Source organism: Sinohyriopsis cumingii, chromosome 7 (genome assembly GCF_028554795.1).
Source record: "Sinohyriopsis cumingii isolate HCF-2022 chromosome 7, ASM2855479v2, whole genome shotgun sequence".
Lineage (NCBI taxonomy): Eukaryota > Metazoa > Mollusca > Bivalvia > Unionida > Unionidae > Sinohyriopsis > Sinohyriopsis cumingii.
The window spans coordinates 119,245,480-119,389,658 of record NC_142967.1 but is presented as its reverse complement, the minus strand read 5'-3'; the positions used below and the strand labels follow the sequence as shown (position 1 = coordinate 119,389,658).

Here is a 144,179-nt window from a genome sequence, read left to right as displayed (position 1 = left end):
TATAAATGCCCTTGACGCTGCTGATCCAGGCATTTCTGATTCCCTGACGCCACAGCAAGGACAAGGCAGAAAGAGACAGCGAAAGCACTCCTACAGAGGACTTCATACCCCAGAGCTTGTTTGAGTTATTAAAATATCAGGAAGAGATAAAAAATGATGCACCGAGAGACTTGCGTCTGTTCCAAGTCGCAACTAGATCTGTTTGTCATGCCACTCACAATGATGACTACGAATGAATCCCAGTGTGTTAAATTTCATCCCGTCTCTTCATTGACGAATTCATCTCCCTTCGAGTTGGAAATCATAGGCCGCTGATATCGTAATGGTTTTGGTCTTCTTTATTATATATATGCTGTCAAATTAAAAACCTTTGACAAGCTATATGCTAAGTAAGGTGTTTCAGCGATAAGTTATTTAATATTTGGTTACTACAGTAAAAATAAACTGCCATTGAATATTGAGAGAGGCTGACCATGAATCTTTGACCACATAAATTAAATATATCCAAGAAAAATAAAGCGCATTGTGTTTTCGATTCTTTCCTCAAGTTAAAAAAAAAATAAACGTTTTTCCATGGGGCGACGGCCTTTTGTTCTCATTAGTATCAAAACATACACTATCATTATATTGTCATATGGCATTCGCACCAACATGCTATTACCTACTTAAGGACTTGATGAGTGCATTTTTTAAACTTCTCAAAGACCATTTTAATGCGACTGTAATTGTTATTGTTGCAAAGTTTAAGACCATGTTCAGCACAAGATTGACTTTACATGACGACCACTATAAGTGGTGAAGGAAGAACCCTAGAAAACCCCGGGAAGAACCACCGATCCACAAGAAGCTACTGGCAAGCGTTCTAACGTACCCAAGTTAGCCGAGCCTGAGACTCGAACCCAAGCAGACAGAGGTGAGACTGTAGTGATCCGTAACGGTGAGTGCTTTAGATCATTCGGTCACTCGGGGCCACAGACTGTAATTGTTGTCTCGTGCATATATAATGTATGTGCCATACTAACCATTAAATAACTTTATAAAAAATGAACTTAATATACTGCACAAAACACTTTTAATCAACTTATAATATTCAGTCTGGATACACATTTTGGCATGCTATGGCCCTGTAAGTGTCACACGAATCACATGCCTACTTTCTTATTCTAAAGAAAATCCTAATTCATTTTCCTACCGGATATCAGCATTGTTAGCCTTTGGATTGTAAACAGATAATAAGTTTGGCTTTTTGCGCATTTGTTAACATATTCTCTAAAGACTGGGTTGAATGATTTTGGTTGATTGAATCCGACTGGCTCAACCGTTTTAAGTCGATGTTCCGTTTTCGGTAGACTTTACAGTTTTCTTCGAGTTTGACGTTGACGTTACTGGAAGCGATCCTAAATGGCTCAGGCTTTTATACCCAATTTAAGGTAAGTTTACTTTGATTTCTGGCAGTATATATTGCCTCTAATAATTTAGTCGTTAAGAACCTGATTCATGTTTGTATTTGTGTTGTATCGAATGTATGACTACGTACCAGAGAGAAGCCATTACAGATGTATTTCAGGGAAAAACTTCATTTGAGTAAACACGGATCGGCAGTGGAAAATTGCTTTTTATGAGTCCATTCCAGTTGTGTGCTCTCCTTCTCTCGAACGTGTAGGAACAGTGTTCAAATTTTGGACTACTTACATTTGATTGGATGTGGCGGCTTGCTGTCGTATCCAATGAAATTCAGTCCGGAAGCATTGAACTATATGATCGATCCGCAAGGTCCAGATAGGGTTAACATATCGGAACCTTGGCCAGCGAAGATGGTATTACATAAGACTGTCACTTTTCTGGTAGCGATGGCATCAACAAGTTACAGATGTTAATAAGTTTTTTATTTGATTTTATGTTCAAAACCCCTTGATGTTATTCTTTATTCTTTGTATGAATTATCACGAACTCAAGACAGTTAGTAGCGCGATATTCTCGCTCGACGTTTGGACCTTGGGATCAAGGTCACACTTTTCTGCAGTGATGTTTGGTCGCGGGTTAGATATGCAGGCCTGACTTTATTATCTTTTAAATATTAGAGCCCGCATTTACCTCCCAATCATCATTTGACCAAGATGGCCGTGTTACAACACGAACTGCAATCGTTGATCGATCGCAACGATTTGTCAGAAACGGAAATATCACAACGGTTCAATCAGCTGTTGTAATTACTGAAACTCTTGCACCAGAAAGCTCTAGACGAAACACCTCAGCCAACTCTGAACAATGTGAAGACCCTGATGAAAAGTCCATCATAATCATCACTAGCCCCGGTGGCCAAGACAAACGCAACCCCACGGATGCGTGAGGAAGAAGAGGCGAGAGAAGTCTTTCAAACATTTTCTAGAAGTCGCACCCGATTGGAGGGTATAAATCATCAGTGGCAAGCCGACGTAGCCGATGTCACTCATTTGGCCACCTACAGTCGTGGTTACAAATATTTGTTTTATGTGATAGACGTCGTTTCCAAATTTGCGTAGGTCGCGCTATTGACTCGACTAAGTGCGTGGCCGTTATCTTGCCGTCTATAAATTAGAAGACATGAACGAGGAAGTGTTTAAAGGAATGTTCAGCTTGCCCGACTTACAACGTGTGACCAAAACAGAAGACAAAGTGTAAGAAATCGAAAGCATTCTCAATCGAAGAATCCGTAAGGTGGGAAAATATCGTATCAAAGAAGTCAAAGTATGTTGGAAAGGATATCCTCCCAGTTTTGTTCCTTGGATCGACGCTTCGCAAGTCATCGACTATAAAACAAAGTGACGATCATGTCCTTCAACACAGCCTCAACCAATACCACAGTGACCAGTCCTACACCGAGTTCTTCTGTGCAAAATCTACATAAGCAGCCCTTGTGGTGTGGAGAACGTGTGCCTAAAACTCAAATCGTCTTTTTCTGCCATATCTTCATGGTGTCATTTGTCATCCGTGTTGCCATTGCTAATATGAGTTTGCAACAAGGAGACAATTTTCCTGAGCAGTTGCATCGGTTACCTTCACCCCTATTATTCCCTGAAATACTCCTAACGGTCACAACGGAAGCCTTGCGACCAAAACCAGTCACTGTCCCAACAATCAACATCCTAACAATAATCACATCAATCCTCGAATGACAGTCCTCTGACCTCCAGTGACCCCTTGGACAGCAGAACTTACCGTTCCCCAGTGACAGTTCCATGGAGGTGTTTCCCAATAACACATTAAATTGTTTCACGGCCAAATTACTCCAGACCATCATATTAGATCACGAAGTCCATTGGGAATTGGCTTGGGTCGAAATCATTCACCCTACACAAATCAAGAATACCATCGAGTATCAAAACACTTTTACGTTCGAAGTTCATGACGAACAAGTGCAACACAACTTGGATGAAGGCGCCACTGCAGGTGACTCTATAAAAGCACAAAACCCCAAAGCTGAATGGTTCACCTATCTGTTAACCATTCCTATAGACTATTATTTTAGCGTTCAACATCTGGTGGACACGATTGCTGCCAAGTTCAATGCAGTGTTTGGCAAAACTTTGGACGAAGCCGAACAAGGTGTCACCCTCGAATATTATAAAGTAGGTCGAGGACTGCTAATAAAATTTTCAGAGGACAAAATGTTGGCCATTACATTTGTTCCTGAATTGTATGACATTTGGATGGAGGCCCCAAGACGATCAAGATTAAAAACGAAATACTACCCATTACCAGCAACTTGGATTTTGCGAAATATTTTCGATTCCCTGTAGAAATGAACGAATGACTAAATTTGATTTTTGTGTACTCTGATATGGATAAGTACAACGTGATTTCGAAACACAGCCGCACCATTACTGCGCGTCATCCTTTTCAAAGTGGATTCTATCACAACGAATGACGAATAAGGTGGAAATCCCTATCACGTTTACCGCGAGTTTGAGCATCCACACTATTTACCTGACATCAAATCGGATTTTGACACTGTGAACATTTGCATAAAAGTAGATCTGGACAAAATATTCCATTCACCAAAGGGAAAGTCACGATGAAACTCCATTTTCGAAAACGATTCTCTAACAACTCGTAAGTCATGTATCATGTGTACCGAGGAGTCGCTCTACAACTAGGACATGATTTAGGAGATAAGTTGAAATCTGCCTTTCATTCGGTTGCCCCCGTTTTGAAACAGATGACGACACGATGATTGCACGCCTTGAAGGATGCAGCTTTGATGCAAGGCAAAGAATTTCTCCAGAATGTAATCATCGACAAGCAAAACCCCAAAGAAGCTTTCTTGAGAGCAAGTAAAAATATCATGCTTCAAACTGGCAAAGACATTTTGGGCCGAAGAAAAACTCCTATAAATGCCCTTGACGCTGCTGATCCAGGCATTTCTGATTCCCTGACGCCACAGCAAGGACAAGGCAGAAAGAGACAGCGAAAGCACTCCTACAGAGGACTTCATACCCCAGAGCTTGTTTGAGTTATTAAAATATCAGGAAGAGATAAAAAATGATGCACCGAGAGACTTGCGTCTGTTCCAAGTCGCAACTAGATCTGTTTGTCATGCCACTCACAATGATGACTACGAATGAATCCCAGTGTGTTAAATTTCATCCCGTCTCTTCATTGACGAATTCATCTCCCTTCGAGTTGGAAATCATAGGCCGCTGATATCGTAATGGTTTTGGTCTTCTTTATTATATATATGCTGTCAAATTAAAAACCTTTGACAAGCTATATGCTAAGTAAGGTGTTTCAGCGATAAGTTATTTAATATTTGGTTACTACAGTAAAAATAAACTGCCATTGAATATTGAGAGAGGCTGACCATGAATCTTTGACCACATAAATTAAATATATCCAAGAAAAATAAAGCGCATTGTGTTTTCGATTCTTTCCTCAAGTTAAAAAAAAAATAAACGTTTTTCCATGGGGCGACGGCCTTTTGTTCTCATTAGTATCAAAACATACACTATCATTATATTGTCATATGGCATTCGCACCAACATGCTATTACCTACTTAAGGACTTGATGAGTGCATTTTTTAAACTTCTCAAAGACCATTTTAATGCGACTGTAATTGTTATTGTTGCAAAGTTTAAGACCATGTTCAGCACAAGATTGACTTTACATGACGACCACTATAAGTGGTGAAGGAAGAACCCTAGAAAACCCCGGGAAGAACCACCGATCCACAAGAAGCTACTGGCAAGCGTTCTAACGTACCCAAGTTAGCCGAGCCTGAGACTCGAACCCAAGCAGACAGAGGTGAGACTGTAGTGATCCGTAACGGTGAGTGCTTTAGATCATTCGGTCACTCGGGGCCACAGACTGTAATTGTTGTCTCGTGCATATATAATGTATGTGCCATACTAACCATTAAATAACTTTATAAAAAATGAACTTAATATACTGCACAAAACACTTTTAATCAACTTATAATATTCAGTCTGGATACACATTTTGGCATGCTATGGCCCTGTAAGTGTCACACGAATCACATGCCTACTTTCTTATTCTAAAGAAAATCCTAATTCATTTTCCTACCGGATATCAGCATTGTTAGCCTTTGGATTGTAAACAGATAATAAGTTTGGCTTTTTGTGCATTTGTTAAAATATTCTCTAAAGACTGGGTTGAATGATTTTGGTTGATTGAATCCGACTGGCTCAACCGTTTTAAGTCGATGTTCCGTTTTCGGTAGACTTTACAGTTTTCTTCGAGTTTGACGTTGACGTTACTGGAAGCGATCCTAAATGGCTCAGGCTTTTATACCCAATTTAAGGTAAGTTTACTTTGATTTCTGGCAGTATATATTGCCTCTAATAATTTAGTCGTTAAGAACCTGATTCATGTTTGTATTTGTGTTGTATCGAATGTATGACTACGTACCAGAGAGAAGCCATTACAGATGTATTTCAGGGAAAAACTTCATTTGAGTAAACACGGATCGGCAGTGGAAAATTGCTTTTTATGAGTCCATTCCAGTTGTGTGCTCTCCTTCTCTCGAACGTGTAGGAACAGTGTTCAAATTTTGGACTACTTACATTTGATTGGATGTGGCGGCTTGCTGTCGTATCCAATGAAATTCAGTCCGGAAGCATTGAACTATATGATCGATCCGCAAGGTCCAGATAGGGTTAACATATCGGAACCTTGGCCAGCGAAGATGGTATTACATAAGACTGTCACTTTTCTGGTAGCGATGGCATCAACAAGTTACAGATGTTAATAAGTTTTTTATTTGATTTTATGTTCAAAACCCCTTGATGTTATTCTTTATTCTTTGTATGAATTATCACGAACTCAAGACAGTTAGTAGCGCGATATTCTCGCTCGACGTTTGGACCTTGGGATCAAGGTCACACTTTTCTGCAGTGATGTTTGGTCGCGGGTTAGATATGCAGGCCTGACTTTATTATCTTTTAAATATTAGAGCCCGCATTTACCTCCCAATCATCATTTGACCAAGATGGCCGTGTTACAACACGAACTGCAATCGTTGATCGATCGCAACGATTTGTCAGAAACGGAAATATCACAACGGTTCAATCAGCTGTTGTAATTACTGAAACTCTTGCACCAGAAAGCTCTAGACGAAACACCTCAGCCAACTCTGAACAATGTGAAGGCCCTGATGAAAAGTCCATCATGATCATCACTAGCCCCGGTGGCCAAGACAAACGCAACCCCACGGATGCGTGAGGAAGAAGAGGCGAGAGAAGTCTTTCAAACATTTTCTAGAAGTCGCACCCGATTGGAGGGTATAAATCATCAGTGGCAAGCCGACGTAGCCGATGTCACTCATTTGGCCACCTACAGTCGTGGTTACAAATATTTGTTTTATGTGATAGACGTCGTTTCCAAATTTGCGTAGGTCGCGCTATTGACTCGACTAAGTGCGTGGCCGTTATCTTGCCGTCTATAAATTAGAAGACATGAACGAGGAAGTGTTTAAAGGAATGTTCAGCTTGCCCGACTTACAACGTGTGACCAAAACAGAAGACAAAGTGTAAGAAATCGAAAGCATTCTCAATCGAAGAATCCGTAAGGTGGGAAAATATCGTATCAAAGAAGTCAAAGTATGTTGGAAAGGATATCCTCCCAGTTTTGTTCCTTGGATCGACGCTTCGCAAGTCATCGACTATAAAACAAAGTGACGATCATGTCCTTCAACACAGCCTCAACCAATACCACAGTGACCAGTCCTACACCGAGTTCTTCTGTGCAAAATCTACATAAGCAGCCCTTGTGGTGTGGAGAACGTGTGCCTAAAACTCAAATCGTTTTTTTCTGCCATATCTTCATGGTGTCATTTGTCATCCGTGTTGCCATTGCTAATATGAGTTTGCAACAAGGAGACAATTTTCCTGAGCAGTTGCATCGGTTACCTTCACCCCTATTATTCCCTGAAATACTCCTAACGGTCACAACGGAAGCCTTGCGACCAAAACCAGTCACTGTCCCAACAATCAACATCCTAACAATAATCACATCAATCCTCGAATGACAGTCCTCTGACCTCCAGTGACCCCTTGGACAGCAGAACTTACCGTTCCCCAGTGACAGTTCCATGGAGGTGTTTCCCAATAACACATTAAATTGTTTCACGGCCAAATTACTCCAGACCATCATATTAGATCACGAAGTCCATTGGGAATTGGCTTGGGTCGAAATCATTCACCCTACACAAATCAAGAATACCATCGAGTATCAAAACACTTTTACGTTCGAAGTTCATGACGAACAAGTGCAACACAACTTGGATGAAGGCGCCACTGCAGGTGACTCTATAAAAGCACAAAACCCCAAAACTGAATGGTTCACCTATCTGTTAACCATTCCTATAGACTATTATTTTAGCGTTCAACATCTGGTGGACACGATTGCTGCCAAGTTCAATGCAGTGTTTGGCAAAACTTTGGACAAAGCCGAACAAGGTGTCACCCTCGAATATTATAAAGTAGGTCGAGGACTGCTAATAAAATTTTCAGAGGACAAAATGTTGGCCATTACATTTGTTCCTGAATTGTATGACATTTGGATGGAGGCCCCAAGACGATCAAGATTAAAAACGAAATACTACCCATTACCAGCAACTTGGATTTTGCGAAATATTTTCGATTCCCTGTAGAAATGAACGAATGACTAAATTTGATTTTTGTGTACTCTGATATGGATAAGTACAACGTGATTTCGAAACACAGCCGCACCATTACTGCGCGTCATCCTTTTCAAAGTGGATTCTATCACAACGAATGACGAATAAGGTGGAAATCCCTATCACGTTTACCGCGAGTTTGAGCATCCACACTATTTACCTGACATCAAATCGGATTTTGACACTGTGAACATTTGCATAAAAGTAGATCTGGACAAAATATTCCATTCACCAAAGGGAAAGTCACGATGAAACTCCATTTTCGAAAACGATTCTCTAACAACTCGTAAGTCATGTATCATGTGTACCGAGGAGTCGCTCTACAACTAGGACATGATTTAGGAGATAAGTTGAAGTCTGCCTTTCATTCGGTTGCCCCCGTTTTGAAACAGATGACGACACGATGATTGCACGCCTTGAAGGATGCAGCTTTGATGCAAGGCAAAGAATTTCTCCAGAATGTAATCATCGACAAGCAAAACCCCAAAGAAGCTTTCTTGAGAGCAAGTAAAAATATCATGCTTCAAACTGGCAAAGACATTTTGGGCCGAAGAAAAACTCCTATAAATGCCCTTGACGCTGCTGATCCAGGCATTTCTGATTCCCTGACGCCACAGCAAGGACAAGGCAGAAAGAGACAGCGAAAGCACTCCTACAGAGGACTTCATACCCCAGAGCTTGTTTGAGTTATTAAAATATCAGGAAGAGATAAAAAATGATGCACCGAGAGACTTGCGTCTGTTCCAAGTCGCAACTAGATCTGTTTGTCATGCCACTCACAATGATGACTACGAATGAATCCCAGTGTGTTAAATTTCATCCCGTCTCTTCATTGACGAATTCATCTCCCTTCGAGTTGGAAATCATAGGCCGCTGATATCGTAATGGTTTTGGTCTTCTTTATTATATATATGCTGTCAAATTAAAAACCTTTGACAAGCTATATGCTAAGTAAGGTGTTTCAGCGATAAGTTATTTAATATTTGGTTACTACAGTAAAAATAAACTGCCATTGAATATTGAGAGAGGCTGACCATGAATCTTTGACCACATAAATTAAATATATCCAAGAAAAATAAAGCGCATTGTGTTTTCGATTCTTTCCTCAAGTTAAAAAAAAAATAAACGTTTTTCCATGGGGCGACGGCCTTTTGTTCTCATTAGTATCAAAACATACACTATCATTATATTGTCATATGGCATTCGCACCAACATGCTATTACCTACTTAAGGACTTGATGAGTGCATTTTTTAAACTTCTCAAAGACCATTTTAATGCGACTGTAATTGTTATTGTTGCAAAGTTTAAGACCATGTTCAGCACAAGATTGACTTTACATGACGACCACTATAAGTGGTGAAGGAAGAACCCTAGAAAACCCCGGGAAGAACCACCGATCCACAAGAAGCTACTGGCAAGCGTTCTAACGTACCCAAGTTAGCCGAGCCTGAGACTCGAACCCAAGCAGACAGAGGTGAGACTGTAGTGATCCGTAACGGTGAGTGCTTTAGATCATTCGGTCACTCGGGGCCACAGACTGTAATTGTTGTCTCGTGCATATATAATGTATGTGCCATACTAACCATTAAATAACTTTATAAAAAATGAACTTAATATACTGCACAAAACACTTTTAATCAACTTATAATATTCAGTCTGGATACACATTTTGGCATGCTATGGCCCTGTAAGTGTCACACGAATCACATGCCTACTTTCTTATTCTAAAGAAAATCCTAATTCATTTTCCTACCGGATATCAGCATTGTTAGCCTTTGGATTGTAAACAGATAATAAGTTTGGCTTTTTGTGCATTTGTTAAAATATTCTCTAAAGACTGGGTTGAATGATTTTGGTTGATTGAATCCGACTGGCTCAACCGTTTTAAGTCGATGTTCCGTTTTCGGTAGACTTTACAGTTTTCTTCGAGTTTGACGTTGACGTTACTGGAAGCGATCCTAAATGGCTCAGGCTTTTATACCCAATTTAAGGTAAGTTTACTTTGATTTCTGGCAGTATATATTGCCTCTAATAATTTAGTCGTTAAGAACCTGATTCATGTTTGTATTTGTGTTGTATCGAATGTATGACTACGTACCAGAGAGAAGCCATTACAGATGTATTTCAGGGAAAAACTTCATTTGAGTAAACACGGATCGGCAGTGGAAAATTGCTTTTTATGAGTCCATTCCAGTTGTGTGCTCTCCTTCTCTCGAACGTGTAGGAACAGTGTTCAAATTTTGGACTACTTACATTTGATTGGATGTGGCGGCTTGCTGTCGTATCCAATGAAATTCAGTCCGGAAGCATTGAACTATATGATCGATCCGCAAGGTCCAGATAGGGTTAACATATCGGAACCTTGGCCAGCGAAGATGGTATTACATAAGACTGTCACTTTTCTGGTAGCGATGGCATCAACAAGTTACAGATGTTAATAAGTTTTTTATTTGATTTTATGTTCAAAACCCCTTGATGTTATTCTTTATTCTTTGTATGAATTATCACGAACTCAAGACAGTTAGTAGCGCGATATTCTCGCTCGACGTTTGGACCTTGGGATCAAGGTCACACTTTTCTGCAGTGATGTTTGGTCGCGGGTTAGATATGCAGGCCTGACTTTATTATCTTTTAAATATTAGAGCCCGCATTTACCTCCCAATCATCATTTGACCAAGATGGCCGTGTTACAACACGAACTGCAATCGTTGATCGATCGCAACGATTTGTCAGAAACGGAAATATCACAACGGTTCAATCAGCTGTTGTAATTACTGAAACTCTTGCACCAGAAAGCTCTAGACGAAACACCTCAGCCAACTCTGAACAATGTGAAGGCCCTGATGAAAAGTCCATCATAATCATCACTAGCCCCGGTGGCCAAGACAAACGCAACCCCACGGATGCGTGAGGAAGAAGAGGCGAGAGAAGTCTTTCAAACATTTTCTAGAAGTCGCACCCGATTGGAGGGTATAAATCATCAGTGGCAAGCCGACGTAGCCGATGTCACTCATTTGGCCACCTACAGTCGTGGTTACAAATATTTGTTTTATGTGATAGACGTCGTTTCCAAATTTGCGTAGGTCGCGCTATTGACTCGACTAAGTGCGTGGCCGTTATCTTGCCGTCTATAAATTAGAAGACATGAACGAGGAAGTGTTTAAAGGAATGTTCAGCTTGCCCGACTTACAACGTGTGACCAAAACAGAAGACAAAGTGTAAGAAATCGAAAGCATTCTCAATCGAAGAATCCGTAAGGTGGGAAAATATCGTATCAAAGAAGTCAAAGTATGTTGGAAAGGATATCCTCCCAGTTTTGTTCCTTGGATCGACGCTTCGCAAGTCATCGACTATAAAACAAAGTGACGATCATGTCCTTCAACACAGCCTCAACCAATACCACAGTGACCAGTCCTACACCGAGTTCTTCTGTGCAAAATCTACATAAGCAGCCCTTGTGGTGTGGAGAACGTGTGCCTAAAACTCAAATCGTCTTTTTCTGCCATATCTTCATGGTGTCATTTGTCATCCGTGTTGCCATTGCTAATATGAGTTTGCAACAAGGAGACAATTTTCCTGAGCAGTTGCATCGGTTACCTTCACCCCTATTATTCCCTGAAATACTCCTAACGGTCACAACGGAAGCCTTGCGACCAAAACCAGTCACTGTCCCAACAATCAACATCCTAACAATAATCACATCAATCCTCGAATGACAGTCCTCTGACCTCCAGTGACCCCTTGGACAGCAGAACTTACCGTTCCCCAGTGACAGTTCCATGGAGGTGTTTCCCAATAACACATTAAATTGTTTCACGGCCAAATTACTCCAGACCATCATATTAGATCACGAAGTCCATTGGGAATTGGCTTGGGTCGAAATCATTCACCCTACACAAATCAAGAATACCATCGAGTATCAAAACACTTTTACGTTCGAAGTTCATGACGAACAAGTGCAACACAACTTGGATGAAGGCGCCACTGCAGGTGACTCTATAAAAGCACAAAACCCCAAAACTGAATGGTTCACCTATCTGTTAACCATTCTTATAGACTATTATTTTAGCGTTCAACATCTGGTGGACACGATTGCTGCCAAGTTCAATGCAGTGTTTGGCAAAACTTTGGACAAAGCCGAACAAGGTGTCACCCTCGAATATTATAAAGTAGGTCGAGGACTGCTAATAAAATTTTCAGAGGACAAAATGTTGGCCATTACATTTGTTCCTGAATTGTATGACATTTGGATGGAGGCCCCAAGACGATCAAGATTAAAAACGAAATACTACCCATTACCAGCAACTTGGATTTTGCGAAATATTTTCGATTCCCTGTAGAAATGAACGAATGACTAAATTTGATTTTTGTGTACTCTGATATGGATAAGTACAACGTGATTTCGAAACACAGCCGCACCATTACTGCGCGTCATCCTTTTCAAAGTGGATTCTATCACAACGAATGACGAATAAGGTGGAAATCCCTATCACGTTTACCGCGAGTTTGAGCATCCACACTATTTACCTGACATCAAATCGGATTTTGACACTGTGAACATTTGCATAAAAGTAGATCTGGACAAAATATTCCATTCACCAAAGGGAAAGTCACGATGAAACTCCATTTTCGAAAACGATTCTCTAACAACTCGTAAGTCATGTATCATGTGTACCGAGGAGTCGCTCTACAACTAGGACATGATTTAGGAGATAAGTTGAAATCTGCCTTTCATTCGGTTGCCCCCGTTTTGAAACAGATGACGACACGATGATTGCACGCCTTGAAGGATGCAGCTTTGATGCAAGGCAAAGAATTTCTCCAGAATGTAATCATCGACAAGCAAAACCCCAAAGAAGCTTTCTTGAGAGCAAGTAAAAATATCATGCTTCAAACTGGCAAAGACATTTTGGGCCGAAGAAAAACTCCTATAAATGCCCTTGACGCTGCTGATCCAGGCATTTCTGATTCCCTGACGCCACAGCAAGGACAAGGCAGAAAGAGACAGCGAAAGCACTCCTACAGAGGACTTCATACCCCAGAGCTTGTTTGAGTTATTAAAATATCAGGAAGAGATAAAAAATGATGCACCGAGAGACTTGCGTCTGTTCCAAGTCGCAACTAGATCTGTTTGTCATGCCACTCACAATGATGACTACGAATGAATCCCAGTGTGTTAAATTTCATCCCGTCTCTTCATTGACGAATTCATCTCCCTTCGAGTTGGAAATCATAGGCCGCTGATATCGTAATGGTTTTGGTCTTCTTTATTATATATATGCTGTCAAATTAAAAACCTTTGACAAGCTATATGCTAAGTAAGGTGTTTCAGCGATAAGTTATTTAATATTTGGTTACTACAGTAAAAATAAACTGCCATTGAATATTGAGAGAGGCTGACCATGAATCTTTGACCACATAAATTAAATATATCCAAGAAAAATAAAGCGCATTGTGTTTTCGATTCTTTCCTCAAGTTAAAAAAAAAATAAACGTTTTTCCATGGGGCGACGGCCTTTTGTTCTCATTAGTATCAAAACATACACTATCATTATATTGTCATATGGCATTCGCACCAACATGCTATTACCTACTTAAGGACTTGATGAGTGCATTTTTTAAACTTCTCAAAGACCATTTTAATGCGACTGTAATTGTTATTGTTGCAAAGTTTAAGACCATGTTCAGCACAAGATTGACTTTACATGACGACCACTATAAGTGGTGAAGGAAGAACCCTAGAAAACCCCGGGAAGAACCACCGATCCACAAGAAGCTACTGGCAAGCGTTCTAACGTACCCAAGTTAGCCGAGCCTGAGACTCGAACCCAAGCAGACAGAGGTGAGACTGTAGTGATCCGTAACGGTGAGTGCTTTAGATCATTCGGTCACTCGGGGCCACAGACTGTAATTGTTGTCTCGTGCATATATAATGTATGTGCCATACTAACCATTAAATAACTTTATAAAAAATGAACTTAATATACTGCACAAAACACTTTTAATCAACTTATAATATTCAGTCTGGATACACATTTTGGCATGCTATGGCCCTGTAAGTGTCACACGAATCACATGCCTACTTTCTTATTCTAAAGAAAATCCTAATTCATTTTCCTACCGGATATCAGCATTGTTAGCCTTTGGATTGTAAACAGATAATAAGTTTGGCTTTTTGTGCATTTGTTAAAATATTCTCTAAAGACTGGGTTGAATGATTTTGGTTGATTGAATCCGACTGGCTCAACCGTTTTAAGTCGATGTTCCGTTTTCGGTAGACTTTACAGTTTTCTTCGAGTTTGACGTTGACGTTACTGGAAGCGATCCTAAATGGCTCAGGCTTTTATACCCAATTTAAGGTAAGTTTACTTTGATTTCTGGCAGTATATATTGCCTCTAATAATTTAGTCGTTAAGAACCTGATTCATGTTTGTATTTGTGTGGACCCGGACGCAAACGAAGGGGCGGCGGAGGACTGGCTTATATATTTCAGTGTTGTCAAAACCTTGTGAATTTGCTAAACAATATCAGAATAACTTGGCTTATCGCAGGTAGGTAAAACTTCTGTCGCGTGTTGCAACTGGATATCTCTTACATTTGCCATGCCTTCGACTCCTGCAAATAAAACGTAAATCGTTTTAAATGTTAAGATATTTGAGCATAGCTGATCTCCTAATTTAATCGTTTTGTTTCCTAAAATATATATTTATATAGAGACTTTGGTAGATGCCAAAGAATAATTATATTGAACTAATTATATAGATTCAAGGGACGAAGCACAAAAATAGTGAGTAGAATGTGAGTAATATCTTTAACAAACAAATTTTGTCCTAGCGCCTTCACATGACGAGTTGATGACAGCTGTAATTAATTAGTTTTACAAGTAATAAAAATAGCATGGCATCATCATTTAATTTATTTCAATCAATATCTTAAACAAATAAAATACCAAGTTTAATAGTGTCAACAAATAATTATACTTTTCACTGCCGAGTCAACATTATTTCATTGTTTATCTACCAACACTTATGCTTTAAATGACCAGTAACATGGCCACATTCCAGAAGCAGTGCACTGCATGGTATACTGTAATAGCATTTTAGGTTTCACGGAATTGATTATGTTTCTTATATATTTCCTTCATTCGTCCATTAATGTGATGAAATCTGAACGAAAACGTAGAGTAAAAGTACTAATTACGTTCTTAGGGACTACGACAGAATGCAGCAACAGCTCAAATAATGAAACCTTGACTTTACAGATCTACAGTATACGTCAGTTTCTACAACATTCCTGAAGACATACTTAAAACTATTAAGTTTGTTAAAATTAAGTTTGTTAAAAATACTAGCAATAACTAGTATTTACAAAAAGTATAACACTTCCATGTCAGGCAGACGAACCACGTGTGAAATGAAAATTAGTACCCCCTCCATAATTTGCCAAAGTCCTTGGAATTCTTCTTCCTGTTCTACGCCGGCCAGCTTTAAAACAACGTTTCTTTTTTCGCTTCTGTTTACATTTAGGTAATGATGAGTGCAGTCCCAGTTCGTTTAGTCTAGAGCACAATGTATTGTGGAGAACCAAAGAGTGATCATTTAAAGCAATTAATGAGGGTCCATCGTAGCATAAACTCGTTGACTGGCGAGTCTCACTTGAAGGCGGTTTGTTCAAAAACAGTGGAGCAAGACAGCTGAGAAAAAGTCTAATTGTTCTCAGTTCCAAAACAAGGAGATGAAAAAACAAATATGAATTTAACAGCCAATACATAATTAACACAATAAGGTAGATAAAAACAGGTAACAAGCACAAATGTCATGAAAACGGCAATAAAAAACGGAACAGCTACTTCAAGCCGGTTAAGCGATAGCGGCCATCTTGTATCAAACCCATATATATATATATAAAGAGAGAGAGACAGAGAGAGACAGAGAGAGACAGAGAGACACAGACTCGCACTTACATGTAATTAATGTTTCTAATTAATTAATTAATTTCTAATTAACTTATTGGCATATAATAAAATATTTATCTGTCACTGCAAGTGAGGTTAAATAAATTGTTTTAGTTAATTAGATATACCTGTATCAAAAAAAGTCGCGTTATCACAGGAAACACGGATATGACTCACGTGAATGTCTTGATCAGTTTTAACACTAAGCGACTTTAAATGTCCATATTACTCTTTTTATATATGAGAAATAATTGTTAACATTTCTAGATGATTTCATTTCTAGATGATTTCATAGTTGTCCACAATTTCAGGGGAGACTGATGAATGTCAAAAATAGTAATCAAACAGAATTTATAAATTGAGTTTCAAGGCCCTATTGAGTGGTTTCTACAAATTAGATACGACACCCTGAACTGCACTTGCACTGAGAGGACTTACACATTCTTACAATGTAAGTTGTTCTGAAAATACACTTCATCATATTGTGCAATGGTCATATGTGTCTGCAAATATCAGAAAAAGTGTATACCACATTGTCTAAAGATTACTTGGCGACATGGAAATATGCAACCTACTTTAACGATATAATATATCAGCTTTCGCAGAGTTAGCTGTGATGGCCTTGATCAGCATTTACTCTTTCAAGTTTCTTTTGTGTTTAAAGTAAAGATTTTAACATATGTAGAAAAAATATTATTCTTATAATTTTTTCTATTTTCAGAAAGTATACTTTTATATAGTTTTCTAAATTACTAAATTTATATAGAAAGAGCGTGTTATTACAGAATACATCAGTTTACACGGATAATAATAATTATAATTCCTAATATCATCTGCTGAGAAATCTCAAACATTTGACACATGCATTTTGAACCAGTACGAGCAGAAAGATATAATATCTCGGGAATGGGTAACAAGATTACCAAGTGTGATAGCTATGTTAAATAATGAAATTACTGGAACAACTGCCATGAATCCCATTAATGCAATTACAAAAAAACACATATCAATACAACGACATGAATTTTCAAAACAATCATTATTAGTTAATGTTACTGTAAGATATTTATATGAATCCGGCAAACATGGGAGTGGTAAAAAAAGAGCGAATGATCCTATTTGAAGTATTACGACATATTCAATTTCTAGCGAGATAAGACCTACGGGTAGACATGCAATCTATAGATTAGATTCAACCACTCCTCAATGTGGATTTGTACGTGAACAATTACAAGTAATTCCTGAATACACGCAATTACTACCACATTCCCTTTTGTAAACTAGCGCCTCGATGTCGATTGCATTCAAGACAGGTGAGCATTATATTTGCGCGAGTATGACCAAAATTACTATTAATTCTGTCTACAGTAAATTGTCTTGGGTTATCATTTGAATACAGCCACAACATTACTGCGTTACTGATCGCCAATGATTGTTTTGCTGTTGTTTCAGTGTCATGATAAATTCAGCCTCGAGATCAAAGTCGCGTTTAATTTTCTTTGTCATATTGCTTATACCTAACTAAATTTTGTTCTTTCTATATCATTGTCAATAACATCTCTATTACCAGCAGTTTCTGTAAAGTCTATAACGATTATCCGCAGCAGAGAAATTCTTCTGACTCGAGACACTGCGAGATAAACTAAGTTTGAGAATGAGATACCATCATCGACGATCCAAACATTTGTATCAGAGATGGTTAATCCTTGTGATAAATGAATTGCCATTGCGTATCCTAGCCTGCATGGAGTTTTGTCCATGGTTAACGCGCTCTCAACAACATTGACAGGAACTAAAACAATATCAGTTAATACAAGATTATGTTTTTCTGATGATCCTGGTATATGAGCGTCGATATTCTGCCGTCGCGCATCAACCGGTCGATAGCACAATGGTACGGGTAGATATGAAATTTTGTCTTTCTGTAACATAAATAATTGTTGTTGAAGTGTATCGCGAACTATCTTTCTACTTGCAACTATCAAATCATCTGGTCTCCATAAATTCAAAAAATTGTTAATAGGAGTTTCTGAAATGTTTTGACGCATTATTTCATTTCGAATTTTATTCGGTTGTAGTCTGTTTAAATTTTTTAAACTCTTTTAATTCTGGATCAAGTGTTCAAATAGGATCATTCTCTCTTTTTTACCACCTCCATGTTTGCCGGGTTCATATAAATATCTCTTACAGTAACATTAACTAACAATGATTGTTTTGAAAATTCATGACGTTGTATTGGTATGCGTTTTTTTAAATAATTGCATTAATGGGTTTCATGGCAGTTGTTCCAGTAATTTCATTATTTAACATAGCTATCACACTTGGCAATCTTGCAACCCATTCCCGAGATCTCATCTTTCTGAATTATTTCCTTCGCATATTGATATCCAAGTAACCGCTCAGCACGTGTTCGATTACATCGTTGAACAATTGCCTGATTACGATAAATTGTAGTATGTCCTCAGCTAATTTTGACATTATGTTTTTTTCATCAGAGATGATACTGCACCAAGAAATTACTCGCTAGGATCAACCGCAATAATTGTGGCCATCGTAAGGGTCCTCACTGATAAATTCGTTCAAAATCAGAAGATACTTCTTTTGTTGTTTTAGTTGATAACGGCTCTGCTTCTTTATATCTACTTGCAACATCAACGACAGGTATCGCGTATTTGTATGTACGTGATTGACGTCTTTCAATTTTAATAGTATCATGTAGTAAAAATAAAATATCTGCTTGATGAACTTCATTAGGAGAGCTGACATTAAGATCGGAATGCGAAATTTGTTTAGATGGTGGCAGTTAATTTGCCATATTGCCTGTCGTGCTAACCAGTTTGCAGCAATTACGGGTAACGTTTACTGCATCAGCGAGTTTACTAATCGCTGCTCTACCTTTCCAATGTCATTTTGATGTGATGTGATGTGATTTGGATTTTAACGTAGCTTTAACAATTTTTGAGTCATATCGCTACGATGTCTGCAATGTGGCAGTTTATAGTGATGTCTAGCACTGGGGCATCATGCCGCAGACATGTAGCATGATGTCCCACCCAGTCACATTATCCTGACACCGGACCGACCAGTCCTAACACTACCCTCTTAATGCTGAGCGCCAAGCGAGGCATCTGTTAGTACCGTTTTTGTAAGTTTTTGGTATGACTCGGCAGGGATCGAACCCACGACCTCCCTCATCCGAGGCGGACGCTCTAACCACTAGGCCACCGACGCGGTCCAATGTCCTTTTGGGCTATAATAAGTCGATTCCATTATTTTATAATGATCTATTGATTAATTACCGGTTCCGAATAATAATTTAACTTTCATCGCAGATCTTACCAACCAATTAGCTGACAAATCTCTAATAGATTAACGTTTTTTAATAGAATTTAATGCATGAATTAATTGTATATCTGCAATTTTTCGTTGTTATAAATCTTTATTTTTATGAGCTACTTTATGAATATGACATGGTTTATCAATCGTGTTTATTGGATACCCTCCAGGTCTTGATTGATCTCGTTCGTCAAGTCGGATATCAAGTCGGGTTCAAAAACCACAATAATTATATCCTGGAAGATATTTTTCTCCCGAGTATTTAGCCCATGGAGTTCCTGGTAATTACCCTAGTGAAGTAACGATATCACCACCTGTTTTCATACGAGACGAAATAAATTTATATTTATTTGCACCACATTTTACACATTTACCTGTAAGTGCACGCTTTTTAAAAAAACTTTTATTATTGTTGTTAATCCACTTGTGAGGGGTGGATGCTACGCATCGAACACAATATAAATCCATATTATTAATTATATTTATACAACGTGGATGTCATTGGTTTCTCAGCGACACGAAAACAAGAGCCAGTAAAACATATTTCAGCATTAGCTAATTCTATCAGAATGATAATAATAGGTCCATATTGGTCTGATAAAACGCAATTACTACTTAATTTGACAATGAGATGGCTCAAATGGGATAGATTATATTTAGTAGCTCCGTCAGTTGATGATCAGAGATGTTACAATTTACTTAAAGACTTTAATTAAAATGCAAAGTTATTAAATGAAGATGGCGATGATATTATTAATTTTATTACACATATTAATGAAGCACCATACGTTGATGAATTATACGAATTTATGAATAATTTAGTTGTGTACGATGATGTTATGCTTGAAAAACAAACAAATCCAGCAAGAATAATTTCCCGTGAAAGGCATACAAATACAGATGTTATATATATTACTCAGAGATATACACAAACAGCTAAAGTGGTTAGAGATGACTGTAATATTTTACTTTTGTTTAATGGAGTTGATACACATACTCTGAGGAATATTCATCAGACTTGGTGTATTGGGGATATGGACATGATTAAGTTCAAAAATTTCTTTTCAAAAGCACAAACTGCTCCGCACGGATTACTAACAAAAAAATTTACACGATCTCAGAACAAGATGTCTTACGTGACTTGATGAAATATTGAGTTGATATAATAATGATTTAATTATAGCAGCAGAGAGGGTGAACGACATCAGTGAAACGTAGGGTGGGTAAACAAAGTATACATACAAAAATTTAGAAAAACATAAACGTCAAAGATAAAGAAAGATAAAAAGCTTAACACAATTAGAGAAATTATCATTAAAGTTAGAGGCTTTGGTTTTGGCGTTCTTACGCTTTAATTTTTCATTTTCGTAGGAAGTTTTATTTTCCAAAAATGACTTTTCAGCAAACGGTCTGTTCACCCTCCCTGCTGCTCACGTTTAATTACTTTCTGAATAGCTGGTTTATAATGTCCAATTTCAAGGTGCTTATAAAGTTGACTTCTTACATTTGACTTGTCACTGATACGCTCGTTTCCTTAAATGTTTATACAAGGATAGAAATCACATAGATTAATGTCAGATACAATGAATCTAACGACTGCCCTCATTATGTAAAACTGATGGATTATTAGGTGTGCAGCAAAACGTCAAATTAAAATTAAACATTAATTAAAATTTATTGGAAGATTGGCCGTCCGGATAATATAGTACTTACTTACATCAGTAAAGGATTAAGGGAATACATGTTAGTTGCCTTTTCAAAACAAACGAATCAGAAAATCGGTGTCCTTGTCGATATCAGAAAATTGTGTGGTGTATGGCCTAGACTAATAAGGGCCTTCACGGATGATGTTAGTCACCAGCTGTTGGCGCATCGTCTCGTTTTTACTGACTTTGTTACTCCCTCGCTGCGTTATATAACAATACTGCATTTGTGTAGATCTCTCTCGATCTAAAATTATTTTAGGTGTGACATTTGTCTGAGTCAAAAATACAAAACAGTTGTAATTATCTACATAAATGACAAGCTACGAGTGGGAAAATCAAATACTTTATGAAACAAAATGAGGTAATATTGATTTCCCGATGAAGGCGTTGAAACAAGTTTAACATTTTCTGTGATTAAACTTGTCGGAAATGTCAAAGATTGTTCTTTCTAATTACAACCCTGATTGCTCGGATAGCAATAACAACTGATCAAATTAAATCCTTTCATTCCGCTTATTATATAAAGAACGTTAAATCAAATATTTAAATTGACGAAATTGCGAGGAATCTTGAAATCGGATCAACATATGCAATTTGTGGCTAACCTAAAGTCTAAAATAGTCTCAATCTGAACACAAGTTTTGAAACACGATTTATTTCCAGCAGAATATTTGCTTATAAAAAAGTCAAGCATCTACAAACAGATGAAACAGTAACTAAACAGTTTCTTCAAGAACATATATGAAGAGATTGTATAGCACTGTGCCTCGGGTTAATAGTGAGAATTGACCCTTTTGTTCTAATGTACATCAAATTCTAGATAAAAACTGCATAGTTTATATATTATACATTTAAGGACATGAATCACACGACTGTCAGTTTGGATAAAATTTTAGAAGTAACAATAACATAATTTCAACGCCATTGATATCTTCTCACCAGAATCCTACGGAGCTAAGTTTTCATATTTCCTGTCTTCCTTGTATATAATTCAGCAACTGTGCGTACTGTAGAGTATTATGATTTAAAGTAAGGGCTGAGAGAGGGGCCAGAATTACTTTTTTCTATAAAATAATGGTACAGACTGTGTGGTCGTGGAGGTTGTTTTATTTTTGTTTACCATTTTGAATATTGGTATCGATGCCTAAGAGATAGTCTATCTCGGTGTTACAGGCCAGATCGGCGAATATAGAAATGTGAAATTAATGGATGGAACTAAAGGAGATCTGCGCAATAGATCTAGAATAGTACAACACGAGCCCCCGTATACAGAATATAAAAATTTATTCATTGAGATAAATAAAATAAAATTGTACAAGGCCAGTTATATTATACACCTATATTAAATAAATCAATTCAAAGTACTGAAACACAAGTAGTGAAGTGGGGCACTATAGGGTCTATGGGAATTAGCATTAAAAACACCCCTGGGTCAATATAGGGTCTATGTAAATTTAACATGGAGAAAATCCCTGGGTCAATATAGGGTCTATGAGGAATTAGCATTACAGACTTCCCTGGGTCTGTATAGGGTCTATGTAAATTTAACATGGACAGTAGTATATAGCTACACCCTAGCGTCAATGGACTTACCATGCGAAAACGGTCCATACACTCTGGCGTCAAGGGGAATTTAACATGGGGAATTTTAACATGGATGGAACTGTAGAGCGTCAAGGGGAATTGAACATGGTGGGACTGTTTAGGGACAATGATGGTAGAGGGTCAAACACAACAGAGACAGAGACATACATACACTAGTACAAGCGTGAGATTTATATATAAAGCATTACCAAGACCTGAAATCTTGCTGGGGTGTTCAAAAATTTGCATAACTGTAATGATGCTATAAATAGCTATAATCAAGGAAATGCTCAACGACAAAATGGATGTGACTAAAAGTAACGCTAAAATGACGAAATTGTCCCAGAATTTAAAGGAAAATAAACATATCCCTGAAAAGTAAGTTACAATGGTTTAGACTAAAATGGATAAAATTAGTAACTACTTACAATATCAACTTGTGTGACGATCGTGGATAAACACCATGTATCTATTTATAGCTATAATCAGCTGAAATTCCTATGAAATCTCACTATCTATTTTATAGCTACAACTTGTGGGTCATTCCTTTGGAAAACCCCACTATCTTTTTATAGCCTCAGCTTGAGTGACGTTCCTGTTTATGAACTCTAGTACATATGTATAGCTACAACCTATGGAAAACCCCAAGTCCATATTTATAGTCTCAAAATTTCCAGCGTCAGTGACGTCACTGTACAGGAAATTAGGGGATAAATGGCAACAGTGATGCAAGTGGCTGACCTGAATACGCGCTACTGTAGGTAGGCAGGTAGAATGTATTTGATAGGGATAAAGAGAGTTTTATAGGGACAAACAGAGACCAACACACACACACACACACACACACACACGAACGCATACAAACCCCAAATATACTATCCACACAACGTCGCTAACGCATACAAACCCCAAATATACTATCATACAAACGTACGCGAACGCATACAAACCCCAAATATACTATCCATACCAACGTGCGCGAACGAATACAAATCCCAAATATACTATCCACACAAACGTCGTTAACGCATATAAACCCCAAATATACTATCCACACTCGGGAGGAAGAAGAAAAAAATAACCAAATATACGATCTACACAACGTACGCGAACACACACACACACACCACAGAGGGAAGAAGAAAACCATTATACACTATCCACACGGAGTGAAGAAATAACCCTTTATATATACTATCAACAGAGAGTGAAGAAAATAACCCATTATATTCCATCAACACAGAGTGAAGAAGAAACGTTTTTTGAAAGCACCTAAGCCCTCACCTGCAATGACCAACTCTGCCAAACACCTACACCCCCCCAACCCCAACACTACAAAACCCATTTAACCCGTTATTTAAGGCAACAGTGTGTGATTTAGGAAACATCAAGACACAAAATGATGGATGAATAGACTGACTATTGTTTACCGACTTGCATGCCTAAAGAGCGTGCGTGAAGGAAAACATCCTTCCATTCCAATTCTAACTAAAACATGATCCAGAGGGATAGAGAGAGGTGAAAGAGCACAATTTCATAAAGTGTGAGTAAAGACAAAACACGCCATCCTTACTATACAATGTCAAGACCAAGAGACACTTACGTCTTCTTTCTGGTCTATTCTCTTTTAGAAGGTAGTATGAAATTTCACATCAGGGCCAACGCATCGGCTCACATTGTCAATTTGTTCCATTTCCATATCTTCACTGGCACAAGTTCTTCCTCATCTTCAATTTCTTCTTCTTCTGGATCACTCTTCTCTTTTTCGTCTTGTTTCTGTTTCTTCTCTTTTCTCTTAGGACACTCTGAATCCCAGTGTCCTTTCTCCTGACAACGATATTAGGTATCTTGACTTTTGTCTCTCTTTCTTAGACGAAGCAGGTATTCTGGAGACAAATACCCATTTAACTTTGCAGATATAGCAAACTTCATCAGCACTTACACACTTTCGTATGACTCTCATCAAATCAACGACCAAAAGAGTAAGTTTTGTTGCCAATTTCGCCTGTGAATTATGCTTTCGTATGACTTTTAGCATATATTTGACCAGCAGGTCGATCTGTGCGGACTCTTCCATCTTCTTGATCGTTTGAGAGTGGAATGAATACTCTGACGCTAAGACACTCTCCCTATATACAGGGACCTGCTGCGTATGAAACCTAGTCAAATGTAATTTTTGCAATAAGATGAAACGATTTCATTGAGAAAGTAAAAGGCAATGACGTGCCGTGTCGCCTCACACAAGACCTGAAGTGTTAGCTCAAATCCGTGTCAGCGATTTCGAAGACGACATAACTGAGCTTTAATCAATGCTCTCCATTTATGCCACAAAACCTCGAGTCCTGATTCACGCCAAAAGAAATTTCGTTCGGTCCATAAAAAATAGTATCACATCTGAGAAACGCAAAAACGAACTTCCAGAAAACTGAGAACGACGGCTTACACCCACGACGTGAAATGTATGAGTTCAAGTAGTGCGTAAAACTTAGTCAAATTAAATTTTTATAGTCAAGACGAAACGATCTCTTTTCGAAGAAGAAAGCAGACACCAAGCGACAATGGCGATCCGTGTCACACAACACTTTTCAAAATGTGTATTATTAGAAGTTTGTTCTAGTTTGTTAAATTAAATGTTGATGTATTTTGCAATAAGACGGACACAATTTCCATGGGATCGCCCATGGTACCATTGTTCGTGCATTAGTTTAATTTTTTTAAATATTTTTTTATATAAATCGCCTATAGGATAGACCCAGTAAAGCAGGGCCATTCTCGTCACTGTGTGAAAGCTACTCAAGTCAATTCGAAGTGAACGCGGTAAGAAAATAAGTATAGCCAGTGAAATGGCTTACAACGGGTGATGCATTGTTTTGTTCTAGGACTGTGTGGCATAATAATCCCTACGCTCTTGCGTTGTTACCGTTACAGTGCAGACAGACTGGAATGTGAACTTACAAGCCCTCTTTGTGTATTGTACCATTTCTTCTTACCACATCAAAATACTGAGCGTCACAGTATTGGTTCGCGTTTTCAAGCTGACCATTTTTTCATATCTTACTTAAACATTTTAACATAAACACTCCCACTCACATCGGTAGAGTCAGAACAGACATGTTACAGTATTGAGGGGCATGTTATCTTTTTTTTCTTCAAATTTGGGGTTTGTATGAAGTTAAGAACCGAAAGTACAGTGAACCTCAAGGATGATGGCCCAATCTGTTTGTCTATTGATGCGTGTATTTACTTAAGAAGAAATATGAGCTCTAAAACACAAAGAGATACGGCAAGCATGATTAGAATGAACACAACGATGTTTTCCTTCACGCCCGTGTAATTTAGAGTTTCAATCCTCTTTCAAGACAAACTTGGTCTCCTTTTGTAGGGCTTGAAATAAATAAAAATGAAAAATCTTAAGCACTTTGCTTTAGATAATTTCATCAACAGACTAAACAACATAAATACCGTTACAACACCAGAAAGCCTTAAATCATCTATCAAAAAGAAATGCATCAAACAATTAAAGATTAACGATAACTAACCAATGAAACCGAATTTAACAAAAGCAATGACATGTGAAGAAATGTCTCTCACTTTGGAAAGGTAGGCGAATGTAATCTGTCATGCACCATCAACTTGAACACATTATCAACAGAGAGAAATCTGAATTCAAAATTCATTTTTTTTTTTTAAATGTTTCGTTTCTTTTTTCTTTTTCGGAACAAATCTAAGCACTAATATAGAGTGGAAAAGGAAAAATGCACATAAAAGCTTTGATATTTCTGAAAAAATGAGGGGATATTCCTAACGTTCATAATCACCTATATATGCTTGGACTTGTCTGTGACTTATCCACAAAACAAGATGTACATATTTCTGGTCAAGCTGCAAGTGTGTGCGTGTTTTGGAAAATGGTAAAAATTGGATATACAATTTTCTCGTGACACTTATAAAGTGACGAGTCTGTGCAAGTGGCAAAAGCCAAGTCATATAAGTTTTGTATTTTGTACGGCTTGTAAAGATTTCCACTTTAGAAAATGTGAAGTATCACAAGTTATTATCACAAACAGAAGTGGAACATAGGGGCTTGCAAGAAAGAAAATAACCCAGACAGTTGGTGTCATCAAGAGTGCTAGAGACGGTACCCGAACTTGCTTGCTTGTTTACTTAAATTAAAGTGATTTTCGCTCCAATGGAGCACGTATCACTGGTTTAATCACGCACCGCGTGATTTTTAATTACTCCTGGGGAAGGAAAGAGAGCCTCATCCCCCCAGGCTTTTATGTACTCACAGACTACTTTTAAATTTAGCCACTCAAGGTGTAGGACTAACTAGTCCTTAACAACCTGACGGAAAGGCTTTAAACATGAGTGGGAATAGTCTCACCACACACTCATTTTTCTTAGTTGGTTTGAAATGCCTCAGGTGTCAACCCAAGCAGTATGTAAAGCCCGCTACGATTGGTCGGTAGCGATGACGTCACATTAGGACACATGGGCGTGTGGCAGGTGGAAATCGTTCCACATTCTGCCACGTGTACGATGTCCGAGCGTGGTAAAGGAGGAAAAAAGGTGTTCAGCAAGCCAGCGATGGATGTTAAGTACTCCCCAAAACGCCAGCCCGTACTTATTTCAAATCAAGTCGTTTCACCAAAAAAGAAGACGTGTACGACATCGAAAGCATTCTAGAACGCAGAACCCGTAAAGTGGGCAAACGACGTGTCAAAGAAGTCAAAGTACGTTGGAAAGGATATCCACCTAGTTTTGATTCTTGGATCGACGCTTCGCAAGTCATCGACTATAAAAAGAAGTGACCATCATGCCCTTTCACACTGATTCAGCTACTGCGATCACTCCTTCACCCAGTTCTTCTCTGCAAGATTTACAAAAACAACCCTTGTGGGTGTGGTGTGGGGAACGTCTGCCTAAAACGCAAATCGTCTTTTTCTGCCAAATCTTGGTGGTGTATTGTGTCATCGGGGCAGCCATTGCCAATTTGAGTTTGCAACAAGGAGACAAACAATTGTGGACCATTTTATTAAGCAGTTGCATCGGTTACCTGCTTCCCAATCCCTTCCTGAAATTCTCCTCGAACGGGAAGAACGGTAATCTTGCGTCCAGTGTCAGTCACCACTCTAACAACAATAACAACAACAACCCCATTTTGGGCGGAGACACTCCTCTGACGTCTAGTAACCCCTCCGACAGCCACAGAACTCTGGAATTATGAGCAATAACAACCAATTTTACTTAACCTTACCCAGTGACAGTTCTATGGAGGTGTTTCCCAACAACACTTTGTGCTGTTACACGGTCAACTTACCTCAGACCATCCAATTAGATCACGAAGCCCATTGGGAAGTGGCTTTGGTGGAAATTATTCACCCAACACAAATCAAAAACATCACCGAAAAGCAAAACACTTTCCAGGTGGAAATCCTGAATGCCCAATTGGAAGAAGAAGTCAATAAAATCGGGTTTTTAGGGGACACAAGACCAGCCAGCAATCCAGCCTTCATTATCTACACCTTGAAAATTCCTTCGGGTTATTATTTTAGTGGTGAACATTTGGTGGACACTATTGCGGACAGGTTCAACTTAGCCTTTGGCAAAGCACTGAACAGAGCCCAAAAAAGTACGAAGATTGAGTACCACAAAGTGGCTCATCGTCTCATGATCAAATTTCAAGATACGGACACATTGTCCCTCAGGTTCAATGGTAGTTTGTTTGAAATTTTGGGTGGACATGCAGAAATGGTCGCAAACAATTTGAGCCCGAAGATCAACAGTAATATGGATTTTTACAGAGCTTTTGGAACCCGGTAGAACTGAACCAAGAACTGAATTTGATCTTTGTGTACTCCAATGTGGTGGAGTATAACGTGGTGGGACACACCTCCGTGCCGTTACTGCGTGTCATTCCTTGCAAAGAGGATAGTGCCACGACCAATGACCAGGAAGGTGGAAACACCTATCACGTACACCGCGAATTTGTACATCCTCATTATTTGCCCGTCAGTAATTCGTATTTGGACACTGTCAACATTGCTATGAAAGGAGATCTGGGACAAAATATTCTATTCACCAAAGGGAAAGTTACAATGAAACTCCATTTTCGAAAACGGTTCTCTAACGAATTGTAAGTCAAGACAGCGACGAGGGATACTTCCACCCTATAAAATCCGGCCAGATTCGTGTGGAAATTCAGTTTGCAGAAAATCTAAGCGCAGATAATATGGTGAACGTCATCCTGTATTCTGAATTTGACAATACGATAGAAATCAACAGCTTGAGAGAAGTCATTCTAGACTATTAGAAGTCATGGAAAACTTTTATCAATGTTTATAAAGTAGCGATTCTTTGGACATAGAACGTGAAGGTCCTGAGGAAGGAAAACCCCAAGACAAAGACGAAGAAGTCACCATGATGAAGTCTAGATGGCCAGAACAAGAAGCCCATTAAGTTTCCTGTTATGCTATAGTCTTGGCAGAATAAAATGAAGGAATTGATCAAGAAAGATTGCTATGGCTGTCATAACGATCATCCCAGTCAAATTCAATACGATAAATGCCTGACGTTGAGTCAAGAAGAAAAATTAGACGAATATCTGGTCGAAGCTTGGAATCTCATCTCGGAAGAAGACGTGTTGCAACAGTGGTATAAAGGCTTGCGTGAACATTCTTTTCCTCCATTAACAACTCAAGAGATCCATCGTATCGAAGCTCTCTTGGATCAGAGTTGGGAGACGAGACGAAGAAACGGTTACTTGTCAGACATTTTCAAGCAAAAAGTCAGGATCGAATTGATCACTTATCATTACTTGTGAAGAAGAAGAAGAAAAAACCACACAAATCAATGGATACCTGGGAATTTTATTACCTTTTGAACCACAGCTCGTACACGGCTTCTTGGAATCCTGTCGTCTGTGCTAAAGATGAACTCCCTCATCGCAAACCTCAAGACCATCAAGCTTATGTGATCAACACGGACGACAGTCATCTCCCAGGAACCCACTGGGTAGCCGTCTACTTTCCTCAAGAAGGATGTGTGGAATATTTCGATTCGTATGGATTGCCTCCTTTGGAAGACGATGTCATTGACTTTATGAAAAGAAATGCTCAGACCACCCGATTCAATAATGTGAAATTACAAGGCACAGATTCCTTGGTGTGTGGACAATATTGTGTGTATTTTCTGCATCATCGCATTCTGTGCTATTCCTTAGAACATTTAGTGAATCGGTTTGATCCTCGTTCTTCTTCCAGAAACGATGTGCAAGTAGATAAATGGTCCTGAGACCATTATGCTTATCTTTTGTCTCAAGCTAGGAAACGTAGTGTCCATCAATGGCCTAATGACTTCCAACAGTGGAAATCATAATTTCATTCACAACGTTGTCAGCCCTGTCCAAAATAATGTGCTAGCTGAGAAAAAATGGTTGTGATTTGAAACAAAATGTTTGATGTTATATTGTTTAATTATTGTTAGTGTTAAGTGATTTTGAATAAAAAAATATTGTGTTTTGAAGAAATAAAAAATGCCTTTGTGATTTGTTTGGCTATAGGTATCCTGATTCATGCTCTTTGACTTCTTATTATCCCTCTCATGACACTCATTGAACGTTCCGACTCGAAAACCGTGTAGGGATGTTTTCCTTCGCGTCCGCGCTTTGACTTTAAAGCCGGGGAAATCTCCATTCTGCCCATTCATTGTTGACTCATCTTCCTACGAAGATGTGCTCCAGACTAGCTAAGTTGAACGAAGCCTCTGTGAATTTGCATAGGGTCATGACAAGTCTGATATCGCGACCTGAAGAGATAGACAATGTGAGAAAGTTGAAAGTCACTGAAGACCTGAAAGAAGAGCTCTTCAAGGAGGAAATCAAGAAGGAGAAAGAAGAATGGACGGAGATGTACAGACTTCACAAACAGCAGAGAGAGAGCAGCAACAGCAGCAGCAGCATGAACCTGACAGAGGCTTTGTCGACTGTCGTATCGATACCAAAGTGTTCTTCTTCTCTTTCCGAAGAAGCAGACCTTATCCTGTGTGAAAGCCTGTCGTCAGAGGAGGCCGCCATCTTATAACCTAAAAGATCAGAAGAGCTTCAAGTTCACCAAAAAAAAAAAAATAAATAAAAAATAAAAACAAAGAAACTTTTCAGGGCTACCCCATGCTCTCGAAAAGAAATAACATTCCATTGCCTATGATATGTTAGTCGGTTAGAAAAAAAAGCAGAAGTGAGTCTATAAGCACATGATTTCTTTATCTTGGTTAGAAAGTGTGACTCTAAGCCCTTCGTTTCCGTCGCCTATCAAAATGTTTAAAATAGTGATGGTCAGTAAAAAGTGAGTGAGTGTTTCTTTTAGGTCTGTGCGTGGTTTTTTTTTTTTTTTTTTTTTTTTTTTTTTTTTTTTTTTTTGGTGATAATATGGATAACGTAAGTTCGGATACAACGAAATTAAAATAATTAGACTCAGAACTCGGTGTGGAGGGAAGAAATATACGCAACAGCAGCGGGAACAAGAAGTGCAGACCCAGCCAGTTAGCACTCCACCCACCTCGAGACCACAAATAACATCTAGTCAACAGCCGACTATACCTAACAAACAACCCACCCCGGAAAGAGTGGTGGCAGAACAAAGGGTCAATTATGTTAGACAAACGGTATGGCAAACTCAGACTCAATTATTGGAGGCACTACGTTCTTCTCTCACTCCGATACTACAGGCAATCCCTGCTGAAACAACAACCACAACAACAATAACAGCGACAGACACCATAGCAGCGGATTTGAAACTGTGTACCTCTACTGAAGAATTAGTATCAGAACCAGAAGAGGAAATAGAGGCGGTTGAGGAGGAGGAGGGGGACGCTGACCCTCGTTGAGAAGTACACCGAAATGGGGCTAAGCATTGTATGACGTCAACAAAGCAAGACAGTGTATAAGAGCCATACAATACGTTGCCTACAAATCTCTAGACACCTTTAAACCAAGACCTTCTCAATGGGATTTGGGGTCAGAGTTCTCACCCAATTCTACAGACAAGCCTACACTGGATACCCCCTCAGTCAACTTGTAGGAGCCGCTGCTTACATTGTCGCCCATCATGACTACGCATTTCCTGATATCAAGAATCATGAGACTAGGAGTGCGGGAAAGATCGTGAGGGCGAACGAGAGATGTGGTACCTTCTAGCAGAAAAAACAGCCCTTTTTAGGGCTCCAAAAGATTGCCTTTTATTAAATAGGGAACCATATTTGGCTTGGTATCCCTCCTTGACTAAACTATCCTCGAAACAAACTTGACCTATTGGAACACCACAACAAACTTAAATTGTTAAACCTAACAGTGACAAAACTTGTATATGTCGCTTAGACATATTAATTTAAATAAGACCAGTATGGTTATTTTTATGTATACTAAGTACTAATATTAGATAGATACGTTAGGAAGTAGGAAATTTAACAGACTCGTTAGATTTGAACTAATTGCACAGGTGGAAAACACATTATTGGTACTTTTTATTGTCCATTAGCAAAAACGGGACTTGCTTTGAAATAAGTACGGGCTGGCGTTTTGGGGAGTATTTAACATCCATCGCTGGCTTGCTGAACACCTTTTTTCCTCCTTTACCACGCTCGGACATCGTACACGTGGCAGAATGTGGAACGATTTCCACCTGCCACACGCCCATGTGTCCTAATGTGACGTCATCGCTACCGACCAATCGTAGCGGGCTTTACATACTGCTTGGGTTGACACCTGAGGCATTTCAAACCAACTAAGAAAAATGAGTGTGTGGTGAGACTATTCCCACTCATGTTTAAAGCCTTTCCGTCAGGTTGTTAAGGACTAGTTAGTCCTACACCTTGAGTGGCTAAATTTAAAAGTAGTCTGTGAGTACATAAAAGCCTGGGGGGATGAGGCTCTCTTTCCTTCCCCAGGAGTAATTAAAAATCACGCGGTGCGTGATTAAACCAGTGATACGTGCTCCATTGGAGCGAAAATCACTTTAATTTAAGTAAACAAGCAAGCAAGTTCGGGTACCGTCTCTAGCACTCTTGATGACACCAACTGTCTGGGTTATTTTCTTTCTTGCAAGCCCCTATGTTCCACTTCTGTTTGTGATAATAACTTGTGATACTTCACATTTTCTAAAGTGGAAATCTTTACAAGCCGTACAAAATACAAAACTTATATGACTTGGCTTTTGCCACTTGCACAGACTCGTCACTTTATAAGTGTCACGAGAAAATTGTATATCCAATTTTTACCATTTTCCAAAACACGCACACACTTGCAGCTTGACCAGAAATATGTACATCTTGTTTTGTGGATAAGTCACAGACAAGTCCAAGCATATATAGGTGATTATGAACGTTAGGAATATCCCCTCATTTTTTCAGAAATATCAAAGCTTTTATGTGCATTTTTCCTTTTCCACTCTATATTAGTGCTTAGATTTGTTCCGAAAAAGAAAAAAGAAACGAAACATTTAAAAAAAAAAAATGAATTTTGAATTCAGATTTCTCTCTGTTGATAATGTGTTCAAGTTGATGGTGCATGACAGATTACATTCGCCTACCTTTCCAAAGTGAGAGACATTTCTTCACATGTCATTGCTTTTGTTAAATTCGGTTTCATTGGTTAGTTATCGTTAATCTTTAATTGTTTGATGCATTTCTTTTTGATAGAAGATTTAAGGCTGTCTGGTGTTGCAACGGTATTTATGTTGTTTAGTCTGTTGATGAAATTATCTAAAGCAAAGTGCTTAAGATTTTTCATTTTTATTTATTTCAAGCCCTACAAAAGGAGACCAAGTTTGTCTTGAAAGAGGATTGAAACTCTAAATTACACGGGCGTGAAGGAAAACATCGTTGTGTTCATTCTAATCATGCTTGCCGTATCTCTTTGTGTTTTAGAGCTCATATTTCTTCTTAAGTAAATACACGCATCAATAGACAAACAGATTGGGCCATCATCCTTGAGGTTCACTGTACTTTCGGTTCTTAACTTCATACAAACCCCAAATTTGAAGAAAAAAAAGATAACATGCCCCTCAATACTGTAACATGTCTGTTCTGACTCTACCGATGTGAGTGGGAGTGTTTATGTTAAAATGTTTAAGTAAGATATGAAAAAATGGTCAGCTTGAAAACGCGAACCAATACTGTGACGCTCAGTATTTTGATGTGGTAAGAAGAAATGGTACAATACACAAAGAGGGCTTGTAAGTTCACATTCCAGTCTGTCTGCACTGTAACGGTAACAACGCAAGAGCGTAGGGATTATTATGCCACACAGTCCTAGAACAAAACAATGCATCACCCGTTGTAATCCATTTCACTGGCTATACTTATTTTCTTACCGCGTTCACTTCGAATTGACTTGAGTAGCTATTCACACAGTGACGAGAATGGCCCTGCTTTACTGGGTCTATCCTATAGGCGATTTATATAAAAAAATATTTAAAAAAATTAAACTAATGCACGAACAATGGTACCATGGGCGATCCCATGGAAATTGTGTCCGTCTTATTGCAAAATACATCAACATTTAATTTAACCGTTCAGATCGCTAGAACAAACCTCTAATAATACACATTTTGAAAAGTGTTGTGTGACACGGATCGCCATTGTCGCTTGGTGTCTACTTTCTTCTTCGAAAAGAGACCGTTTCGTCTTGACTATAAAAATTTAATTTGACTAAGTTTTACGCACTACTTGAACTCATACATTTCACGTCGTGGGTGTAAGCCGTCGTTCTCAGTTTTCTGGAAGTTCGTTTTTGCGTTTCTCAGATGTGATACTATTTTTTATGGACCGAACGAAATTTCTTTTGGCGTGAATCAGGACTCGAGGTTTTGTGGCATAAATGGAGAGCATTGATTAAAGCTCAGTTATGTCGTCTTCGAAATCGCTGACACGGATTTGAGCTAACACTTCAGGTCTTGTGTGAGGCGACACGGCACGTCATTGCCTTTTACTTTCTCAATGAAATCGTTTCATCTTATTGAAAAAATTACATTTGACTAGGTTTCATACGCAGCAGATCCATGTATATAGGGAGAGTGTCTTAGCGTCAGAGTATTCATTCCACTCTCAAACGATCAAGAAGATGGAAGAGTCCGCACAGATCGACCTGCTGGTCAAATATATGCTAAAAGTCATACGAAAGCATAATTCACAGGCGAAATTGGCAACAAAACTTACTCTTTTGGTCGTTGATTTGATGAGGGTCATACGAAAGTGTGTAAGTGCTGATGAAGTTTGCTATATCTGCAAAGTTAAATGGGTATTTGTCTCCAGAATACCTGCTTCGTCTAAGAAAGTGAGACAAAAATCAAGATACCTAATATCGTTGTCAGGAGAAAGGACACTGGGATTCAGAGTGCCCTACGACAAAAGAGAAGAAACAGAAACAAGACGAAAAAGAGAAGAGGGATTCAGACGAAGAAGAAATTGAAAATGAGGAAGAACTTGTGCCAGTGAAGATATGGAAATGGAACAAATTGACAATGTGAGCCGATGCGTTGGCCCTGATGTGAAATTTCATACTACCTTCTAAAAGAGAATAGACCAGAAAGAAGACGTAAGTGTCTCTTGGTCTTGACATTGTATAGTAAGGATGGCATGTTTTGTCTTTACTCACACTTTATGAAATTGTGCTCTTTCACCTCTCTCTATCCCTCTGGATCATGTTTTAGTTAGAATTGGAATGGAAGGATGTTTTCCTTCACGCACGCTCTTTAGGCATGCAAGTCGGTAAAAAATAGTCAGTCTATTCATCCATCATTTTGTGTCTTGATGTTTCCTTAATCACACACTGATGCGATAAATAACGGGTTAAATGGGTTTTGTAGTGTTGGGGTTGGGTGGGGTGGGGTGGGGTGTAGGTGTTTGGCAGAGTTGGTCATTGCAGGTGAGGGCTTAGGTGCTTTCAAAAAACGTTTCTTCTTCACTCTGTGTTGATAGAATATAATGGGTTATTTTCTTCACTCTCTGTTGATAGTATATATAAAGGGTTATTTCTTCACTCCGTGTGGATAGTGTATAATGGTTTTCTTCTTCCCTCTGTGGTATGTGTGTGTGTGTGTTCGCGTACGTTGTGTAGATCGTATATTTGGTTGTTTTTTTTCTTCCTCCCGAGTGTGGATAGTATATTTGGGGTTTATATGCGTTAACGACGTTGTGTGGATAGTATATTTGGGATTTGTATGCGTTCGCGTACGTTTGTGTGGATAGTATATTTGGGTTTTTTTGCGTTAGCGAGGTTGTGTGGATAGTATATTTGGGGTTTGTATGCGTTAGCGACGTAGTGTGGATAGTATATTTGGGGTTTGTATGCGTTCGCGTACGTTTGTGTATAAGGTATAATTGCCCATGTTAAATTCCCATTGACGCCAGAGTGTATGGACCGTTTTTGCATGGTAAGTCCATTGACGCTAGGTTGTCCCTATATACTACTGTCCATGTTAAATTTACATAGACACTATACAGACCCAGGGTGATTAATGTTAAATTTACATAGACCCTATACAGACCCAGGGAAGTCTGTAATGCTAATTCCTCATAGACCCTATATTGACCCAGAGATTTTCTCCATGTTAAATTTACATAGACCCTATATTGACCGAGGGGTGTTTTTAATGCTAATTCCCATAGACCCTATAGTGCCCCACTTCACTACTAACACAGTTATAGGTTACAATTACTTACATACTCCAAAACTTTAACACTAATCGATTGAACGTTTCAGCATGTCTTCTCCATAACTTGATGTGGTTGCTGGCCACCTCAAAAATTCAAGTAGCTTGACGGTTGGAGTCGACCTGTACAGCACCACTCTGTTTCTTCTGGTCTTCGCTATTATTATGACAATTATTTAAACAAGTACAAACGCTGTTGCTGCAACGTTTCAAGCCTTTTCTTTTTTCGATACATAAAACCAATCCACCTCCACTTGGACAATTCTACAAATAACAGTTATCAAACTAGACACATTAAAGTACCTGTCATGGATTTCATTCCGTGTATAATCACATTCATTCATTTTATATTGCTATGTGTCATAGTGACACCTGCACAACCACAGACATATGCAAACATCATAAGATTACAGACTAATATTGGCTAAGTAAATATGCGCGTATATTGTTTCATTTGCAAATCAGTAATAACCATCTTTACCCCACATTAACATAACCATAATCACCCATATTATCATCAATAGCTACCATTTTTACTCATAGTATCATACATAGCGACACATAATCACCAATAGCATCATTTATAGGCATCATTATCACCCTTATTATTACGAAGAGTCATCAGTAATTACCTATAATATCAATAGCCACCAATGTTCATCCATATTACCAATAATGTTATCAGTTTTAATACAACATATACAACAGGAACGATACATATGTCGCTTTTAGTAAACCATACAGTATTATTATAACCAATCCTTGAGTCCACATCTGTCATGAAGTAAACCATACAGTATTATTATTAATGTATTATTGATAAATTGTTATTTTATAGTTGTGAGATCTATCTTTAATACTAATTACGTTTTCATGAAAACTGTTTCATTTAGGTCGGCATAGCATATAACTGGTTTTTAAGGCTTGTGATTTCAAGAAAACCTGTAAAATATGAAATTCTGTTAGTATTGTTAAAAATAGTTTAAACAATAATGACAAATTTCAGAGAACCAAGTTTAAACTGTAATTAATAACACAAGATGTTGCACCTCCTGATTGTATCAGAATGCTAATTCCATATGTTGGCATATATATAATAGAGTAAATTAGTGATGCTATCAATTGATCTATATCCATGTGAAAACATCCGATTCCATCTCACCAAAATATTCATTTTCCTTTATATCGTGCAAATGAAATGCATAAAATGTTTTGTTCTAATAATTGGACATTTTTGAATTTTATGATAATGAATATCTCAGCTTGATGAAATATAGTTTTACATTTATTTTGCAATAGGACTTAATACCCACACCTAACTACCTGAAAGAAAAGCAATAGGACTTAATACCCACACCTAACTACCTGAATGAAAAGCAACAGGACTTAATACCCACACCTAACTACCTGAATGAAAAGCAATAGGACTTAATACCCACACCTAACTAACTGAAAGAAAAGCAATAGGACTTAATACCCACACCTAACTACCTGAAAGAAAAGCAATAGGACTTAATACCCACACCCATCTACCTGAAAGAAAAGCAATAGGACTTAATACCCACACCTAACTACCTGAAAGAAAAGCAATATGACTTAATACCCACACCCATCTACCTGAAGGAAAAGCAATAGGACTTGATTACTAAAATTGCTACTTGCATTCAGATATAAACTGGGATGCAATTTAGTACAATTTAATCTCTTATCAAACTATGAACTACGCTCATTATTACCATCACTTTGATAAAACGTCAACAGTCAAGAGGTGGACATGAACATTGTCTATGACAATGTTATTTTTGCGCATGTGAAATTTAACAAGAGGCCTTCTCAAGTATACTTGTTTATTTTCAGAATTCGAAAATCCTCATCGCATTTAAGAGTCATTACAATAGAAATAAATACTAGAATTTATGAATAAAGCTTAATAATAATACAAATATTACTACAACTACTACTACTACTACTACCACTACTACTAATACTACTATAAATAATTATTATTATCATTGGTATTATTATTATTATTATTATCTACTATAACGACCGTCAGAATAAACATTTCCTTATCGCGACAAATGTATTGGTTTACGTTGATATCAGTAGTGCGCAAGCTATCCCTCTCTATTTCTTGATTTATTCGTGTGAACTCAAACGCACTCACCGAATTGGTTCAGACAAGCAAATAAATAACGCGAAAGGTAATATCGTTCTTAGAAAGCTTTACTGTTTTGGCCAAAGGAACGTCTGTTGCTTTTAGGGGTGACTTGTCAAGAATTTGTAGTAGATTATGGGCAACAGTTTACAACTGAAAATAATATTAATAAAAAGAAAAAAAAAAAACCCACAAAAATTGTGTATCTAAACCCATTTAGGTACAATATTTGCATGTATCCCATTTTAAAATTTACAAATGTAGACATATGCACACTTAGAGCATTTTCTTTGGAACTTTTAAATTTAGAAAGGCATTATCACAGTTTAGAGACACGAGTACAGGTACAAATATATGTTCCTTTGCGTTGTAATTTGTCATCCGCTCGTGGCCATCGTTCAAGATAAATATCACTGATATTCAGGTACAAAGTATTAATCAGGCCTCCTACTTCACCGTTACCCGCTGTTTAACATTTGCAGCTGTACATTCCTTGACTGTTGTGATTTGAAATAATGCTTGACCTTCATTGTTGTGGTTTGAAACAATACCTAATCAATAATGTAATATTGATAAATCGTTATTTTATAGTTGTTACTGAAAAATCAGTATAGAGTAAACTTATACCAGTCAAGAGTGTATATAAAAAGTATTCACTTGCAAATGTAGAACCGAGTGACATTGCGACGATAAATTTTTGTAAACTTCACTGTATATTTTTTTTTAAATTAAGATAAATTACTCTGCATGTGATTTGAAGTATAACATATAAATTATGCTTTAGTGAAAAAAGTCAAACCCCAAAGCTACATTGTTATAAGAGGGAAACACACACATGCACACACACACACACACACACACACACGCACGCACGCACGCACACACACACACACACACACACACACACACACATATATATATATATATATATATATATATATATATATATATATAGAGAGAGAGAGAGAGAGAGAGAGAGAGAGAGAGAGATTATCATACGATAACATTCAATAAAGATATGTAGGATGAAGTCAATATAATTAAACAAATTTGAGGATTATAAATCGTTTCAAGCGCAAATCGGTGCAACAGAACCAATCCTTGAGTCCACATCTGTCAGAAAGTAACCCACACGATCATGAGCACGTCCCCAAAGAAGGATGTAATAAGGTCCAATGGTAAAGAGTCACTCGCTTGGAAAGAGGAATTTAACATTTAGCTACATGAAAAAGATCAGTGGATTTCTTTGCATAAATTCAAGGCGTACACATATAATTATGTTAAACATATATCCATACTTCTCCAGCTATATTAGGAAGCAATTAGCCAGTGTTTCAAAAGTCCAGTGATATTAAATGAGTCACAATCTGATATTATGGAACAGTATCAAAATTGTACAATAATGTCTCGATACAGGTTTAATAATTTGGATATAGTTCATCTGATATCTGCATATTGATATTAGAAATAAAAAAATGCATTTTGTATAGTGCTAGATAAAAATTAATGCATGATGATTGCATATCATTTGCAAAATCCATATGAAAACAATGAACGATTCGATCATTGGTGTTCTCCCTCATTACTGCTCACATGTTCGTTGATGGTTGAAAGTTCAAACTTGGTCGACGCGATCAACTGACCCACGTTAAAGAAGAAATAACACAAGTCATTATATCGCCATATCGAGGATGTATGACAGTAGTATCAGGGAGTACCTTGTGTCCAATGGGCCGTTATGGAGTGAAATTGAATTAAATGTTACGAGTAGTTAAGTGGGGCACTAGAGCCTCAATGGGAATTAGCATTACACAGACCCCTGGGTCACTATAGCCTCAATGGAAATTTAACATGGAGAAAAATCGTGGGTCAATATAGCCTCAAGGGGAATTTAACATGGGAAATAGTCTTGGGCCACTATAGCCTCAAGGGGAATTGAATATGGGAAAAAGTCTTGGGCCACTCTAGCCTCAAAGGAAATTGAACATGGGGGAATAAAGTCTGGGTCACTTTAGGGACAAGGGGAATTGAACATATGGAAATTGAACATGGTGGGTCTGTATAGCGTCAAGGGGAATTGAACATGGTGGGATTGTCTAGGGACAATGATGGTAGAGGGTCAAACACAACAGAAACAGAGACATACATACACTAGTACAAGCGTGAGATTTATATATAAAGCATTACCAAGACCTGAAATCTTGATGGGGTGTTCAAAAATTTGCATAATTGCAATGATGCTATAAATAGCTATAATCAAGGAAATGCTCAACGACAAAATGGATGTGACTAAAAGTAACGTTAAAATGACGAAATTGTCCCAGAATTTAAAGGAAAATAAACATATCCCCGAAAATTAAGTTACAATGGTTTAGACTAAAATTGATAAAATTAGTAACTACTTACAATATCAACTTCTGTGACGATCGTGGATAAATACCTATGTATCTATAATCAGCTGAAATTCCTATGAAATCCCACTATCTATTTATAGCTCCAACTTGTGGGTTTTTCCTTTGGAAAATCCCACTATCTTTTCATAGCCTCAGCTTGAGTGACGTTCCTGTTTATGAATTCTAGTATATATGTATAGCTACAAAATGTGGAAATCCCCAAGTCGATATTTATAGTCTCAAAATTTCCAGCGTCAGTGACGTCACTGTACTGAACACTAGCGGATAAATGGCAGCAGTGTTGCAAGTGGCTGACCTGAATACGCGCTACTGTAGGTAGGTAGGTAGAGTGTATCTGATAGGGATAAAGTGAGTTTTATAGGGACAAACAGAGACCAATACACACACACACACACACACACACACACAACATACGCGCGCAGACACACACACACACACACACACAGGGAAGAGGAAAAAACAAACCCCAAATATACTATCCACACTCGGGAGGAAGAAAAAAAAAACAACCAAATATACGATCTACACAACGTACGCGAACACACACACACACACACACACACACACACTATAAAATGGATAAAATTAGTAACTACTTACAATATCAACTTTTGTGACGATCGTGAATAAATACCTATGTATCTATAATCAGCTGAAATTCCTATGAAATCCCACTATCTATTTATAGCTCCAACTTGTGGGTTTTTCCTTTGGAAAATCCCACTATCTTTTTATAGCCTCAGCTTGAGTGACGTTCCTGTTTATGAATTCTAGTATATATGTATAGCTACAAAATGTGGAAATCCCCAAGTCGATATTTATAGTCTCAAATTTCCAGCGTCAGTGACGTCACTGTACTGAACACTAGGGGATAAATGGCAACAGTGTTGCAAGTGGCTGACCTGAATACGCGCTACTGTAGGTAGGTAGGTAGAGTGTATCTGATAGGGATAAAGTGAGTTTTATAGGGACAAACAGAGACCAATACACACACACACACACAACATACGCGCGCAGACACACACACACAAACACACACACACACACACACACACACACACACACAGAGGGAAGAGGAAAAAACAAACCCCAAACATACTATCAACATAGAGGGGAGATAATACAAACCCCAAACAAACTATCCACACAAACGTACGCGAACGCATACAAACCCCAAATTTACTATCCACACAAGGTCGCTAACGCATACAAACCCCAAATATACTATCCACACTCGGGAGGAAGAAAAAAAACAACCAAATATACGATCTACACAACGTACGCTAACACACACACACACACACACACACACACACACGCGCGCGCACACCACAGAGGGAAGAAGAATAAAACCATTATACACTATCCACACGGAGTGAAGAAATAAGCGTTTATATATACTATCAACAGAGAGTGAAGAAAATAACCCATTATATTCCATCAACACAGAGTGAAGAAGAAAAAGTTTTTTGAAAGCACCTAAGCCCTCACCTGTAATGACCAACTCTGCCAAACACCTACACCCCACCCCACCCCCACTCCCAACACTACAAAACCCAATTAGCCCGTTATTTTATGGCATCAGTGTGTGCTTTAGGAAACATCAAGACACAAAAATGATGGATGAATAGACTGACTATTGTTTACGGACTTGCATGCCTAAAGAGCAATGTCAAGACCAAGAGACACTTACGTTTTCTTTCTGGTCTATTCTCTTTTAGAAGGTAGTATGAAATTTCACATCAGGGCCAACGCATCGGCTCACATTGTCAATTTTTCCATTTCCATGTCTTTACTGGCACAAGTTCTTCATCATCTTCAATTTCTTCTTCTTCTTCTTCTGAATCCCTCTTCTCTGTTTCGTCTTGTTTTTTGTTTCTTCTCTTTTCTCGTAGGGCACTCTGAATTCCAGTGTCCTTTCTCCTGACAACGATATTAGGTATCTTGACTTTTGTCTCTCTTTCTTAGACGAAGCAGGTATTTTGGAAACAAATACCCATTTACCTTTGCAGATATAGCAAACTTCATTAGCACACACTTTCGTATGACTCTCATCAAATCAACGACCAAAAGAGTAAGTTTTGTTGCTACTTTCGCCTGTGAATTATGCTTTCGTATGACTTTTAGCAAATATTTGACCAGCAGGTCGATCTGTGCTGACTCTTTCATCTTCGTGATCGTTTGAGAGCGGAATGAATACTCTGACGCTAAGACACTCTCCTTATATACAGGGACCTGCTGCGTATGAAACCTAGTCAAATGTAATTTTGCAATAAGACGAAACGATTTCATTGAGGAAGTAAAAGGCAATGATGTACCGTATCGGCTCACACAAAACCTGAAGTGTTAGCTCAGATCCGTGTCAGCAATTTCGAAGACGACATAACTGAGCTTTCATCAATGCTCTCCAATTATGTCACAAAACCACGAGTCCTGATTCACGCCAAAAGAAATTTCGTTCGGTCCATAAAAAATAGTACCACATCTGAGAAACGCAAGAAAACGAACTTCCAGAAAACTGAGAACGACGGCTTACACCTACAACGTAAATGTATGAGTTCAAGTAGTGCTTAAAACTTAGTCAAATTAAATTTTTATAGTCAAGACGAAACGATCTCTTTTCGAACAAAAAGCAGACACCAAGCGACAATGGCAATCCGTGTCACACAACACTTTTCAAAATGTATATTATCAGAGGTTTGTTCTAGCGATCTGCACGGTTAAATTAAATGTTGATGTATTTTGCAATAAGACGGACACAATTTCCATGGGATCGCCCATGGTACGATTGTTCGTGCATTAGTTTAATTTTTAAAAATATTTTTTATATAAATCGCCTATAGGATAGACCCAGTAAAGCATGGCCATTCTCGTCGCTGTCTCAATAGCTACTCAAGTCAATTCGAAGTGAACGCGGTAAGAAAATAAGTATAGCCAATGAAATGGCTTACAACGGGTGATGCATTGTTTTGTTCTAGGACTGTGTGGCATAATAATCCCTATGTTCTTGCGTTGTTACCATTACAGTGCAGACAGACTGAAATGTGAACTTACAAGCCCTCTTTGTCTGTGTTGTACCATTTCTTCTTACCACATCAAAATACTGAGCGTCACAGTATTGGTTCGCGTTTTCAAACTGACCATTTTTTTTATATCTCACTTAAACATTTTAACATAAACACTCACACTCACATCGGTAGAGTCAGAACAGATGTGTTACAGTATTGAGGGGCATGTTATCTTTTTTTTTCAAACTAATAAATTTGGGGTTTGTATGAAGTAAAGAACCGAAAGTACAGTGAAACTCAAGGATGATGACCCAATCTGTCTGTCTATTGATGCGTGTATTTACTTAAGAAGAAATATGAGCTCTAAAACACAAAGAGATACGGCAAGCATGATTAGAATGATCATAACGATGTTTTCCTTCACGCCCGTGTAATTTAGAGCTTCAATCCTCTTTGAAGACAAACTTGGTCTCCTTTTGTAGGGCTTGAAATAATAAAAAACCTGAAAAAATCTTAAGCACTTTACTATAGATAATTTCATCAACAGACTAAACAACATAAATACCGTTACAACAATAGAAAGCCTTAAATCTTCTATCAAAAAAGAAATGCATAAAAAAATTAAAGATTGACAATAACTAACCAATGAAAAAGAATTTAACAAAGGCAGTGACATGTGAAGAAATGGCTCTCACTTTGGAAAGGTAGGCGAACGTACTCTGTCATGCACCATCAACTTGAAAAAAAATTATAAACAGAGAGAAACCTGAATTCAAAATTCAGTTGTTTTTTCTTCAAAATTGTTTCGTTTCTTTTTTCTTTTTTTTGGAACAAATCTAAGCACTAATATAGAGTGGAAAAGGGAAAATGCACATACAAGCTTTGATATTTCTGAAAAAAATGAGGGGATATTCCTAACGTTCATAATCACCTATATATGCTTGGACTTGTCTGTGACTTATCCACAAAACAAGATGTACATATTTCTGGTCAAGCTGCAAGTGTGTGCGTGTTTTTGAAAATGGTAAAAATTGGATATACAATTTTCTCGTGACACTTATAAAGTGAAGAGTCTGTGCAAGTGTCAAAAGCCAAAGTCATATAAGTTTTGTATTTTGTACGGCTTGTAAAGATTTCCACTTTAGAAAATGTGAAGTATCACAAGTTATTATCACAAACAGAAGTGGAACATAGGGGCTTGCAAGAAAGAAAATAACCCAGACAGTTGGTGTCATCAAGAGTGCTAGAGACGGTACCCGAACTTGCTTGCTTGCTTACTTGAATTAAAGTGATTTTCGCTCTAATGGAGCATATATCACTGGTTTAATAACGCACCGCGTGATTTTTAATTACTCCTGGGGAAGGAAAGAGAGCCTCATCCCCAGGCTTTTATGTACTCACAGACTACTTTTAAATTTAGCCACTCAGGTGTAGGACTAACTAGTCCTTAACAACCTGACTGAAAGGCTTTAAACATGAGTGGGAATAGTCTCACCACACACTCATTTTTCTGTCCGAGCGTGGTAAAGGAGGAAAAAAGGTGCTCAAAAAGACAGCCATGGGTGTTAAGTACTCAACAGAACGCTAGCCCGTACTTATTTCAAATCAAGTCCCGTTTTTGCTAATAGACAGTAAAAAGTACCAATAATGTGTTAACCACTTGTGCAATTAGTTCAAATCTAACGAGTCTGTTAAATTTCCTACTTCCTAACATATCTATCTAATATTAGTACTTAGTGTAGTGTACATAAAAATAGCCATACTGACCTTATTTAAATTATTATGTCTAAGAGACATATACCAGTTTGGTCACTGTTAGGTTTAAAAAGTTAAGTTTGTTGCGGTGTTCCAATTTGTCAAGTTTGTTTCGAGAATAGTTTAGTCAAGGAGGGATACCAAGCCAAATATGGTTCCCTAGTTAATAAAAAGCAATCTTTTGGAGCCCTAAAAAAGGCTGTTTTTTCTGTTAGAAGGTAACACGTCTCTCTTTTGCTTTCACGTTCTTTCTCGCACTCCTAGTCTCATGATTCTTGATATCAGGAAATGCGTAGCCATGATGGGCGGCAATGTAAGCAGCGGCTTCTACCAGTTGACTGAGGGGGTATCCAGCGTAGGTTTGTTTGTAGAATTGGGAAGAACTCTGACCCTAATCCCCATTGAGAAGGTCTTGGTTTAAAGGTGTCTAGAGATTTGTAGGCAACGTATTGTATGACTCTAATAAACTACCCTGCTTTGTTGACGTCATACAATGCTTGATCTGTCCCATTTCGGTGTACTTCTCAACGAGTGTCAGCGTCCCCCTCCTCCTCCTCAACCGCCTCAATTTCCTCTTCTGGTTCTGATACTAATTCTTTAGTTGAGGTAGATAGTTTCAAGTCCGCTGCTATGGTGTCTGTCGCTGTTATTGTTGTTGTGGTTGTTCTTTCAGCTGAGATTGCCTGCAGTATCGGAGTGAGAAAAGAACGTTGTTGTTGTTGTAGTTTAACGCCATTTTTCAGCACGCGATAGGCTATACATGGCGGCCAGTATTAATGGTGGAGGAAGAACCCGGGAAAAACCCGGAAAGAACCACCGACCTACGAGAAGCTACTGGCAAGCTTTCTCACATACCCACATTAGCCGAATCCAAGACTCGAACCCACGCAGACAAAGGTGAGATGACAGTGATCCGTAACGGAGAGCGCTTTAGACCACTCGGCCACTCGGGGCCCCAGAAAAGAACGTAGTGCCTCCGATAATTACATTTGAGTTTGCCATACCGTTTGTCTAACATAATTGGCCCTTTGTTTTGCCACCACTCTTTCCGGGGCAGGTTGTTTGTTAGGTATAGTCGGATGTTGACTAGATGTTATTTGTGTTCTCGAGGTGGGTGGAGTGCTAACTGGCTAGGTCTGCATTTCTTGCTCCCGCTACTGTTGCGTATATTTCTTTCCTCCACACCGAGTTCTGGGCCTAATTCTTTTAATTTCGTTGTAACCGAACTTACATTATCCATATTATCACCAACAAAAAAAACGCACAAACCTAAAAGAAACACTCACTCACTTTTTTACAGAACGTTACTATTTTTTAAAATTTTGATAAGCGACGGAAACGAAGGACTTAGAGTCGCACTTTCTAACCAAGATAAAGAAATCGTGCTGATAGACTCACTTCTGTATTTTTTCTTCTAACTGACTAACATATCATAGGCAATGGAATGTTATTTCTTTGTTATAAGATGGTGACCTTATCCTGTGAGAAAGCCTGTCGTCAGAGGAGGTCTGGATACGCTGGATACCCCCTCAGTCAACTGGTAGAAGCCGCTGCTTACATTGCCGCCCATCATGGCTACGCATTTCCTGATATCAAGAATCATGAGACTAGGAGTGCGAGAAAGAACGTGAAAGCAAAAGAGAGACGTGTTACCTTCTAACAGAAAAAAAACAGCCTTTTTTAGGGCTCCAAAAGATTGCTTTTTATTAACTAGGGAACCATATTTGGCTTGGTATCCCTCCTTGACTAAACTATTCTCGAAACAAACTTGACCCATTGGAACACCGCAACAAACTTAACTTTTTAAACCTAACAGTGACCAAACTGGTATATGTCTCTTAGACATAATAATTTAAATAAGATGAGTATGGCTATTTTTATGTACATTACACTAAGTACTAATATTAGATAGATATGTTAGGAAGTAGGAAATTTAACAGACTCGTTAGATTTGAACTAATTGCACAAGTGGTTAACACATTATTGGTACTTTTTACTGTCTATTAGCAAAAACGGGACTTGATTTGAAATAAGTACGGGCTAGCGTTCTGTTGAGTACTTAACACCCATGGCTGTCTTTTTGAGCACCTTTTTTCCTCCTTTACCACGCTCGGACAGAAAAATGAGTGTGTGGTGAGACTATTCCCACTCATGTTTAAAGCCTTTCAGTCAGGTTGTTAAGGACTAGTTAGTCCTACACCTGAGTGGCTAAATTTAAAAGTAGTCTGTGAGTACATAAAAGCCTGGGGATGAGGCTCTCTTTCCTTCCCCAGGAGTAATTAAAAATCACGCGGTGCGTTATTAAACCAGTGATATATGCTCCATTAGAGCGAAAATCACTTTAATTCAAGTAAGCAAGCAAGCAAGTTCGGGTACCGTCTCTAGCACTCTTGATGACACCAACTGTCTGGGTTATTTTCTTTCTTGCAAGCCCCTATGTTCCACTTCTGTTTGTGATAATAACTTGTGATACTTCACATTTTCTAAAGTGGAAATCTTTACAAGCCGTACAAAATACAAAACTTATATGACTTTGGCTTTTGACACTTGCACAGACTCTTCACTTTATAAGTGTCACGAGAAAATTGTATATCCAATTTTTACCATTTTCAAAAACACGCACACACTTGCAGCTTGACCAGAAATATGTACATCTTGTTTTGTGGATAAGTCACAGACAAGTCCAAGCATATATAGGTGATTATGAACGTTAGGAATATCCCCTCATTTTTTTCAGAAATATCAAAGCTTGTATGTGCATTTTCCCTTTTCCACTCTATATTAGTGCTTAGATTTGTTCCAAAAAAAAGAAAAAAGAAACGAAACAATTTTGAAGAAAAAACAACTGAATTTTGAATTCAGGTTTCTCTCTGTTTATAATTTTTTTTCAAGTTGATGGTGCATGACAGAGTACGTTCGCATACCTTTCCAAAGTGAGAGCCATTTCTTCACATGTCACTGCCTTTGTTAAATTCTTTTTCATTGGTTAGTTATTGTCAATCTTTAATTTTTTTATGCATTTCTTTTTTGATAGAAGATTTAAGGCTTTCTATTGTTGTAACGGTATTTATGTTGTTTAGTCTGTTGATGAAATTATCTATAGTAAAGTGCTAAGATTTTTTCAGGTTTTTTATTATTTCAAGCCCTACAAAAGGAGACCAAGTTTGTCTTCAAAGAGGATTGAAGCTCTAAATTACACGGGCGTGCAGGAAAACATCGTTATGATCATTCTAATCATGCTTGCCGTATCTCTTTGTGTTTTAGAGGTCATATTTCTTCTTAAGTAAATACACGCATCAATAGACAGACAGATTGGGTCATCATCCTTGAGTTTCACTGTACTTTCGGTTCTTTACTTCATACAAACCCCAAATTTATTAGTTTGAAAAAAAAAGATAACATGCCCCTCAATACTGTAATACATCTGTTCTGACTCTACCGATGTGAGTGTGAGTGTTTATGTTAAAATGTTTAAGTGAGATATAAAAAAAATGGTCAGCTTGAAAACGCGAACCAATACTGTGACGCTCAGTATTTTTATGTGGTAAGAAGAAATGGTACAACACAGACAAAGAGGGCTTGTAAGTTCACATTTCAGTCTGTCTGCACTGTAATGGTAACAACGCAAGAACATAGGGATTATTATGCCACACAGTCCTAGAACAAAACAATGCATCACCCGTTGTAAACCATTTCATTGGCTATACTTATTTTCACACCGCGTTCACTTCGAATTGACTTGAGTAGCTATTGAGACAGCGACGAGAATGGCCATGCTTTACTGGGTCTATCCTATAGGCGATTTATATAAAAAATATTTTTAAAAATTAAACTAATGCACGAACAATCGTACCATGGGCGATCCCATGGAAATTGTGTCCGTCTTATTGCAAAATACATCAACATTTAATTTAACCGTGCAGATCGCTAGAACAAACCTCTGATAATATACATTTTGAAAAGTGTTGTGTGACACGGATTGCCATTGTCGCTTGGTGTCTGCTTTCTTGTTCGAAAAGAGATCGTTTCGTCTTGACTATAAAAATTTAATTTGACTAAGTTTTAAGCACTACTTGAACTCATACATTTACGTTGTAGGTGTAAGCCGTCGTTCTCAGTTTTCTGGAAGTTCGTTTTTTGCGTTTCTCAGATGTGATACTATTTTTTATGGACCGAACGAAATTTCTTTTGGCGTGAATCAGGACTCGTGGTTTTGTGACATAATTGGAGAGCATTGATGAAAGCTCAGTTATGTCGTCTTCGAAATTGCTGACACGGATCTGAGCTAACACTTCAGGTTTTGTGTGAGCCGATACGGTACATCATTGCCTTTTACTTCCTCAATGAAATCGTTTCGTCTTATTGCAAAATTACATTTGACTAGGTTTCATACGCAGCAGGTCCCTGTATATAAGGAGAGTGTCTTAGCGTCAGAGTATTCATTCCGCTCTCAAACGATCACGAAGATGGAAGAGTCAGCACAGATCGACCTGCTGGTCAAATATTTGCTAAAAGTCATACGAAAGCATAATTCACAGGCGAAAGTAGCAACAAAACTTACTCTTTTGGTCGTTGATTTGATGAGAGTCATACGAAAGTGTGTGCTAATGAAGTTTGCTATATCTGCAAAGGTAAATGGGTATTTGTCTCCAAAATACCTGCTTCGTCTAAGAAAGAGAGACAAAAGTCAAGATACCTAATATCGTTGTCAGGAGAAAGGACACTGGAATTCAGAGTGCCCTACGAGAAAAGAGAAGAAACAAAAAACAAGACGAAACAGAGAAGAGGGATTCAGAAGAAGAAGAAGAAGAAATTGAAGATGATGAAGAACTTGTGCCAGTAAAGACATGGAAATGGAAAAATTGACAATGTGAGCCGATGCGTTGGCCCTGATGTGAAATTTCATACTACCTTCTAAAAGAGAATAGACCAGAAAGAAAACGTAAGTGTCTCTTGGTCTTGACATTGCTCTTTAGGCATGCAAGTCCGTAAACAATAGTCAGTCTATTCATCCATCATTTTTGTGTCTTGATGTTTCCTAAAGCACACATTGATGCCATAAAATAACGGGTTAAATGGGTTTTGTAGTGTTGGGAGTGGGGGTGGGGTGGGGTGTAGGTGTTTGGCAGAGTTGGTCATTGCAGGTGAGGGCTTAGGTGCTTTCAAAAAACTTTTTCTTCTTCACTCTGTGTTGATGGAATATAATGGGTTATTTTCTTCACTCTCTGTTGATAGTATATATAAAGGGTTATTTCTTCACTCCGTGTGGATAGTGTATAATGGTTTTTTTCTTCTTCCCTCTGTGGTGTGCGCGCGCGCGCGCGCGTGTGTGTGTGTGTGTGTGTGTGTGTGTTAGCGTACGTTGTGTAGATCGTATATTTGGTTGTTTTTTTTCTTCCTCCCGAGTGTGGATAGTATATTTGGGGTTTGTATGCGTTAGCGACCTTGTGTGGATAGTATATTTGGGGTTTGTATGCGTTCGCGTACGTTTGTGTGGATAGTTTATTTGGGGTTTGTATTGTCTCCCCTCTGTGTTGATAGTATATTTGGGGTTTGTTTTTTCCTCTTCCCTCTGTGTGTGTGTGTGTGTGTGTGTGTGTGTGTGTGTGTGTGTGTGTGTTTGTGTGTGTGTGTCTGCGCGCGTATGTTGTGTGTGTGTGTGTGTGTATTGGTCTCTGTTTGTCCCTATAAAACTCACTTTATCCCTATCAGATACACTCTACCTACCTACCTACAGTAGCGCGTATTCAGGTCAGCCACTTGCAACACTGTTGCCATTTATCCCCTAGTGTTCAGTACAGTGACGTCACTGACGCTGGAAATTTTGAGACTATAAATATCGACTTGGGGATTTCCACATTTTGTAGCTATACATATATACTAGAATTCATAAACAGGAAAGTCACTCAAGCTGAGGCTATTAAAGATAGTGGGATTTTCCAAAGGAAAAACCCACAAGTTGGAGCTATAAATAGATAGTGGGATTTCATAGGAATTTCAGCTGATTATAGATACATAGGTATTTATCCACGATCGTCACAGAAGTTGATATTGTTAGTAGTTACTAATTTTATCCATTTTATAGTGTGTGTGTGTGTGTGTGTGTGTGTGTGTGTGTGTTCGCGTACGTTGTGTAGATCGTATATTTGGTTGTTTTTTTTCTTCCTCCCGAGTGTGGATAGTATATTTGGGGTTTGTTTTTTCCTCTTCCCTGTGTGTGTGTGTGTGTGTGTGTGTGTGTGTGTGTGTCTGCGCGCGTATGTTGTGTGTGTGTGTGTGTGTGTATTGGTCTCTGTTTGTCCCTTTAAAACTCACTTTATCCCTATCAGATACACTCTACCTACCTACCTACAGTAGCGCGTATTCAGGTCAGCCACTTGCAACACTGTTGCCATTTATCCCCTAGTGTTCAGTACAGTGACGTCACTGACGCTGGAAATTTGAGACTATAAATATCGACTTGGGGATTTCCACATTTTGTAGCTATACATATATACTAGAATTCATAAACAGGAACGTCACTCAAGCTGAGGCTATAAAAAGATAGTGGGATTTTCCAAAGGAAAAACCCACAAGTTGGAGCTATAAACAGATAGTGGGATTTCATAGGAATTTCAGCTGATTATAGATACATTGGTATTTATCCACGATCGTCACAGAAGTTGATATTGTAAGTAGTTACTAATTTTATCAATTTTAGTCTAAACCATTGTAACTTAATTTTCGGGGATATGTTTATTTTCCTTTAAATTCTGGGACAATTTCGTCATTTTAACGTTACTTTTAGTCACATCCATTTTGTCGTTGAGCATTTCCTTGATTATAGCTATTTATAGCATCATTACAATTATGCAAATTTTTGAACACCCCATCAAGATTTCAGGTCTTGGTAATGCTTTATATATAAATCTCACGCTTGTACTAGTGTATGTATGTCTCTGTTTCTGTTGTGTTTGACCCTCTACCATCATTGTCCCTAGACAATCCCACCATGTTCAATTCCCCTTGATGCTATACAGACCCACCATGTTCAATTTCCATATGTTCAATTCCCCTTGTCCCTAGAGTGACCCACACTTTATTCCCCCATGTTCAATTTCCCTTGAGGCTAGAGTGGCCCAAGACTTTTTCCCATATTCAATTCCCCTTGAGGCTATAGTGGCCCAAGACTATTTCCCATGTTAAATTCCCCTTGAGGCTATATTGACCCACGATTTTTCTCCATGTTAAATTTCCATTGAGGCTATAGTGACCCAGGGGTCTGTGTAATGCTAATTCCCATTGAGGCTCTAGTGCCCCACATAACTACTGTTACGCTACCATGTCGAAATAGGCCCTTATGGTCTAAGTTCCAATTCCTTCTTAAATATTCATAGGTTTTACATTATGTGTCTTTATGGCTTCAATGTAGTGTTAAAAATACGCAACCCGTGAATATGGATATCAAATATGTGTATACTTTGGAATACAAAATATTGTCTCTATAAATATAACTGTTGACATTCGTTACGTTATCTCTTAATTTACTACCTACTGTAGCAGCTCTGTTTTTAAGGTTTGAATGATAGTCAGTAGTTGCGGGTGCTGTTTAGTATGTGTTGGTACTGGTCCGTAGGTGTGTATGATGGTTAGTAGTCGTTGGTTTTGGTTTTCGGACGTCGATGCTAGCCAGTATGAGAGTGTGTTGGTCCATAGATGTGAATTATGGTCAGTTTGATGTGTATCCTCGATGTGGGCACTGCTCCGTAAGATTGCGTTTTGAATAGTAAGTGTTGGTGTTTTTAAGTAGCTGTGGATAATGGCCATTAATAATGTATGTTGTTAGGGTGCTTGTCGGTAGGATTGAGTTTTGGTTAGCAATCGTGGGTGCTGGTCACTAAGACTGTGTGCTGGTAAGTATGAGTAAGTGATGGTCAGTAGGTGTACGTGCTTGTCCATAGATGAGGATCCTGGTCAGCGAAACTGTTTGTTGGTTAGTAAGTGCGCGTCTTGATTAATAGTTGTGGGCGAAGGTCAGCAAGACTACCTATTAGATAGGATGTTTGGGTGGTGGTCAGATGGCGTATGTGCTGGACAGTAGATGTGGGTGTTGCTCACTAGCACGATGTATTGATTTAGGATACACGGGTGCTATCAGCAGGTATCGGTGCTAGTGAGTAGATATTAGTGTTTTTAATATTACCAATTCTTTTGAAGTCATATTTAATATCCCTATTCAACCTTTGGATGCTTTTAACATTATTTATATGTTTGAGGCCATCATTCTTTCTTGAAAGCATACATTCATATCATTTTAAGCTACGGCATTTTATTTTGGACAACCACCATTCATGTTAACGGCCACTATGAGACCATGTTTAATATTTTTACTCAGCTTATGGACATTGTTTTAAAAATTACCTTTTCACAATCAGGCCAGTGAGGTCGTACGAATATGTTAGAGGCTGCGTCGTTAACCTTGCCGTATGTCTAGATTTATGTTAGGTCTTATCTGGTTATTATAGCATGGATGGAAATTAAAACAGACCCAGAAATAATAAAATGCGCGACTTTTGAAGCATTTTGTTATACACGTCGTGATCGTAACGATAATGTAATGGGTATTGATTGAGATTCTCAGGTGGACTTAAGCTGTAGCATACAAAATATGACTTCTGTATATACGTACAGTATAGTATTATTGGGGTCATGAAAATATTTCAGAATCCTTTGTGACCAACAAAATGAGTTCAGAAAGGAAAACATCATGTGAGACCCACCTAACTGCTACGGCTCATGACCTTGTACTTGGATTAAACAATAAACAAAAGATAGATGCAATGTTGCTGGACTTTAGCAAAATGTTCGATAAAGTGTCATAACATTTTACTATCCAAATTAACTAAGCAGCGTTGTAGTATGCATATTATAATGCCGCTTAATTATTGTTAAGTTGAATCTTTTCTGTCTACTTGTTCATTTGTCCCCATAACAGCGAGCGCATGTGCACACATTCACACACACACACACACACACGTTTGCGTTGCCGATTTACGATCTGTTTGTCAATTGTGGCTTAGGCAAGACTTGTTCAGCGGTAAGCACAATTTGAAGATGTTTTTGATAACCTAGTCTGTCTTTGTCTTCCCTTCCTTAGGGCCGTAGACGAATCACATTTCAAAACATTTATTAATTACGGTTTCAACTTTAGTGTTTCATAAATCTCTGAATCTTTAAATGAGGATTTTCCTTTTTAAAAATTGCAGTAGTTGAACAAATGCTGTTGCTTAAGCTAGACTGATGTTTATTAGTTCTGACTTTGATCTATACATCATATCCTCAACCAAATTTGCTGATTCATTCGCAGCTGTCTTCTCCCTCTGCTTTCTTTTTAATCTCTGCGAACGAGGCGGCACATTTTCACACCTACCGATAGCCACCGAAAATGAAAGGTTTACTCCAAATCATACAAATGTGAAGCAAGAAAACCATTTTCAAAATTGTTCACATTCTAAAACATTAAAATTCCAGACTATATCACCGAGTCAATCTTTCTCCCTGTGTCCGAAAAATGAAATTATAACCTTGTGAAAAGTTAAGTAACATCCTAAATAAAACGATAGGCTTATAGAGAGGACATTTTGTTCTTGCTCTGAGTATCGATAGTTTAAGTGGACAGAGGTTTAGTCCTACTCATTTTCTTGATTAAGTGTTATGCAACATACGGTTTGACTATATGTTGACTAATGAAGACAGTAAGATATACGATGAATATATTACTTGCATACCCTTAGTTTAAATAAACGTTTATTTGAAATAATGAATGAATCCGACAGGACGCAATAACATCCTGCAGCGGTAGTGGTTTGATCTGGTATTTTACGGCATATATCGTGCCGTGAAAAGTTGAGGATATCTTGGCGTGAAAGCAAAGTCCATTTTATATGGAGCAGGTTATTATGTTATTATTAGGAAAGAAAGATAAAACCGACTGAAATAACTGAATACGTGATCGTTTCAATTTCGTCATTCAGGACTGCCTAACAGTAGCATAGTTTTGGAAGATTACTTACTTAACCTATTTAGCCTCTTCCTCAGTCTTTACAAAACAATATCATATAAAAAGCAATTATAAGACATGATTACAAAGTGATCTATGTTTAAACCCCGCCACCCTTATCCCCACTCACAAACCGAACAAAAACAAAACGCGAGAACAAATGAAACTAAATGAAATAGTGCTGACTTCTCTGCTCACATATAGGACATATGTATCCAGCCTCTTGTTGACTTAAGTCATAACATGTAGATAAAGATAAATTTTATGCAGATATCCAATACAGGTATTGATAATCATCTGATATCAACAGTCATATATCCATTACAACGCTTAACCCAAAGGCAAGTGTTTTGCTAGTGTCTGCATGTCAAGGGAATATACAGAAAACGAAATATAGTGTAACCAAAGGCAAATATCTTATGCCCGGTGAGAATTCTGATTATTTCAGTGTCGAGTCATCCTTGTTGGCCTACATGAAACAGGCATTTGGACTGAGCAGTGTCATTTCTTATTGATTATTGGACATTTTGGTAGCCATTGTGCGAGGTTAGCAGTTTAAAGTTTATTACCCTCCCTTCCTTCTCCTTCTCTCTCTTTCTTTGACACAATGTATCTTTATTGCGTACATAGGCTACATACGTCCACATACACGATCACACACGTGCATATGTCATTGTATATTTATAACTAATACATGTAAATACGCTGGAAAATGAACATTTGCATACGGTTTTTATTCATAGTATAGATAAACATTTAATTTCAAATTCAACCGGGGGTATTTTAATTCACAGAATTAAAATTTATCTTGTTCAGTGGATAATCAGACAAGATTACCAAATTGCATCAGTACAGTCTGTTTAGTACAAATATTTTGTACATCATTGTATGTAAAGTCATCAATAATACTCCATCGAATTAGGATATTACGACACTTTTATTTTGTTTCCGAATTACTTCTACAATAAAGAGCGAGGGTTTTAACTAAGCTTTGGTGTTGTTGTTGTTGTTATTGTTGGGTTTAACGCCATTTTCAGTACAATATAGGCTTTACATGGAGGCCAGTATAAATGTTGGAGGAAGAACCCGGGAAAGCTCCGGATAGAACCATCGACCCACGAAAAGTATCTAAGCTTTCGTCGTTTTTTACGTATTTTGATACATATATAAATAAATGAAGTTAAATAGATAAATAAAAAGTGTACATTGTCTCTATTTATTATGAACACTGTCCCGAGGAGGTCGATTTACATTTGAGATTTAGAACTTAGGTAATGCTTGCTTCACATTTTGTGCGAAATGCTTTTCATCTAATTCAAATGAAAATACATATTTCTCCCTTTTGTAAAAGCTAAATAAATGAACTTTGTGCATGCCTATAGGAAACATAAAATGCAAATCATTGGTGTAGACGATATTATGAATCTATATGAAAGGCTGTTAACAAATTATTGATAGCATTTGTTTAAAAAGTGTAATTAAAAGAAACCTGCAAGAGCGTTCTCATTGCTGGAAATATTCAACTACATGGCAACGAAACATCAGATGAGCAACGGAAGTTTTAAATATGTTGTATTCAAACGGTGCCATATAAAGTATCGGGGTACGAGGATTGAGAAGTTATGGGACTTTTTGTATGGTTTCGAGATACGACCTGTATATTAAAACAAATGGTGCCCTATACAATATCGGGGTACCAGGAATGAACTGATATGACTATTTATATGGTTTCTAGATACGACCGGTATTCTATGTTGAGAATCTATAATCACAAACTAAGTAACAGGTAAAGGCAAAATCAGCAAGTTTTAAAATACTCAACAAACAATGTAGTCATCAAGTTTTAAATGAAAATGCGAGAGGAACTTCCAGTATTATAATGTGAATCTAAACTAGTCATTATAAAGGTCTATGAAAGTCCTAAATGAATGTGTGTGTGTGTGAGAGAGCGAGAGAGAGAGATTTGGATTGTTAACGTAGCTTGAACAATTTTTCGCTACGGTGTCTGCAGTGTGACAGTTTATAGTGATTTCAAGCACTGGGGCATCATGCCGCAGACATGTAGCAGGATGTCCCACCTTTCACATTATCCTGACACCAGGCCGACCAGTCCTAACACTAACCTCCTAATGCTGAGCACCAAGCGAGGCAGCTGTTAGTACCAGTTTTATAAGTCTTTGGTATGACTCGGTCGGGGATAGAACCCACGACCTCCCGCATCCGAGGCGAAGGCTCTAAGCACTAGGCCACTGGATTGGTCCCTAAATGAGTGAAGAGTTCCTTATAAATTTCAAAACCGAAAATGTCCTGGTCCTCCAAGAACCGTGTGGTTATCAGTAGAGCGTTGATCGAATTCCTTCGAATAATTTATGACATTTCCAGAATAATATTATAGTCCAAATAACGAGAACTTTCTCTTTCCAGTGAGCAATCAAAACAAATGTCTTTCCTCTCCAATAATATCTAAGTTCAGCATACAACACATCTGCAGACTTACAACAGGAACACAAGAAGTGAGAGTGACTCCAAAATCGCAATGAATCTGATTTCCTAGTTCTTTCTGTGTTACCGTGCATAACAGCTGTATTTTGAAATAAAACTCAAGTGACAGAATACACTACTCATTTTAAGTCGACACGTGATGTAGTCCGATCAATGGGAAGTTACACACGTATTCTGGAAACGTCGAAACCCTATCAACCACTAAGAAATTAAGCCATAAGCGCGATTTAGGTTTTATTATTACGATTATTAATAATAATTGTCAACACACTTTAAAGATCTATTTATAAATCCTATGCAGTTTTATTCTCTGTACATATTCAAGTCATGTAGGCAAAAGTAGCAAACGATTTTCTGTACACATTACAGCCACGGAAAAAGATAAATTAGATAAAATTATGTTCTAAGCGTTAGAAAAATGTATATATACATAACAAATAAACAAAAACGGTGCTATATAAAGTATCGGGGTACAAGAATTATGGGACTATTTTTTAGTTTCTAGCTACGACTTGCACAATCTTGTTTATTGTATTTCAAGTCGAATACGTGTGCACGTAAATTGTTACTGAATGCAGTTTATAAAAAAAAGTTATTCCTTTTTCATCTTAGAAAATAATTAAACTGAATTTTCTTTCACCTAACGGTATATATATCTAGTCCAACATATTTGTGTAATGTAATGGAACAGTTGTTTGTAATATATTCTGTTATCCATTTCAAACATTGTCTCAATGAATTAATGGAATTGCCCCCCCCCCCCCGGTGATATTATAAACGCGCGAGGTCAAGCATGGTCATAATAGAATTATGGGATTATTCCTGCCATTCGATACAATAAGCAAGAAAGAAGTCATTTCTTTCTTCTTGTCTTCCACCCATATAGAAGTTTCCTCCATGACAGCACGAGGCACACTTATATCATTAAATGTTTATCTATGTAATATCTTTAAATGTTTATATATTCCCCCCCCAAAAAAAAAATAATACAATGCTATAAATAACTAAAATCTACAAATGTCGAACAATGCAACAACAACAAGAGCAATAATACATAAAAGAAAACAGAACAAAACTTGAAAGGGAAACAATTCAATTCTCCATCTATTTTGTTGCCAAAAATAAACATTCATCTCACCACCACCAACATAATATTGTATAAATTTGTCTGACTGTAGAACCATACCCACCATCAAACTAATTTCAATAAAATTGTTCCAGTCAAAGAACTATAGTCACTATAACGCGAATACTGCAAAAGTATGTATCCCCAAACTTTTATTGAGTTTGATATGGGCATTTAATTTCAGCAATTTGTATATCAAGTTGTTTATTTTAGAACGTATTTTAAATCCACTATCTTTCACAGATGTCAATTTATTGTTGAATTCATTTTTACCCCAGACTTTTCCATGGTTTAAGTTATCTTCCAAAGTTTTAAGTACATTTATATCAATGCTATTTTTCAAGTTATTTTCCTGAATCTTACGTACATTATAACAGCTTTGTTGGTCAAGTTCTAATAAGTCTAAATCAATTGATCTATTGCAACATATTTCATAACTGAATAAGTGGTTAAAAGTGTTCTTTAATGTCCTCCAGGGGACTTGTATTTTGTTTCTGGTATAATGCTTAGATGATAGAGAAAGGAATGCATACAGCTTAAACAAAAGGTGCATTCACTGGTAGACATTACGAAATGTAAGTGTGGCTGATTATGTTTGCGACAGCCTTAATTCAACCTTATGCGACATAACACTGTAGATCGAATGATATTATTCAACTTTTTTTCAAAATTGCCCTGCTACAGTTTTGCTGATCTGATGGATACCAAAACTATTATTTTGATTTGTATTCATTGGTGTCATTTTAATATTTTTCATTTAAAATGATACACAAATATATATCTGTCTATACATAAAAAAATGTGTGTCAGTCAGTACAACTGCCATTTTATCATGATATGGATGCTTCATTTGTCTGTAGTGAGAATCGTGAATAAATAACTTACTTATAATACTACTGGCCATTATAAATTGACTTGATTTATTTTGTTAATTAAGCTGACGAATACCGCTTCGTTTTCAATAATTTTATATTTCCAAAAGGATTAATGCTTTAGAAGTTTAATGTATTAAACTATTTTGTACATATTTTGATATTCATTATTTTTCATAAAGGTTACTTCTGTTTACCAAACACAGAATTGTACAGCGGCTTAAAAGTAATCATTGTCATAACGGCTTGCTTTAAATATGTATGTTATTATTTTGTTTATTTTTAACCATTGCTCTTGATAAAAAAATGAATTTATTTTTGGTTTATTTGTAATTGAACATGCAACTTCAATTTGCTATAGTGAATATCATATATCTGTGTATTCTCTTAGCGTACATACCAAAGGGTTTGCACCATGTTATACTATATTATTGTCTTTTTTAATTGTTATATTCTCATCATTTAGGAATTAGCTATTTTCTGGCTTGAAATGATAATGAATTGGTGCTTCTCAATCTACTTCTGATATTCCAGCCAAAATATGTTCTACACTCCAAGACCATATGTTGTCCTTGATCATTGGGTGCCCATCTACATTGTTTCAACATGCATTAATTGGCACATGTTTTATTCAGATAAATTGTTACGGTTTATTTCCATGAAGAATAACATTGACCAATCGTGTTATATATCAGTTTTCAATTTATATATATCATCAATATCATATTGATGATTTCTTTTGACCGAACTATTCGATTTCATGCTAATTTCTCCTACAATACTTCCTTCAGGTAGCAGGATAATACAATAAGCTGTTTGTAATTCTGAATTTTAATTTAGTGTTTTTCACGTTATGATCATTTGCTAGCCAACTTGTACTGAAATGATGAGCCGGATCTAGATGATAATTATTCGTGTATCCATTCAAACACATGTTTGTATAAGAGTTTCATGTGATCTGTTCCTCTGTATAGAGTTGGCGTATTGTATTTTGTGAAATAATTTATTATCAAGACAAAATTAATATCGTGCTTATTTAACTGCCTTTTTCTTTCTTTCATTTGATTTATCGCTTACAAGACCATTGATAGTATCATACTCTCGTGATATCAGTATAACATATACGGGATTTCAAGTGTGTGATAATATTTATGTTTCTTCTAGAAGTAACGCCTATTTCAGGAATTATGTTCCGTGCGTTTTCTGCTTGAATGCATATCCTCCCTTGCTTTAGCAGTTGCAATTGGTTCTACAAAATTGTAAGCACCTCTTCGAAAAGTGAAAACCAATCTTGAAAAAATCTTTCATGTCACAAAAGTGATGTGTATTTCCATCCATAATGATTTACATAGCCACTTGACCGCCCGTTTCCATTTCTTTTACTTTGACTGGTCTTATAAATCTGTCTACAACGTTGCATATATTGTCAGATATGTTAAACGTATTTTCAAAATATGTAACGTCTTCTATTTTAATCACTTATGTGTGCAACTAATATTCATATTGTATACGTTTATTGTCTGATGGTCTATACAGATAATGTCTAGGTGGGTTTATCGTAGATTCACCAGGGTGAAAGAAATATTGGATTTTATAGTTTTGAATGTTCATACAACCATTTAATTTATCCTACTAAAATCAGATGTATATCTTTATTTATTTCCAAAGCAAATATTGTGTGCATTATTTTGAATATCCTTTTCATTAATCTTGACGTTTCATTTGTATTCATGTTGTGCCAATCTCTTGTTCTGTGACACCAATTCTTTCTATATGTTACAACGCATTTTAATTTCTTTCTGATTGTAATCGCTAAATAAAACTAGACATTTACAGAAAATGTATTAGAGCTTTTGGCTTAACGCTTGTCTCAGGTATGTTCAACACTGTGATAAATGGACAAAACCCACCAATAAAATAATAACACTCGTGTAAAACTCTTTTATTCGCGTACTGGACTCTTTATGTAAACATGAAGTTTTATTTTGTCTGATGATTCGGTTTAGTTTCCTTCCACATAGGATAGCAAGTAGTGCTGTCTGTAAATATCTTATTTCAGTTTTGGATATTTATCAATCAAGTATTGAAATAAATTATTAAAGCATTGTTTCTTAAAATTAAAATTAGTTTGAAATTCACTTCATTGTAATTTTGAGTTGATCTTTTCTTCAGTTTATCTGGTCTTATTTCTTACTACATTGCACTACGATTTCATCAAGTTAATGTAATACCTGAAACATTGGTATAGGGCGCTCTGACCTGCCATCTAATGAACAGGCTTTCTCTCACAATATTTAAAACATGTGTTATTCTATACTACAGGGACTTTTACATACGAATTTTACATTTCTTTCTATAACAATTTCTCCATAACCATTTTAAATTCGTGAAATATTGTACTTAGTTTGGTCAATTCAATTCGCCAATAATGAACAAATGAAATACTTCATTTATTTTACACTAGTTACAATGTTCTTTCAGAAGACAACCATTATCTTTACATATGTAGACTTTTACAGATAACCAAAGATGTCACAATAGTCATTATTTTTATACTTTGTTTGATGTTACTATGTGGTGGTTCATTAAAGAAAGCAATTTAATATGTATCAATGTGGTCTTAAAATAAATAACAAAAAGGACCAGAAGCAATGTACAATGCCAGAATAAGTTTGAGATAAAACCCGTACAATTTCTCAGTAAGTCATGGTTGCAAATTAAGACACGCCTTGACAATAATATAAGTATGTTTTATTCAAAACTTATTTACCGAGTAAAATAACCTAATCATTTTCATATTAGTCACACACAATCACACAATCACCATGAAATGATTTATTTAGCCTTTATTGCGAAAGGTGTGTATACTTGATTGGAAGGCTGTGAGTGGATGAGTATTATTAACAAACTGTTTAGTTTGAGGGAGGGGGGATAGGATGTTGACTGTAAAAAAGTATTTAATGTGGGGTAGACTGTTTTGGCATGTATTGATATCATTGATATGCTGATGTTTTGCTACACTGAAACCTCTATTCAATGCCAAGTGCTATTTTATGAAAGGACGGTGATTATCATCAGAGTTTCCAGAAGTTGACTGGTTTGCTCCACCTAGAAGGGTATACAGTGCAATTCTATATGCCTTGAGTTGATATATTTTCATGAAATAATGTTCAAGTAAAATTTAGTAAACTTGGTAAATAAGAGCAGTCAAGCAAATTACTTCAAACACTTTCTGTCTCAGATAGCCATGCGCACACTATCACATAATACTTAGGTCTTTATAAATGGAGTATATTTATCTGATTCAGTAGACGAAAGCGATGCATATTGCGGGCGAGACTGCAAATATGTAAACCATTGATATATAAATCAAATGTGTCTACAAATATCCAGTTCTAGCGCGATGAGATTATCTGATAACATCAAACGAAACACCTAATTCTGAATTGGTATTAAACTATTTGTTTCCTTATTGTATACCAAGGAAAATATCCAAAACCCCTACCAATTTGTATAAGTAAGGAAAGTCCGTACTACGACAAATCCAGGGTGACGTCCCTGCTTTCTATAGCTTTAAAAACTGCTTTCTTTATCATACTAACTAACGTTCTCAGGCACAAGCCGTAAAAGAAGGATAATTAAACTACTTACATTTGTATGCATTAACATCTCGTGTAAAGCTAGCGATAGTTAGGCTACTCATATTGTTTGCATTTTCATCTCGTGTACAGCACTAGATATGAAAAGCATGTCAAAGAATGCATTTAAGTTGAACAGAAATATTAATTCGTTGATGTGGGGTATTTAAATATGTAGGTATAGCTTATAAAGGATGCGGATATACAGACTACTTTCACCGCAAATATTATCGAAAGAGCTGACAACAGGCTGGCTAAAATAGCAATGTATGGAGAAAGAATACATTGAGCATTTAACCACAATATGTAGATCTAGTAAACGTCAGTGAATTTTGTTTTCGTTTTTTATTGAAATGTTTCCTCGTTCTAACCTTCAAGGTTTTAATAATGCCACTAAAGACGATTGTTCGTCTGAGTAAGCTGAAACGTATTCAGTACTTTCCTTCTCCATCACAATTATGGACTTTAATCTTGAAAAACCTCTTCCCTATGCACACACGATGCGTTCATTTTTCTGCTGTTTGAAGTGCTGTTTTTTTTCTTCTTTCCATTAACTGCCTGATTCACACACGTTTGCGTTGGTATTGTTGACATGAGCCAGCAGGCTTAAAACAATCAACAGTATACTTTCTGTTTAGGATTTTAAACTGCATGCATACAATTTGAATTCAAATAACATTTCATCATTAATTAGCAAATCAGCCGAAAATGACATAAAACATTATGACTAATTTATATGGGGTTTGCAACAACAGTTCAGTGGCTACTCCGTTAATATAGTAATATCTAGCATGTCCACATATCGAGAATATATTCAATACAACAGTGAAAGATAATAAATCTAACCCAATTTTAAGATTATATTAATACATGATTGGATGCACAATATGGGAAGGAATTCGAATATTGATAACAATGTGGGCTATTGGAAACCATGTCATGATTGATCTTATTTTAGACAAAAATTGGAAGAACAAAAGAGAGAGTAATGTAGAGGGTGCACCTAGGTTTACTACTGATTGTGTGAATTTAATGCTGGTGCTGCTGATATTTATTGTTTGAGGTAAGGGATAGAAATGAGAAAGTCTTTGTGTTTGGATTAAAGTGGCTAACATATTATTATCATTCATCGGCATCATCTTGCACGCTATCCATAACTTCAAATTGGAAATGCACTTCTCTACCGTTTGGAACGTATAGCAACCTCAGTTTGGTCGATGTATTAGTAAATTTGTATCAACAGTGTTGGATACCAAAACTACCTGGTAAATTTGATGCTACCCTTCTGCCAAACTGAAATAAGGAAATACACTACATTTTAGGAACCCATCAGACGAAACGTTGAACTTAGGGATTGGGAGAGTTGTCGTTAGAAACTACAAGTTCCGAGTTTGTCATTTTGCCTAAATGCGAAAGCAATCAGATTGCTGAATTGAAAGATCAACAGAATATAACCTTTTATCAATGCCAGTAATATCTTCAGCACATCGTATATATGATTGCCGCTCAAATAGATCATATTTACCTCTCAATAGAGCATTACGGCCATTGCTGTAAATACCAGTTGACGTTATCAGTCCTAGCGCAGTAGGAATTGCATAAATTTTCAGGTCATTTTCCATTAAACTGATGTTTCAGCCTTCGTTACATGTACATTTTCATCAGACTGCAATTCAATATTATTTAAAGCACTTGTCAGTTTTGTTAACAAACATGTTTGTTTTATGTCGCTGCTGCCATAAATAGTAACAATTGATGTTATCATCCCTATGGCAGCAGATATTGCTGTTTCAGTCATTCACCTAATATTATTTTCCCCATAAACATCTCTTTCAGTCTTTCACTTAATGTTAATTGTTAGTTTCTATTGATTGTTATTGTGGGTCTGTTTTTAAAGCTATCCCTAATGCGATATTTATCCAACAAAGTGTGCTTCTTCGCTTTTAAATCTGTCCATCCGTTCTTGCAATATTGTGTTTCTGTTTGAGAGTGTTTAGTTGCTGATGTCTCTCTTAAATTTTTGAATCTGTTTTTCATCCAATCTTCCATTTGCGATTTTGTGCAACAAGTATATAACCACTAAATTACCTTTCAATGAATGATCTTCTTCGCTTGCTTGTGTAAAGTTTGTCTTTATCTCGTCTACATGCTGGTCAAACGATTCCGTTATGCAAATTCTTTTAATTGCAATATCCACTGTATTGTTGTCTTTCGTTCAACAACCGGTTCAAACGGATATTTAGGAATCTCTCCTCATTAACTAATGATAAGAACGAGGCCGTTACAGTATGGATGTATACAGCGACATATGGGCACGATCTGAGGCTTTTATTTCAACTGAATGCATTCTGAAAACTAGCTGATTATACGGTGAATTGGCAAAGATGAAATATTAATGGAGGTTGCTTATGTGGGTTGGACAAGGTTTATAGCAACGGCGGCAACATAATTGGGAACATAATTTTGCTTCTTACAGATGTAATCGACTTTGTATGCCATAAAAGGTGGATGAATTAAAGTGTCCTAGCATACAAGGCTTGGTTTTGTGGACCATGTATGGCATTAGATGGATCAGAAAGTGTTTAGTAGCATAGTAAAAAACCGGTTTTATACGTCCTAGATAGAAGTGATGATTCATTTGCCTCATCAAAATAAACTAGATCATACTGTTTATGATTGTGTCAGTGATGAAGGTGCAATGTTGAACGGATGAAGTTTTCGTCATTATTCTTGCTTATATTTATATTTAGTACTATTTCATCTTAAGCAGGGATTTGATTTGATCACAATTCAAAGATTCGTGAAAAATGACTGTCAAACAGTTTATATCACCTTCTTAAACACTGTTTATCAAACGCAGAAACATCATTGTAAATCAAATAGGATTTGCACAAGTCTTAAATAAAAATGAAAACAAAGAACCGACAAAGGTAATTTCACAACAGCCAAAGCGTGTACGCATTACCTCTATTCACTAGAAAATAACTAAATATGCTCCCACAACCGCCAACAAGTTTGAGGAAGATGTTTAAGATGTCATTTGATCCAAATTCAACAATGGACTTTGGAGAGAAGGTGGTACCAATTATTCCATTTTCATTTAGTCAATTTATAGTCGAGTACTAATGACACATGTTCTTGTTACTGCAATAGAGGAAACCATAAAAGTGAACTTATATTGGTAGCTGAATAAACACGTTTAGCTAAGAAATAGCAGAGCTTTCCTCTTTAGGCACATGTCGACTGAAGGAAGATGGTCAACAAAATTTATCATACAACATTACACTATTGCAGGGATTATGTTTATTTTGAGCTTTTTGGGAGTTATCTTTTATTATACATTGACCATAACAAATAACGAGGTCACTCATACTTATGCATGATATTAAATGGTTATATATTTTACAAACCTAGTTTCAGATCGGCTTGGAAAATAAAAATATAAATACTGATACCAAAGTAAGCTATTATAATGGTATATAAGCATATAATCATAAAAGAACCATGGTAGGTAATTCTTAATGGCATATGAGCTCACTAATAGATTTTTCTGCCATGAATATTTATCAAAATGTAATTTAACATGATTTTCCTACCGGAAACACGGCTGTGACCTATATAGTAAGAAATAAAGATTTCATTCATTGTAGTTTAATTTTTCCGACCATGAATATGTCACGAAAAGTAAACTAAACGATGCGACAATTTCGTCATATTGGTCATTTTTTTTCTTGATTAGGATGTATTGCCATATCTGATGCATATATGTAGAGATCACTAACTAAGTAAGAAAAGCAAGCCACATGTATCGTTTCTATATTTGCCATCCGGTAGAGTCACCGGTTGTCGAGTATACAAAGGAAGATCTGTCATTGCCTATCTGACTGGGGTAGTTAATTTGTATCTATATGGGCACCAAATAAGCCATCTATATATGCCTGCATATTTTGCTTGCTAGATTTGTCTCGCATCTGTAACCAGACAGATGCTAAATCTGGTCTCTTAAATATTCCTATAACCTAGACTAACGTTTGTTTCAGATACATTTATTTATTTGTGCTGCTTTTGTACTTTCACTTACCATCTAAAATTGACTCTGCTGCAAGCAGCCTCCTTTACACAAGAAGACGAAACCAACTCAATTTGTTTAGTATAATGTACTTAGTCTAAGCTTTGCCCATGATTTCAGCAGTTACAATAAATGGAAAGGAGGACCAAAAATACGGATGTCATCAGAAGATGTTAATAAGTGTGTTAACCAGTGGTGTAAGTAAGGCGAGTAAACACTAATATATATATATATATATATATATATATATATATATATATATATATATATATATATATATATATATATATAATCTGTCATTGTAGACTTCGGTGAATTTATCGTTGACTGTATGTCAAGGATTTTAAGTCAAAAATGAGTCTCGAACCAGAAACATCCATGTCTTCGACAGCCACTGATCACAGTTTTGTCGGCAGAAGCTTATTTGGGCATGGCAACGAGAGAGGGACGAAACTACTAACGGTATCCGAGAAGTCAAAGGTATGTCGTTCTTAATCTTAATTATAATAAATATTTAGCAGCCGAATGTGCGGACTGGACTGTTTAGGCATATGTATATATATATATATATATATATATATATATATATATATATATATATATATATATATATATATATATATATGTGTGTGTGTGTGTGTGTGTGTATGTATGTATGTACAGTGCTTAATTTGGTTATAAGAGAAGGTGTCCAACTAATTCCAACGTAAAATCCTTGTTTGTACCGCATTTTAATGTGTTATTTTTGCAGTATAGAATCCGTGTTTGTTCCATATTTTGATGCGTGAGATTAGCTCTCGTTTGTACCCAAATGAATGGCACTGAATTAACGCAATTGTTTTACGAGATAATGAGCTTTACGTCTAATTAAGGCTTGATTAATTTAGATTGAGCTCAGCCAATTTGTCATTTTAAAGATATGCATGTTATTAACTGTAATTCTATATGATGAGTAAATGATCTTTCAAGCATCATTAATGTAAGATGTTTTCTACGGTTATTACTGACGTTAAGCAAATATCATCGTTTTATTTGCAGAAAAAATAATCAATATTTTGTTATTCATCTCACAGATTCAGAAGGGACTAGGGACAGAGAAAGAATTTCGTCCTCAACCTTCCAAACATGTTGTATTCTTGAAATGGTTCGCATCGATTCTGATAGGGCTGCTATTTCTAGCATGTCTGGTGCTGAGCAAATTTTCTATTATCGCTCTCTCGAATACTCTAAACATCAATACAACGGGAAACGCTGAATTCAATTGTTCTGGAGAGTACCTTTTGCAAAAAGACGTTGACAGTACACGTGGGTTTCTCATGATTATTCTACTCCTGTTGATACCCAATGTAATCAGTTTTATTCGAGGTATATGGCTAGCAGTCTTCCGGAATGACCTTCCCGGGCCAGGAAAGAAAACATTATTGATAGTAAGTTTAGAGGAATAATATATTCTTTCAGAATTAATTTTAGTTGCAGTATTGAAACATCGATGACACATGTAACCAAGTATATACATATATAGTTCCAATTGTTAGGAATGGCTTATAAAAACTGAGACTCGTCAGTTAGATTTACTCCGAAGGCAGTGTTGCTTCTTTTCTCTTAATTTGTTCGTGACAGTTTTAGACACGAATCTTCATCTGGATTTGGACATAAATATAACTAGATAAATTAAAAGCCAAAACTGTAAGATGAGTTTGAAGGTGTAAGTTTGTGACTACAGGCTGACGTATTCTTGGAAAGCAGATATATATTTCTCATAAAAAAGGACATTGAGAGAGATTACATTGGAGATTTAGCACGTGATGGTTATTGCTTTTTAAGACAACGAAGTTTTAAATTTAAATAACTTTGTTTGATATTTGTTAGATATTTGACTGACAAAAGGTGTTTCATTTTCATAACAATTTGTTTTAACAAATACAATAATATATGATATATGCTATATATGATAAATAACTTTATTAAAATTGAATAATAATCCCTAAAGGCAACTTTTAGATACAAATTCCCCAAAATTAACTTTTTCTTCTCTTTTTCAGAGCCTATTAATCGGAATCATCGAGTCGATCGGCCTCTGTATTATGGTTTTGGAAGTGTTTCGAATGAGCACCTCAGCAGCATTATCTGTCTTGATATCTAATTGTGTCTTTATTTTTCCTGTTATATATTATGTTTGGTTGTGTTTTAAATCTAAGTGTGGACGTGAACACAGGAAAGACACAAACTGGATCCTTTCTTTATCAATGTTGGCTCTACTCCTGCTGGTGACAGGCTTTGTCCTAGCTATTATTTTGGTAATAGAAGAACTTCACCCATCATATAAGGGCACTGCAGAAATAGGGTATTTGCCGGTAGCAATTTTGTGCATATCATGTTCATGGGTTCCAGGAATACAAAAGAAAACGCTAGAAATCAATGATAACTCTGCACGTAGTTCAAATAGTTCAAATACCGCAGGGTATGGAAGTGGAAGTCTTGGTGAAGACAACACTACAAGTTTTACGAGCCAAAGTGAAGCAGAAACTGAATCACTTGTTCAACTAGAAACATGTGCATCTAGAGCCACATACATAGACACTAATAAGACATGGAAATTGACCATTTGGTTGTCGTTTGTTAAAATAGTGTCCATAATTATTATCGGGATTACAATGTTTAATGTGAAATATAAGCATAGCACGGAATCCTCGTTGATTCTTTTCAAAAAAGCATGGAACTGGGAAGGCAAGAAGACAGATGTATACTTCTTTTTGGTAAATGCAGCATCAAGCCTTGTTGGATATTTGCTGGGTATATTCGATTTTAGTTCTTTCTTTCTGTAACAGATTCAGTAAATCTTCACGCAACATTAGAATTATTATCCTTTTGGAATGGCATTATTAATGCATTAGAAGGTTCCTTGAAATCTCAAAATGATCTTAAATGACACGAATGTATGCAAACCACTGTGTCCTGGTACTATCCTACGTTTGCATTTGATTTCTTAAAGAGTAACTTGAATCATTGTATGTTCAAGTTTGTGCCAGTTTCGCAGTCATGTTGTGAATACGACGCAACCTCGATCTTATTTAAAGACAGTGTTACTTGTAATAATATCTATTTTAAAAAGCCATGGACTATGTTATAATCCTGTGATCTTTTGTGTTCTTGATATATTCCATTACCTATTTTATCATGGTAAAAGTATCATTAATACTTAGTTTTAAAATAGCTGTTTATCTTTTGTCAAGCGGGAAAGGGATGCCCTTCTTTTTGCATCATGTCAGGAAGATGAATTTCTTAGAAGCATCTGGACCAGATACATGTTGTTTTCTTTAGATAGAAATCATCTTAGTCTTTTATGTTCTATCGTAATAGGTCTGGTTTAAGTTTTCAAATTTGTTATTGACATCACCTATAGTACAAGTCGCATGTGTCACATGGGACATATATGAGCATTTACTCATTTTTAATTAAATATAAATTCTTCTTTTAAAATAGAACACTAATTTTCTCTAATCAAAGTATATTCAATCGCGATTATCGTATGATCCGCACCTTAACTATCACCAAGAAACATCTAGGCGTATAAAATCTATCGGTATGGACTTTAACAATGGTGGCAATGTACTAAACTTGGGTCAAAATAAGAACGTTTCGAGTGGGATCGTAACAATCGAGGTTAGTACGAATTCGTTTATCTTTTAAAAATGTCTACGTACTTTAACTTTGATTTTGCGGTATGCACTTCTCGGGAAGTCTAAATAATGACCTACCAAAGGCATATAGATGTATACGAATCCACATGAAGTGAATACTTGCCACATTAAGGTATGTGTAATCAAATTCTAATAAATGACAACGAAAACTGAAATAGTCGATGTTGAATGCCTACATGACCCGTGTGACTTGTACTATAGTGTATTGCCAGCTTGATCATCTGGCTTGTGTTTATTTAACAATTGTTCAGATTATTTATTTTGAACAGTTATATGTTTTATTGTACTCCGTATACTTCTGAGCTTCTGTGAAGAAATTAATTTCGTTATTTGGTCAACCCACTCTTCATTCATTGCTTCTGTGATACATATTATTTTCTTGTCCTATAAATAGTTTCAAAATATTTTTGTTTAAGATCAAACTATACTATCTATCCTTTTTCTATTTAATCATATAATGTTAACTAGTGGTCTGAAGCAAATTGCATGAGTGCCACTTTCATATGTCTAAAACGTCACTAAGTAGAAACATGATTTTGTGTTCTTCCTTATTAAAACAGTATACCTTTGGTTTTCAGCGTTCCTGGCATGCACAACTTGTATGCAAAAGATTGCATTCGCTGTTCCTCTGTTTCTTGCCACTCCCTTGACCGTTGCCCTCCTATACGTTAGCAGCATCTGTAAGTCGATACTGGATACAACCGAATCTGATGTCATTTGTTCAGCTTTAAAGTTGGAGTATCTGATACCAGCGATAATTTTGTTGACACTGGCACAAGTATTTGCCGCTGGATGGGTTGTCTTCAGGAGCGAGACCATCATTATGCAGAAAGAAGAAAAAGTAGATACACATATAGCCCACCATTTGCTTAATCCTTTTTTTACAAATAATTTTCGAATTCATGCATATTTTTTGTGGCGATATTTGGTAATAGTCTCTATCTGATTAGGAATACTCAGAAGAACTCGGCAAGCATTAAAGACAAGGAACCTATTATAGTTGAATTTAAATGTCTATAGCAACCAAGCCTATGAAACAATTTCTATTAAGCGATCCATTGAATTGCCTCTGAATGTTCATATTTTCAAACTTTGATGACCCAGTTAGATCATTAAGTTTGCAAAAATATAAATCGAACGAAACCGAAGGAAACATTCAATAGACAATATAGATGTGTGATATCATGACAATTATACTGATCATTAGATCTAATGAAACGAAACGGACTTTAATTTCACTTTCGTAATTTTAATTGCATTTTCTATACTATATCTTGTGAAAAAAGCGTTATCTTGTGATTTATATTGTATTGTGGTCATATGCTCATATTTTATTTGATTGTTCGATACTTCTATATTTTCTTCAATACTATTTAAAATTACTTTAAAGCTCTTCTGGATTCCAACCTACAATGGAGTTTTGCTGGAACAATGGTTGTTGCAAGCTAGGCGGAATAAGCATACGGATATATACCAAGAAGAACCCATAGAGAAGGTCAAACGAACAAAAGTGTACATCTGTACAACCATGTATAGAGAGGTTAAAACGCTTTCAAATTTCAATAATTAAATATTTCCAAGCCATTTCTACCTTTGTCAATGTTATTTCCCGGTTCTGAAATATACTACAAAGAGGGACTGCTTGTAATATTAGAAAACCTTTAAAACAGTGGTTTATAGTGATGCAAACACACCTAACCATTGAAAAATGTCAGAAAGAAATGAACATGTAAAATAAATATTGCAGCATTAAAGATATAACAAGGATATGAAACCCGAGATGCCTATACAGAAAGGAAAGTATTAATATGAACCTATTCCTTCTGTAAGACATCAACTAGTTTTTGCTCATAAAACCTTTTCTCTTTCTCCAGGAAAAGTCTTTCACAGGGATTTTACAAAATCCGCCAAAACTCTTGTCTTTAGGTTTTCAAAAATATATGCCAAACTCAATTCAACATTATTTTGAAACTAAGACTGGTTATTTATATGGTGTCTCCTAGTAAGATTCTTTATACAAAGTCTGAGCTGGAAAGTAGAAATAGATAAGTGTGGATAAATTGCTTCGGATTATCAGGTTTCCACTACGTCACCACCTGGGCCTGATATAAGTTGCAAAGGTATTCCTGTACAGTCGAAATAATATCTTAAGTATAACACGTAAATTAGAATCTTTATTGAAATTGACAAATTACCTAACTCGACTTAATCTTCAGAAGGTGACGTAGTGTCGTTTTGCTATCTGAATATCAAAGGCCTACAATTGAATCTCAATATCAACCATGGTGTTAGGTTTGCGTTATAAGAAGGTCAGGTGAAACACTGATGATTCTATATCTCGATAGTTAGTTCTATATACATACATTCCTAATTACCTATCTATATTGCATCTTATATTCATGCAATTGGCCTGCTTATGACTTGTTACAATTTAAGAAACAAATAAAAACCAATAAAACACAAAACATTTTGATTATGTAAAGGATATGTGACTGAGTAGGCATTGTGATCCATGCTGTTATTACAGAATGAGGCTGAGATGAAGCAGTTATTGGAATCAATCAACCGCATCAATCATGCCCAAAGGATGGAACAGAGACACTTTGAATCACATATTTTCCTTGATGGCGGCGTAAACAAAGATTCTTCACCTACAGAGTTTGCTTTGCAGCTCATAGCACTGGTCAACACTACCCTAGGTCTGTATATTTGGTTATCTTAAACAATCGATAGGATCAGATTGCATCATCTACATTTTGATTTCCAGCGCATTTTAACGCTGCCAGTTAAAGTTAGAGACAAATATTGTGTTCATGCATGTTACTACAATGCGAAAATACATCTTCTAAGTAAATTATATGATTAATTTGCAAGTTTATGCTGTAATATTGTCATTTTCTATACATTGTTTTCTTTGGTGGATTTATGGAATGACTTCTCTAATTTTCTTGACTAAAATACTGTGACTGCTAGTTAACCCTAACTGTAAGGTAGGATAAAGACCATTTACTTTTTCTGTGTTCTTTGTATTAGCAAAAAACCTTAGTTTTAACATACGATTTCAATAATCGTGATTTTGCGCTCATATGCCTAATAACGCACGTTAATTTCAAAGCAGGAGATCTTTCGGAAGCCATTCTGTTTCGCTCTTTCTATTTTGCGTTGCATATTAATCTAGGTGTTGACATCGACAAATGTAGCAAGACGAGAACGCCGTATGGCGTGTCACTAGCCTGGAAACTAAATGCCGATATGGAACCTTCCGGAATGACAGTCAGAGTTCACTTAAAGGATAACGTTAAGGTATGCAATATACTATTAGCTTTATTTAAAAATGGTTTGATAAAAAACAAGTATGTTATAGCTGCTTATTTATTTGCATCCACTGATTAACCGTTATGTACAAATACGAGCTTCGCACAGAACAGCTGGAGAAAGTGACATAAAATGCCTTTGTGTGAATTATTGACAAAGAAAGGGATACATGGATTATATTCAAATGTCGTTTCTTCTTCCCTTGAGTCATGAATATATCTTATGAAACTTAGTTCCATAACACATAGTGTTGTATACTTAGCTTGTGTCCCATATATTAAACATACGAAATAATAGAACAATATATTCAAATAAGCAATATCGTCAAGCAGTTCGTTCATTTCGACTGCACGAATTACTCCAACATTGTATTATGTCGTTATCCAACGCTTCAAAATCTTACTGAACTCTCCAGTTATGTTCTTGCGCGTCTTTAAAAATATGATTGATGCATAGTAAAATATATTTGACCATATTCGTAATCTGTTAGCTGAGACTGATGTTAGTCGTAATCAGACTATCGTGTCAATACGGTCTGACATTTGGAATGGCCCGTTGTTTTTGACGTAGCAGATTCCCATGTTTAACAAGTCGTCTATCAACGATATCACAGAATAATCATGTACAGAAATATTATAAAAGGGTTAATATGTATTCGTTTCAGAAGAAATATTGTGCATGTTTACTTATGCCATCATATTTTAAATGACAAAGCAATTCTTATTACAGGTCAAAAACAGAAAACGTTGGAGCCAAGTGATGTATATGTCTTACATCATCGACTTTCTTATGGAAAAAAGCGAAGGTATGAATCAAAAGATTGATTGTTGAAATTAAATCATTCAAATTGCTAACATTAATGGATCACCTTGAATAGCTACTAGAAATCACTTGATTGGTAAAAGCTGGTTATAAAGATAGATATTAATAATACTACCATCATTTTGAAGAAATTAGGATATGAAACAGACACATTATATATATTAGAACAAATTTATTCAGTGTAAAAGGAAATATGATTCTTTACCTGTCTAATAATAACTTTTATGTTCTGCAGGCTCGTTTCTGTATATTTTTCACAAGGTATCTAACTTACGAATATCTTCTGTCAGCCGTGTTTGCCTGCTTACACGAACGTATTACTATGCAAAAAATATGTATTAGGTCGAGCAGATGAAACGTTCATCCTCTGTACCGACGCAGACGTGCATTTCAGCGCAAACAACGTTGAAGCTCTGCTAGACCTGATGACTAGAGACCCATCTGTTGGTGCCGTTTGCGCACGAACCCATCCACAGGGAAACTCGCCCGTCGTGTGGTACCAGAAATTTGAATATGCGATTGGACACTGGTTCCAGAAGGTGATTTTTTTGTCTTTCTTTCCCTCTCTCTTTATGAATACGCAAACCCGTTCTTCTAGCACAGAATATCATTAGAATAATTACCGAAAAGTGTATAAAAGTGTTCCCCATGTTTCCATTACATTTTAAATACGTATTAGTCAAGATACGATTTGAATTCTATATTATTACAATTCTATAGTCTTAACAATAGTAATAGAAAAAGTGAGATGCAACAAGCTTTGTAAAATTCAACGAGTAACTTATTTTCCATAAACACAAAGCGAAAATGAAAAACGGAACATGTTACTGAGAATTAAATCCAAACTAATCATAAAATTACGGACACAAGTTCTAATGATAAATGTTCTGAATAAACTTTAATGGAAATCCAAATTAAATCCAACGCTGAAGGTGTTGATATGCTTTGGTGGCCCGTATAATACTGATGTGCCAACAGACTGTTGTTGGATCACAATAATAAAATCCAAATAATATATCCTTATTTCACATTTGACTATAAAATCAGGCCTCCATTTCCAAAAATATTACTTTTATAGAGCATATTTCTAGAGAAGAATCTCTTGTATTAAATAATTCGCATAAATAAATTCCAGCCAAAACTATTTTCTGAACACAACAATAATACAACTGATTTTGCTAAGATCTTTAAGCGCTAAAGACTAATTTTCAAATATACAAATGTTATATTTTAAATTAAGACGTAAACAGAGACCCATGTTAAGGGTCAAACGTACATTGTTGTATAAAGATTTCAGCTATAATTAGAAAGTCCCTCACCTAAATCACAGTAAGACATATGACAATCGTCACATAAGTTAGCTATAAAAACGCAGTGTCCTGATTAAGCTTAAGATAATGATCCTCACTCAGAAAAGAAAGTTGTTTACAAAATTGTCGCTGATTTTGGACACGGTCAGCCACTAGATACAATGTTTAGTCATAAACAGCATATGACGAGAAACAAAATTTAGTAAATCCTAACAAACAATTCAAAATGAAATATATATATATTTCCACTCATACAAAAAATATTCAGTAAAGCTTTTATATAACTACTAATCAAATATAGATTTGATGATACTTTGTACATCAGATAAAATTTTATAAATGGTACGAAGTATACATGAATAATATAACAGTCCTTTACATGTAAAACTGCATCTGCTATCAAATTGTCTATTCCATTGATCTTCTTGATGTTCTTGATGTTAATATTGTATTCTTGAAACATCAAATTCTACCTCAATAATCTTTGATTGTGTTTCATCTTGCCAATTAAAAATGGGGGTTGTGATCACAAATATAACAATCAGAGAAGAAGCTTAACTACAATACACATAAAAAGTGTTGCAAGCCAATATCCAAGCCAAACATTGCTTCTCGATTGTATAATAATTTATCTGGTGCTAATTTAATTTGTTAGAAAAATAGTACACTGGATAATCTACACCGTTTTTGTCTTCTTGATTAAAAACTGCTCTAACCCCAACATCATTAGCATCAAAAGACATGCTAAATGATTGGCGGAAATTTGGATCTGAAAGAACTAGTGCAATCTTATGTATGTTGTTTAAATTATCAAAAGTCTATCGACATTTTTTAGACCAAAGAAACTTCATTTACTTTCTCAATACATTTTTCATGGTTGAGTAATAATGAAAAAATAAGCAAAATTGCCGATAGTATACAGCCATATCCAAATATCGCATCAGGTCTTTGCAATAATACACACACTGAATTCAGATATGGTGTTGATCTTGCAATATGTAGGTTTGACTTGTCCATGTCAAACGATATACATAGAAATGCAACCCAGGCACGAGATCAATCACTTTTGGATAAATTAATCGTCACATTTGCGTCAGTGCGTCAAATCATTTCTAAATTATCTCTATGTGAACATTCCAGGAGTCGAATGTAGATGATGAAACAACCGATGTAAGCATCACAATTATCTAGACCAGATGTAATCATGTTGGTTAAACGTTGAAAAGTACCAGGCGAACATTTCGTCCTAAACGGCATCCCTTTAAATTGATAAAGTCCATTTGGAGTTACGAAAAACAAAATGTCATTTGCCTTTTCCTTCAGTGGATATCTCCAGCATCCTTTCAAAAGATCAAACTTCCAATATCACCAATGCAGTCATCGATTCTTAGGAATGAAAATGAATCAGTTTGTGTAACACTATTAACATGTATATCGTCATACACATGCGGAACGTATTATCTGGTTTTGGTGCAAGTATACATGGTCAACGTCTGAAACTTTCGCTCGATTGTATGATCATTCGCCTACAAAAAATGAATCATTTATTCAAACATTCCTGTTTGAGAAGGTTCATTCTCTACGGATGATGACTCACAGGTGTAGAATATATGGTTTCAACGTCATGGTATATTTTATTTGTTTGTGTAGAAACATCTTGAAACAAGTGCTTATATTCAAATAATAGCTGTTTTAGTTTATTCTTTCTAATGTCTGCAGTTGTGAAATTTTCTGGTCTAGATCATTCGTGATTTCTGAATTCCTAAGACTTGTTTCTATAAAATCATTACAGTCCGATTGCATTATACCGGTTTAATCCTAACTCCGTGGGACAGGTACAACTAAACTAATTCCATGATTACACTGTCTATATCTCTCAGCACACCGGAAGTCCTTTAATATATTTACATCTCAGGAGTACTAATATTGTAATTTAAGCCACGCATTTTGTTTCTAACTTTGTAAGGACCACAATACCTAATCTGAAGACAATGTTGAAGAATGATCAAGAGAGACTATTCTCTATCACCTTACTGAAAAGTCTCTCCATTGTAGTTCTGCTTGCCTTATTTTCACTCCTGACTTAAATTACTGGAAAATTCCAGACATAAATTTTGACACTTTATTAAATTATACAGTTTTGGACGCCAAAAATTGAGTAAAAATTGCCACTGCTTTTAACTTTAATATTCATCAAAAGAATTACCTCTGAGAATCTTGCAGACGCACACATTATGGTCAACAAATATTGGTTGCCTAACGTGATCTTGGGTAACGAATCCGTAAATGGCCAGCCAATGGATTTTCACCGCATGGTCTCAGAATTTCCTGTTTATAAGACTGTGAAACTACAATGTGATAGTTCACCGACATCTCGTTACTATCAGGTACCTCGGGTGGCCTCCAGTGTCTCATAAGTACCCCATCGTTAACACACAAAAAACGAATATGTACTTATGTGACTTTAGTTTCGCTAAACAGGAGATCTCAAGATCTTGTTCGTATAAGTGATTGTCTTTTGTCACCCTGATTAGAATAAAGAGAATGAATAGCTAAAAGACAATCACTTTCATCAGTAGCTTTTGACTGATCCAAACGAGAAGTAAATGTGACCTCATAAAAAGCCTGACCAACACATATGTCAACAAGCGAGCAAACAATGCAAATTAAACATACATAACAATGTTTTCCATATAATTGGTTGCTATAAAATGATAAACGCTTTGTCCCTTCAAATTTTGTTAAATATCATGTTCCACTTTATTGGATAGCTTGATTTTTTAACATTATTTCTTACATGGCGGCCAGTACAATTGGTGGAGAAACAATCCGGAAATATCCCGGAAAGACCCACACCATACGCATACACGCACAATATGTTCATGTGACCAGAAGGGCTACCTGCTTTCCACTGCTTAAAACAATGAACACCACAGTGTGCGAAGTCAATTCTACCGTAAACCAAAAGGGACAGATAGGATACTACTGAAATGTATCATACTATTTTACTACTAATATATTACAAATACCGTAATGGAATTTGTATAATTGTGGTATATTCAAATCACCAAGAAAATGGAGCGTATAAATATTCGATGCTAATGATCCAATGGTTGTTCATTTTGTGAGCAAAAATGTACTTGTATAAAAATAGTTGTCTCTTTTTGCAAAACAAACCCCAAATTACAACTTTACATCCCGAAATAATTCCACGATCATGCATTTATTTGTAAACAAATAGTGAATGTATGAAGAAACTAATTATTTAAAAAATCCCCAAAATAGATTGTTTGTAGAAATTATTTGATACTAACGATACAATGACACTTCAAATGGGTATAGGAAACGAATATATTCACACCCTGGAAGAATTTGACGATTATTTATGCTTATATGTGGTAGGAGCAAAACTGTACAATATTTCCTCTAGCATATCAAAACCAAAATACACGCACAATTTTAACATGCAAAAAAAGGATAAACTGAAAACAAAACAGAAAGAAAACTCGAGAAAAATATGATGTTACTAAAAATAACTACGACAAAACGAGTGAGCCATGCATGTAAATGAATCGTCGTTTATAATCCGACTTACTTAAGCGAATTTCTGTCAATTAAATCAAAGGCAGCCATCTTTATTTACTTGCATGCATACAGGTCTCTCTCGCTCGCTCTTTCTCTACCCATCAAGCTTTATAACCATGAGAGTAATGGGTCGCATACTCTTCCTAGACAGTTCTGAGGAAAATAAACAAAACTTGATAAAATATACATGAAAGGGACTGTTCATGTACAAATAGCCGTATTAATAGCATCATGCATATTAATAACTGACACTAATGATTCATGTGCATAGATATATTGCAATAAAAACAGACACATTGTTTTGTATGTACATTGCAGGAAGAGAAAGAAGAAGAAAAAATTCACCTAATCTTGCAATTTTATAATTTGCAAGTGACTGCATTAATTAATCTAGTACGTCAACTCTCCGGTAGCCTATTGGTTAGAGCGTCCGCCTCGAAAGCGGGAGGTCGTTGATTCGATCCCCGTCCGAGTCATACCAAAGACTTTCAAAATTGGTACTAACAGTTGCCTCGCTTGGCGCTCAGCATTAAGAGGTTAGTACTTGGACTGGTCGGCCTGGTGTTAGGATAATGTGACTGGGTGGGACATCATGCTACGAGTCTGCGGCATGATGCCCCAGTGCTAGACATCACTATACACTACCACATTGCAGACATCGTAGCAATATGACTGAAAAATTGTTAAAGCTACGTTAAAAATCCAAATCACATCACAACACACATCAATCTAGCACGTGGAATAGGTTTCTAAATCAAAGGTTGACGGTTTGAGTCTCGCAACTACCAAAATAATATGCAAGTACAACTGAGTACCATCTTCATACATAAAGCAGATTATATAATACCTAGCTGTCAGAATGACATTCAGGAGGAACTGGGGTTGTACACAGTGCAATGTTTTGCCGTCTCATGTTTACAAACGATGCTGTTCAGTCGGCCAGAAAGGAGCAGGGAAGGTACTGATTCTATATATGTATAATTGACACTAAACAACACAAGACGCTGGATTTGAGAATAAAACTGCTAGCGTGTATGAAACGGTTCTAATTAAAAAATGAGGCTCCATATTTGTTATTAGTGGCTTTTCCCCTGTTTTCTTCCCGAAAGGGGCAGAAGCTTCAGATACTAAATAAGTGCATTTTGAAGAGACAAAAGCACAAATCTATACTTTATTACAAGCATTAAAGTTTTATTTGCAGTAAATTATGTTGAAATTTTGTTCAGTAAATAAATCAGAGATTAAGACTTCTGTGTCATGATCAGTTGATGTCAAAGCGTGTTAAAAAGCATTTAAGGGTCAAATAATAGACATTAAAGAACCGAGACTGACGAATACATAAAATGTACACAGAATAATCATTTATAGGCTTTTAGGTGGTTATTTCAAGACAAATGTAGATGAGCAATGTTTTTACGGCGTAAGAATAGAGACTTGTATAAACTTCTAAATGCCACTACATGATACCTAAAACATTGATATTAGGAAGCTTGGTAAGATTGTCAAGTATGGTTTGATATAAATTCAGCATGTCATGAATATCAGGTTTATGAAGAGCCCAACAAAGAAGGAAGAGAATGTTGAATCCAGGGCATTTTATCTCAGGACATGTCATACAACGAACATAACAGAAATGGATGATGTAATAGAGCGCATGATCGACATTTTACTTACGTAATTTGCTCACGAAATATGCAAAAATTCACGTTGGATGTTTGACAGGACTGGACATTTTACATTGATCATAGATTGGTATCCGCTGATAAAACGAGGTTCTTGTATCGATTTGCCTGAATGAGAGAACATCTAACAAAAACGTAAAGGTTAATAAAGATGAATTTTGTCTTTTTCTCTGTGATAAATACACCGATTAACCATGTATATTATACCATCAAAATGTACTTTGGTTAGATAGTCATTGACAGATAACATTTCACATTATAGTGCATTAAAGAAATAAAAAGAAGCTCAAATGTGATATCTCGGTAAATGTATATGTCAAAGATAAATACATTGGAGCAGTTCAAGTAACAGAAAATAAAAATGATGACAGAGCAGACATCATGCCTTTATATAATGAATCATCCAGGGGTACAATAAATGATGGGAAGAAATACATCTGTAAAACGTTCTTGAGTGTGTTTTCAATTAATCATACTATTAATGAGATCTCAAAAGAAAGGATAACGTGTTTAACAATCCACAGATGAATAAACAGATACACTGTCTTTTCGTGGATGAGTTAATGGCACACCGATAATAGAATTCTGTGACTTAAGAGCTAAACCCGTTTCTTACCGGATTTATAACTACAGAAATAGCAGTTGGCTAAGGAATACAAATCGTATTAAAAATCATTACCAAATAGAGATGTACAGAGACATCATATTCAGTCAGAGAGAAAATTAGCAAGTTATGTTCTTGGTCAAGAGCAAATAATGACAAGATGTTCTTCTGCACAATTGCTCATCCAGATATATCAAAATGTCGGCCACTAACAGTTAGCAGAGTTAATCGAATCATTATATTTTTCAAGTCAACAAGATTCTCGCGGTAATAAATCAAAGCAATGTGTTCTTTCCTTGCTACATTTCTTTTAACTCTAGCCTGATATTCTAGTTTTCTCATGGATCAGTGACAAATGCGTTTGAATCTTTGAATATCCACTTTCCATCCTTGTTTCGAAGCAAACTAGACAGATAACAATATCATCAAACATGTTTTTGTTTTCAGTGAAAAGTTTGCTTTACGACAGCTAAGGTATAAATAATTTCAACTGCCTATCTTGCATGTTAACCTGGCGAACTGAAACGAATTATGTATACACATTTTTAACATCTCTATATTCGTTTCTGATAATTTGAAAATGGATATTGGATCGCACATTGGCTATTTTAAGACCACTACCATATAATTTGTTCTCATAATCACTTTTAATATAAAGATAACTGTAATGAATATTGACAAATACCTTGCTCTTTCTGTTTTGTTCTGCTTCCCATTTAAAGGCTCTAGGAACAATCAAAAGGAAATACAAGTATTGCAGACCTACTACAATGACTAATATCTGCTCTATTTGGCATATTATCAAAACACCATTCCAGCTCCTTTCTACAGAAGCAAGAATGAAGTTAGTTAAAGAATGCTATGTCATTGTGTCCCTCTAGTTATGTTGTTATACAATTATTTGAAAGCATTTACCGATTAAGCAAATGATTTATAGGGAATATTATCTATTTCGTTGTCCTAATTTTCGTCTTTAATCATTTCATCCACTTTAAACGGTGTAGTTTTAAAACTAACATTCCCAATGGGAACGCATTGATACATTGAGCAATGATATGTTAGTTTTTGAAACGTATAACATACGTCTTTCTAAACACTATAAACTGTACAGCTTCAGTACCAGTATTTTGCGTACTACCAGCTCTTATCTCAGCTTCATCGAGTGTATGAATGATACCATGCTCAAATATATTTGTTTTAACTCATGTTAGTAGCCACAACTCTTGCTCTCATTGACATTTAAAAGATCAAGGGCTCTGTTTGATTGTTTATGTATTTTACGGCCACTGAAATGTTAGCATATTATCTCACTCTCATCTTAAACGACACGAAGAACGTCAAGGTAAAACCACGACCTCGGAATGAGCTATATTATGCAAACTTGCAAAGTTTACTTAGTTTGAAATTTGCTGTGTGATACAATTATCTGTTTGATTGATGTCAGTATTTCCTTTACATTGACGTCGTAGATATTTATTGTGTTAAAACCCAACACAAATCTAGAAGCAAAATCGAGACTACCTCCTATCACGGTTGCAATAAAAATGTTTCCGTATTGTACTCGATTTTAAATTTGGGTACAAAAATACATGTCTCTTACATCAGCGTTTGAAGAGCAGTAAACAATGTACTCAGTTTCTTTTTGAACAAGTCTTGAACCACTAAAAATCAGTTTTCTTTCCTAATTATTCTGTACCTGTAACACGGATAATTCGCAAACTCTGTCATTGCTCTTGTTTCAGTGGCAGACCTATCTTTTTCATCAGTGATGGATACGTGTGTAGGACGATAATCCATAATGTAGCTCTCTAACGTAACATTGGTTGATGACATAGCTATATTTCTTGCCCTAAATAAAACACGATAGGGAATTTATATTTGACTTCCTATGGTATTAGCGTACGCAAAATCTGTGACTTTTGCAGACTGAGCAGACGTGAAGGCATGTAGGTTGCTGCCACTTGAACCTACAACCTTTCCGCGAGAGGATATACGATATATATATATATATATATATATATATATATATATATATATATATATATATATATATATATATATATATATATATTTGATATGGTCTATGAATTAGTTTTCTTCTTCGAAAGAGGGAAGTTGCCTCTTGGAGCCAAGCTAATACTGCATTGATGTGTGTTCCATGTTCCATAGGTGGGTAGGGTGAGTGGGAGTAATGGCATTTTAGAATAACGTTGCTCGTGTATTAAATTCATTTTACTAAAGACATTTATTTTCATATTGCTAAAATTTTTGCCCTTTTTAGTTTAAAGCCTAGTTAATAAGCAAATGTCACAACTATTCATTATTTTCACTTTATCTTAAATGAACACATATGTACTATGCTATAATCATTAAATATTACTATTTTTTAAAAATAACGACAGTGAATGAAAATGACATAGGTTTAGTGCTTTAATCAAAGTGCAGATCTCAATCAAATTCTGGTCCTTACTTTGTACCATACTTTTGTTCGTCTCGCCTAGCTATACCGTAGGCTGTCATGTGATTCTAATACGTCAGTGATATGCAGACCAACATACGACCAGTATATGTGAACTGGGAAAACTGTTTTGTTCATGTTTGGTAGAGATGCAACCTTCTATACGAATACATACCTTTTGTATTGTTTTCTTTCTATATTCATTCGTTTTACCTTCCTAACTTATCCCAAAACGAAACATTTCTTTCATATTAGGTGTTAAAGCTATTTGATAACTTCATTGCCTCGCTTTTATTAAATGCTGCCGTTAAAAGCTTGGCTAGAGAGCCTCATATGCGGGCATATCATTCGAGAGTTCACTTAAACTACGTTTGTTGATTATACATCACCACTTAGAAAATGCTCTTAATAAATATATGAAATGCATATTCACATTTACGGATGCAAATGTGCAAAGACTCGATGAGGTCCTGTTGTGGAACTAAGCTCGATTCGTTGTTAAAAATTATATCGATATATCAGAGCCTGCGACTAAACAGAACATGAATGAAAATATTTTAGTGTTACACTCACTACCATGCGTAGTGTGGGTATATTAAAAGGGGAATATTAACCAGAGAAGGATCTGAAAAATATGATTGTATGCAAATGGCCGACTTCTTTTAGGTACTGTTTTGATGGTTTCGGTTAACCTAATCGTAGTATCATAAAGGTGCCAAAGTCTTAATCGTATCTTTAGAAATTATAAGCATATATCGAGGTGAAAAGGTTGTAATGATAATAATGATAAATAAATCCTAGCATCGAATATTAATACCACCTATTAGAGAAGACAATATTTAAGAACGATTTACACGCGGTATCTGTATGGTTGGTCGCCGGAGATGAAATTTAGTTCAGTGGACTCTATATCTATTAGGAAGGGCCGTTGACCATCTTTGGTACTTCTGTTAAAATTAGACTCATCAGCATCTGTCAGTGATGGATTCTGTACGCGATGATGAGGATGCGGACTATGCCGACTGGGTTTTGAATTCGATGGCAAGTGATGCTAACGTTGATAATAATTTTGTTCTGCCTGCAGTGGAACATCTCCTTTAAAATTATGGTTTTAACATACACTCTGGATGTTGATATATAATCTTGTCAAGAATCAAATGGAAATCAGCAGTTGGGATCACCCTGATGTAACAATGCTAACTCATAGACAATATGGAATCATTGCATTAGCACGCGAAAATGCTCAGTCACAGGCTGCATAGCCAGGCGTGAAAACACCGAGGGATAAGTTTCTATACAAAATAAAACAAAAGCCACCAATCAAGTAGGATTTGCCGACAAACTCACCCCGGGCGCATTCCGGTTTGATTACGTTGCACCCAAATTAACTCATCCAAGAAGAAAAAATTCTGAACTTTTATTCTCTATCAAATGTGAGTTTAAAGGAAAAACCGAAGATCTGAATAATAGTTACTATTCCACTTCAGCCCTTGTAAGGACTACAAAATAAGTGCCTAAAATCTCTAAGTGTTTTTCACTTTTGCTCAAAAACCAATCTTCATAAAGATGTTTGGAAAGATCAGCGGAATATTAATTAAGACCACAACATGTTAATGGATCACAAAGACCGGGTATTCGTTTATGCTATGTTTGAAACATATGTGTCTAATATGTACTCAAAATTATAAATATAGTACAAAGTATGAAAATGTATTACTGGTTAGCGCATTATTAATACCAATATGTGGCTTTCACGCAATTGTTTTGTAGGGAACAGCCCTAATTGATATCGGCGCAGAATTCGAACGATAGTGCATCAGTGGTTTTTCAGAAGAATTCCTCTACCGCTTGATAACTGCAGAAGTACTTTTCATCCTATTACATTTCGATACATATAAATTAAACATTAAGCGTCGAATGGGTATTCGTTGCACTTTCTGTACAGGTTGGTTTTTTGCGACGTCCTTGAGTGGTTTTTCTATGTGCTCTGAACCTACTAACATCAGTGCATCAGTATTGTTATCAAAAGATTTTTTATGTGCACATTGGTAATGATTTTTTATGTTTCTTTCGGTCTTCTCAGTCTGTAATTTTGGCCATATGATATTGCCAAAAAGCATATCTTGCTTCCTATACCAGTCTAGTAATAATTTTAATGATTGCTAGTATGTCAACTCTTCAGGCGGCAGAACATGTACTTGGATCTGTCCTGTGCGCTCCAGGTTGCTTCAGTGTGTACCGTTGTAGTGCCATCAGGGACGTTCTACCAATCTACGCCACAAACGTTGAATCATCATTTGACTTTCTCACCAAGGATATGGGAGAAGACAGATGGCTGTGCACGTTGCTGGTAAATATAACACATTATTTATGTTTTAAGAATAGATTTTATTCTGTACACTTCAACCCTTTTTGAGAATTAGGAAGTTAATTGTGCAAGAAGTTGTTGAGAGGTCCGTTAACCACATTTAATGTTTGAGTGGATGTCAACTGAATCAATAATACGTTCTTAGGGCAAACTAGACCATGGTATATACAATATTGATTATTTTTACTCCTGTCTATCAGTGTTTAAACTTAAAGTGCTGGAACCTTACCGGAAGCGTTAACAATAATATACATCAACACCTTTAGAAATTTTACCCATTGTATTGACGTGTACCCAAAAGATGCTCCAAAATTGTATACGCGATGATAATCCATCCGTCCCCATTGGTAGGTGACATAACAATCTAAAGATCGATAGCAATACCTTGGTGTTTCCATTCCGTACGTGAAAATATGTATACTTTATTAGAAACTCGTTTATCTCTTGCAACTAGTTTCATTCAACCCTTTAAAGTAATCAATATTTATGGTAATACTTGGTTAATTTCAGAATCTTTTAGTAGTAATGACTACAAAGCAGTTTATTGATAGGTACAGAGTGGATGGAGGATAGAGTATTGTGCGTCCTCAGAGAACACAACACATTGTCCAGAGGATTTCGACGAGTTCTACAAACAGAGGAGGCGATGGATAGCATCTACCATTGCAAATCTAATGATTCTCATTAAAGATTGGAGGTTGATCAGAAAGTTCAACCAGCAAGTGTCCGTCTTTTTTGTCATCTATCAGGTCATTCTGCTTATCTCCACACTCATTGGACCTGCCACCGTCATCCTTATTGTGGCAGGTTGGTAATGATTCAGCATTGAGATTTAAGCGATACAAAATGAGAAACCACAACAGGAAAAGTTAAGAGTGTATGTATGTATGTATGTATGTGTGTGTGTGTGTATGTGCGTGCGTGCGTGCACGCATGCATGTATGGATGGATGGATAGATGGATAGATGTATGTATGTATTTCACCGTTATGTATATTTAATCTGTATTATTTGTTGGATTCTCTTGATGACTGCATGTTATGTGTATCTGTATTTTGTACTTGACCTTGTCCAAAATCAAACTCATGTAGTACATGACCAGTAACATGTTTTTGTAAACAACATAAAACATAGATAAATATTTCTTTATGGGTATGGATTACATATTCGGATCATTATTAATGGTAGACATGTTTATATGAACAAAAGCAGTCTCATCAACACATTCTACATTGGAATTTATTTGGAATGATGCTGGAATTCAACTGGACCTTTATAGATTTGGAACTGTCGTAGAACTGTTAGGACTATTTGGGATTTAATTCACAACACTGCACATGTTTTGTTAAAATTTTCACCCTGTATTCATGTAAAATACTTTTTTTGTTGAATGTTACAAGACTTGGTTGGTTTTCTTACGTTCTGGCTTTAGTTTCAGACCATTGTGTCGTAACAGAAAATTGGGAGCTCGTCCGGGACACGAATTGTTCTAAAAAATTTCAAAAAACGTTGTTTTTCAAATTGAAATTCACGTTCTTTCGGAATTTTCTAAGTCACTGGTGTAATTTTGCATATTTAAGAGCCTATACTGAGACCAACAAGCTTTCACAATTGCATCTAAAGTGGTGAATAATAGTTTATATTCTACCCATTAAGGAAGAGGCACCTTGAAAAAAGATGAATTACACCAGCTTGCTATACAACATGATCTCTCTGAGGCGAAGGCTTATTTAACAATGGAGAAAATAAAAAAAATTTTACTCCAATATTTGGTGGAAAAGAATGTTTTCGATTAAAGTGTTTTGGGTTTGATAAATAAGTTTCTATTTGGCTTAGAAATGAAAGGAATATAATTGAAATTAAAACACAAGATGAAAATGGAGTTAAGAAAGCTTCAGAGGAGAGATAAATGCAGTTTCAGAAAGAGAGATACATGCAATTGGTGTGGAAGAGAAACAAAGACAAATACAGTTGCAGTGAGAAGACAGAGAAAGAGACAGACGCATTTGCAGAAAGAGGAAAAAGAAAAAGAAGTTAGGTTAATGCAAATGGAAAGTGAAAAGGAAGAGAGGGAGGGGAGAAATACATTTTTAGAGAAAGACAATAAAAAAAGAAAAAAGGACATTTCAATTTAGATCAAAAGAATTAGAACTGTCAAGTAGAAACCACCCCCGTTTTATATATAAGTACACTTATTGATGTTACTAGAAATATTAAGTTAGTGCCCATTTTAACAAAGAAGTAGGTAAATGTTATCCTTGTGTCGAAAAAAAAAGTAATTGCTGAAAATTTGAAATTGCCAAGAGGGCATTTGACTCTATTATTACAAAGTGTCCTTATTGGCTCTTGAAGCCTACACTTTACTGTTAGTACAACATACTGCTGATTATGATGTGGTCACGGAACGTATCATGAAGGGTTATGAGATGTTATCTGAGACAAATTGACAAAGGTTTATGAACTGTAGACTATAACCTGGACAGACCAATGTCGAATTTGCAAGAGAGAAAAAAAAAAAAAACACTTACTTGATATGTGGTGCTGAGCAAAGAGGGTTGTTCATGACTAGGATACCCGCATACATCTCAGCAATTGAAGAATGCAAGAATTTAATCCCCGTGACGTTAGGACCTACCTTGATGAGCAAAAAGGTCGAAACTTTACAAAATGCTGCTCGTAAAGATGATGATTATTCCTTGACTCAGAATGTTTCCTTTGTTAGTAAGTCCTGCACACAGCAGATTTTGTTTTGGTAAAAAGCCTTTTAAGTTTCGTAGGAGCACTTCCAAATCTCAGTCTAGCACAACTTCTAGGAATCAAGTTTCAGATAAGATTCATCAGAGATCCTTATTTCTTCCTACGTGCACATATTGCAAGAAGAAAAGACACGTCATTTCTGATTGCTACAAATTTTTTAAAAAAATTAGCAAAATAATCAAGACAGAGCTATTCCAAATGCTCTTATTTCTAAGTGTGTGTGTGTGTGTGTGTGTGGTTAGGAATTTTCACGTAGCTTTAACAATTTTTCAGTCATATCGCTACGATGTCTGCAGTGTGGCAGTTTATAGTGATGTTTAGCACTGGTGCAACATGCCGCAGACATGTAGCATGATGTCACACCCAATCACAGTATCCTGACACCAGGCCGACCGGTCCTAACACTAACCTCGTAATGCTGAGCGCCTAGCGAGGCAGCTGTTAGTACCATTTTTGTAAGTCTGTGGTATGACTCAGCCAGGGTTTGAACCCACGACCTCCCGCTTCCGAGACCTAAGCTCTAACCACTAGGTCATGGAACGGTATATTTCTAAGAGGCACAGGTCACTGTCATGTATTGAAAGCAATGCAATCGATGGATCAAACCATCCCCAGTCTATCATATTATGGAGAATAATGAACCATTCATGTCGAGAGGTTAGATATCAATTTTTAGTGATTCTGCCAATCGTATTCTTATTAAAATAGGGAGGATGAAGCTTTTCATAGTCCTTTTCTAATGAGAGTGTTTTTATTTGCTTTGTTATTGTTTCTCTCCATTATGTATATTTGTCATCTGACTTAGTCTCATGACCATTGACAGTTACTGACAAGCCTTGCTTCGATCAAAGAAGTTGATCCTATTGAAAATGAAATTCCTTATTTATACCCAGCTTTTGAGGTTACTAGAGGTATGGCACAGATGCTCTTAAGAACGATGTTGATCAGAAAAGTAATCCTTTTTGATGACACATTTTAGGGTCACGCGTTCGATGAGGTTACTTTTGCACCTCGTACTGATCAGTCATGATGTATTTATCACAGTGATCCACTTTTATCTACTCATTCTCTTTATTCTAATCAGGGTGACCAATGACAATCACTCGTTGTCGAGTAGGAAATAAATCCTGAGATCTCTTGTTTGTTTCAGTGCAAATCTGAAGGTACAGAAGTACCCGTTTGTTATTATGTTAAGAATGTGAAAATGAAGAGCACCTGAGGTACCCGCTGGTAACGAGTGGTCATTGAGATATCACACTGTTGTTCCTAAGTCGTATAGACAGGAAATTCTCAGTCTAGCCCATACTTTGGCTGGTCTTTTAGAAGTCATTAAGATTTATCAAAAGATCTTGAATTATTCATTGTAATAGTAAAAAATTAAATGTGATGTTTCTAAAATACTGTAAATCTTGTCACGCTTGTCAATGATAGGAAAACTCAATCAAAAAATACCTAAGGCTTATCTGCAAGATATTTCTGCATTTTGATGAACCATTTAATAGAATAATGGTAGACTGTGCCGGTCCCTTACACTAAATAAAATAAATAATTAAATTAAGGTATGACAAAAATACAGAGGGAAAGGAGTTTTCAGCCTCGTGAGAGAGTTCTTGCTCTCTTGCCCATACCTCAAAATCCTCTCATGATAAATATTATGGTTCTCATACCGTGGACAAGAAAGTTAGTGACTTAATTTATATCATTAAAATTCATAGAAGGCAAAAAGGAAACCAGCTTTGCCGTATAAATATAGAAAAGGAGTATTTTGATAGAGGTGTTTTTGTTAATCATGTAGTCAACTTAGCTGTACCGTCCTACACTGTGAAAATTTAAGATATATAATGCACTCAGACTGTAGTGACCTTGTTGTAGCTAAAATTTCGAAACTCAGAAATAATGAATTAAAATAATCTGGACCAGAAATTTTACATCAACAGCCACAAGAAAAGGGTGATATCAAACTCATCTGCATATGAGCACTTGAATATTTTTACTGGGTAGTATAGCAAGCGTATCAGCTACGCATATGTGTCTAAATTAACGACTAAGTTTCATCCATTTTGGGCGGTGCGCGCATAGTGGAGATGGGAAGGTATTGGGGTTGTGCGTATAGGCAACGGGATGGAACCTGTCTTCGATCTCTAGCTGGGGAAGAATTATATATATATATATATATATATATATATATATATATATATATATATATATATATATATATATATATATACTTTCTAGGATGGGTAATGTATCACAAATAACTTTCTTTAGTGCTGTAACCATACACTATGTTTCTCCATCTCTTTTAAATTTTATTACTTAAATAGGTGGCCTCGATTACGGCTGCAACATCAGCTCCATTGCGACGATTATTCCTCAGTGTTTACTATGCATTGGATTCTCTCTCGTCTGTTTTTACACATCACAAGATACACAGTTAAAGGTATGTATGTTTGTACACCTCACAAAATACACATTTAAGCCTATGTCAGCATGTACACATAAAAAATGGACCACTAAAGGCATGTCAGCTTGTACACATCAAAAGGTACACAATTAAAGGTATGTCACCTTACACAGATCACAAAATGCACAGCTAAAGGTATGTCAGCTTGTACACGTCACAATTTACACAATTAAAACTATTTCAGCTTGTACACAACACAAGATACAAAATTAAAGGTAGGTAAGCATGTACACATCACAAGATACACAATTAAAGGTAGGTAAGCATGTACACATCACAAGATGTACAGTTAAAAGTAGGTCAGCATGTACACATCACATGATACACAATTAAGGATAAGTCACCTTATTCAGATCACAAAATGCAGAGCTAAAGGTATGACAGCTTATAAATGTTATAGTCTTTCATATTTGAGACTCTTTCCTATGAAGCCCTAGTGAAAAATAAAGTCAGGCATGTTTATATCACATAGTGGCAAATTGTATTGAACATACATACAATATAATGACCGCTCCGGTTACCTAGTGGTTAGAGCGCCCGCCTCGGATGCGGGGGCCGTGGGTTCGATCACCGGTCGAGTCATACCAAAGATTTACAAAAATGGTACTAACAGCTGCATCGCTAGGCGCTCAGCATTAAGAGGTTAGTGTTAGGACTGGTCTGTCTGGTGTCAGGATAATATCACTGGGTGGGACATCATGCTACATATCTGCGGTATGATACCCCAGTGATAGACATCACTATGAACTGCCACACTGCAGACATCGTAGCGATATGACTGACATGTTTTTTTTTTAAAGTTACGTTAAAAACCAAATCACACACAATATATAAAGTATAAATTAACGTAAACTAGACATAAATTTTAATGTTGCAATACTTGCTTGAATATATATAGAGTCTCAGGCTCGGCTAACGTGGGTACGTGAGAAAACATGCCAATAGCTTCTCGTAGGTCGGTGGTTCTTCCAGAGGTTTTCCATGGTTCTTCTCCAGCAGTTATTTTGGCCTCTAAGTATAGCTTATCTTGTGCTGAAAAATGGCGTTAAACCCTACAACAACAACAACAACAACCATGCTTGTGAGCTGCGTTAATTTGTCAAGGTCCTATTTTATAGTTATATACGAATCTGTTGAATGCCGTATTCATATATTATGTAACAATTATCATAGAGAAATAAAAAAAAAAAACCTTTGTTGTAATACTTGAACTAAGTTCTTGTTACTTAGTACAGCGACAAAAATTAATTATTCCAATCAAGCGTTTTACCATTAGTTGAGACTCAATTTATATGTCGCTTGCATGAAAGCTGACATCTAATTTACATTTCGTTTACATATAAAAAGTTTACACCCGATTCATGTACTGCTTTCAAGTAAGCTGACACCCAATTTATAAGTCGCTAACACCCAATTTAGATTTCACCCAAGTTGCTAATTAGCATAGTTTTTTTCCGGCCTGCTATGTGGCTATTTCTATATGTTTGTTTTTGTTTTTTTCTTATTTCGCGGACTAGGTGGCGAAGTTTCTAACGTTTCTTTACTTCCTGGTAATGACGGTTGTTGCCGTAGGAATGGCGGTTCAAGTGGCCAAGAATTTTCGTAAAGAAGAAGAAGGACCTGGGGAGGAACTCAAATACAATACAAGTACTGTTAAACCTACTAATCGTACTACTAATCGTAACCCAGATCGTAGAGATCTTTAATAATACAGTACCTTAGGGACCAATATGCCAGAAACAGTATATTTCCTTTGAAAGAAAGATATTTATCTTTAATAATTATATATATATATATATATATATATATATATATATATATATATATATATATATATATATATATATATATATATATATATATATAATGTTACAACTCCATGGCCACGAACTTAAATAACAGAAAAGAAGGAAAACAAGCAAGTTTTATAAAACTTAACAAACAATTCACGTGTCAAAAATATAAATGAAAAATGTGAGAGGAACTAATAGTATTATGAAGTGTATTCAAACTAGTCCCAATAAGGTCTGTGAAAGTCCTTAACGAATGAAGAGTCCCTACTAAGGACCGGAAATCTACAGGTCCTCCGAGGACCGTGACGTTATCAAGATGGCTTTGTCCAGAACTCCTTCGAATTATATACAACAGTTCCAGAATAACATTATAGTCCAAATAATGACCACTTTCTATCACCACTGAACAGTCCAAACAAATGTTTTTCCTCTCTAAAAATATATAAATACAACATAAAACACGTCTGCAGGCTTGTGTGAATGACTCCAAAGTAGGATTGAGTCTGATTTCTTAATTTTCTCCTTATATTCACCGTGTATTGCGACTGTACTTCGCAATAGACTATTGATTTACGTCAAATTAATCATATTTACATGACCTAGCACAACCAATGGGAAGCCACTGATTTATTCTGAAAACATAAATATCCCATCAGTCACTGATAAACTACGCCATAGATGCCATTTTAAATCTTATTATGACGATTATCACTATTAATTGCAAATATATACATAAGCATATATATATATATATATATATATATATATATATATATATATATATATATATATATATATATATATATATATATATAGATCTATGCAATATTACACTCAAGTCAAGTAATCCAGACATAAATAAAGATATTCTGCACATATTTAAGGCATGAATAAAAATGATAGAAATTATATAAAATCATTGTATTATCATGAATTTGTTTAATCTGATGTAATCTCTTTTTAAGAGGAAATAAAGTCAGTCAGTCAGTCAGTCTGTCATGCATACATACATACATACATACATACATACATACATACATACATATGTCTGTGTACATAGATAAAGAAAAAGAAAAAAATATTTCCTGATCCGTAAAAGGCTAGTGTCACCTATTTGCAATTCTTTTGATATGTGCAGGACAAAACTGTATTGAAAATTGACGTTTCCTAGCTCCTCGGCTAGTATTTTAATTTTCTCATGTAGATGGTAGACTGGTGGTAATATAAACCTATTGTGATACAGTGGCTCATCGATAGCAATATAAGTCTATTATGATATACTGGGTCATTTAGTTGAATGTGCAATTTATAATAGTCCAAATTTGATTTTAAGTCCTAAAAATAGACAACCTACGAATATACGTCCACGATACTTATTATAACTTTTCAGCTATAACTGATGACTTCCCACTCTCTACGACAACGCTGTACATTGGAATTGTCATAGCAATATTCACAGGGACTGGTTTGCTTCACTTAAAGGAGTTATTCTATCTACTGCATGGCATCTGGTACCTGTTGTGTATTCCATCCGGCTATATGCTATTGACAATATACAGTATATGCAACATCACGGATCGTAGTTGGGGTAAGCATACTATTTGTCTCGCCTGCTAAGAATTAGCGAGACATAGGTATCACTTTTCCGATGACGTTGTTGTTATTCTTGACGTAGCGGCAACGTTAAGTTTTTACATATTGCGCAATTACATTAACACAGTTGCATATACAGTAATGACTGGTACATTCATCGTAACGTGCGTTAGACACTGCTTACAAAAAGAGGCCGCATTCAACCAGTTCTTCGGTGCCTTACTGCGTATTTAGAATATGCACACTGTGTATTTGGAATATGCACTGACAGAATTTGAGAAACATAGGATACAGCGCATTTCGTGTAGTAACATTAACACTTAATCTTAATTTAGTCTCGTAATCTATTTCGAGTTCAAACCCTGCATATTAGCTCAAGTTTAGTTTAAAACATGAGTATTTGTATGACTTGGGATCATATAAGTAATATGATCAGCATAACTAAAACGATTGTAATAATAGAAACGTATTCTGTCTCAGAATTTTCGTTGTACCATCGTTGATATGTCATGTGTGAGCGCGTGAGTGAGTCAGTCATCGATTAATGTACGACGCACATGAAGGGGACGATAACGTCGTGTGCGTTGTACCTAATAAAAGCCATAGGTACTCGCCATATCGAACGGCATTTTATTCATTTTGTGGACGCCTATGGTTCCGAATATATATATATATATATATATATATATATATATATATATATATATATATATATATATATGTGTGTGTGTGTGTGTGTGTGTGTGTGTGTATTCGTGAGAGTTTAACATCTTCGTGTCTAGCATGGTGCCATTTTTATGTCATCATGTTGCTATACAAAAATACCGGCGTGGCGGTTGTGTATCGTTGTGTACCATATTTGAAATGATTGTTGTAATGTATATTTAAATATTTGTTCTGTTCTGTTTTAGTATCGTATATGAAGTATTTGTTTTGCTTCGTTGTAGGTTTAGTATTATTATTTTTTCTTTTATCTCGTATCATTGACAGAAAATAAACCCCACGACCAGAGGGTGTTGTATTTTTTTTTTTTTTGTACAAAGCCCGGCTCTCTCTCTCTCTCTCTCACACACAGAGACACAGACACAGATATATATATATATATATATATATATATATATATATATAGAGAGAGAGAGAGAGAGAGAGAGAGAGAGAGAGAGAGAGAGAAGAATGGAACCTATCCGTTCCATCTAGCTTTGGGGATGTGCGACTGGTTTAGAGGGCAGTGACATATGTGTGGACATGCAAATTGATGGACATAGATTAGAGTCTAAGAGGGGTGGAATGAAAAATTCGCTAAACTATATGATACAGTTGTTCTTTATATATATATATATATATATATATATATATATATATATATATATATATATATATATATATATATATATATATATATATATAATTTCACTTTATAGTATCCTGCATCGTCTGAGAATATAGCGATATCACTTTATATTCTGTCTGGTATATATTTGATTTTTGCCTGAAAAGAAAACAACATCAGATTGGCTGTGTGTTTAGATTACAGCTAATTAATGTGTCGCCATGCTGATATATCTGACATGCACAAATACCTATATCCAGAAAAATGGTTCAATCCACTTTTCAGGAAGCTGCGTTTGGTCTAAAAAGTACGACGGTGTGTACACGCAAGCGAAGGGTTCCATACGTCGCGGATACTGACACTAGTCTCAGTAGGAGACGAATCAAATATTTTCTAGCCTGTACGATACTATTCTACTATTATATCTGTTTATCTTTCAGTTTCTCTCTATATACATATGCTTCATTTTTATTCCCTTAAAAATAGTTCAAATCATGTTCTGCTGATATGTTTCTCTGTAAGTTGAATGCTATGATAATATGTCCGTCATGTTATTTACGTCTTTTCTTTAAATGTCTCTAGTTATATATACAGATTTATTTGTTTTAGTAGGATTCTGATGAAGGATTATCGTACTTTCCTCTTTCTATATAGTATGTACCTTAATAAAGGAATTACAAAGCCTTCTACCATCATGGTTTTGCCCTCATATCAAGCGAATATGCCCACGCATGAATAATACCTCCAAGTCATATGGGGTAACAGACTTTAACCTAGTTCTGTAATCATCAAAACGTCTATTATCATACTACTTGATCATTCGATAGCAAAATCATACGAGTGATGGTTGATGATAATGGACCTACCTACCCCAAATGTCATCACATTTCAAGTACTATAATGGAACCTACCCACCCCGACTGTCATCACATTTCAAGTACTTTTTCAACTACCTCGGTTGGAGGTCCACAGGAAGCTCGCGGAGACTAACATCTATTTGTCTTCGTAACTCGCAGAAACTAGCATGCGCTCGACCATATAGGCCACCTTGTACACGCAGGACAGCTATACAGACCACGGAGGCTGCCAAGCGCAGGACAACGTTAGGCCGCAGAGACAATTTTTGCATGACCACACAGACCACTAGTAGACGAATTGTTTTCATATTGGAGATAAGATACTGCTTATACATATGGAAACCAAACACATATTTCTACTAACACGTAAACGACAACATACATTCCAACGAATACATATCGCGATATGGTATTCGAGTTATAGGAGAGCGCACACTCCATCATGGGATGGTTGTACACTTACGAGATCTCGTGGTATTCAGGGATAGCGCCATAATGCATATCGTCGTTACGATTGTTGTAACGAGAAACAAACCATTATGCAAGCGTGCGATAGCAAAGGCTGACCCGTCGGCAACGAAGAATGTGCAAGACACGGTCAAACTCTTTTGGTGCTTGCGCTTCCATAATCACGGGTCTAGCAGGGCAACATGGTTGGGTGTTTTCAGTTTGTTGCACAATTCGTATAGCAGATCATAAAAGTATATGCGTCCATGTAGCCTCCCTCAGGAAGCCTGCGGCAGATTGCGCTTGCCTTGTTTGCTGGCTCGGTTGATTTGTTGGCGACGAACGTACACAGTATGCCTAATAATCAATCATAGTAGGTAGAAATATGTATTTTTGCTTTACTACATTGTCTAATTGATGTATATATTTGCTAGTTGATTACCTCAGACACCTATTTTCCTTTTAATTAAAACAGTTATGATGACGATCTTTAACAATGACTAAACATATGAAACCTTGACATGACTGAGACAGAATAACAACGTGGGTATATATTTGCCATAAACAAACACCAAAAAGCCGCACAGATCTTTTGTCCAGTAGCAGTAGCCGTATGTTGCTACAGTGTATCAAAACAAAATGTTCAGAAAATCAGTGATCAAAGCAATTTCATGTATCAGCAGGGGAAAGCTTACATTATACTTTATTTTATTACCAATTCGATAAAGTTATTCCTTATTTTGATGAACGATAACAAATGTTATAATTTTTTTATGAGAGAGAGAGAGAGAGAGAGAGTACATTAGCACAACATACTTGTGTTTTTGATGTTGCTGTGTTCATTCAGATGATGCATGGACAGGCACCAGTTTCTTTTTTTTTTGTATGATATTGGTCTCCAGAAAGAATAGGTGGTAAATAAAAATAAAGAAAAATATATTACTACAAATGATTCTGTTCCAGTGTGTACCCTACCCACCTCTCTTCCCACCATAATATGATCAACATTATTACTGTCACTTAACCAATCAAAAGTCATCAAAACATTTGGCTCTCAAATATTTTGAAAACACATTCTTGCACTGATGTATAGAAGTTAAAAAACCTATTTTATCCATTGTATTTATTTTATTTAAAAAAAAAAACTCCTAAGGTTGAAAGTAAATCCGAAAAATCCCCTCCACTCCGCCCGAAAAGTAAACATAGAAACAAGTCTTGGTTTCAAGTAGATCAATTGCTCAATGTTCAGTTTAGTGATGAAAAAAGGAAATAAGCAAACTTTCGGGTCTGATAAAAGTATTGATTGGGACTCCATTCAGAAGAAAATTGTTTAAGCACTCACGCATGCATGGGCACACACCCTCAGACATGACATCTAGCTGTTGAGCATCTGGTCTTTTCTTTAAAGGGGCAACATACTCGTGGATAAATATAAGTTATACCTGATTTTAGGCTATTGTTGAAGCTGTTGCCCGGTACTGACAAGATTTCTGTTTGTGGATGGGCACATTCGTTCGTGTACATAGGCAACATACATATACAAATCGAATTGGAAAATATCTTTAAAAAACTATATAAAATATGCACAAAACGTTCACAAATAAGTAACTGACACTGGCAATTTAGTGAAGATATGTTCAGAAAGAACAGAGACTGCCACATTTCCCTGCATCACGTAACTCTGTCTCTGTCTCTGTCTCTGTCTCTCTCTCCGTTTAGTCAAATATCTATGAATATATATATATATATATATATATATATATATATATATATATATATATATATATATATATATATATATATATGCATGATACTCCAATAGCCATAGTTCTCAAATGATGTAGATAAAGACGTACAGGACAAAACAATCCCGTCAGAAAAGATATTGCGAGTAATGCATCATGACCTGCAATTGATGCGCAGAGGTCTCACACTACAATTGCCTTTGCCCATTAAAGTCTGAATAGCCATTTATTATCTAAAGTTGAACGAAGAAGATTATGGTAAATGCCAAAATTATTTTTTTTTAAATTTCAGTTTACATGAGACAAACCCCACCCCTTTATGAATTACGCACTTACATTCTCTTTTTTTTGTGGGGGCAATGGGGTGGAACGCGGTTGCTCAGTTGGTAGAGCGTCAGATTTGTAATCTAAGAATCGCAGGTACATACCTTACCAAGTCCTATCCCCGGCACTTAGCTTGCACATCCCTCGCATGATAAATCCATCAATGTCTACAAAGTTCTGTTAACACCTGTTACGACACTACATATATATCCAAAGCTTCCATTAGGTGCCATTTGGTTTATTTTTTTTATTAAAAAATACAATAGATTTTATGCACATCGTTGTACTAAAAGTAAACAAATTGTACAATAATCCCTTTCTTCAGTACATATTTCATTGAAAATTGCTAAAAGTAAGGCTTACTGAGTACGTCTATTTTAACTCCAGTCTACGAACGATAATAAAGTAGGAAGGGTGGACCAAACCCCACCCTTGACTTTCTAACGTTTATATAGGAACTATTTATATGAAAATGTCAGTAAGCCAAATAGGCCATATGTAGGACCCTTCCCCCACAGCAGAAGGGTGGAAAGATCCCCACCTTTTTTTCTAACGGTTTATTTACCCTTCCCATTAAAAACTAAACCTTGTACATAAAGAATCACTCTGGCGGCGGACGCCTTCCCATTTTATAATGGTCTATTTTTTAAAAAAAAAAAACGAACCTTCTATCAAATATTGCAAAAGCATTAAAGACTAGACCCTGCAAAGTTCCCAGGGCCAAAAAAAAAAGATAGTAGTGTGTTATTATTTTAAAAAATAAAAGAAAAATAACTTACCATTGAGCCACAGCTAAACGAAATATCTTTTAGAGCAAGGTAGTAATAGGTAATCAGTATCCCTAGAAAAAGATAATACAATTGCTCGCCCAGGCCGCCGGCTTTACTGTTGTTTGACGGTTTGATGTAGTATATTATAGCCTGTGTGATACTCAACCAAAGATCATATCGAGACCAATTGTGATACCGTGTTGATGGATGGCGTAAATTGACTGCAATACATTCTTTTAGGGTTTTCTGAGCATGTGCCAAGACGTTTCTAACTGATCTGTTCATATCACTGGGTCACCAAGTCTGATCAATATTTCGCAGTGTATGTGTATCGACGCCGTTGAAGATCACCAAAACATTAAATTTATCTCTGTTCACTTTGGGTATCTTAGCGTATTGCTGCGTGACGTAAATGGCATCTGTGTTTTTATGCCTGCCTCATAAAAGTGTTCTGGCTGGATTTGTTTGTGAAGCATGACATCGACGTAAACCACAAGATTATTAATATTACCATCAAGATCTTCGACGGACGGAGTATCATTTATGTCAGTGATAAATTCAGCAACATCTGCATCTTCATTAGCGATGGAATCCTTTGCATCATCATTGAATTCTGTGAGGACATTATCATATGGCTGGTCGTCCGCGGACGGCGCTACTAAATAAAGTTTGTCCTATTTAAGCCATCTTATCACCAAAGAGAGTAGCAGCCGAGTTTCTCCAGTACACCAAGACGAGCCAGCGATAATCGCTGGAACAGAATTTGTTAACGCTGGAATATGCTGGACGGGTGAGTGTTTTGTCGCTGAAAAAGCAATCACGTTCTTATGGTGCAGATGATTTTTTATTTGTATGAATCTATATTGTATTCGATGCAAGATGGTCACTGATACCAGTGAAATAAAAACAACAACGATAAAACATGGTAATCTGGCACTTACAGGTACATGCGTGAAATGTGGGGCAACAGTATACATGTGTATCTTCTAGAACTACCGGTGGTGATATTACTGCGCAAGTCGTGAAATTACCAGAAACTCCATGGGCTAAGCATCCTAGTGAAAATCTATTCTGGGATATAATTATTGTGGCCCTTCGAATCCGACTTGATATTACACTTGACGACGAAAAGGAACCAAAAGCTGGCGAATTTTCAGTGAAAGAAATTGGTCAAGCGTGCCATGCCCAGGATGTTGGTATAAAAATAAAAATCTGCAACAACGACATATTGCTGACTTCAAGCTAATTCACAAGCTGAAATACATAAAATATATAAATATGTGTCACTAGATAATAGGTGGATAAGAACGGCGATGAGCGGTAAATTAGCAGTTGGGGCGGGTAATTAATTGTTGGATAATTAATAATGAAATCGATTCGTGATAGTCCAAAAGGATACTGGAAACGCAAAGCGGCGATAAGCAAACTCATAGTGCAGCAGGTGTCAAGTGTGATATTGCGGCAGATTGGTTATGCCGACAGGCAAGATGGAAAATTTACATACCACCACCTAAATCGATTCAATGTGGATGGTTTGATTCAGCACCCCCAACAAAGTTCCTCAGGCAGATATCTTGTTTTTGCTGCATGACACTATTGCGACTAGTACAACACATAAACGACAAAGTCGCACATACAAATATGAATTGACGGTCGTCAACGTTGCAGTAGATACAAAGAAGCGGAACCATTATCAACTGAAACAGCAACTGAAGTCACAACCGCATTTGAACGAATTTATCAACGTTGCGGTCTACTTTGGCCATGATTCCTACAAGTCAATCCTGGCAAAGAATGTCTTGGTGCAGAATCATGGCTGATGCCGAAACATAATGTTACGATCAGACGTAGGCAAGCCATAATACATTGTGATCAGGCGATCGTTGAACGATTTAATCGAACAGTTGCTGAGCTATAGTTTGGATATCAGTATGCTCAGGAATTAGTGATGAAGAAACGTCCCGTTACTGACACTCGTAAATGGGTTTCAAGACTATCAAGCTTAATAGCGGCTCTAAACGATGAAGTCACGCGTGGAATTTTAAAAAAAAAGACATTCATGAAATAGCGAAGAAACGCATTCAGTGTAGCGTAGCAAAGTAACAGTAAGGTACTTACATGAACCTGGTAAACTTAAGGGTGGTAAAAAAAGCAACTGATCCTATCTGGAGTGTAACCCCAACATAATATTTACAGTGTGGTAAGATCTACGGGTAAGTCAACAATCTGCAGACTAGACTCGTTTGCTCCTCTATTTGGATTGATTTGTCCGTGAACAATTACAGGTAATTCCTGAAAATGCAGAATTACCACCTACATGGCTACTTCGTTAATTTAGCAGCCCCGCCACCCTACGTCGGTTACATTCAATATATGTCAGCATGACATTTTCGCGTGTATGGCCCCGACGACTATTAATTCTGTCTGCGGTAAAATGTCGTTCGTCATTAGGAAAAAAAGTGCCATAAAATTATTGTTTTACGTTGAGAGCAGTGATTATTTTGTTGTTGTCTCAGCGTCATGACGAACTCAGGATCAAGATCAAACTCGCGTTTATTTTTTTGGTTTTGTTATCTCGCTGATAACCAGCTAATCCTTTCTTTGCCGTGCTAGGGACTTTAGCCCCGTTAATTGCCCGAAGTTGGTTCCACATGTTGACTATCGTGTATAGCTGAGATATGATACTGCTAAATATACTAAATTTTACCATTAAACGTAGTCGTACAAAAATCCACAAATTAGTACCTGAGTTAATTCCTGCGATGAATGAATTGTCATTATATATCCTAGAGTTCAGATCCCGAGTGGCCGAGTGGTCTAAAGGGCTCTCCGTTATGGATCACTGCCATCTCACCTCTGTCTGCGTGGGTTCGAGTCTCGGAATCGGCCAATGTGGTTATGTGAGAAAGCTTGCCAGTAGCTTCTCGAGGGTCGGTGGTTCTTTCCGGGGATTTCCCGGGTTCGTCCTCCACCATTAATACTGACCGCCATGTATAGCCTATCGTTTGCTGAAAAATGGCGTTAAATCCTACAACAACAAAATAATCCTAGTGTTCAGCATGATGATGGTTGCGTAAAAGCCGCTTTAATGACGAATATAGAAACATGAACAATATAATTAAGAACAACGTTTTGCTGAGAACTGGAGCCTGGAATAGCCACGAGTATATTCTGCGTATCCAAAGTGGAACTGTCAACTCGTGAAATCTTTCCTTATGAAGCCTAAATAATTAAGTTTGAAGTGAATCTCGAACTATTTTTCCTGGATGCAACTATAAGATCATTAGGGCGCCATAAGTTCCAAAAACATCAGTTGCTGTTAAAAGAATGACACTGAGCACTATCTCGCATTTAATCTTGCTATATTAAAGTCTAAGTTTAGTTTTTAATTCCATTACTTCTTTGTTTATGGCTCTATGATCTACAAGAGTCTCTCAATAATAATCAACATGACATTTTAGCCAACTATGTGGCGATTATCTCGTGAATGGAGAAGGTTAGCCCTGATCTCCACAAAAGATAATAGCATTTTAGTTTGTAACCAATCAAGAACCGTTTTCAGAACTTCGTTTAAGACCGTGCAAATCTCGTCCCAAATGATGATTTTGTGGATGTATTTATCACCCATTCTTTCGGGAGTCCATTTATCCCCGTTCCATCTAAATACACTGTTGTACGTACGAGATGTACGAGATGTATCTTCCGTCACCTTCCTCTATCTAGCAATCTTGTGAGTAAGCGTTAAAACTGTCATATTCGAACTCTTGAATGTTTGTATGGCGCTTGTTGTTTTACCAGGACTACCAAGGCCTTTCAAGTAAGGATCCTTTACTGATGGTGCCGTTACCTGTCTTAATAAATCATGGACAGTGTAATACTTAAGAAGTGGCTTATAATCGGACGATTCCGAATAACTATATATTTGCTCATTGTGTACTCTCAAGTGACCAAAGTGAGCTTCCTCATTAATTATTAACGTTGGAAGATGGTGTAAAGGTTCGGTTTGTTATTCGTGTATGTATAATGAATCTATAGCGACTCTAACGGCTTCATTGGAGACTCGGTTGATCATTGACAAGAAATTTATTGATGCACATGTGGGAAATCGCCATCATAAACAACATAACCTACATTAGTTCCACTGGAAATCTTGCATTTTACCTGGTGGCTAAATAGATCTCTTTTTGCAGTATCATTGAATATAAAATTTAACTCTACCTTATCCATGATTAACCTTGTACAATGGCGCTTGTTATCAGATAAGGCTCCACGTGTAAATGTAGCAACACATTTTGGCACATATCCTTTGCAAACGCTATATTGCTTCTTTTATCACTTTCTGCTTCTGGCAGCTAGGCCCTTGCCCAAATTCAATACATGAATGTTGAACATCCTCAAGAAATGGTTTTGGTGCCGGCTGCCATGAATTATTTTCTTGGGTAAAATGAGCGACAATAGATGAGATCGTCAAACAATTATTCAGTAATTCATATGCTCATAAAGAGAATCTGGACTTTAAAATTTTCCACATGGTAGCACAAACTGATCAAATTAAGACCCATCGGATCTCGATTATGGGTCACTCTGAAATAGCCAAAACTACACTGGATCTTTCTTGCTCATTTTAAAAAAAATTCTTTGAAAAAAATCGCAGCTATAGAATATTGTTGTTTTATGAGGTGGATAATGTGTTATGTTTCCAGTCCATGCATGAGCATTATGATCAACTGTTACTATTTGGGGAGCCCGTTGATCTATGGTTACCGGAATCATACAAACACTCGCCTGTTTTTGTTTGTACCGATATTGGGAATTTCAATACTTTTTCTAGCCCCTTGACCTCTTTGAATTTTGCCTCTATCCTCTCTGCCTCTTTCAGCCCATTCGTGTTTTGTTTTGCGCTTTAAATTTGTTAATCAAACCACAACCCGGTTTTGTTTTTATACAATGTTCTGTGACTCTCTGAGCTACTCAGTTAAAGGACATTTGATATCCGCATTGGCAAAAGAGCATTTACGTTCGGATCATTCATTAAATAGATCGCATTAAAAACAGCCTTTGCAAGATAATACATTTCGTAATAAAGTTTATCAATACAGGTCACAGTTCCAGGCATACAATGTTTTCTTCAAACGGCAATGTGTTGGTTACATTTTCGTGATTCACGAACAAGTTTGAGTTTATATATATATATATATATATATATATATATATATATATATATATATATATATAATATATATATATATATACATGTATACCAGGAAATCCAACTGATGGACAACACCTTAACCGCTTATCTAAAAAAACATTTTTATTTTATTATGAATCGAGAACATATTATATCAACTATGGAATCAATATCTTTCACTAAACACCAACCACATGTTCTTAATTCCTCCAAACTAAAACTGAAGAAAAAGATGGAAAATAAATAGCAAAGAAAAGTATGTCTTTTGTTATTGCTTTTTAGGGTAATCTGGTCGTCATGGTCGGTCTCTGACATACAAACTCAAATAATTCTTCACCGCTGGTGCCTTGTATTCAAGACAAAGACGGATTATAGCATCGTAAATGAACATGATTAATAGGCAGAGATACAACCAAATCACCAGGAAGGACCTCTGGAGAAAAGCTATAAAAGACATATCCATGCTGTGCTTGGATCCAGCAGACCCCGCATAATAACTACCATTCATGGCGCCACAAATAATATGTATATAAATCGTCAACGTTATATTAACTTTACCAGATATATAAATATAACGACCACCGCCATTTGCATTGTTGTTATGTTTGAGAATATTTGATGGGGGTCCTATTTTTCTCGATGTAGGATCGATCTTCGGAAAATATTCGTTTATGTCATTGAGATCCTTTTGCATTTGATCGATGTTTAAGGAGAGGGTCTTCCCGTCTGTCTATTTCCATTGTTCTCTTTACTCTGGAAGTCTTACATATATACCTTAGTCCGATAAATAATCAGATCGATGTGGTTGTGGTGGTCAACATAAACTGGTGTCAGCAGCGGCCATCCCAACACAGTTCTGATCGACGACTGATACATGTCATTGGTGTTAATATTTCAGTGGCGGCGCTCAACATTGGCCCATTTTCTGTGATAGCGATTTTTGATTATTTCCCCTTTATTGATTGGATTCTACGCTGAAGTTCATAAGTATTTGCTCGATTTCGTATGATCCTGCTGGAAGTCCCACGAAGTTCCAGTCAGGGACTTGTTTGCCGATTCCATCATCTTTATTGTTATATTCAAATACCAGTGAATAGTTAGGGGATAGTCCACCAGGTGATTTTGATCTGATATTGACCAGCTATAAAAAATGTAATTATGCCAGTTCAATCTCAAGTAACCGACCATTGGGCGCTTTTATCTCTATAGGAAACCTAACATCGATTTCCGGCTGAGCTGACATCGTTGAGATCATTGTGGTCGTCGATAGCGTTGTGTTAACGATAATCTGTTCCAGTCGTGTCATTATTTATGCGGCCATTATTATGTATACCGATTCTAAATATGGCTACGACTGTTTAAGCATGACATAGTAATCGTTAATTTATTGCACGCGTCATGATAAATACTATTGATTGCAGCAGAATGACCATCTGATATTTCACCGTCGTTCAGCCCATATAGCAACGATAATATGGCCGTATGTGCATTTGTTGTAATTGTCAGCACTTCTGTGTCCTCCTTTAATGTCTTATTGGCGAAAGTTGATAATATTTTCGCAATATTATTAAGAATGCAGCAGCAAACAGAAACGCGGATTCCTATTGCTGGTGCAATCACTTACGTTATCTATGCGATGATACGTCTGCTATATAGATATTTTTATCGTATGCTCGTCGATGACGTGTTTCAGCGATGCCTGCCACACACATACTTGATTATATTTGTAGGATTGTGTGGGATTTGTAGGCTAATTCATTATATCGTACTAAGTGATAAGTTGTCAATTAAAGTTTATTTTGCGACGAATACGACACCACCAATACGTCACCACATTTAACCTTTTGTCTCGTTATGAATATTTCTTCCTTAGTCTGACTTGGTACGACTGTCTTGGTTCAAGAAATTTATCGGTTGAAGGACGCTATGAATATTTCATAAATGTTCTAAAATTTACAGATCTGTACACTTAGAGCCTGTACACGCCGGTAAGCTCAGCGGTATGTTTGATTTTATTATCGCGTTTTGACTATCTTACTGATCCAGACCCCACCGCGTATACGACGTTGACAATGGGGGCCCGTATTAAATACACCCGTTTCAATATTTCTGACGCTTTCAGCAACGTCAGGGATTCCGCTGGATATATCTGCGAGCTTGTAGCTTCTCCACGTTCTCGCTGTATTATTGATGTGCTATCGGACAGAGACCTTCCATCTTTGACACCATCTATGACATTTGTTAATCGTTTCGATGTCTGAAGTTGCTCCAGTAATTGAATTTTCAACGTTGACTAGGTCACTGACGTGTGCATGAATTGTTTTAGTTGGTATTCGTGGATGTATAATGAATCTATGGCGACTCTAACGGCTTCATTGGGGACTAGGTTGATCATTGATAAGAAATTTATTGATGCACATACAATCAGTGAAACACGAAAAGATGAGTAAAATGTGGGGAATAGCCATCATAGTAGCTGACAACATAACCTATATTAGTTCCATCTGGCAATCTTGCATTTTACCAGGTGGCTAATTTACCTCTTTTTGTAGTATCATTGAATACCATCGTATTTCCAAAGAAATGATGTTTAATTCTATGAAGTCGTTGAAAGTTTAGGCGAAGACCTGTTAACGCACTTATATGAACATTAATACTTAGCTCGCAACATAGCTAATGCATTATTAATTGTAATGTCATTGTTGTTTGTTTCTTTTAGCGATGAAAGAAGACCTTATGTATCCCCTGTAACTGGTTTAAATAATTGCTGTGGTAGTAGAAACATGCCTTTACTTTACATATACATGTGTGATGTTGTTTCTCCAATTGGAAACCAAATCAACTACTCCTTCGTTGTGTTGGCCTGTGTGGTCGTGCCAGGGTGGTCTATGCGGGTATTGTTGTTATAGAACTGTTAGTCTCTGTGGCCTGACTTGATATCATTAGGTGTGCCTGGTAAAGATTTTAATGTTACCGACGCAAGAAAACGATCAAAGAGAAACGCGCTTTTCGTGAAATACAAACACATGGGTGTGTTCGTAGATGCTATTTGTGGAATAGCCCAAGCAGCCACCGTTGGCCTTCTTGTGATAGGAATCACGACTACGTTAACTATAATAGGCACACGACTCGGAATTTTTGTTGGAGCCATATCAACAGTAACCGGTGTGAAAGAAGGCTCTGGTAAAATAAACTCGTCACAATTGTTTTTGCGAATACTTGTCTAATGAGAACGTCTTGCTCATGCACAAAACAATTTAAATACAATTACTAAGTTGTACTCTATACCTATTGAGGATAAAATACAGAAGTTTCTACACCGTGATGTCGAAAATGGAAACCCATTGGCGACTCCCAGCACTGATACGGAACCGGTGCATTAATGACTTTGGTTTACTGGCGGTGAAAATTGAATAACTGTTTGCATGTTCCCTAGTGGATTTATGGTAGTTTGGTATGTTTTCGCAATCTAGTGATCGAGTAGTAGAGTAATAGATGTTTTTGTTGATTATTAATGTTAATGTCAATTAATTGTTAATGTATGATGTTATTGATTTTTCTCTTGTATATATACCCCTACGTAAAGTCACGCTTGGGCAAGTGCACGTGATATGAAAACAGTCGTGGGAGTGGAAGGCCTTAACCAATGACAATATTAAAATCTAATGTCGCTAATATCGTACTATATCAACCAACATGTTATATTTTGTATGGAAGCCTATATATCGGGACAAATACTATGAGACCACATTGACCTTCCTATAAGTTATCATTCCTTTTTAATTTGTGAATCAATTTGGATGTTATACTCTGTATACAAGACAGGAGATCGTGACAGTTAAAATCAGAATTAGACCACTGTCATCTTCAAATGAACTGTACTTTGTAGTCATGTAATTAGGATAAGATTCTATTGTAATGAAGATGCTGTTAAAATTGTCATGGAAACTAGGAGGAACGCTTTATCTTGGCAGGCACAAGAGAAAAGAAGGATATGACTGTTGTAAGAAACAAGAAGTGGACCGAATCCCTTGAACACTTTTTGAAGTCAATATTTTTGTAAGTACACATTAATTGGTATTATTGCTATGCAAGCTACGTACATTTTAAAATGTCATAGCACAAACTGAATCTTATCAAAGATATTACATTAGCACAGTACATTACATTCATTTCAAGTATTCCAAGATGGCAATGCTTGGTTTAAATGTCAAATATTTCTCTTCAAACAAGTGAATCTAAATTGTATAAACGCTTGACGTGTGATTGACTGCATCGCTCGCATTTGAACATTATTGATCAAGATAATTTGACGAACATTAAATGCCTGCCTTTTTTCTTCTAATAGTTGTTTTAAGATGGACACAAGAGCTGTTACCGAACAGACTGAAGTTGATGACAGTATCGCGGAAGAATCAGACACCACGGGTCGAAATGCTAACGAAGGAGGTGGAGGTGCGCAGCTGTACTAACTACTTTTCTCAAATTAAGAGTATATATATATATATATATATATATATATATATATATATATATATATATATATATATTATGGCTTTTAAAGTGTTGGTATAAAGGAATTTGATATACCAATACTATTGATATATCAAATTGTGATCATTACATGGCGCAATAATACACATATATAAACATTCTCGCAACCATGTGCTGTTGATTCGAGATTATCGATGAATTTTCACACATTATTCGTTGCTGAAGTATGAACATAACGATACAAATTATTAATAATTCCTGCTATTTAAATGAATGTAATATGGCTGGCAATTTCATCGGAATCGTTTCTGCTTTCTATTTCCCACACCCCTCTCATGTATAAAAGGCACATTACGCAGATATCTGGAGTGAGAGAAAAAAAAAGAATTTAGGCTGGATGATAACATTAAAATTGGACTTGCACCAAGTAACCTACAAGAATATGGTTCGTCGTAACGGCATTTGTGCACTTTTCTTGGGATTTATTTTGAGTGTTTCTAAATAATCAATGACACAAAGTTGCAAACGCTGTGTACATATACGGTAAATTTCTGGTTTACTTAGTACACGCTCTATTTTATTTCATCTTTTGTTGTTATTGTTGTTGTTCCTTAAGCCTATTTCCAATGTTCTAAAAGTCGATTATAAATAATTAAACATGAAAAAGTGGGAAGGCCGCCATCTCTCTCTCTCTCTTTCTTTCTCTCTCTCTCTCTCTCTCTGGATCAGCAAAAGGAGGGGGGTGCGACCGACCCCCCAAAAAGTGGCGTCGACCCTGATGGGCCCTTTCTCTACAAACAAAAAAAAACATTTTTGTAATCTGACATGAAAAAGATATTCTAATTTAGCCTAGCAACGTTGACTCATTAATTATCGTAAGGTCTAATCGAGGCTTGTAAGATTGTTGATTTTACCTGTGTTTTATTAATCTGAGCAAAAGGAAATGACTGATGCCAGCATGTCAGGTGTTGAACATCTGTTGAATGACTTGCTTATGTAACTGTTGAAGGCTTTTCATTGTTTTCTTTTTCATAATTTTTTTTCAATTAGGTCTGAACACCTCCACCCATGAATCTCTAAGTGTGAAACAAAATTTTAGAGATTAAGAGGGCTGTCCAGGCTGAATTTAAATTCTGCAAATAAGCCCCCCCCCACACATACACACAAGTGAACCATGGGTTCTATAAAATGAACACCCTTATTTGAGTTCTGCAGGAGCTCCAGGCAAGTGCACCTGCGTTATGTTTTATAATTGTACAGTTACTCATTCAAGGATATTTCATCTTTTTTCAATGCATCGCAGCACACACCCCATTAATAATTTTTTATAAGCCGACAATATGTCATTGGCGTGTTCCTGGAATTGAACACTTTAAGTAAGTTCCCACGGGTCAATATAAAGATTTTCCGTACCGCTTGACCAATAGGCCACTGTCTCTATTAAGAATATACCGCTAAAATGATTCACATGAACTATATCAGTACATTCGCACTTATCAACAGATAGATAAAAAAAGTGTACACGTATTTAACAGAGAATTTATTAGGTATCTGGGGATTTTACATCATTCCTGTTGTATTATCATAGCAATTATTAATTAGGCCGAGCGCGGGAAACACAGTGTGCTATTATTAGTGATCAATTTGTAAGAGGTATTTTGGCACAGGTCGAAGAGGCAATGTCTAAATTATGTCTACTTGGAATTCCGGAAATTTGCTTTGCGTTACTGTATATACTGAAATTTTATATGTCAGCTTCCTTGTATATGGGCCAGGTAGCAGAGATGTCATTGTGTGATAGAAGTAAAATTGTTTTAGGTTAACAACTTTGACAAAGGTGATTTATTAATACCATTTGCGACAAACTGAACTGAATTTGGATTAGTGTAAAAATATTTTCCAGCAGCTGAAATTGAAATAAAACTTTATTTCTCCTGCTTCATGATAATCTGGTCTAATTGATTGTGGTGGGATTTTTTAGCTTGCCTGTGTTTTCACGTATTGTGTTTTCTCTCGGTTTGATTGCTTGAAGATTTTTCAGATTATTATTTTGTATTGGAATGAATGTGATCAATAGCTGGACCGTCATCTATCACACCACTGAAATGTCATCAATGGCTGGACCGTCATCTATCACACCACTGAAATGTGATCAATGACTGGACCGTCATCTATCACACCAATGAAATGTGATCAATAGCTGGACCGTCATCTATCACACCAATGACATGTGATCAATAGCTGGACCGTCATCTATAATACCAATGAAATGTGATCAATGGCTGGACCGTCATCTATCACACCAATGACATGTGATCAATAGCTGGACCGTCATCTATAATACCACTGAAATGTGATCAATGGCTGGACCGTCATCTATCACACCACTGAAATGTGATCAATGGCTGGACCGTCATCTATCACACCAATGACATGTGATCAATAGCTGGACCGTCATCTATCACACCAATGACATGTGATCAATAGCTGGACCGTCATCTATCATACCACTGAAATGTGATCAATGGCTGGACCGTCATCTATCACACCACTGAAATGTGATCAATGGCTGGACCGTCATCTATCACACCAATGAAATGTGAGCAATGGCTGGACCGTCATCTATCATACCAATGAAATGTGATCAATGGCTGGACCGTCATCTATCATACCACTGAAATGTGATCAATGGCTGGACCGTCATCTATCACACCACTGAAATGTGATCAATGGCTGGACCGTCATCTATCACACCAATGAAATGTGATCAATGGCTGGACCGTCGTCTATCACACCAATGAAATGTGATCAATGGCTGGACCGTCATCTATCATACCACTGAAATGTGATCAATGGCTGGACCGTCATCTATCATACCACTGAAATGTGACCAATAGCTGGACCGTCATCTATCACACAATGTAGACATTGCCCCATAACAAATCCATGTGGATAATATTTTTGACCCCATAGTGAAGAGCATGTAGCCCGTGTTTTTGACAACCCCGATAGGCCTTTTATTGTTGCCCTGTCTAAAGATACCGGCCCTGCTCGCTTAGAAATTAGTAAATATTGAATGACATACAATTTCATCAACGTTAATGTCATTTTCTACTTTCTCCGTTTGTATATGACATATATTTTCATCTAATACAAAATTAGTTTTCAGCAGAGGAATATCTCTCTAGATGATCAGTTGCGTTTTTTATTCTGATGCCATGAGAAGCTTTTTGTATCTCGTAATGTCGTTTACGCGAACGATATTTCGTCCGCCGCAGGATACATATAATTGTGTTCTTCCCATTCACCATAATTCCGCATTTCAAACATGGTTGTGGTCCAGTACTGGCACGACGTACACTTGCCATGTGACAACCACTCAACAGGACAATTGTTTTACCATGTGTGACTGATCCTGTCAATAGCAACCGAGTATTTTTGCTATTGTCATATTATATTATTTGGATAAAGTTCAACTGAAAATATACTTTTCTTAAGTATATAAGAATGACTAATTCCACTGTTGCAAAGCAGCTGAGACAAAAAATATTTTCGTCTAACCGGGATAAAACTAGCTTTTCCAATGTCAAAACTCGCACAAAAAATGTACGAAAAGAAATATATGATTTATTAACCGCGAGTAAAATTGAGAAATTATCAAAGATCGGGCCAGAGAAAAGCAAAGACAAGTTTTAAGAACGAGAAAAAAAGATTCACGACGACTGAACCACAACACACAACTATATTTGACTTTGACACATGAACCAAAGACAAAACTAGGTCTACCATTTGAATTACAGTTACACGAATGTATCAAAATGGCCAAAATATTTTTACGGAAAATGGCGCTGTCCATGTCTGGTCAACGTTCAAGACAGACTGCGATGGTATTTTTGTTGATTCCACCATAAACCACAAACGAGCAGCGACCATTATTAACAATCTTGTGGATGACAGCCCGTTCACATTTAGAATAAAATTTATTGTTGAACATGTCAGCCATTTATCGGCAGTAATACTAGTTGGGGTAATTGGAGAACAAAAAAGCGAGGACAAATATCTAATAATCTGAATCGACCGACGCTAAACCATTCGGCGCTTATTACCAAAACGATACATTATCAGAACCATCATCGTCACCGTCGGTGAATAATTCTATCACCAGACATAGCACGGTCTATCTTAATGGTCATGATGGTTCTGGTAAAACAACACGCGCAGTAGAATTATTTAAAAACTCAGATATGATTGTGTTGACTTTAACTCACCGTCTTGCCAGAGATATGAAACAGCGTAGAGTTACGTCATGCATGTATTACAGTTTATTTTCATGGCGCGGTGATGCGTAGACTCCAGAGCGAATGCGACAAAATCATATACCGAACATAATTATTTGTGACGAAATATATACCGTGTTCAAAGTCAACTGCTATTATCATGTGTGGCGATCATGGACAACCTTCGCCGCTTACAGGAGAATACCGCATGAGTGGCTGAATGATTACGTTAGCCACTACGAAATAATTTTTTAAGACCACAGATCACATGATGGATTATTAGGAAAACTAAATCAGATTACAGTTAGTTTGAAATAATGAGTACAGTAATTATGGATATACCAATGTCTGATTTCTGAACTCATGCCGACCTAAATTGTACGTGATTAACTTCAGCGTAAATTATTTGAGCTTCGCAAAGAACAATTTCCAACGCTGCAGGATCCACTATGATTTTATCCTGCAGATACACATCGACAAAATATACTCGTTGACATTCCAAGAACAGACACACAGCGAATAGGTCTTAATGGTATCGTCTACGTTCCAGTAGATCCTGTACAGCGGACCATGTCACAACAACCTGTGACTTCAGCTGCTGTTTTAGTTGATAGTGTCTCCTCTTGCTATCATCTATTTGAAAAGCCTACGACAGTATATTTCTATGCACCCCGTTAGCGTAATGTGCCAATGACGTCATGTGGTAAAAACGAGATATCTGCAAGATGAACTTTGATGGGCGCATTGACATCACATCGTCGGTGCTAAATTGTTTTGGGACGTCGCATATTAAATTGCCATATTGCCTGTTGTGACAATTAATCTGCAACAACAGTACATGTGACACTTGCTGCACCGGCGAGTTTGCTAATCGCTGAAGTACCTCTCCAATGTCTGATTGGACTATAATAAATCGACTCCATTGTGTAATTATCGGACACATATTTGCTTGTACCCAGCTCTAAATTACCACTCATCGCTGATATTAACCAGTTCGCGAGTGATTCTCGTATCTTTTTATTCTTTATGTGTTTGTCGGCGGTGTTGTGTTAGCGATAATCTGTTCCAGTTGTGTTGTTATTGATGCGGTCATTATTATCTATATGGCTGATTCTAAATGTGGCGTTTGCAATGTTGTTACTGGTATATTTTCGTTTTATTGATACCGATAATAAATATATCCAATTCCTGCACATTTATTCTGTAATATTGCACCCTCGTTTAACCCCGATGACAATATCGATGATATATGTATGCCTGCATGCGTCGCCGCGTACGTTATTTCTGTGCATTCATGTCATTGTTTTACCGGAACACGAATACATATTTTTTTCGCGATAATATTATGCATTGCATGTTTGTTCCAAAAGAAAACTTTCCCAACATGTCTGCAGAATCCGAAATATCATCGTCGCATACTCGACGTCATTGTGACATACTGCGCTTTGTCTACCATCAATCATGTACACGGTACTGTTAAAAAACGCCTCGATACCGATATTAACAAATCCGCATTTGTCATTTGCAACGTAATGATTATTGTTACCTCTGAAAAATCTACCCTGAGCTTCAGTGAATGCCCCATCGGGTAGAAATACCTGGATGTATCTTGGATTTGTTCCTTGAGTACTGGTGCATCCATGTTAAATGAGGGATCAGATAAATGCTTCAACATTTTATTATATTCGTTGTTGTGTTAGACAATCTTTTAACACTGATCAATATCACCGTCGACGACGGGTCAGACAACTACCCGCTATTAGGTTTGCGGTTATATTTCTTCTATTTTGGCTGAGGCTTGTTTTGTCAGAGATGGACCATCAGCTAATTCTTTCAAATGCTCATTTGCAGCTCGATTTATTATTTTACTGACAATTGCTAGCATCACTTTGGTGCTGGGTAGTTTTAACGGCTGTGGTCGAACCACAATCTTTCAAGCCTGTCTTTGATCGATGAAATGTTATACCAGAAACGACTTGGCTTTCATGCATAATTGTTTTGCAATCAGAATAGCTTTTGGGGCTATCCTTCGAAATAAACCTTGAGCATCATCGCCGAGTCCTTCTCCGTATGTCTCTCTACAAACCGGTAATCGAGAATTTATCACCCTGACGTTTTCAGGTCCATGTTTTACATTGTGTATAATCATGTTATTTTGTTATCGCCGATCTAATTGATCAATCACTGTAGTAATCGTCGGTAATTTCATCGATTAATGTCCGATAAATACTACCGTCCATCACGACACCGGTAAGAAAACGCTGACAAATAGCAGAATTTCCAGTTGATCGAAATCGGCGAGGATGTTATATGGACAAAGTTATATTCGAATCACGGGCGATTTAGTGATCACATTACCACCTTGTTTTATCACGACGTCGATCACGAGTGGCGAGGCCACTTCCGTTTGCTCCTTCAGGTGATTCGTAGTTCGGATCTGGTTGTGTATCAGAAGAACTTTGCAGGCAGCACCCTCCATTCGGATTTTTCTGTTTCTTTTTGTTTCAGAACTAGTTTCTACATTTAGTTTTTTTCTTTCTTCTCTCGCTTTGTCAAGCTGACGCTTCTTTTATTTTTGTGCCTCTTCTTTGTTTTCTTTAATTGGTTTAGTATGTTCTTTTCTAATCTCGCTAAAATGTTTATGATGAGAACCAGAAAAAGTGCGATACAAAGATTTATCCCAATTAACATGACTTAAATTTTTAATATGTTTAGGTTTTATATATTTTTACTTTTCATGCCATCCAAACGCGACAATATCAAGCATTTGGTCTTTATCCTTGATGGCGATAATACTTTCCTCAGTACATTTATCCATCGTGTCAGTGTAAATGTTTGATGGTGGTGGTCGTCGTTGAACTTTGGGTGGTGAAGGTGTTCAATTTGGGTGGGTGGGGTGGAGGAGATAGAAAACGGCTAGCAATATCAGCAGGTAATGTCTACGAGTTTTTTGTATTGTCTCAGTCGGTGCAAAAGAATTTGGGTTCGATAATTGGTTTAAATAACTGTTCTGTACTTTCTGTAAATGTCACATGACCTTTCTGGCGTTGTTGTAGTTGCTGCTTGACAGAAACACGTACTGGAAGATATGTATTATCTGCTTGCAGTCCTTTTGGAGCTAATTTAGCCGTACGAGATTCCATAGTAAGCGCAGAGTCACTCATTATTATTATTATTAAAACGAGATAATTACAGAGCACTAAGTCAGCCAACATAAAATAGTTTACTACAGACAGTAACGTATTTGTCGGAATTCCAATTCGACCCACAATTTAGACATTGCGCTGGCGACCTGTGCCAAAAATACCTGTGACAAATTGATCCAACGCTCACCAAAATTAATACCTGTTATGGAACAGGAATTATTAAAATTCTCAGATAATTAATAAAACCTTTGTTAATTTTTTGTACACTAATTTTTGATCTGTTTGTTCATAAGTGCTTCCTTTTGGTTATGGCGTACGTACAATCTTTCGATCGATCCGTGAAAAAAATTTCTTCACGTGTTCGAGCCCAGGAACACACGACTGACATCTTGTCAGGGTGTTCATTTTAGAGCGGCCATTTAGGTGTGTGTGCTTGATTACAAAATTAAAATTCAGCTTGGACAGCCCTCTGAATCTATTAAGTTTCTCTCTAAAACTTCGTTTCGCACTTCTGGATTTGTCAGGGGGATGTGTTTACACATAATTAAAAAAAAAACTATAACAGTTGCCCAAGAAAGCCATTGAAAAGATATTCAACATCTATCAACCTGGTCGCAGTCATTTCATTTTGCTCAGATCAATGAATCAGCATTACCACAGGTAAAATCAACAATCTTGCAAGGCTCGGATTGGCCTTTGGATAATTATTGAGTCAACGTTACTTAGCTGCAAATAACATTGTTTTTCATGTCAGATTAGAAAAACGGGGCTTCTATTGGGGGCGGAGGTAACCCCAAATATCGGCGTCATTTGTTTGGTCGTTCGAACCCATCCTGCTGCAGGACATCATAGCAAGATACGGGTGAAAATATTTGAAAAGACGAGCGTAAAGGATTTTCGCTTGTGTCATCCCAACGATGTCTCTGGACATATAAAATGATAGTAAAATTTAAGTAAAACCGACCAAAGGATGAGAGAGAGAGAGAGAGAGAGAGAGAGAGAGAGAGAACAGACAGACAGACAGAGGGAGAGAGAGAGAGAGAACCAGAGGGACATAGAGAGACAGTGTTAAGCCAAACCAGTCAAAGACAGAAGGAGTTTATACTCGTTGTATAAATGTTCATTTAAAGGAAACTGGGCAAGCCTCGTTTCCTTTTAATGTAAAGATTATATATCTTGTGGTATATCATTGATACAGCGTACATACTACACAAACACACACCTACACACTCACACACACACACACACAAACACACACACACACACACACATATATATATATATATATATATATATATATATATATATATATATATATATATATATATATATATATATGTATATATCACATACAGTTTTCTCGAAAATGTTGCAAATTAAATAGATGGGTCTCTTCCATTCCCGATTTGATAACATTTAAATCTCAGTAAATGATTATCACCCTAATGACCATTATACCACTATTATTTACATGACCATTATACTGCCATTATTTACATCTCCATTATACTGTCATTTTTTTTCATGAAATCTTTTTTATTCTTTCTCTCACTACTAAATAGATTTGCTTTGTGTTTCTTTTAGAAGGAAGAACAAACTTAATGAACGTCTGACATGGAAATGAAACACGTTTTTACACCGTAATCAAAATAATTTATTCGAGCTGTTGGTGGATAACCGTGCCTTCTCTCGCTTTTTCTATAAGTTCCTATATCTAAAGGATACCATTTTGTTAATACAAAATACGCTCTGGACATTTGAAATATTAATTGTTTTCCATTTTACTTTCGAGTATGTATCATGCGCATCATAATTTTATTAGGTCTGATAGATATATTTTCTTGAATTTAAGCATCAATTTCCTCACGTCCTGAGATTGTTGTGGGAGACAATATAGCCGTCAAGGTAGAGGAGTGGCTGCCAGCGGAAATACGGGTAATGGCGTATTCAGGAAGACCAACGTAGTGATCACATAATTCCATTATAGCTAATATTTAAACAGAAAGTTTTCGTCAATAACAATTTTCGAAACTCTTTATTTTAGATAGACTGAGTCGTCTGCTTGCTTGTTTCACTAGTATCCAAATAGATGCAAAACAAAATGTTTCTGACGGATTTTAACAATATATGTATTGCGTTCACTGGATATGGGTTACTGTTTGTCTTCTGGATGAATATAATTTTTCATTTACAATCTAGTGATTGCATTTAAATTGTGTCCTCCGTTTTGTAGTGAATCGTACCGAGTTAATCATTGTTTGTAATTTGTGAATGCTAAGATTTTCCTCTAATATAGAAAACGCATAAAATCTTTCTATAACGTTTGTTCAGAACATCTTGAACGCTAAGTAAGAACGGAGTTTACTAGCTGATAGTATTTCATTTAACTGCCAGCAAATCATGTCAAGCCTCTATATGTTGACAAAAAAGAGCCACGTATTTCCTGATTGATTTCACACAATTACACATTTGTAGTATTTATGTTCAGGTATGATTCGAAATCGTTTGCCGTTCTGATTAATCCTTATCACCATCTAACACTCATTATCCATTAGTATCCGTTAATCGTCGGCACATGTGAATTGCATCTAATCGAATATCACCATAAAACGTTAATATTAAAATTCCATTCACAACACTAAGTTCTTACTGATCGCTACGTGCTGAATAAAATACTACTAATGTTTCCTGCATTCAGTTTGATATACAGGCATAACGTTACCAATCTATGTTCTAAATATAAGTAACAGAAAAGAGTGAAAAGCAGTAAGCTTTCTAAACTTAAAACATTATTTATCCTTATCGTATTGCGAATTAAATCCACAAATAATCCTAGAATTACAGACACTAGTCCTAATAATAAATTGCTGAATAAACTTTAGCTGAACTCCTAATTATGTCCAAGGCTGAATGTTTTGATGCGTCTGTGGTGACCTGTATAGTGTTGATGTACCAACAGCCAGTTTTGGATAACAATAATATAATCCGAGAATATATCATTTTGTTTAACATTCCATTTTAAATCCACGTCTTTATTTCAAATAATGTTATCAGAGCACTTTTCTTTTTCCAGAGAAAAAAATCTCTTGAATAATTTGAAGAAATAATTCCAGCCCAAATGAACTTCTGAACACAACATTAATACAAAATTGATTCTGCTCGATCTTAAACCACGAGTGACACAGACTTTCAGAGACCTCTCCACCAAAAAAGCCATGAGTTATATGATAAACTAAGACGCAAAACAAAACCCCGGCTGAGGGTCAAAAGTACATTATTCTGGAAGAAATAGAAAGATCTTAGATAGAAAGTCCCTAACCAACATCGCAATAAAACATGACAATCATAATATATTCTAGCTACAAAAGGATGCAATGTCCTTAACTCAGTTCAACATAATATCCTCACTCAGAGAAAAAAATTTTGCTTACCAAAACTGCGACTGATTTTGGACAAGGCCAGCCACATATACAATATTTCATTACTGATACGATAAAATAATATATATATATATATATATATATATATATATATATATATATATATATATATAACAAACAATACAGATTAAATATACATATCACATGTTATCACATAGTCTGTACACTTTGCCTATAGTATGTGCAGTTTCATAATTTTGATATTATAACATGTGAACATGTCACTTTATATGATTCTGATTGGTCCAAATAGACCCATGAAAATATTGTACGGTACTCTCTTTACTTATTGGCTGTGATCGTGGGGAAACATGTTTAGCCCCGTCTTCTGGAATGTTTGGTTGTCACTGAACATTTTGGCCGCCATTGCAATGAGGAATTATCCGTCACTCAAAGCTCTGCTGAGTACACTGAGACCTGAGGATCAAATACGAAGAATGTCTATATAAACATTTAGTTTTAGTAGTTTTTCTTACTTTGTTTTGAAAGTCTGTTATTTGCAAGATATAACAATGTTTTTTTGGTAAAATGCATTTGGCGTTGGTGTTTGATAAATATAAATCAAAAAGATCAAAACCAAAACAATATCTTTTGTCAACATTACAGAAAAAAAGTAAAGAAAAATCTTAACAAATTCTCCAAATTGTTAAAATGTTTTATATTTTACAACTTTACTTTGCTTTTCGGGATAACATGGCAACATATTTAAAACAGGATTATTTTTAATTAAAACAGGACAAGTATTTGCACATGTTTCGAAGTAACGGGTTTGATACCACTATGTTTATCAGCGGGATGACTGAGAAGGAGTTGAGAAACATTGGGGTGGAAAGAAAAGGACATCTGAAGTTCCTCCTAGAACAGATCAGAAATTTACCTGACTTTGATATCGAGGCCTATGTACCGGTAATTTTTTCGGAATGCTTTGGTTATTCTACTTCACATTCAAACGGCTCAAAAAGACATTTCTTCCTAAAATTATTTCCCTCAGAGTGTTAGCTAAAAAAGTACGCTTGTGTGCTTTGGTACAAAATGGAGTGTAAATGCAATTTACCTTACAAGCGTTAAATGACACAGCTGATATAAATCGCCAAATTAAACATTTATGAGATTTTAAGCAGTTTATAGCTATGTAGAAGGAGGCTGAAGACTTTAACGCATTTGCTGCCATTATTACTGCATTCGATATTTACACTACCCACTTAAATCGGCGAGTTGATTCTGCATGTGGTACTCAGACTACATAACATTAAATTGATGAGACGGTACTGCATTCACTACTCAGACTACCTAATTAAATCAACAAGTTCATGCTGCATTTCAGTGTGTATAGATCATTAATACTAAATATATTAATTCTAATGGGAATTTATCATCCTAGATATGCACTAAAATTTTCATTGAACCTTAATATTATTCCCGGTGAATTCCTTAGAGTTTGTTTGATTTTATGTCTCTGATGAAGCAGTATGTGCACTATCAAACTTATCCATGTCATCAAAATGACTAAACTGAGTATTACAGGGTCATATAAGTGATGAACAGATTCAGCATTTTGCGGGCCAATATCACCACTTTCAGCCTGTCTATATTCGGAAGACGTATACCATTACATAAATTTGTTGAGCATCAAATCTGGCAATACACTCACTAATATGTTATGTTACCCAGCATAACCGATGCAACAAGGTTCTAGAAGGAGCTTTAATATCCCGACAACTCTAGTTGATATTCAATTGTCAATGTCTTTTCAAGGCTGACAAGTCCTGGTAATATTCAGTTGGCCATTTCATTTGAAGGCCATCGACTTCAGTTGATATTCAGTGGACTATGTGATATCAAAGTAATATGTTCGGTGGACGTAGCATCCTTTTGATGAAACGATTCGTTGTTGAATAGTTTTTGTCTGCTTGTTGTAAATATGAAGTGCATTAACATTGCTTACGTAATTCAGGTAAACACTCCAGCATCCTGAAGACCTTTCGTTGCAACTGCAATATTCTGATCTGTTTGAAGGTCTTCCGCACATTAAACTATCTTTGATGACCCAATATCGATACGATGTAGGATACTGTCGTGCAAAAGCAGTCTGTTTTGATATTAAATTTGCCTAGAAAATCTCCAAACGAAAGAAAGGAAAAAGCAAGGAAAAAGAGCGAATAACCAGTATTCATTTATAAAGATATGTCGCTATATATAATGTTGTAAGAAGGGTTTGAGCAGTTTCCTTTGTGAACTATTTCTTCACAAGAATTCGGTTTTGCTATGTTTTGTGCATGTATGAATATTGCGAGCTGAGCTTTTAAGGTCGATTATTTTTTATCACAATATCATAATACTAAGTTTGCAACATTTAGATATTTAGTTTGAACTGGGTTTTGTTTTTAATGAGCGAAACATTAGGCAGTAGATATGTTTTATTTTGCTTGATTTCTAACGTAATATACACTTTCTTTAAATGCAGAATATTCGACAGTAGAAATGGTTTCCTCTTTTCTCATATCTGACGTAATATAATTTATATTCCATACAAAATGCTAACCATTCAAGTTAATGATAATACATCCATTTATAGATTGGAATTTCAGAATCATTATCGAAATGAAAACATCAAAGGGTATAATACGTTTTATTCGCATTCCCTAGAAAAGAGTTGACGAATGGTTAAAAAGAATAGGTTTGGGGGAATACAAGGCAGCATTCAAAGATAATTTAATTGAGGCGGAGAGTGAGATGGAAATCCTGAAAACTTTCAGCAGACAAGACATTGAGAAAGAACTGGGCATCAGCAAAGCAGGTGGGTGTTAGCAAGAAGTAAGTATTTTAGCATGTTGGAAAGACTGAAGCATTATAATATCAAATTTTTCTAACATCGGATAAAGTTGAGGCTGAAATGGAATAATTACTGAGCAAAATCTAGTTGAAGGATGGGCACGTTTGCTATTGATTACGTTTGTATTCAATTCAACGATGGGAACATTTGCTATTAATTAGATTTGTATTCTGTTGAAGGATTGGCGCATTTGCTATGAAATTAAACCTAATGCTGTATAACATTACAATGAGTTACTCTAAAAGTGTGTAATGTGTATTCTTGGGGAAATATTTTTTTTTTAAATTTGTATTACTGTATTGAGTAAGTTCTTCATTGTGCACGAATCTGATTTATAAATGCAAATCATTATTATGATAATTACAGGCCACATAAAGAGATTGCTGTACGCACTAGGAAAACTCCGCCACCCCACTGAAGGTAAAACTTATATGAACTTGATCCTATTTTACGGCAATATCATATAACAAATTTTTATCAAATTGAATTAAAACACACAATTATAATATTGAGAAACTTCTATTTCTACGTATCTTTCCAGCGATTGCTAATTGGAGCATTCTAAACTCTTTTCATTAGGAAAATTGTCTTACAATTCCTAGTATTTATAAATGCTCTATATCACTTCATCTATATTAATTTAAGCTATGTATTTATAGTAAAAGTACCGTCATATTTGCAAAGGATAAAATCCATGAAACATTTGAATATGCTTTTAAGTATGTTTTAAGCTATGTGTGATGTGTAACTTCTTTAATATGCTCGTTTGACACTTTTATTGTTAAACTCCAAAATAAGGCAATGAATAAAACCTAAATCACGGGTTAAATATGCATGGTTAAATATTAATGTAAAGATTTTTCTCTCTGCTATTTTCGATTATTTGTAATTTCCATACATTATGTTGACATTGGGCTGATAATAGGGCCGGCCACAATAATTTATCCACCTCAGGCCATTTTGAAAACTACCCAAACGTTGATAAGAATATCTACTGTTCGAGTAAAATGACAGGCGGCAAAGAGGCTATATGTGTGTTGCCTATACAAGCGCTGATTGGACAAACGCATAAGGTTCAATGCTAAACGGTCGATATGATAGGTTTAGGCGTAAGACTTGTATAAAGAGCGGCATCACTTTAAACGTCTGCCACTATGCATGTCAAGACCTATGTTAGGGGAGTGATAACCTGTCACTTTTATTTTTCAATTCCTGTGTTAGGGGAGAGATGACATGTCATTACATATTGCAATTCTTATGTTAGGGGAGAAACGACAGTTGGAAGTGAAGCAGAAGCTAAGTGTGATAACCGACCATAACCTGAAGGAAATTAATATTGAAGAGTACGACTTTTGGGACCGACTCTGTAAAGTCTCTTTGCTACCAGGAATTAAAGCGTTTGCACTGGAAGAGTATCTTAAAGGTATTCACTTTAGAAAACCAATTAAGTTTTATGTTAGACTACATTTTGCAGTTAGTATCTTGAAAGAGAGAGATGGCTCATTTAAAAATCAATCCTACATAAAACTGAATACTAGTTTGGGACACAATCTGGCAATGATTAAAATAACGACCTTTCACAATTAACGACTAACAGTGCACACAGTAACGATATTGAGAATTTGCGGAAAAGAAAAGCAGTTAAAACACTGATACGAGTACAATATTCAAATGACCAAAAGATATATTATTTGCCAGGCGAACAGTAATGGACGCAGAATTGGTGGTAGTCAGTCTGAGTCAACTTATACTGTCTTAAATCTCGTTTTGTTTTCCATAAATTCTATCTTTGTCTTTGAAGTCGAAGATTGACTATATGAAATTTGCCAGATCTTCACATTTTGCTGCAACAACAGCACGAATACAAATTTCAAAATAAATTCCGTCATGTATTGCATATTCAAAATGCACTGCTTTTATAATCTTGCTTTCAAGGCTGTCGGTTGTTGAGTGTATGGTGATTATGAAATAACATTGGAAAATCTTTGCTTGACATCGATACAATCAATCATTTTATTTTATTGCATGACATTTAGTAACAACTAGTTCCGAACACACCTTTAGTCCGCCGAAACATGTGCACAAATGTGCATTATCCCTTGATAATGTGATAACTGGTATGTAATATTCATTAGAGGATATGTTTTAATTTTTGCTTTTATTTTATGTGTGTGGACTCATCCTAGGCATACAAAGATTTATTAACGTAAATTTATAAGTGGGACAGGACTCTAAGTCTGCTAACTACTGTTTGTACAATGAACATGGTACAAAACCTTCTTTGAACAGTTATGTTTCGTGTCAGTGGGAGATTTTATTTAACGACGAATTATTCAGGTACATATGTTTCGCTTGAATAATAAAAGAACATAAAAACAGATATATATGTTTGTATTGTCAGGTCCTCTTTGAATGGTAATTATCTTGGTTTCTTCTGAAATTATAAATGCATATATTGTTACTTAAAGTGATTAATACTTTAAGCATGTCAATTCGCACAGTTACAAAATCTGAATAGAAAATAGACATGGGGATCTAAGCCATGTTATGCCAGTACCATCGTTATTATTCATATGCCAGTACCATCGTTATTACTCATATGCCAGTACCATCATTACTACTCATATGCCACTAACTTTGTTATTACTCATATGCCACTACCTTTGAAATTATTTATATGCCTGTGCCATGCTTATTTTTTTATATGCCAGTATCATCGTTATTGCTCATATGCCAGTACCATAGTTATTTCGACTGCATGGTCATAAAATTAATGGGTCGTTCTCTGGAAAAGGTATTTTGGTCTTACTTTCAACGTACTTTAATATCTTATCCCATATAAAAATTATATTTTCCTCAGATTGGAAAAGGAATACACAACGAAACAGATTGACTTCTAAATATTTCTCTCTTGTTCCAATAGAAAAGCTCGAAGGCCTCAGAAATTCCATGTTAATGGTGTTGTTAGTAATCAATACACTGTGGATAATTCTACTGGCAATCCTGGCATCGCAGACACGTCTGACTGTAGTCGCACCAAATCCGATAGGTATATGTATGTATGTATGTATGTATGTATGTATGTATGTATGTATGTATGTATGTATGTATGTTTGAGCTGGGGGTCTATTTGTATGTATGTATGTATGTATGTATGCGTGCATGCAAACATGCATGGAGGTAGGTAGGTATGTAGGTTTATACCAATAAGTAATCAAAATGCCACCTTTGAGGAACAAAGAACTCGATTTTGCGGATCCTGCTGTTTAAAATACATTTGCATTTAAATAATCTAATAGCATGAATGATTTGTAACGTCCAAAGGACTCAACAGTGTTCGGTGCTTCCTAAAACATAAATGGTTTGTAAGTAACATAGCATTGTGCAATATTCTATACGTCGTAAAAATATAAAGTCCTTTGTATAAAGTCCTTTGTATCCTGTAACATACTGCCACATTTTATACATCGCCAACTCCGCCCACCCATCAGTTAAACTTTAACAGGTTGCATCTGACGATGGCATGCTGACCACTAATATGACTGACTAGGCCTGAATGTTAATGTATGCCAATCAAGCTGCAAAGATATAATGTTTTGTTAGAGCACCTCAAAAACATCATCGTTAATATCGGACAATATATGCAAAATCAAACTGACGTAACGTCACAGCTTTTCATCCCATATGAAGTTTGCCATAGTATAGAATTCGAAGTTCACGAAGGAAACTACACTAAAAGGGATGGGGGACTAACACTACTCTGGTAATCCCATCATTTTAATGGCCCTTGGACTAATGATACGTTTAATCTATTTGTCTTTGTGTATCTCGCGGATGTTTCGTATCTAGTTGGAGTTATTACAAATGCAGTAGTTTTATCTTGTAAAACATGAAATTAAACCACGGTAATTATATTTACTGTCTGTTTTGTCATGACATGTTGCTGGTTGTTGCTGGTTGTATCTATTGAACACCCCTGTCAAGGTATAATATAATGATATTGTGTTACGAGTCTATGCTCTTAAAATAAGCAACAGAAAAGAGTGAAAGACAACAAACATTCTAATATTAAACAAATAATTTATTTCCCTAGAATACAAAGTGAAAATGAGAAGAAACAAATTACGGTATTGCGAATGAAATCTCAAAATAATCCAAGAATTACAGACACAAGTCCTAATTATATAAAATCCTGACTAAACTTCAGTACAAGTCCCAAAGAAATCCAAAAGTGAAGTCGATGATGTGTTTGTCACAGCAATTAAAGTGTTGATATGTCACCAGTCTCTTGTTGAATCAAGAAATATAATTCCAGGTTTGAACTCAGTATAAATTCCAGTGAATGTCTCTATCCAAGAATATTATAGTGCACTTTTGTATTACCAGAGAAATAATCACTTGAATTCAATAATTTGAAGAAAATAAAATTCAGTCCAAAATGGTCACAACATAATACAATATACAGTGTTAGATGTTAAGGCACGAATGACCACATCTTCACAATCACAAGATTATATAGTTCTCTACTTGACCTCAGATCACAATTAGCAGTTTCTTTAAAAAAACATCATTATTTAATGCAAAATACCTTGTAAAATTATCAAATGAGCATTGTTTATTTACAACACAACAACCTGTAAAATTCACTTTTTCTTAGCAAATACCAAGGTTAAGTAGAAGAAGCCTAAAACTCTATATCATTTTGCTTTAAATTGAAAGACTCTTGTTAACTCTAATCCTGACACATTTATAATATTGTTTCATTCCAGGACTTGCATTTCTCGTGTTATACTCCATTATCTTCGTGATTCAGTTTCTTTGCATGCTGGTCCATAGAGTGATCACACTGTCTCACTTCTTGGCACGAGCGCCTTGCCTCTTTGGTGATGGTTACAACTCTAACTGGTCATTTAATGACGCAAACATAATGGTACAAATTCCACATGAAGATCGAGAGGGTTATGCAAGAGTTTTAGAGTTTGAATTGAGTTAGTTTGAAAACCAGGCAGCAGTACATAAATGTGCAGTAAAGGTTCAGTGTAGATAGTATCCCAGAGAAGGTTGACGTTCAATAAATGCTTTGAAAGTTGAAAAGATCATGAGATTATATATATATATATATATATATATATATATATATATATATATATATATATATATATATATATATATATGTATATAATTGTAGCCAATGTAGTTTTTTATATTACATAAAATTTAAATTTATGTTTAATTAATTTTCGTTTAGATTTAGTTTGAATTTCTTTCCAGCTGATAGTGCTAATCTACCTTGTGAGCATTAATCAAAAGATACTAATATTCAATGGTGTAGTAAGGGGGAGGGGTGCGAATGAGGGTTGGTCCGCCCCTGGGTGATAGCCAGAAAGGGGGAGGGGGTATGTGCCATCGGGAGAGTTGAAATACCAGTACAAAAGTTTCCAAACTAAATGAAAAAAAATCGCGAAACTAAAGTTTTTTTTTCCAATATGCTTATGACAAAACTGTACTGTTTAAAAATATATTTGCAAACATTATATATTTGTCTGTGTGTTTACGTTTATAAAATTATTTGTGGGGGTGGCAAGGAAACGATCCGCATGAAATACTTTAGGTACGCCCCTGCTAATATGAATATTCAAAACTGTAATGGTCGGAATCATATATGTTAAGACTTTTTAAAGATTGTTTTGTGACCTACATTTCGTTCTACCTTGTCGATGTTGAACCTGTGTCTATAATTCATCTGTTGGGTGATATTAACTGTTTGAATCATGAAACGTGATAACCGGATGAATCGCTTTTTATTCCTTCCTCGTTTAAACCAAAGAAGGTTACTACGACCTACATTGTGTCTTTATTAACATAGGTTAAGTATTTGTATTTAACCCATGATTACATACATTATTATATGCTATCTACATTATTGTCCTCACAGCGAACTCTTTCTTGGGTCGGTGGTTCTTCCTGGGGTTTTCCCGGGTTCTTCCTCCACCATTAATACTGGCCGCCATATATAGCCTATCGTGTGCTGAAAAATGGCGTTAAACCCCACAACAACAACAACAACGAACTCTTTCTCGCTAACTAGCATAGTTGGAAGTAGGAATAAATTCAATGTTATACATTCTATAATAATGATTATATATTATATGTTTCTATATTTCACTCTCAACAAGCAAACTGTACACTTCACATGTAAAAACATACAGAAAGTTGGTGAGTGGAGACTGCATGATGCATGCTTTTCATGAAAGGTCTCATCTGAGGTTTGCCAATGTAGCTAATTATTGATGACGGTACTATGTATGCTTCTTATACTGGCCATCACCCTCAGGTTTCTCAAAGCCTGTAGCTGTTATCAAGTAAAATATATTATCTAAGGGTAATCACTAAGAATATATTATGATGAAAATTTATAAAATCAATACGATAAAGAAAAATAAGATTATATTTCTGCTGTTTTGTGTACCAACTCATGTTAAAACCATTTTAGTGATATCATAAAGAAGAATGTTCACTTTTATTTATATATGTATTATGTGCCTTATCACAGTATGTATGCGTACGGTTTAACGGCATGTTAGAACAATGCAAGCACACTAGAACAATACTGGCTATCTGTTCCTATTTTATATTCATTCCTTATATAGTTAATTTTTCAGATCCATTATAGTTCAGTGTTATCTTTTGAAATTTGTTTATCCTTTTCCTTACATTTTAAAAATAAATCTATCTTCATATTTCTTTCGATATTTTATTATAGTTCTGTTGTTCATTCTTATATTATTAAATATCATGCCAAGTTTTAGCAGGACTGATAAATGTAAGCTTGAATGTATAATGATAAGATTGAATATTGCTAAATTTATTATTGTAATATAAATTATCGTCAAAATAGCGGGAAGTCTGTAATATATTAGATCCATGTTTTTATCGTTAATGTTTGTTTTTATGACTCGTATAGACATCCGTTTGAAATACAAACACATGCGATAAGTCTGGCAGGTGGAAGATGCACAAGAGATTTTGTTAAGTGCCGTGCATTGAAGATTAAAATCTACGAATCTACGATTCATTTATTATAATTATTTCCCTTCCTTAAGTTCCCGTCTTATTTAGTCTTTACTTCTCCGTAACATTACTTATTTTGGTTTTGCATATATGACAAGACATGCTTATCAAATGTTTTAATTTTTTCTTCTTCTGAATATGTATTAACTCTCTGTATATTCAGTAACTACTGATATATAACACTAATTGTGGGTCCAAGCGGCCGAGTGGTCTGAAGCGCTCGCCTTGACCAAGTGTTACCATATCACCTCTGTCCGCCTGTTCTCGAATCTCGGGTTCGGCGAATGTTGTTAAGTGAGAAAGCTTGAATGTAGATTCTCGCGTGTCGGTTGTTCTAACCTGGTTTTCCCTGGTTCTTCCAACACTAAACTTGCTGTCATGTATAGCCTATAGTGTGCTGAAAAATGGCGTTAAACCCACTACAACAACAATACTTGTCTCTGAGTATGAATGTCGTCAGACAGTGATGGAAACGGTGATATAACTCCAGACCCCGATTTCACCGAATGAAGTAAATGTTTTACCTGAAAGTGACATTTTAAAATATCTATTTTATCATTATTGATGACAAATGTGATTGTTTCTCACTTAGCAGGGATCTGAAAGTAAAATTCAGCCATAAAATTAAAATTAAATGCCGGGCTGTCATAACGTTAAATAGTTGCAGGACCCTATACTTTATTGACATACCCTTGCAACTGTAAACTTATTTGTATGTATCATTACGAAAATGTTATGCAATTAAACAACGTGTACAGATCTAATATTACTTCAATTTTCATTTAGTATGATGATGCTATATTTTCATGCTGATTATATATATATATATATATATATATATATATATATATATATATATATATATATATATATATATATATATAATGCACCTTTTCTCTTCATTGCTACATGTTTATCAACATCTTTATTAAGATTTTACTGTTCATTATTTCTCAAATGTTAATACTTGTCTTATAATTATATAAACAACTGCTCGTAATGAGAATATGTATTAATTGATAATAACAATAATTTGTAAATTCAAACATCTGCCTCGTGCGTTATTTGTACACATACATACATTACCTTTTCCACAGTCCCATCCTATTATGAACCGCTCCGGTGGCCTAGTGGTTAGAGCGTCCGCCTCGGATGCGGGAGGTCGTGGGTTCGAGCCTCGGCCGAGTCATACCAAAGACTTACAAAAATGGTACTAACAGCCGCCTCGCTTGGCGCTCAGCATTAAAAGGTTAGTGTTAGGAATGGTCGGCCCGGTGTCAGGAAAATGTGACAGGGTGGGACATCATGCTACATGTCTGCGGCATGATGCCCCAGTGCTAGACATCACTATAAACTGCCATATTGCAGACATCGTAGCGATATGACTGAAAAATTGTTAAAGCTACGTAAAAAATTCAAATCACATCACATCACCATCCTATTATGTCAAAATGTGCAGTAGATAAATGCTCAAGTATTCACTTCAGGGTGTTCGTATGTTTTTGATGTTATCGCTATATCGCTAATACCTACTTGTGTGCCTACAGAAGTTAATTTCATGAAAAAGTAAGCGAAGAGCTGTACTGGTTTGCACATTCGATAACACAAATCCAAAAATGAGAGTTACGCCCTTTGGTGGAATGAATCATAAGGGTGTTGCTATCAAAATCCCAAATAAGTTAGGTAAACGTGCGTCATGAGCTCCATGTAAAACATTACAGAAAACGAAAGAGAAATTAATGACTAGTTTATATGCTTAAAGGGTATCAGTATTGTTTTGTGGCTTGAGATAAAGAATCTTACTGAATAACATTCAAATTTCTGAATAGACATCACTCATGTACATGTCAGCATAATGGAGTGCTTTTGATCAAATATTCTGGAACACGGATGAGAAATGAATCGTAGTTTTGTGCCAAGGACGAGGACGATACATAACACATGTCGTGATGTATCGTATTAAATACCTCCCACGCATCACTGTAATCTTTCATTATAACAAACTTTTTGTTTCACAATGCTTCTCCCATGGTATTTTTCCCCTTCCCGTGCGTGGATAGTATATTTTGGGATTGTTTTTGCTTCTTTCTTCTGTGTGGATAGTAGATTTGGGGTTTGTTTTCCTTCCATTCTGTGTTGACAGTATCTTTATCGTTTGTTTTCCTTCCCGTGTGTGGATAGTAGATTATTTTGTTCTTTCTTTCTTCCCTCTTTGTGGATTGTAGATTCGGGGTTTGTTTTCTAACTCCTTCCTGTGTGTGGATAGTATATATATATATATATGTTTTTTTCTTTTTCTCCCCTCTGTGCCGATAGTAGATTAGTTTTTTTCCTCCTTCCCGTGTGTGGATAGTATTTTTGGGGCTTCTATGCGTACGCGTCCGTTATGTGGATAGTAGATTGTGTGTTCATATGCGTTAGCGTACGATGTGTGAATGGTATATTTTTGGTTTGTATGCGTGCGCATATGTTGTGTGGATAGTAGATTTGGGTTTGTTTTTTACTCTTCCCGTGTGTGGATAGTAGATATGGGTTTTTCTTTTCCTCTTTCTGCGTGTGGATAGTATATTTTGGGTTTGTTTTTTCCTCCTCCCGTGTGTGGATAGTATACTTGGGGTTTGTATGCGTACTCGTACTTGTGTTGATAGTAGAGTGTTGTGTTCGTATGAGTTAGCGTACGTTGTGGGAATATTATATTTTGGGGATTTGTATGCGTGCGCGTACGTTGTGTGGATAGTAGTTTGGGTTTGTTTTTCCTCTTCCCGTGTGTGGATAATATATTTGGAGTTTGTCTTCGTGCGCGTACGTTGTGTGGATAGTAGAGTGTGTATTTGTATGGGTTCCCGTACGTTTGTGTGGATAGTAGATATTCTGTTTGTATGCGTTCGCGTATGTTTGTTTGTATAGTAGCCTATATTTAGGGTTTGTTTTTACTCCTTCCCTTCTGTGTGGATAGTAGAGTGTGTGTTTGTATGCATTCGCGTACGTTTGTGTTGATAGTATATTTTGGGTTTGTTTTTTCTCATTTCCGTGTGTGGATAATAGAGTGTGTGTTTGTATGCATTCGCGTACGTTTGTGTTGATAGTATATTTTGGGTTTGTTTTTTCTCATGCCCTTCTGTGTGGCTAGTAGAGTGTGTGTTTGTATGCATTCGCGTACGTTTGTGTGGATAATATATTTTGGGTTTGTTTTTTCTCATTCCCGTGTGTGAATAATATATTTTGGGTTTGTTTTTCCCATTCCCGTGTGTGGATAATATATTTTGGGTTTGTTTTTTCTCATTCCCGTATGTGATAATATATTTTGGGTTTGTTTTGTCTCATTCCCGTGTGTGGATAATATATTTTGGGTTTGTTTATTCTCATTCCCGTGTGTGGATAACATATTTTGGGTTTGTTTTTTCTCATTCCCGTGTGTGGATAGTCTATTTTGGGTTTTGTTTTTTCTCATTCCCGTGTGTGGATGATATATTTTGGGGTTAGTATGCATTCGTGTAGATTTTAGTGGATAGTATATAATGTGTGAAGCTAGTCTAAGGGATTATTTTCCTTCACGTGCGTGCTTGACACATAAAGTCAAGCGTTTGTCATTCGCGCCACTCAACATTGAATAATCAAGGATGACTCCAAATCAGATCGATGTCCTGAAGATATTGCAAGAGGCTATAGACGATCTTGGAATCATAGAGGATTTTATGATGAAATTGGAGTATCGTGTATGTACTATCCACAGGGCTAAGATGAAGACGAATAGTTTAAAGAAGACGGAGGGATGATTGAGAGAGCTGTTGATAAAAGTAAAGGAGGACAAGGAGGATAAAGAAGACAGAATAAGGATGAAAGAGTGGAATGAGAAAATAGAACAAGAAGAGGAGAATGTAAAAAAGGGGAGAAATGGGACGAGGAAGAGAAGGAAAAGGAGAAACAGGAGAAAAAAACACAAAGAAGAATGTATGACAGAAAAAAGAAGTTGGTGGTGATAAAAAGAAGAGATTAGAAGGCAGACAAGAAGAAGAAGAAATCCAAAGGCCCTTTTCAGGGCCACTAATATACCTCGAAAAGATATTTATTATCTTTGCCATATGTGTGTTTGATGTTCATCAATCTATTTATGTATGCTGTATGTGTTACATATGTCTATGTCTATATCTCTACTGTATTCGTCTCTCACTAGAGTAGCGCTTATTTCGGTCAGACCCTTGCAACATTGTTGCCAATGTCCAGTACCGTGACTTCACCTCACCTGTTCCATTCCTATTCACCTTATACAACAACCCCACTTTCCCTGGACTGTTTACAGTCCAAATATTCCCAATGTTCAATTCCCATTGTCCGTTAACGTTCCCAGGGGGTCCGTAAAAACCTTGTCCGCAAATGTTCCCATTACCTTTTTGACTGTGATTTCCATTGTCCGTAGGGTATCTCACTAGAGTACTAATGACATTGAAGCATTTAATTTAAATGAAAATGTATTATGTATCTACTGTCAAATACATCACTGTCGGACGACTAATCAAGATACATGTGCCAAATGAAAACGACAAATTCAAGGACCAAAACACCATAAAGTCCCATTATGTCAAAATGGGAAAGTTGGATTGAAGTGAGGCTCAATTGTTAATTCTATGGAGTGTAATATTAATCAGTTCTGGAAATATTTGCAAGATGAGTTTTGAGCGGAAATTTTACTTGAAACAGAATATAAAGAACTAAGCAAAAATCAATAAAATTCCGTTTAAGGAGACTTAGTTTACTGTGCATGGACTCCTAAAAATGTCTGCATTCTCTGTCTTGAATACACCAGTAACGAAGCTCAACACCAAACTGTACAACTAAACCAAAGACTAGTGGGATAAATATTTACCTTCTGGTTTGATATGGGAGCTTGCGTGACATCACAGCATAGGCATTGTAAATAAATGTATGAAGTTTCGAGTTTCTTTCTAGATAGATATTTTCATTTGAAACAGCTGCTTACGCCAATGCCCCAGTAAGCTAACCTAGTGATATAACCGTTATAAATTAGTTGCAATGTGAAAGCGTAGACTGGACAATTTTTCTGGTACCGCCTAATTCCATTACATGAACTTGGAATAAAGTGGTTTATTCATTTAAATTTATCAACCTTATTTTACCTTATGTGACATGTTTTTAAGATGTTGTTTTGTGACAAAATGTCATAAAACAATTAGAAGGCTTCACTAAAAGGCAAACATATATTGTGCACACTTTCACCGAATACGGTGCTGATTTTACAATTCTCTATATTGACTTGAAACTTTCAATTGCAATAGAACGAGCAAACTACATTTATCATCTCTGGTAAACATGACTGAGATTAATATTCTCGTAAAAAGAACAATAATGATCGAGCCTGCATGTAAAGACCGTACCCAATGTATTGCGGTTAATCTGTACCCTGTGTATTGCCGTTAATCTGTACCCTGTGCGTAGCGGAATCAGTTGTATTTGCTTGACAATAAAAGATTTCCAGCATCTTCAAACTCCTTCAAGATATGGAGGAAATATAAACAAATGGAACGATCTCACCAAAACCTTAAGATAAACTGTTTTTAATGTGACCATGAGTCTATTTTGACTCAATGTTAAGAAAATTTGCTTTAGATAAAATTGTCTTTGATTCACGATGATTCGTTCTCAGTTTTAACATAATCCATTAAAAAAGGTAAGAAATATAAATAAATGAAACATTCGAGAAACAAAAATCATTATGAAAACCTTTGGCGCCGATGCTGAAGTCTAGACCATTTGCAGCTATGCTTCGCCTTTCCAGACGAAATGCTTACATATGCATTTGTTACCATCAGCTCCGTTCAAAGCCACGATTTTGGCCATTTAAAGAATTTTAGTCCAAACACCAATGTGTGACGATTAGGATAAAAATAATATTTTGTTGCATGTCCCACTGACATTGAGTTAGAACACGCAATACGCTAAATACCGTTTGTTAGCAAACACTTTTCGGATTCCACAGGTCCTAGATACCCTCTACAGATTTGCTAACAAGTTTTAAAAATACATCTAAAATTAGCTATTGTGCACTATTGTATAGGTCAAATTGTGTGCAACACATTGTGCGATCCGTTAAATTGAAACAAATTTTTTCGTATCACGGAAACCTTTAGTCTGTTTCGCTTGAGGATAGAAGTGCTTGCATATAATTTGGGGTAATTCTGAACTTTGGAGCTGGAGAACGTAAAACTTTATAAAGAATTATGAAGAAATCTCAAAAAACAGTTTTCGATTAATGAATCGGCATCCATGTACTTTTTAACAGTCTATGTAAACAACGAAAGTCATTTACCAGTTCATTGTAAGAACAAGCGATGAATCTGTCCATTTTGGGTTGTAAGGTTAACCCAACTCCAAAGACGGCTGTCCACAGTGATTTATAGACGAGAGAGCGATCAGATATAAAAGTGATGAAGATCTATTCCAAGGCATGTGAGAAAAAAAATTAACACATCTTGAGGTAGAAGAAATAACGATTTGCATAAAAGTTTAAACCACATTTAAAGAAGATTATAATAATAAAAAATCGAACTTTGTTTATTGTGATTTAAATGTAAAACTCTAATAGTACCATGCAACAAGCAGAGATATCCTGGACACTACAAACACATTCCATCCCGATATTGCCGGTACTTCACGTCGATGTGAAAGTCTTTACAGGCATGAAGTTTGCATATATAATTATTGCATTAAGCTATTTTACTAATACTTGGGTAGGATCGAAAACCTTAATGGACGTAGATTGGAGACTAAAAATTGAAAAACCGGTGATATGCAAGACGAGAAATATTTCAATTTATCCACAATGTGCAATAGCTGTTAGCTATAGGTAGCTAAAGACAAAGTTCGAGATTGTGAAGCACACATCGTGATATTTACATGATGTCATATCCAGGGACGATTGCCATAATATGCATGATGTCATGGAACAATTCGCCCTTTCAGCATGCGGTAACTTTCACTGCTACTGTGTGACGAATTACACTCTGATGTTGGGTGACCTTTGTGAATATTTCCAAGAATGTGTGCATACTAAGAAGCAAGTCAAATCCTTTGCACTATCATAATGAATAAAAGACTAGCTCTAGATGCTCGCCTGAACATATCAGATGTTTAACTAGAACGTTTGAGGGACTGATTATTGAAACTAGAATCGTCACGGAATTACAACCATCCTAAACAGATACGCAGAAGAAAAAAAGGCACGAAGACTGAGCAGAAGATTACCAGATAAAGAATAATAAAGAGTTAGATGAGTCATAATGGAAGTCATATTTAATGTTGATCGTTGCTACAAATCTTTGTGGATGAAGGACAATTGGTCAGTATATGCACGTGTAAAGCATTAGATGGGCACGGGAAAAATATCTTATGATGCACAATGAACCAATGTATGCCAATAAATAATGCAGATTGACAAATGAGCCGGTACATGCTGGTAAATAATATTAGATGTAGGAATGAGACAGTGCTTGCCGGTTCATAACGTTAGATTGGCAATTAGCCAGTGCATGCTGGTTCATAACGTTAGATTGGCAAGCAGCCAGTGCATGCCGGCAAACAACGTTATCTAGGTAAATGAGCCTGCACATGTCGAAATATAATGTTAGATTGGGAAATAAGTCATTACATGCCGAACAAATGTTAATTGTACGAAGAGCTATTACATTAAAGTAAATATATTTTGGCAGTAAAAGATGAATAAATTAGATCGATATGGACAAAATGTGATCAAATTACGAGACGAAAATGATAATGGTTACATTTAGAAGTATTTTTCGGGATTACATATTGGTATGTACATTTTAGGACTACCGTCTTGTCCAAGATAAATTAATTTCCGAAAAAAATGATTTACCTCTCATTATGAGAATTAGATAAATGATGACAAGAGTGCAAAACCAATCGTGCCGAAGGTATTGTATGCATTGTAAATCGAAGAAGCAGTATGGCATTTTGACTATAAATCATCCAGGTTTACGTGCAGTACTGTTAAAACTGAAAAGATAAAGCTGTCTTCTTCGAGTAGTAATCGTGGCTTTAATCCAAGATACAACTGATACCAGTTTGTGACAAAATAATAATGATGAAGATAAAGATCTTCACAATCATCAACTAACAGTTTACGCGGCAAAAATATTGAAATTTGAGGGAAGAAGCAGCAGTTACAGCAGAGATGCAAATACAGTTTTCAAATGACCAAATACAATATCATTTGACAGGTGAACAGTAATATACGAAGTATTGGTGCTAGTCAGTATGAGTCACCTTGTACTGTTTAAAATCCCGGTATGCTTTCCATAACATCTATTGTGGTCTTTAACGTTGTAGCTTAACCATGTGTAATTTAAGAATCTACAAACTGTGCTGCAAGTTATGCAACCATTCAAATTTCCACATAAATATACTGCTTTTATCATCCGGATTTCAAAGTTGTTGCGGCATTGCGTTGTGTTGTGATCATTAAATTAAATCTGAAAATCTTCATCTTTTCGGGCCCTGCATATTCTAAGTCCGTTCCAGCTATACATCAGTATAAACGTCTTCACTGCGACACTCGTATCGATATGACTGAAATATTACGTTAAAACTCCAAATCACACACAAACAAACACACACACACACACACACACACACACACACACACACACATACACACACACGCACCTTACCGTTGTGGTTATGGCTACTACGCTAGCAGGTCCATTAACGACGCGAACACGATGGTACAACGAAATTATCACAAAGTAGGGTGTTGTGTAATAAATGCTCTGAAAACTGAAAAGATGAACAAAGTTTAGCTATTATCTGTATTAACGACGCTCACAAGCATAAACTATATAGGTTACACTTCATTATATGCATGCTTTTTCATGTTACATATATTACAGTCGATATTTATGCATTAACACAAAAATATCTGCATGCATTAATTTTGTTGATTTTGTATTGGTCATGATAGATGAAAATAGGAAGATCATTGTTACAATTTGCAATTAAAAGAAAACTGAAAAAATTAGATACTGAAAAATCAATCTTAATCTAATGGGGTAATTAAATTTGGGAAATAATTGACTGGTATAGATAGGTGTCAGTTTTCTTGGACAGTATGAATAATGATAGACAAGAATTATTTCTGCATGTGAATACAAAACTGCACATTTGCATGCACCAGAACAAAATGTAAACTCGTCGACATGTACAATATTTACATCTGAAAATTTAAATTCTACTGCAGCCATCATAACGTTGAAAATTAAGTTTTTTTTTTTTACTCTGTAAAGATGACTTGAATACGTTTTTATCAATAAGTATTTATTGTTCATTTTATGCCATGCTAGAGCACACAATAATTGAAATAAAGGGACCAGACAAGAACATCATTTTTACATACAGTGCTAACATACGAACAAGTGTAGTTGTTATAATTATATAAGGGAAGGCTTTCAAAAGACCGTTGGGTGACCTACATTTTTACATAACATTTTTGACATACGAATAAGCGTAATTGTTGGAATCATAAAAGTGAATGTTTTTCAAAGACAGTTTTCGACTTGTGTTTCATTCTAAACTGTCATTGTTGAAAGTTTGTTTAAAGTAATTATTTTATATCATGTTAAATGTTTGAATCATGTAATTGGATAATCGGATGCATCGCGGTTATTACCACACCTTTAAAAGTCAATGAAGTTTACTGTGATCTGCATCGTAGATTAAGTAATTGTATTTATCCCATGGCTACATATATATTGCTATGCTATATCCAGTATAGTTAGTAGTTTTGTATGTAGGAAGAAATATGCTTATTCAATGACATGCATTCCATAATAATTATTCTATAATTATATATTGTTATACGCCACAATGTGAGAAAATGTCCGAAGCTAATTTAGGACCGGGAGTTCGGAAAATCCCTGATGCATAACAAATATTGCGATTCCAATGTAATTGATAAGTTCAAATATAAATATTTTCTTTTTAATTCTCGAAACTTGCTTTCAAAAGCAAACTGTAGCAAAGAATGCAGCAGAAGAATGCACTACATATAAACGTCATATATAGGGGTTGATGTCGTTATTGTGGAGAGATCTCATGTTATAAAACTTGCAGAATAAAAATCACTTGGAACTGAACACAACTTTTGTTGGTAAATTAGATCGCACAGAGTTACCATTGACATTCAATAAAACATTTTGTATCTTATATCAGTCTTTCAAATGTGCGGTCTTGTTCGAGGACTAGTAAATTCCAAATCTGAACTTGCCTGAATCGAATCTGAGAAAGTACCGCGAGTCGGGCATATGGATTGTAAATCCGTGGCCTAATTCTACGAAATAATTCTCATATATGCAAAGCTGATACAGAGAGAGTCGCAATAGAATATCTTAACTGACAGCAAGGTCAAGTAGGATAAATTAACTAATCATGAATTACGTCCTCCTGGCCTTTCAGAACTCGTGTCCTGAAGTTAGACCACACAATATTTACTTCGGATTACTAGTTCGACTCAATCTTAGAACTATGTGGGTCAATCTACGCACTATACAGTAATGACCCATCTTTAAAATGCCAATCTACGATCAATAAGAAAATTAGGGCTTAAAATATTATTAAGCAAATGACCCTTACAAACTATACCCATGAAAATAATACACATTATATAGATATGCTTAACACCTACACTCATAAAGAAGAAATGTTTTATGAAATGAAACTTTATTTTACATATTAGTTAAAAATACATATAATTAATATGGAAGATGAGTATATTTCAGGAATGATACAATATATCCACTGAAAAATGTCCGATAATATCCATCCATACCCAATAATCGAATCACTTGCTTCTTACTGATATGCACAGGGATCTCAGATAAGACATAACCTTAACTTCTATAGGTCTAGGTTGACCGTGTCCCAAACCAAGCACGGCAAAACTCACGTTTTCCTAAATTAATTGTCAAATTTACATCCCTAACACGATCAAAGGACTTCCGAATGGTTTTCAAGTCGTATTGCCAAGTGACATTGTAGATTTGGACGTCATCGATGTAAACGTCGCGATTACCAATACCGGTTGCTATATTCATCCGGAATGACGTTACTGTGTATTGGTGAAGTCCATCTGGAACCATGAATGCTGAAATTTCCTTTCCCTGTCTCTTAGGTCAGTTTGGCATAATTTATCCATTAGGTCAAAAAGGTCAACTTTGAAGACACTTGTTTGCATTTCCAAATCTCTCAATGCAGTCATTAATTCTGGTTATTGCAAAGAATGAAGAATTACAAAGAATGAAGAATTGCAAAGAATGAAGAATTGCAAAGAATGAAGCAGCAGGGAAGGCGAACAGACCAACCACTTGGTTGAAATATAATTTGCTTAAAACAAAACATCATACGAAAAAAGGTCACAAACATCTTCGTATGTACTTTGTTTACATATATGAGGTCGCGCCTTCCCTGCTGCTATTAATTTATCCAAAAATTTGATCAAGTCCGATTGGATATCGTGTTCGAGGATCATGTAAATTTATTGCTATAAATCCATGCTTAGCAGCTTGCGCTCGTGAAAAAAAAGTTTCTAAATTTATTTATATCCATGTCACCGCCACACCAAGTTTGATGAATATTTCGCAACGTATGTGTATCAACTCCATTAAACACAACTAAAATATTACAGTTGTCTCTGATCCCCTTTGGTATTTGTACATATCGCTGAGTAACGTAA

The 144,179-nt window shown here is 36.2% G+C and overlaps 1 protein-coding gene across 1 annotated transcript; it reads left to right on the top strand.

Annotated features, from left to right (window-relative positions):
• Positions 1–56,170: 56,170 nt before the first annotated feature.
• Positions 56,171–130,442, top strand: LOC149796015 (uncharacterized). Its single transcript, XM_089964164.1, has 24 exons — positions 56,171–56,381; positions 68,348–68,522; positions 69,116–69,469; positions 70,085–70,835; positions 72,322–72,584; positions 73,134–73,283; positions 74,271–74,442; positions 74,922–75,046; positions 75,788–75,863; positions 76,223–76,419; positions 87,702–87,869; positions 88,439–88,694; positions 92,968–93,083; positions 94,625–94,754; positions 96,291–96,488; positions 111,132–111,216; positions 111,506–111,612; positions 120,927–121,009; positions 123,250–123,420; positions 125,161–125,311; positions 125,714–125,767; positions 126,612–126,770; positions 128,271–128,396; positions 130,117–130,442. The coding sequence occupies exons 2-24, from the start codon at positions 68,397–68,399 to the stop codon at positions 130,338–130,340; spliced, it is 4,242 nt and encodes a 1,413-aa protein (XP_089820290.1). The 5' UTR covers positions 56,171–56,381; positions 68,348–68,396; the 3' UTR covers positions 130,341–130,442.
• The last annotated feature ends 13,737 nt before the right edge of the window (positions 130,443–144,179 follow it).

Excerpts from the sequence above, each read along its gene's own strand:
- LOC149796015 (XM_089964164.1), top strand. The coding sequence starts at position 68,397 with ATGAGTCTCGAACCAGAAACATCCATGTCTTCGACAGCCACTGATCAC. Across the intron at positions 73,284-74,270 it reads GTACAACCATGTATAGAGAG|AATGAGGCTGAGATGAAGCA; the intron begins GTTAAAACGCTT and ends CTGTTATTACAG. Across the intron at positions 94,755-96,290 it reads GGAACTCAAATACAATACAA|CTATAACTGATGACTTCCCA; the intron begins GTACTGTTAAAC and ends ATAACTTTTCAG.